The following is a 130,478-nucleotide window of genomic DNA, read 5'->3' on the forward strand; positions in this document are numbered from 1 at the left end:
AGGCTTCTACTCTGAAGTTTTAGTGAAGCTAAATAGGCAAGTTTTTTCTACCATTAAGGGAGGCATTTGACACTGTATAGACCTCTTAGCAGAGAAGGTAATGGCAACCCACTCCAGTGCTCTTGCCTGGAGAATCCCATGGGCAGAGGAGCCTGGTAGGCTGCAGCCCATGGGATAGCTAAGAGTCAGACACGACTGAGCGACTTCACTTTCACTTTTCACTTTCATGCATTGGAGGAGGAAATGGCAACCCACTCCAGTGTTCTTGCCTGGAGAATCCCAGGGACAGGGGAGCCTGGTTGGCTGCCATCAATGGGGTCGCACAGAGTCGGACACAACTGAAGCTACTTAGCAGCAGCAGCAGACCTCTTAGACTTCACATTCTGCCTTTGTTTTTCTAGGTTATACACCCCAAATCATCAGAGGTCACATTATATCAAGAAAAAAGATCCTGGGAAAGTTTGAGACAGAAAAAAAGGAAGCAGGACCCATTTTTCCCATAGTAGGTACCACAGCATCTCACATATGTGTCATCTCAGTAGTTAAATGAGATTTGATTCACTGTATCAGCCTTCCTTTCCATTAGTATCTTGATACTTGATAGAAACTAAGTCACAATAAAATTTACCTTACTTTCCAAAGAAAGATTTCAGAATCTAGGCTTTGCCAGTGATTCGGCTCAGTGCACAGGGGCTCCACTCATACTTGAGGACTATGGATGGAGGGGAACGGGTAGGGGTGTTGAGGCTCAGCCCTTTGGAGTCCACAGCTCCTCAGCCCTTAAAGCCCTTCTCCTTCAGCTTCTGAAACCTCACATCCCTGACCCTCCTATCACTCTTGACCGTCCTCTTCCATTTCCACCACGGTGTCTCCTCTCTGCCCACCACTTCACCATAAGAGCTCCTCACAAGGCCTTCCAGCCTGCATGTGAGCTGATGTCAGGTGCAAAGTGATTACGGAGCAGAGGTGGGCAAAAGAATGGGTTGACCAAAGGTGGTGTTTACCACTCGCATGGGTAACAAGAAACAGGATGTTAACAAGTCCAAAAAAAAAACAAAACCCACAAACTGATAAAAACAGAACACAGTGGATAAAAACCCACCTCAAGTCTGATCATTTAGGATCCAAGGACAAGCTCCATTAGCATGATAATTTCTTTAAACAGGATGACAGTTGTAGTCTGGAGTATCATTTGGATTTCTGCCCACCTGTTGTTTCCCAAAACTGCCTCCCTACCCACAAGACAGGGTGTCTGCAGCTGTATTTAAACCGCCTTTCCCTTCCACTCTGACCTCAGTCAATCGGACCAAGTAGGAACAGCTGACCCACACTGGATCAATCAGCTTCTCTTTCCCAAAAGTTTGCAGCTTCTCTTTCCCAAAAGTCTGAAATTTCAACTCAGAGGCAGTGAGTCTATCTTTGGCTAAAACTATAAGATATAAAACTCAGGAGTTTTAGAGCCAACCATATATCCACCATGCAGATGGGTACGTAGATAAATCCCATCTGCAGAGAAAGGGGAAGAATAAAACAGAGTCCCAGAGAGCAGAATGAACGAATGTGCAGAGAAGGCAGAGGTGACAACAGAAACGTCCAGAAGCCCTTCAGGCGATCAGCTCCAATCTCTTCTGAAAGCTCCCTACATCCCGACCCGTGGGTTCATGCTCCTGCTTGCGCTCAGTCCCTCAGTTGTGACCCCATGGACTGTACCCATCAGGCACCTCTGTCCATGGGATTTTTTCAGGCAGGAATACTGGAGTGGATTGCCTTTCCACCTCCATGGGATCTCCCTGATGTGCTTCTGCATTTCTGCACTGCAAAAAGATTCTTTACCGCTGAGCCATCATGGGTCCTGGTCTTCCCTGGTGGCTCAGTTGGCAAACGGTCTGCCTGCAATGCGGGAAAACAGGGTTCACTCCCTGGGTGGGATAGATCCCCTGGAGAAGGGAATGGCTCCCCACTCCAGTATTCTTGCCTGGAGAATTCCATGGACAGAGGAGCCTGGTGGGCTACAGCCCATGGGGTCACAAAGAGTCAGACACGACTGACTGACTAACACCCATCCATCTTAAGTCCTATGTAATAAAGCTCCTGTGTGTGTTAGTCACGACTCAAGGGTGACTGACCCTTGTTTCTAGGCTGGTGATTAGAACCAGCCCTCCATTCAAGGTTGTTCAATTTACAAGAAAGATGAAAAGGAGGCAAGAATAAAGCTCAAAGTAAAACTGAACCCAGCTACTGTTCTCCTTCCCATATTAGAATATTTCTCTAAAAGTGGATTCTCCAGGGAAGAGAACATCACAAAAGAAACAGATGGCTAGTTTAAGGCAAGCAGGAGACACTCCATATTGCCTTTAGCAGGAAGGACTTAATCAGTTGTGGTTATTCCTCACGTATATACCAACCTCCCTGTTTATGCAGTGCAATAGACAGGCAGATAATTGTACTCCTGCACTATCAAACCAGCAGCTGACTGTGGAAAGGGACTCAGAAATGGAAACTTTGTCAGTTAGTTAGTGAATTATCACATGAAACAAATTGTGCACTTTTTGTTCAGTCCATTAGCTGCAAGGATGAAAGGAATTGCTCTCCCAACACATAATATTCCAATTTCATATTTTCACTTAGCACTTCTCTTTCCTGCTCTGCAAATAAAATGTATTTATATTCTGCACGAAATTGTTCCCTCTGACCAGGACTTTATTTTCATCAGAGACAACCGTAAGCTCAATTGCTTTCTGAAAGGGAGCCTTGGGAGTGCAGTACCTCTGACACGAGAGCAGGTTGGCTGGGCCTGCCTTTCAGTAGCCGGATGGTGACTGGAATGTACACCCACCAGCCACTCTGCCTCCTATTTCTCTGTTTCTGAGATAGACAGTGGCGGAATGGCTCAGAGTCAACTTGCCACAATTCAATGAACTATGAATAATAGTTCGATTTGCTCAGTTTCGTTCTTCCAGGAAACTCCAACCTTTATATTGTTTCATTAATTTGAACAGGGTTTTATATTTTTATTCCCATTTCATAGGTATAAATTTTGATGTCCAGAGAGAAATGCAAACCATCTCTAGGGTCACTGAATCAGTTAGTGTCCATTGCTTTTGAATTTCTAGGTAATGATTTAAGACTATCATACAAATGACCGCAAGCCTACAGATTCACATCTCAGTGAGATGTGATCAGTTCTACTAAAGCCTGGTCAAATGCAAGTATGAAAAGTCATCGAAATAAAAACAATGGCCCATAACAATGGGGCCATTAAGGTACAAAGATTTTTATCATTTAAAAGTGTGGGGAAAGCTGGGGATGGTTAAGGGCATTTAAATTTAAAAACAGGAAGAGAAGGAAATTAACATTTGCTAAGTAATTTTTATGGTTAGGCATGTATAATATTTAATTTTCATGATAATTATATAAAGGAAGTGTTTTTATTCCCATTTTACAGAAAACTAAACTCCCAAGCTCAGAAAATGTCTCCAGTAAATCTGTAAGCATCACCTGACTTGTAAGTAGAAAAATGAGCATCTGTACCTCTGGGAAGAACTGACTCGTTTGAAAAGACTCTGATGCTGGGCAAGATTGAAGGCAGGAGGAGAAGGGGACGACAGAGGATGAGATGGTTGGATGGCATCACTGACTCAATGGACATGAATTTGAGTAAACACTGGGAGTTGGTCATGGACAGGGAGGCCTGGTGTGCTGCGGTCCATGGGGTTGCAAAGAGTCGGACACGACTGAGCGACTGAACTGAACTGACCTCAATTTACCTGATTGCAAAGCCCATGTTCTTTGCTAGAGTCTGGGAGAGAATTTTTGTTTCAGAGTGCCTAATTCTAATGAAAATCAGATCCTCCTAATACTAATCTCAGTAAAAAGCTAGAACAGAAAACATTTTATCTAGTTATCTTAAGTTTAATTTGCTTTGATATTCTTTTCCCAAGGATGAAATCAGTGGCCTAGAACTTGAGTCTCAGTCTCCTAGAACCCAGTTAAACCCTTCTATTGAGGAGTTATGCTGGCCACATCTCACCAGAAGAAGCCATACCATTACCAGCATTAGAGGAGGGTAAAGGGATCAGGTATCCCGAACTTCTATGGCAAAGACTAAGCCAAAAGGAAATAAATAGTACTTCTTCAAGAAGTTGAAATTGCTAAAACCAAGAGGAAAAATGTGAGAAAAAAAAAGCACAAATGTAAAATCTCCTGCCTCTCTTCTTGTGCTTTTATCCTGGGTATCAGCACTGTTTTGGTGCTGGTGACAGTAAAAGAAAATGACAGTGGAGAAGGGGGAACCATGTATTATCTCCCAGACCTGGAGAATCCAAAGCTACATGGAGCATCAGCACGGGCCTATCCATGAGTTTACAATAAGACACTGTCCCACCTCTTCCTCTTGGCCCTACATTCCCTCTACAGAAGCCCCCTGACAGCTCCAGACTTACACGTTACCACTTTCCAACCACAGAAGAAAGCACACCTCTCTCCTCAGTGGTTCAAGGAAAGTCCAGGTGCTGACCTTCTTCGGCCCAGCTCAGAACACAGCCCAGCCTTACACAAGTCATTTAGGGCAGGGAGACACAACATCTCATCAAAGCCTTGGTCAGAAGTCCAGCCCTTGGAACTGGGAGGGAGAGTCAGCCTCACCCCAGGTATAGATTGAAAGTAGGAGCATATTCACAAAAGAAAATTGGGGGTGTAGTTATTGGCCCAGAAAAAGGTGTAGATGCTGGGCAAACAACAGTCGGCACTGTATGCAGAGAGACAACCATCCTCCAAGACATATTTCCAACGTGGGAAAAACACCTCCACCCAGGCTAGGTAGGAGTCATGGTGATTTTTCCCCTCTGTTCCCACGCAGAAGCTCAAGAGGCTCACTCGCTCAGGCAATTAGCTGTCAGCTGATCACCAATTCAAATGTGCTGGGGTGAGCCATGCTGATGATCTGTACTTGCAGCAATCACTTGGCTGGGTGAATCAAATTATGCTTTCCAATGCCACTTCAAATCAGGACTGCTATGTCTGCACTCGTTTTCAGCAGTAAGGATTAACCTGCAAGTTATTTTCTTTGATACTGACTATACGTGGGCAAGGGAGGAATTTAGGCTTCTTTTAAGTTCTGCTCAACAGGCAAGACCAAAAAGTTTTAGAGATTTGTAAGGAGGCTAATTAGAATCTATTCCAACTTAATGGCTACGCTTTCACACCGAAATGGATAGGGCACATGTTCTGCCCTTGCGAGGTAGAGAGTTTTCTTCCAAGTAAGTATCTGATTTAGGAACCTCATTCTCTCATAATGCCATGTTCAGAGATCAATCAGATGTAATGACCAGAAAGACGTTTGCCTCAATCAATCCCAATAAACAAATAACCGCTCTTGTGGCAAACCTCATGTGCTCTTCACTTCAAATTCACTTGCCAATAATTGGCCTCATTAACGTCTGTGAAGTTAGTTGTTCACTAAAATTGGGCAAGCTGTACATTAGATGTGTTCAGCGGTTTGCAAACCTTTGGGAATAATAGACGTACTGAATCAGCATCCAGCAAGTCTCATGAAAATGAACAAACTAAAAAAGTAAGGAGACTGTAAGAGAACTGGAATGAGCAAAGGAGACATTAGGAAAGTCCTACACCCGTCCTATAAAATATTAATGCTTCCCTGGTGGCTCAGACGGTAAAGCATCTGCCCGCAATGCGGGAGACCCGGGTTTGACCTCTGGGTTGGGAAGATCCCCTGGAGAAGGAAATGACAACCCACTTCAGTATTCTTGCCTGGAAAATCCTATGGATAGAGGACCCCGGTAGGCTACAATCCATGGGGTCGCAAAGAGTCAGACACAACTGAGTGGCTTCACTTTCACTTTCAACCTATAAAATGAGGGTTAGCTTTGCATCTTTTTTTAAAGATTTGATCTTGACAGAAAATGAACTTGATTTCTTTTGCCACTAGTTTTCAAATTACTCTGCCCACATCTGTCAGATCGTTCTGTTGTTCAGTTATAAAAACTGTATGCAGACTGGATTATGAAAAAGCTGTTTGCTTGCACCATCCCCACAGATGCCCTTGGGTTGAACATCAGGCTCACTACAATCCTCCCAAAGAAGGAAACACACTTTCAGCTGCTGCACCAGACCCATCCTTCTTAGAGAGAGGAAGACGCCTCAGCAAGTAAACCTCACAGGGGCATCTCAGATACGTGTTGGGCATATGGACAGCAGCGAGCAGAGTGGAAGTAGACATAATTAACTTCCTTGCATCTATATGACCTACTCCTATAGAAACCACCAGGGGACCGTGCATACGACTATTTCAGTTCGCCCAGGGGTGAGGGTGCTGTTTTGTCTTGAATTACCCCATATATCAGCACCTCAATAATCCCCATTCCTTACTTCATTTCTGCTTATGCAGTGACTATGAGTCCCTAGAGGGGGAAAAAAAAATGTGTTTGCTCTCCAGTCTGCTTTCTTACCCTTAAAAGCTGTCCAGGGAAAATTAAACATGAGGTGATATTTTGTTAAAGGAAGCGTTAATTATTTGCATAAGACACAGGATATCACTGGATGTCTGCTTTTCCAGTCAGATGATAATCCACCCGGGTACTGGTTATTCCAGTTTCCCCTGGTGTTTCAGCTGACAGTTCTGAGTCACTTAGTAATTTATTTAATTATAACTATTTTTAATGATGTCCACCATGACCCAGTAAGATATTGATTTTTTAGAGTCTCAGTATTGCAATGGTCTCCTAATTGGTTTTCCAGCACTCTCCAATCCCCTGACAATTCATTTCCACACAGCAGCCTGAGTCACCTTTAAAAATGTAACTCAGATCCTGTTTACAACCCTGCAGTGACTCCACTGCATTGAGAGTCCACCCAACCCCCTCTGGAACCCTGTATTATCTCATCCTTGCTTCCCAGGCAGTCATTTTATCCTTCCTCTCCAGCCCACTGGCAATCTGTCTTCCGTGAACACATCCATTTCTGCCTATGATCTTGCTGTTCCCTCTTTCAGAGGACACTCTTTCCATGGCTCTCTTCATGCCTGGCTTCTGCTTATCCCATGGTTCTTAGTCAAATGCCATCTGCTCAGAAATGCTTTCCCTGGCCGGCTTATTCCCTCCCCATTCCATTGCTCTGTATCACATCACTCCAACTATTTTCTTCATAAAATTTGCCATGATCTCAATCTGGTTTTTTGCTGATATCTATTAGAATATAAGTTTGAAGTGGGCATAAACCTCTCTGCCTAATTCATCACTACATACTAAGTGTTGAGAACAGTGCCTGATGCAGCCCCTGGTATGATCTAAGCCATATCTGAACATTTTGAGACCACGAGTGACATTATAAAGACTCACCATTTCATGTTTCAGAACTGGTTTATTTTGAATATGTGCAAATCTAATATGAGAAGAGCAATATATCACTATTAATTCCCTTGCCTCTTCCCAGAAAATGGCAATCTGCATAAGAAATAATTTTCCCAAATAAGAGAATGTCTTTTGAAAACTGAAGAAGAAGGGAAAAAAAAAAAAAAAACTCAGACACACTAGAAAACTCTGGACTACTTTCTTTTTCATTATAAGTAAGACAAGGTTCACGAGAGTAAGCATCAGGGCTTGATTCTTTAGAAGTTGAAAATTAGATCAAATGAATTAGAGGACAACTACATCTTGTGTTAATGTTTTCCTTCTCAAATGAAGAAAATGAGATGATGTGAGCCATGACTGCATTTGAAAATGAAACTTTGTATTTCGATTTGCTTTCACGTTAAAGCACAGTGTTTTTCATTTTCAAACTTTTCACGTTGGAAAATGTTGCAATACATTACATTCATTAGGCGCAGGCCCATTTACCATGTGCAAGCAAGACAGGCATGAATGTATCATTCCCATAAAGCATCATCTCTAAATTACACAGTAAATAAATGAGACTAAGCCAGACACTCGGTTCACAACCCTTAACACTAATGTAAAAAAAAAATATTTTTTTAACCAGCCTGGGTCACAGTTACCCACTCTTAAAACCAGCAATTTATGGGGAGGGAGAGGGGATGGAGGTTCAAGAGGGAGGGGACATATGTATACCTATGGCTGATTCATGCTGATATTTGGCAGAAGCTAACAAAATTTTGTAAAGCAATTATCCTTCAACTAAAAAATATTTCTTAAAAAAAACCTGCAATTTACGAACAATCTATTAGGCCAAATATACTGATCATCCAGAAATACACTGGTTGACTGACCCCAACTCATAACAGACAAAAACGCTTTAAGGAAAACTGAACTAATCAGATTCTGGTTTTTTTGCAAAGGATGATACATAAGAAACCTGGTCTTACTAGGAAGCTTGGGTTGATTTCTGATTAGCTGATTACAGAAGACAGCAGCAAAGCCAAAATAAAGTAGCGATTCACAGTGAGATGACAGTGAGCAAGTATCTTTAAATTTATAATTGCCCTTGGATCTATTTAATTTAGCTTTAAGTCAGGAGGCATAATTGAGACAAATGGTTGCACTGAGCAGGTATCAGATATGACAAGAATCTGGCTGTGATTATTTCGTTGTACTGTTTCTGCCAACACTTCTCCTCTGATGGCTATTAAACTTTACAGGACTTTCCCCACTACTAGCTGTAGTGGCATTTGCATGTTAAATGCTCACAACAAACGAAAACCACGATTCCGTTGTTTCACATGGCGAGAACCACGGTTTCTGCTATTCCAAATGGAGAACAAATCTAAAAAGAATCAAGCAATTCTTCCTCCTTGTATGATACCTCTATAAGCCTGTGGGAAAGCCTTGCAACTCTTCTATTTTTGAAACAACACAGGTTTTTGCCCACGCAAGAAAACCAAGGGTACCACTATAGCCGGTCAGAAGGCAGATCGACTGTTATTTTTGTTGGAGGAGTTTTTCTATAATTAAGTACAATTCTTCCTTCAGTACATTTAACTAAGAAACTCCCCTTTCACTGGGGCTAGAAGGGAAAAGCTTGATGGCTACTTTTGGGTTTTGTCTCTTTTACTGAATTACAGTGACTGTAATATAAGTATAGGTATATAGTATTCACAATTTTTAAAGGTTATGCTCCCTTTATAGATAATGTAAAATATTGGCGATGTTCCCCGTGTTGTACAGTATATCCTTGCAGCTTATTTTATACTTACTGCTCTGTACCTCTTAATCCTCCACCCCTATCTTGCCCCTCCCATCTTCCCCTCTCCCTGGTAACCACTATTTTATTCTCTATGTGAGTCTGCTTCTTTTTTGTCATTTTCTTATTTCACATATAAGTGATATCATACAGCATTTGTTTTTCTCTGGCTGGATTATTTCACTTAACATAATGCCCTCCAAGTCATCCCTATTGCCACAAAAGGTAAAATATTATCTAAAGCAACACCAAATTATGGGAACAGCAGGAAAAGCAGAGATTAAGAGTGCCTTAGCCAATTTTCTCCTTTGAGAAAATTCAGCAACCAGTTCCGGAAATTTCTTACTGTTCCTAGTCTCTCTTAACTGTTTATGGGAAATTTCGGGATTCATTGTTCTGGGTTACATTCTAGATTAGTATTTATAAATAATTATTCAGGGTCATCTAGATCTAACAAAACAAGATGTAAGAAATTAGGTCTTTATGGATTTAGAAAATGATTGGAATTTACAACTACTTGATCATTTCAAATCCTTTTATTTGGGTTCAGCTTGCTCATCATTTCTCTACCACTGATAATTTTTCAAGGCACTACTCTTTCAGCTCAAATAGTATTTAAACTGAATGATTCTCACATTCTACCCATCAAATCCCTTCTCAAAAACTTCATTGTTTTGAGAATCCTTCAAAAATGGAACAGCCTCAATCATCAAGATAACCAAGAGTCAAACGTCTGATTTCTCATTGTAATTTTACCTCACTCTGATGTATATTTTAATTTTTTCATATTCTTCCTGAATATATTTAGTCCCAAAATTTCTGACTTGTAACAGGCCATGCAACAGTATGAGTTAGTTTGAAATTTTATGCAATTTCCTATTTAAAGAACATCCTTAGAAGTAAATATTTTAGAATTGCTAACTTAGAAGTTATTCTGTCATCTTATTCTTCTCTACTTTTTCTCATCCTCTCTCTCCCCAACCCAGTATTCTGTGCTACTAAAGCAGATTAGAGGAACAATGATTGCATTTGTTAAGGGAATCAGAAGCTAAAATTCACTCACTCATTCAGCAATTATTTGTTCACTTAATCACCTCTTATAGCAAGAGATGACTGAAATTTGTAGCGCATCATTTTTTTTTTTCATTATTGGAGTATAGTCGCTTTACAATGTTGTATCACTTTCTGCTGTACAGGAAAGTGAATCAGCTGTAGGTATTCATATATCCCCTCTTCCTTAGATTGCCTTCCTGTGGTATATCACTATCACTTACCTAAATTTGCCCAAACTTTGGGCATGTGGCCAGACTCCCAGAGACCTAGCATGGTTTGGGGTTGTGAGAGGAAACATCTGTACCGTTGTCAACCCTTGATCACAAGCCAAGTCCTATGTACTGATGAACATTAGTTCTGATAAGCATTACTTTCCCTTCTATGACTACACCTCATAAGTACATACACACACCAAGCTGAATGTCTTAGCAATCCGAAAGTGAGATGTGATGCGCTGTTAACATTGATGCATGACTGACTGTGCTACTCTGAGCAAATCACTTAACTCTCTGTGACTCAATTTCTACGCCACTGTAATCAAAGCTCTATGAATATTATTATTCTCCAAGAGAAATGGGTTAAACACCTGAGCAGAATAATCACTTTATTTCAGCATAAAATTCACACTCCCAAGATTTATTCTCTACTGTTTAGTCTTTCCTAATGTCCATTCTGGAAGTATTTTCTTCCAAAATACTTTGGGAAGCATGCCACAACTCAGTTTCTACAAGGTCAATGCAATCTATATATTCTATGTGTGAAAAGTTCACTTTTCTTACATTGTATAAATAATCATCCTGAAAACCATTCCAACTAGTGTGTTCATATCCATTTTCGAAAGCGAATACTGAATCTTTTAGTAATGTGATAGGAAGTTTCATACAATTCTGGGTTTATCTCAAATAGTGCTGTGAAAACACTCACACTGGAGAAAATAGAAACAGTTTCACTGCTATTTTCATTTTATCTAATGAACACAAAGGAAAGGCTCTGATCTCAGAAAGAAAAGGTCACAAGCTAGAGTCAGAAGAGGGCTATTTGTTAACAATTTTCAATAGCTACAGTTTAGCTAAGGACACTAAGCTGGAATGTCAAATTTATTTAAGACATTTAAGCCTGTTCCATACAGTGAGTGGCTATCTGCCATTGGGTTCTTTATGGTGTTTCGCACATTATCACAGTAAGTTACAAGTAGGTAGGAATACAGAGAATTGTGTGCTTACTAGCCAAGCCATGACACAGAAAGCTATCGGTGTTATATGACATTGAATTGTTGTTAAGCCCCCAAAAGATCATGCTGGCAGTGACACGGGTCCCAGGCATCAAATCCCCAGATACTGGTTCATTTTGTTCAAGGCATCACACACGGTGTTCAAATCGCTGCGGAGGTCCTGCACCACGTTTTCAATACTCCTGGTGTCCTTCAGAATTTCAATACTCTGAGTGTAGGGATTGAAGTAGACTGAGAAGGGACGGGTAATTGACTTTGCGAAGTCCCTGCAAAATAAACAGAACAGAGGAGAATGTGGGATCAACCCTAACAGGCTCAAGAGACAGATATAAGGAAGGAACAGAACCAGCAAAATAAAAAGTCATGTTCTCTAGATGGAAGCAAAAGAAATTTACCTCATCTTTTCTTTGGCTTCTTCAAAACTTTCTGAAACAAAGTAGGCTTCCTGGAAAGTGGTGATAAGGCATTCCTGCAAGCAGGTTGTCTTTGGGTCAAAGGCTTTCACACACGCCTTGTCAGAAAGAGCATGCTGCAAAACACACCGTGAAACCCGTTAAAGTCCCGGATGAGACTGCCGAAGGGCCACCAGCTCACACTCCTCCAGAGCAGCTCCGGCCTCCCACAGAACTGCCCAGTTACTCATCCACCATAGTACGGGGAACTCTCCCCAAGGCAGGGGAAACAGACTGTGAAGGGTTTTGTTTGTTTGGTTGGTTGTTTTGAAGTCTGTTAGTAGCTGAGGGGGCAAAAAGGAGATAATGGTATTATTTTATTTACTATTAACCAAATTCATACTGAAGGACCGTTCAGAGCTGGAACCCCACAGAATGTGCATGCGTGCATGGTCGTGTCAGACTCTGTGACCCCACGGTCTGCAGCCCACCAGGCTCCTCTGTCCATGGGATTTCCCAGGCAAGAACACTGGAGTGGGTTGCCATTTCCTCCTCCAGGGGATCTTCCTGACCCAGGGACCAAAACTGCCTCTCCTGCATCTCCTGTATGGCAGGCGGATTCTTTACCACCACATCACCTGGGAAGCCCAACTCCACAGAAATGAAATTTTAAATCTATGCTATGAATAGAAACAGGAGAGAGAACAAATATGGTCTTAAATTTATTGCTTCCAGCAATGGACTGGAATTTCCCTTAAATGGCAGAAGTAATAATTACCTGCGTGGAGAGGTAATTGGGACTCTGACTGAACTATTTGTGGACTCATTGTGAGACATTTTGAGGCCAGGTACTACATACCAACAGAGGCTGGAGTGGGCCTGTATATTTGAGGATACATGCAAAGTATTCATTTACCTTCCCTCAAGCACAGCAGAGCAATATACAGCAGATAAATATTTCCAGGTAGGGGAAAAAAAAAAAGAGAGCTAATATTAATAGCTATACTTAATGCTCAGAGCAGACATGATGGACACAGGAAAGCTAATGCAGGTACTCTGTGAACCATCATTAGCCCTGTTCAGTTCACCCCATGACTGGCACTAAGAACAGCAAGCAACAATGAATGACCGTATTCAAGATAAATCCAGTGATGCTAAAAGTTAGCACTCATTTCCTGCCACCTGCCTATTTATAGCCCCTGGATCTGTAGTTCTTGCACAGAATGTGCCTAAGAATCACAGAGGAGCTTGTAGGAAATGCAGAAACCCAGGCCTCAATTTTATGTGAAAAGTCTGGATAAATCCCAGAAGTCTGCATTTTAAAGGCATCCAAGGTGATTCAGACAGGTGGTTGTAAATTATATTTTGAGAAACACCCCTTTAGATTCCTTCCTTCTTAATTTCAATGATAAACTGGTTGGGAGAGAGAGGCAGAGAGAGAAAAGTTAGCAGAAACAGCCTTGAACCGAGAGTTAGAAAACCTATTTGCAGGGCAGGAACAGAGACGCAGACATGGAGACTGGACGTGTGGACAGAGGGGGCGGAAAGGGTGGGATGACTTGGGAGGTTAGGATCGGCGTGTACACACCACCACGTGTGAAATAAATATCTATAGTGGGCAGCTGCTGGGTAGCACAGGGGCCTCAGCTTGGTGCTCTGTGCTGACTCCAAGGGGTAGCATGGGGTGGGGAGGTGCGAGGGATGCTCAGGAGGGAGGGATATATGTGTGTGTGTATGTGTGTGTGTGTGTATAGAGAGAGAGAGAGAGAGAGAGAGCTGATTCACATTGTTGTACAGCAGAAATCAACTCAACACTGCAAAGCATTTATACTCCAATAAAATAAATAAATAAGAATAAGTGGTAAATCACAGAAAAAGAAAGAAAAGAAAACATGGACTCTAGTCAGGCGTTGCTGCTGACTGGATAACCTTGGCAGATGATTTCACCTCTCTGGACCCCCATTTCCTGAGTGTCCATGAGAAGTCTGGGCTGGCTGACTTCTGAAGACACTCTATTCCAGCCTCTGGTCCACCCAAAGCACTTCTCAATCTCTAACTGCTAAGGTTTTCCCGGAGAAACACTGAAAAACCTTTCCTGTTCAATATTACTGCTGCATTCCCCCAACAATTTCACACTGCTTGGAATGATTGGTAGCCTTCTGTGAAGAAGGCCATGGTTCCCTAAGTGTGAAAATACAATAGTGAACCCAAGGACTGACGGGTGAGAGAAAGGGCACACGCTCCTACCCGGGGTGAGATTTGCTTTCCCGCCAAGTCCCGTTGTCCAGATAAATGCAGATGTGAATCAGGGAATGCAGAGGGCCCCATGGAGTGAACTGATTTTTTCTTGGCCCACAGAACAACTTCATCATATGTGGAAGGTCACTACACCAGCACCTGCATTTGTGCTATATTCAATGTAGTGCAGGAAACATCAGGGGATTTGGGGTTCCACATGGCTAATAATTCTGTCCACATTTTTAAAACAACTTCACAGTTTCAAGAAACAAAATGTGCTTTGATGAGAGCTGTTGCTCCTCTTGGGGATGGTCTTGATCCGTCTCCTGTACAATATCACGAACCTTCGTCCATAGTTCATCAGGTACTCTGTCTATCAGATCTAGACCCTTAAATCTATTTCTCACTTCCACTGTATAATCATAAGGGATTTGATTTAGGTCATACTTGACCTAAATCACTTTTCTCCACTTTCTTCAATTTCAGTCTGAATTTGGCAATAAGGAGTTCATGATCTGAGCCACAGTCAGCTCCCGGTCTTGTTCTGGCTGACTATACAGAGCTTCTCCATCTTTGGCTGCAAAGAATATAATCAATCTGATTTTGGTGTTGACCATCTGGTGATGTCTATGTGTAAAGTCTTCTCTTGTGTTGTTGGAAGAGGGTGTTTGCTGTGACCAATGCGTTTTCTTGGCAAAATTCTATCAGCCTTTGCCCTGCTTTATTCTGTACTCCAAGGCCAAATTTGCCTGTTACTCCAGGTGTTTCTTGACTTCCTGCTTTTGCATTCCAGTCCCCTATAATGAAAAGGACATCTTTTGGGGGGTATTAGTTCTAGAAGGTCTTGTAGGTCTTCATAGAACCGTTCAACTTCAGCTTCTTCAGCATTACTGGTCAGGGCATAGGCTTGGATTACCATGATATTGAATGGTTTGGCTTGGAAATGAACAGAAATCATTCTGTCATTTTTGAGATTGCATCCAAGTACTGCATTTTGGACTCTTTTGTTGACCATGATGGCTACTCCATTTCTTCTAAGGGACTCCTGCCCACAGTAGTAGATATAATGGCCATCTGTGTTAAATTCACCCATTCCAGTCCATCTTAGTTCGCTGATTCCTAGAATGTCGATGTTCACTCTTGCCATCTCCTGTTTGACCACTTCCAATTTGCCTTGATTCATGGACCTAACATTCCAGGTTCCTATGCAATATTGCTCTTTACAGCATCAAACCTTGCTTCTATCACCAGTCCCATCCACAACTCAGTGTTGTTTTTGCTTTGGCTGCATCCCTTCATTCTTTATGGAGCTATTTCTCCACTGATCTCCATCCTAAAGGAGATCAGTCCTGGGTGTTCATTGGTAGGACTGATTTTGAAGCTGAAACTCCAATACTTTGGTCACCTGATGCAAAGAGCTGACTCATCTGAAAAGACCCTGACGCTGGGAAAGACTGAGGGCAGGAGGAGAAGGGGACGACAGAGAATGAAATGGTTGGATGGCATCACCGACTCAATGGACATGGGTTTGGGTGGACTCCAGGAGTTGGTGATGGACAGGGAGGCCTGGTGTGTTGCAGTTCATGGGGTCACAAAGAGTCGGACATGACTGAGCAACTGAACTAAACTGAACTGAACTGTTGCCTCTCTGCAAAGAATAGGCCTCCTATTGGTTCCCCATGATTTTCGGAACTAGCAGTTGCTTTCTTTGCAGCCATATACTCTGCGTGCATTTTATTTAGTATGTTGCTCTAACTGTCCATTTATCCATCAGTACATACAAAAAAGAAGACAGTGCCTGACAGTGTCCCTGATGTTTGCATGTTCTCACAGTCGCACTGAGGGGCACAGGCAGAGAGGTAGCAGAACAGGCTGTATGAACGTTCAGGGCACAGCTCACTCAGGGCTCCCTGCTGAGCCAGATTTCTCACTGGGCCAAGGACAAGCAAGGGAAGAGGAGGAAACTTATCCACCTAGGTCTGCAGTGTGACAGACCTTGGCTGCGACAGGACAGTAGCACCTTTAGCAGTCACCATGTGTAGAGGATGCCTCTGGTATATAATAACAGAGACAAAAATTAGTGTAGTTTTAGAAAAATGTATCATATGATGATTCTACTAGATACTCAAATGAGCTCATTTCGTCATTTTAACAGAAATATGACATGAGAGTAGACCAAGAAAAAGCCCAGAGGGCAAGGTGCTCTGCCTTTAAGAAAAGTCAGTGTATTCACAGCATATGATTTGAAGCAAAGACCATTAGGTAATATATATCACACTTGACTAATGCAATCATCAAAAAGACAGTTGGAAGTTCATTGTTCTAAGCTCTCAACAATGTAGTCTATCCTCAAGATCCTGCTGCATCCAACAGCTGGTTATATGCTGGGGACCGCTCCATCCATGGAGTATGAGACCAGTTCTACCCCTTGGCTGTTAAAAATATAGGGATGATAATGGTATCCAAGGATTAGCCTGGAGAATGAAGAGTCTAGAGTTGGGGGAACAGCCACTGAGTGAGGCCAACACAGGAGGTGGCAATCACACTGATAAGTATCTCACTTACTGGTGGGAAGCTCTCCTGTGCGATGACCTCCAGGAACATCCATGCAGCCCATGAAGGGCCCCTGCTTCTGAAAACTAAAGCACAGCTCAAGGGTTCATGACTATCGTTCATGTCTCCACTGGTTCCACTGCTCAGCGGAGCAAAGCCCTACTGAGTTTGCTTCTCAACTGCTACCCACATCTCTCTGTAAGCCACCTTGGTTTTAGGGAACAAGTTTCACACTCTCTCCTCTGTGTCCAGAGTCGATTCTCTGTAAACATACAGCCAAACTACTTGATGTCCCCAGGGAGTTCTGTGGTAAATCCTTTCCAAAGTGTTAAGAGTCTGATATCCTGAAGTCTGCAAAAATTAATCCAATTTCCTGCAGAGAGAGGCTTTCTAATGCTGAGAGAATCTGGCTGAGAGCTTTTTACTCCGAAGCCATTTTTAAAGTGCAGGAATGCTTGAGAATCACCTCCTCTCATCTACATACCCTCCAAAAGGGCTGTTTTGGATTTATCCACAGGGCAAAAGGCAAGGACCCAGGACTAGGAACCAGGAGACCTGGATTCTAAACATAGCTGTCCCAGAGGTTTACCAGATGAGTGAAAATTCCCCAGGCTAGGATGCAATTCCCTCTTTGAGAAACTGCAAAGATTATATCTACCTGAACTCTAAAGCTCTTCTTGCAATACAGTTCTAACAGGGCCTGCAATACACAGGGCTTCGCTGGTGGTTCAGATGGTAAAGAGACTGACTGCAATGCAGGGAAACTGGGTTCCATCTCTGGGTCAGGTAAATACACAGCTCTCGTTCCACGGTCCCCTCCCTCCACCCCAACCCGCATAAATTCACCCTAGCAGCCTTTCCCATTGGGCCTGGGTATGGTCTTCCCACCCTCCCCAACAGAGATGGCCATTACCAATTAATTGACTTTTTAGTGCACAAATTTAAGGCTTTTTTTTTTTTTTTTTTTGGCCTATTCCAGTCTTTTAAATAGAAATTTCTTTTCAGCATCAAAAATTTCTCAGAGTTGTTCCACCTCTGTAAGCCTATTCCAGTGTTCATCTGGAAAACGGGAATAGTTACAGTGTCTATAACCCGGGAATGTGGTATGGATTAAATGAGAAAATGCATGTGAAGCGTCGGGCAAGTGGGAAGCACTCTGTAAATTTGGTTATCATGGCTGCTTCAGGCTCCCAGTGATGCCTGGTGTACACACGCACTGAGCCACACCTTCCTTCACTGGGGCAACTCTGCTGGAACCATCAAGAAAGAAGGATGGCCCTAGCTATGAGACTGCCAGTTCCTAGACTGCAACAGAGCCAGGCCTGAATTTATCAGTTTAAAATCTTCCTTCCTCCCAGCCACCTGCCTTTGCAATAACACGGAGTTATTCTCAGCTCTTCTAGATGTCAACCTGTGATCCTCACCCTCTATATTAGGACTGGTTAAAGTTGGGGGAAAACTCAAGTGTGAAGTCTAGTAGTTTGGGCCCTAGATCCTAAATAAAAACACCCTTACACTCACACTACAATCATTTTTTCCTACATCAGAACTCAAACATATGTGTTTGTATAATAAGTATGTATGCATGTCTATAATATTTTTTGAACCTCCCTCAAATGTTTTTCCTTCTAACTGAGCACAGCATGGTCACAACATCCCTGTTGCTACACTGGGTGATGATGGTATCACACTTTTTTCATCAGTGATGTTGAAAGTTTCAACAGTTTGAACAAGATTCCAGGGGCAGGAGGGGGCATTGGGACAAACTCCCTCAACAAGAAATCCCTGTGTAAAAGCCAAAGACCCTTCTCCAGTGCCCACTGTCTGATCTTTGCTCTGTTCTTACTAACAGCGCTGCTTCAGGAAAGGAAGGGGTGGGAGGAAGGGAGCTGGGAGCCATCTGAACACAGTACAGGTGGAGCAGCTCAGAGACTCTCAGAGTCCTAACTCCAGCCACCCCGCCGACACCCTCGAAGGCCTCAGGGAACACACGGGGGCCCTGGGCCGCCTCCACAGCCTGACCGTACTGACCAGCCTCTGATCACCTCACAGAGCTGCCGCAAGTGGCTGTAAATACAAATGATTGTAGTAAATATAAAGTTGTTATGGAAATGCTGATAAACAGCTACATAAAAGCAGAGCCAGAAATCCACCATGCAAGGATATCCTAAAACTAAAGCCAAAATATAATAATAAGTAAATTTTCAAAAACCACCAGCTTTGTCAAAACCTGAAAAGCAGAACAAATGTATTTGTATGTAATATTCCAGTGACTCTTATGAGGTAGATGCTAAGGCCATTTGCCAAAAAAAGGATCATCTCTGCCCTTAAGGGAACAAAGAACTAGACTGTGCTCTTACCTGTAAAAAGGAAGGAGAAATTACCTTTCATTTTTGAGATGGATTAAGACGGTTGGATGGCATCAGTAACTCAATGGACATGGTTTTGAGCAAATTCCGGGGGATAGTGAAGGACAGGGAAGGCTGGCGTGCTGCAGTTCACGGGGTCGCAAAGAGTCAGACACAACTTAACGACTGAACAACAGCAAACTTTCTGAGATAAGACTCAGCCAATTCATCAACTAGCAAGGGGTCCTTTACCCACTAACAAGAACAAACCGTGCTGTTGCTTCTCCTGGAGGACTGGATTCAGCAAAGACGCATATCCATCCCTTTGTTAGATTTTACCCCCTAAAGACACATTCTTGAAAACTGAGACTTTCAGTTTTGAGTTTGTTGAGTAAAATAAGTGAAGGAATGAGTGAATAATAAATTTTTTAAATGACAGTCATACAGTTAAGTCAACTCTGAGATAGAACAAGAATGCAAAAACGAAAGAAACACGCTAGACTGTGAGTGAATAGCAAGAATTATCCCATTTTCAACCTTTTGTAAAGTCAGTTTTCCAGCTGATCTAGCTCATTATTAACTGCTCCCCACAGTGATGAAGGTTTAGAAAGGTCTTTCCCAAATACACTTCTGGAATTCCTAAAAGCACATCCCAGAAAAAATGATTAGAACAAGAGAGGGAGAGCAATCATTGCTGAGATGTTTTTGATATTCTTTATGGTTAGCAGATGTATGGTAGTTTCTACAAGCATTTCCGTATTTATTTCCTTTATATCTTCAAAGATAAAAAATAAACATCGTCAAAAAATAAGAAGGAAAAATGAAAGGTATCCTTCAAACTATAGAGACACTGCTTGGAAGTACGTGGGCAACTCTGAAGTGCAACATTTATTCCTGAAAACTGAGGCTTTTAAAGCACACATTCTAAAATGTGCTCAGTTCAATAAAAGAAGATGAATTGTGGAGAGTTCTGTAAAAGTTAGAAGGACTACACCAAAACTTCTGACAACTTATCCGGAACCTACAAATGGACTATAATTGGAACAGCAAAAGCAGAGTTTACCGCAAAAGGTAACCACATTCAAAACTGCATTAATAGGCGGGTTTATACAGGAATTATTATAAAGCTGTTAATAAAGTTGTCCCCACCTGGGCTCAAAACTATCTGTTCATTCAAATAAAAGTTGAACAGATGTATTTGCAAAGAGTCGGACACGACTGAGCGACTGATCTGATCTGATCTGATTCACAAGTGCTGTGAGAGGGCCCTAGACACTCAGGCCAAGGTGAGCAGGGATGGGGTAAAGGGTGGGGCAAAGCTAAGACACTAGGGAAAGCTCTTGTGTTAGGTATTCTCTGCAAACAGTCAGAAGACATTTCAGAGAGAAAGAATTTCTGAGTTGTAAAAATGGTCGAAAGTAGCAATCATAGGGATGTTGGAGTGTTGAAATATGGGAATGGAAGAATGCTAATGACCAGAGCTGATGGACCAGAACAAGAAGATTCACAGCAGACAATGCCCTTCAGTGTCCATGTTTCTGGCTGATTTCCATTTCCAGATGACTCGATCCGTACCAACAGGAACAAAAACAACAGATTCACCCCAGTGCTGCCTACACATGCCTCATTAACCAGACCAGAGGACCCTGTCAAAAGTTGGGGCAATAAGAGATTTGTTTCCCTTTTTTTTTTCTGGTGTCATTTGTAAGCCCTCTGAGAAGAATGTAAATAGATTTAACCCAAGAGCTACACCATTTTCTGACTAATTCTTTTTTCTAGGAAATCAAGAAAGAGTTTATAGAAGGCATGGGTCACACAGGGAGATGACGTCATGCTATGGCTATGAGCTTTGAGATTAACCCCAAATGGATTTTTTTGTTGTTGAGAATTTAGAAAAACAAAAATTTCACCACATCACACCAGGCCTTTGTATGTTGAATATTATCATCTGTTCCAGCAAGGCCTAGCCTCACAGCTCCCGTAATGGGCCAGGCTCCAAGGAGCGCACACTCACGCCGTGGTCAGCGGGCTGATCCAGCATCTCACCTCCCTTTCCCACTCCTCCAGAGTCATCCTTCCCACCCCTCCAGAATCCGCATGGGCGGCAGCACCCTTGCCGGGAAGGCTTCCCAGACGTGGCCGAAATGTGACAGGTGCCTTTGTCACACTGTCTGTGTTACCTCGGTTGTTCGTCTCCTGCACTAGAATGTCACCTGCCTTTAGCAGGGATCCCAGGAGGCCGGCTCAGATTCTGGAGCTCACACCGCCTGGACTCAGGACCACCTCCGACACTTACTGGCTGTGGGACCGTAAACACACTCCTTACTGTCCTACACACCTCAGGTCCTTACCTGTGAAGACAATGTTACTTATCCTACTGGGTTGCTAGGAGAATTAAGTGGGTTAATATGTTGCACCTAAACTTCTAAGGTTTATTGAAGTGTCTTTTGAGAGAGCTGTTAACTTCTTCATACTCTTATTCTTCATCGTGACTATTTGTCTTTGCACCCTCAATGCCTGGCACAAGTACATGGTGCATAGTAGGTGCTCAGCCAAATATCTGAGAATTGAATGAAGTCATAAAGTGAGTGGACTCAATAAAGCTACAGCTAAATTGCATCTTTCAAAAGTACAAACATGTGAAAAGCTCTAGTAAACATATAATCCCAGGATAATAAATATCCTGTAAGGATAATGAATATCAATATTCAAAATAAAAACCCTAGGACTGTCCATAATCCTGACCTCAGTCTGAGTAATCGAAGAAAGATTAAATTATTTTCAGTACCATTTCCAGATTAGATATCACAATGCATTCTAAACTCATCAAAACTTGCTATCCCCCAGTGGTATACAGATAGAAATTCTTAATTAACCAGAATAGTTAAATGATCAGAATGTCCCAGACCTCAACATTTCTGAACAAATTATTATACTGTATTTTAAGGCAAAAAAAATATATATATAGATATATATATATACACACATATATACATACCGTCCATTAGGCATCACTGCTCATGTTAGATACCTCTCTGAACACATGTACATTTAAGTGTTTTTTTTTTAATTGTAAATGCCCAGAAATATTTTAATTTACATCAATTGTGAAGAAGCTAAAATAAGCTCAAATTCCCCTTTGGAAAGTAGATGGTAGGGAATCCATGGGTGCCATGGGGGTGACAGAATTGAGAGTAGCCACGCCACCCTTACAAAGAAATTTTATATCAGTAGGATCACTGCCAGCTCAGTGCACACTTTACAGCCCCATATTTAGGCCAGTCATTTGTTACCCAACATCTGCACATACATTTGTCATTCCTGTTGATTCGGGCACATGGCTGCTCATCCATTTGAGTCACACCACAAACCCAGAAAGGCATGACCCATTTTCAAAAGTGTAAAAAGTTAGGTCAGCACCCACATATGAGGTGCCAAGTCCTCTGTACTAAATATTTATGGGGTATCTGTGAGCAGAGAGGCTCAGACAGATGAATCAATATTTTCTGTGACCTTGAACCAGTTTTCTTGGGAAGGATATTTTGCTCACAGCTTCATACCTTTAATTCTCCAATGGAGGAAAGCAGTCCAGCACCATATGCCCGCAGCTGCCCTTCTTGTTTGCAAAGGCCAAACTCAATCGTGAAGAAATAGCACTGCAAAAAAAAATTTTTAATGGACACACATCCAGTGAACTGGGCAACAAGTTCTTCTGTAAAATAAGAGGGCACCCAAAATAAAATGGTGCACTGTGCATAATTTCTTCAGCATTGTCAGTGTACATGCATTTGAATCAAGATTTATTGACATTATTCTCTTGCCTAATAATCCCTCCCTAGGTTAAAGGTCGGAGAAGGCAATGGCACCCCACTCCAGTACTCTTGCCTGGAAAATCCCATGGACAGAGGAGCCTGGTGGGCTGCAGTCCATGGGGTCGCTAAGAGTCGGACACGACTGAGCGACTTCCCTTTCACTTTTCACTTCATGCATTGGAGAAGGAAATGGCAACCCACTCCAGTGTTCTTGCCTGGAGAATCCCAGGGACGGTGGAACCTGGTGGGCTGCTGTCTATGGGGCGCACAGAGTCGGACACGACTGAAGTGACTTAGCAGCAGCAGCAGGTTAAAGGTATATGGGAAAAGTGTTAATTGCTAAGAGTCTTATTTTTCCTAGATTCAGAAACCCTATGAGTCAAATCATATCCCTTGCAATGATTTAAACATTTTTTTAAAAACAGATTTATAAAAAATGAATCTGTCACAGTGATAATGCCATAAGAATATGCTACTATATTTACTAAGTTGTGGTTCAGTAACATAAATAAATCTGTGTAAATGTAGAAAAATAACTTGGAATTCAATAATCCCAAACTGATTTTTACAGTTGGTTTATTCATTTAGCAAACATTTGTTGAGTTCTTACTATGTGCCAATGCTTGGTAAAGAATTGTGGTGAAGACGCCAGGAGAGTCCAAGAAAACAAGCGTGTGCCTACCAAATTACCATTTTCTTAGCAAAATCTTAAACAGATGCCAACGTGTACACTTATATGTGTGTGTGTGTGCATGCTAAATCACTTCCGTCGTGTCTGACTCTTTGCGACCGTGTGGAATGTAGCCCACCAGGTTCCTCTGTCCATGGAATTTCCCAGGCAAGAATACTGGAGTGGGCTGCCATTTCCTTCTCCAGAGGATCTTCCCTATCCAGGGATCAAACCCATGTCTCCTGCACTGGCAGGCGGATTCTCTACCACTGAGCCACCCAGGAAGCCCACATACTTACACACATATAGGTTAAACACATATTGTAAGAACCATTTCATTGACCCATGTTTTAACTTCATCAGCTACTACAGTTTCCCCAAGATACTAAAATCTACACTTGCTTCTGTTAAGTTCCTACAAAAATCAACCTAGATAAACAGAAATCTCTGTACAACCAAATGACTCACCACACTTTTGAGAGGAGCTGAAGTTACATTATTTGTGCTCTGAAAGTAAAGTGAGAGGCTGACAAGGAGCAATTAAAAAATGCATCAAATTAACGCTGTCCTGTATCACTGATGATGGAGCGATGAAGGTGCTGAGAAAGAGAATTTAAACCCCCTGAAAGGGGGCAGAAAATCATAATTATTTCTAGCCTATGGCAGTTCGCTCTGTTTTTATTCAGAGGTTAAGATCTCCCTTAGTTCCCAAGCATTTTATATTTTTATTACATGTGGATGACCTCTGAACTTGAATGGCCAATATGCTGGAGCCCTGGACGGCACCTAAAGGATGGGTCATTCCAGGTCACAGTGCTGAACCTCTGGAGGCAAAACTTACTTTCCTGACTTATCTCCCCAAGAAGCTAAGATCACAGCCCTTCCTACCTCGTCACCACCCACAGCACCTACCAGCCTCCTCCTTACCCTGTTCTGACTGAGCTTTCTTTTCAATCACATCACTTTTTTACATGGATTTTCATTTGTGTATGAAATGTACTATTTGTCATCAGCTCCATGAGAGCGGTATCCCTGTCTGTCCACCTAGAGCAGAGGTTCCCAATCTCAGCAGGACTGACGCGTTAGGACAGCTAGCTCTTTGCTCTGGGGGGCTGTTCTGCACGTTGTAGGATGCTCAGCAGCGTCCCTGGCCTCTGTCCCCAGTAGTCCTCTGATGTCAGTAGCATCCCCACCCCATTTGTAACAACCAGTAATGTCTCTAGAGATTGAGAAATGTTCCCAGAAGGTCAAAATTGCTCCTGGTTGAGAACAACTGGCGTAGAATAGTGTCAGAAACATGATAAGAGCTCAGTAAATAGTTGGTGAATAAATAAACAAATAGTGACTGAATTATTTGTACATTAGGCTTGTTGTAAGGTAGCAGAATCTAAAGGAAGGAAACACACGAGGAGACCCGAGTCTTATACTCATTTCTAATTGGCTATGTGACCACAACCTCTCTGGGCTGTAGGTCTCCTGCCTATGACATCCATCCATTCATTCATCTACTTATTCTACAAACACTCCTACAAACCCGCGTATGCCAGACTCTGCTCCAGCAGAGAACAAGGGAACAAACTACCCCATCCCATGAAGCAGGTGTGCCACGTGGGAGAGACAAAGAAAACAAAAGCAATATACAGGGGCTTCCCTGATGGTCCAGTGGTTAAGAATCCACCTTGCAATTCAGGGGATATGGTTCGATTCCTGGTTGGGGACCTAATATCCCACGTGGAGCAACTAAGCCCATGCACTGCAACAATTGAGCCCACTCACCACAACTGGAGAATCCACGTGCCGCACATCAAAGACCTCACATGAGGTAACTGAGACCAAATGCAGAATATAAATAAACAAATAAAATATTAAAAATATGTTAGAGGATAATGTCAGGTGAAATTGGCTATATAAATCATAAAATCATGTAACATCAGATATCAAGCAGAGGATATGGCTGTTTTAGATGGAAGGGTCAGGGAAGGCCTCCCTGCAGGAGGCATGTTTAAGCTGCAACTTGCTTGCAAGTGGCCCTTTCTTTAGGACATGAAAAAGCCATTTGTATAAAGACCTAGGAGAAAGAGTGTTCCCAGTAAACAGCCAGTGCAAAGGGCCTGAGGCAGAGATATATCTGTATTTCCAAGGGTGTCAGGAAGCTATTGGAAGGTCTGAGGCAGGAGAAAGATGTGTTCTGATTTCCTTTTCCAAAGATCATATTGGTGCTGGGTAAAGCATAGACCGTAGGGAGGCAGCAGTGGAAGCAGAGAGACTAGTTGGAAGGCAGTTGTAGCCAAGAGACAAGGGTGGTAAGCCACTTAGAACTTGACTTCAGCCAGGGGTAGCAGGAGGCTGGGAGAAGTCAGTGTCACAGAGGCCTCAGGAGAACATCCAAAATAAGAGACGTTAAGATGTGTCATGAGAAGAATCAAGATAAAAGGATGTAATGTACAGCATAGGAAATACAGTCAATAATACTGTAATAACTTTGTATGGTGACATATGGTAATTAGACTTATGGTGATGATCATGTTGTAACGTATAGAAACATTGAATTATTAAATTGTATACATGAAACTAATATAAAACTGTAAGTCAAATATACTTCAATTGCAAAGGAGAAAGAATAGTTAAAATACAGTCCTCAAGTGAGTCCTCAAAAATCTTTGTACAATCCTGGGCACAATGGCGATGTGATCATACAGTCATAGAATGGGAGGACTGGAAGTTCAGCCTCTTTAACAAAAGGAAAACTCAAGTTTAAGGAGATGAAGTGATTTATCCTGGATCAGTCTACATGGTGATATTTAAGAGATCCAGAGCTCAGTGTTTTATGAGCTCAACATCTGTCACATTTTAAAGTTTCCAGGTAAAGATTAATAGATGCATGATTTTCCCTTACAACCAGAAAAAAAAAAAAATGGGGAAAAGAAAGGCTAAATCAGGAAAACTAGAATTCGATGCATGATGCTGGATGCTTGGGGCTGGTGCACTGGGACGGCCCAGAGGGATGGTATGGGGAGGGAGGAGGGAGGAGGGTTCGGGATGGGGAACACATGTATACCTGTGGCGGATTCATTTTGATATTTGGCAAAACTAATACAATTATGTAAAGTTTAAAAATAAAATAAAATTAGAGAAAAAAAAAATGGGGAAAAGAAAGGCTAAATCAGGAAAACTAGAATCTCATGACATCTTCTTACTATGTTTTTGGCTTATTTCTCTAATTTATGTTGCATCTATAGCACATGATGTGAAATCCTTGGAGTCTTAACATTAACTACAGAAGAGTTTGTGAAAACAAAATAAAAATGTGGAGCCAGCTACAGGAGCATTTAGGTCAGCCTGTAACATGCATTTTTAATTTTCCGTACACTACATTAGTGCATACATAATCCATCGTCATGATTATGATCTAAACCAAAGTAGACTGAGAGAGCCCCCAAGAAAATCTGGTGCACCATGCACACGGCCTTCACACAGACCTGGCATCCCAACCTAGCATGAGGCAGGAATTGAAAGGTCTGCATCAACCCACCTAAAAATTCTAAGCTAAATCTATCAGTGTGTCTTTGGTCCTTGTGCTTCTAGAATTGGGGTAGCCTCAGAGGAAAGAACCACTGGGTTTCTTCCTCCTTGTTGCTTAGAATGCTGTCTGGCCCCATCCCTTATCTGGGAATCCTTCCAGAAACTCTGACCTTACACAGTTCCATCTGCTCATTCCCTAACTGCATTTCCCTCTGGTTTCCTGCTCTCCTCGAGCAAGGAATGAGCCTAGATGCTGCTTCTGCAGCCTTTGCTCCCCGAAGAATTAGACCTTTTGCTTTGACATAGCTTTCCGTTTGCAGCTCCATGTGTGGCTAACAGATAAAGAGGAATGGTAAAATGTACCTGAGGCTGAGATTTGAATTATGGACTTGCTCAGGGTAATTTTTCTCTTTCTGTTTCTAACACCTCAAAATTCATTAGGTGGAGACCTCAAAATGCAGAAGACCCTGAGCACATCACCAGTGGGGAAGAGAGGGCAATGACACATGTCTTCTGCCTGGTGGTTTTTTTCTTTTTTGTGGCCAAGCCATGCAGCACGTGGGATCTTAGTTCCCCTACCAGGAATCGAACCTGCTCCCCTGCATTGGAAGCGTGCAGTCTGAACCGCTGGACCACGAGGGAAGCCCCTGCCTGTTTTTTAAAGGCAAAGCCTATTTAGAGTTGGACTGGATTACCCCTGGAGACCCTTCAGAATTCAAGGGTAGCTAATTGCTTCTTGAAACTTAAGGAACTAGAATTTGTTTTCCTCAGAGCACTCACCAGATGTGGATCTGTAATATATTCCCTAGAGACTTACCAAATAAATATCCTACCTATTATTAAAAAAACAAAAACAAAAACTGAGCCCTAAAAGAACTCCTGTGTAAGACAGAATTGCAGAGTCTTAGCCACTAATGCCTTTTAAACAGAAACAAATAATAATACTAAGACTAACACCTCCCAAATTGAAGGGTACCTTTCATCAAAGCTGACATTCATGAATTCAAGTTTTACATACCACTAATTATATGTAATTATTTATAAATATTTTATTTGAATATAATTACACATAATCATTAACTGAAAACCAAAACAAGAATGATAGATAGATCGGACCTCTTCCCTAGAAGAAAAGCAGAGTCATTTACACACACAGTCATTAAGCAGAAGAGGATCTGAGTGACAGTGTGAAGTCCAAACGCAGCCAGGGGATGAGCTAGCAGCGAGGCGCTTTGGAATATGAGATAGGTCACCCAATGCTGCCATCTTCAGGTCATGACTGGTAGGACATGATTCTGGCAAATGTTCTAAGAGCTGCAGTGAGACCAGGAACGAGCAAAGTCCACTGACACTGAACACATCTGCAAAACCCACCTGATCCCACACACGTGTGTGCTCATACTCGGCCATGCCTGACTCTTTGTGACCCCACGGACTGCAGCCTGCCAGGTTCCTCTGCTCATGGGATCTTCCAGGCAAGGATACTGGAGTGGATTTCCATTTCCTCCTCCAGGGGACCTTCCCAACCCAGGGATCAAACCCATGCTTCCTGTGTTTTCTGCATTGGCAAATGGGTTCCTTACCACAAAGCCACCTGGAGAGCCCTGATCCCACATGATGATTTACGAAAGGACATGCTGTGATACCCTTCTTTTGTTTGGTGTTAGACATCTGAAGCTCTCGCAAAGGCACATGCTCCAATTAAAGAGTGCACTTCCGTGCAAGCTCAGTCGTTTCTGACTCTGTGACTCCATGGACTGTAGCCCACCGTTCCTCTGTCCATGGAATTTTCCAAGCAAGAATACTGGAGTGTGTTGCCTTTCCTACTTTAGGGGATTAAAGAGATGTACACCTTTTTCAGGGGGCTTCCCAGGTGGTGCAGTGGTAAAGAATCTGCCTGCTGATTCAGGAGACCCTAGAGGCGCAGGTTCCAGAGACACTTCCTGGATCAAGAAGATCCCCTGGAGGAGGAAATGGCAACCCATTCTGGTATTCTTGCCTGGAAAATTCCATGGACAGAGGAGCCTGGCATGCTACAGTCCATGGACTCACAAAGAGTCAGACATGACTGAGCATGCATGCACACGTTTCTCTCTTGATGAAAAAGAAATTTATTGTTCTGATCTTTCTCTAGAAGAGTTCTTTTGCCTCCTACTTTCCCATCTCTCTGCATCCCTGGAAATAATTATATAACCTCTTCCTGATACTCAGTCTGCATTCTTAAATTAGATTTAAATGGTGCACAAAGTCCTAGGAAGATACCCAAATATCTTACTTCTTTCATTCTGTTCAGGAAATTTGTTTATACACATCATTTAATAAATGCTTGAGAGGGCTTCCCTGGTAGCTCAATGGTGAAGACCCCGCCAATGCAGGGGACACAGGTTCGATCCCTGGTCCAGGAAGATCTCACATGCTGGGCAACTATTGAGCCTGTACTCTAAAGCCCAGGGAGCCACAACTACTGAACCCCAAGCACCTACAGCCCATGCCACAAGAAAAGTCACCACAGTGAGAACATGTGCACTGCAACTAGAGAAAAGTCCACGCTGTAAGGAAGACCTAGCACAGCCAAAAAATTGTTAAATAAATGCCCAAGTGAGTGACGTATATTCTCTACCACCTTCACTAAAAATTGGGGGCTTTTTTTTGAGCTGGTAGCACATACTTCTAAGTAATCACATACATCATTTCACATCTGGAATTCCATCATCTGCATATACAGGACAGACAAGAAATAAGAAGCAAGCAAAGAATGTCTAAAACAGCCCTAACTGAGATGTGCTAAACATAACAAAAAGTTATGTGCTAAATTTGATTTGCTTTACATATAAAAGAATCCCTCAGGCCCTCACTCAGATGCCATTTATCCATATCTAGTACACAGTTCAAATAAACTTCAAATATGTAGCTTCTAAGTCCACACCCTGACATGAGATGGGAACAAGAAAAATATACAAAATGCAGATCTGACACAAAAACACAATATTTGGTGCTTGGATAAACAACCCTAAACACTTTCATAATTGAAGTTTTCACCTAACAGCAGAGTTCAATCACGACAGTAACAGCGGGAGAAGAGCGTGGAATGAATTGAGACAGCAGCATTAGAACATATACATCCTCATGTGTAAAACAGATAGCCTACAGGAAGCTACTGTGTAACACGGGAGCACAACACGGTGCTCTGTGACAGCCTGGGGAGAGGGAGGGAGAGGGAGAAGGAGGGAAGGGGAGGGAGGCTCAGGAGGGAGAGGATATGTGCACCCTTATGGCTGATCCACGTTCTGTATGGCAGAAGCCAACACAACATTGTAAAGCAATTATCCACCAATTAAAGATAAATTTTTAAAAAAGAAAAAGATAACAGGGAAACTTAGCCAGTGGACCTCCAGTTTAACAATGTGTCCACACATACGTCATCTTGCTACAAATCTGCTACCTTGGGAAAGCTGAGTCTCAGTGATCCAGGAATCTTCCCAGATTCCTGAACCCACGGCTGGCAGAGCTAGGAGTCAAGCTCCAGCTTCCTAACTTCAGATCGCACATTCTTTCCTCATCAACAAGAGCACTTACAGATGCAGAACCACTACCAGTCCGCCACACTAGCACAGCAGTCCTTGTTGAAATACTGAGACACATCCAGAACAGGTATAAACACCTGTGAACACTTTCCAAATGCCCCCGGCCAGCCACGCTGCCCCAGCCCTCTTTCAAGCTCTGACCCCCAACCCTTCCCCTCACTACCACTTCTTCATGATCTGGAAAATTAGGTCTCAGTACCTATGAAGCTTGAACCTAGTGTACCCTGATCCCACACAAGTCTGATGAGCATCATTCTCTTTGGTACCTACGTCATCACAAAAAGATCAGTCCCAGAAAGGAAGGCCACACAAAGATGCTCTTCTCAGGGCATCCGCACCTCAGTAAGTGCAGATAAAAATACAGAAAAAGAGCCCTGTGTTTCACAGCCTCCCTTTCTCTAACATCTTTCCATCGAATAACTAGCATGTCAAAGAAGACACTTGAAAAACTGCTGAAAAAGTGAAGAGGATCCAGGTCCCAGTCACTCCTCTACCACTTGTTGCCAGCTACTAGAGTTTGGATTTTAGCCACATTGAATTTCAGTCTACAAGCAGCAAGTACCTGCACACCTATAGCCAAAATTCCCTTAATCTTGAATAAACTGCAAATAATAATAGGATTGGGACAGGAATGAGGTTTGATAGATAAGGGGGAAGCTTTGAGATGGACATATGAAGGCAGCACAAATCCACAAGGGGGAACAAAAGCGAAAGTAGGGGCTGCCCTGATGACCCACACAGGTCATCAGTCAAAGGTCACAGGTAGAAAACTCCCAGACATCCATTTTTATTGCACTTTCTTTGACCACTTAAACTGTCAACACTCCAAGAGTCACATATAAAGTCAAATCACACTAGGGTGCAATGATTATTACCCCCGGGCTTTGTTTGCAGAGTAAGTGTTCCTGGCTGGGCACAATCTCTGGAACTGAGCTTCAGAAAAGCAGAAAGTGGGGGAAGTGGTGGTTGGCAGTCTTCATGAGCTGACCCTGGGCTACTCCTGTGTGAAACAAAAGTGTAAGAAATGCTAGACACTTTGAGCTGGAAGACACTGGTCTTTTGCAGTCCCAGGCTACAGCCACTCTGTAACCACAGGCCATCCACACCCCATTTCGAAGCCTCCCATTGGTAAAAGGAGTGTTTTGGCAAAAAGTCTTCCGCCCTGTGTTCACAGATTTGGGGGCCAGCTGCTGTCTAGATTCTAGTATCGTCATCCAGATGACTGCAGGATTATAACCATACTTAGATCTCCACACTCATATTTTACCACAAGCCCCTAAATGAAAACCACTATAGCAGAGCACAACTTAATACATTGTTTTAATTTATATTTGCCCAGTTCTACTGTGTCGAGCTCTACTCGAGATTACAAAAGTAGTTAAAGATATGGTCTTGAGAAAGGTACAACACAAACAGGTAGACAAGACATATAATAAAAGCAACAACAGTAATAATAAAGTTCTGCTGTTTTAATGCCATCACAAATTTCTGTCTTGAAACTGCAGCGTGGCTTATCTGTCTCAGAAGACGAGGAACGTGAAGCTTCTGCTGGACTTTGAAGGATAAATGGGATCTCAGATGAGCTTCAGGAAAAGAGGAAGCTGCTGAAAGAGCAATTAACATCAAGGACCTGGGGGTGGGTAATATTTGGGAACCTGAAATGTGAATAACAGGAAGTTAAAGGTAAATCAGATTATGGAAAGGATCGGCTCACAGGCTCCACTGGAGTAGTGGAGACTGCCTCTTTTGCCAGTGGTTCTCCTCAAACCAAGACAGACAAAAAGAAGTTGAGAAAAAGAGGAAGGTTGGGATTTGAGTATCGTCTTGTCAGCTAGAAAACAGTGACCCTGAATTGTGAAACCAGCATACCCTGTCTTAGGTTAAGAACAGCCACAGAATGAATTAGAATGTAAAAACCTATGCTCTGAGGAAATATTATGGCAAACCTTGTGGGAAACTGATCATCAAATATAAGAGGCACATCCATCAGATCATATCAGATCAGTCGCTCAGTCATGTCGGACTCTTTGCGACCCCATGAATCGCAGCATGCCAGGCCTCCCTGTCCATCACCAACTCCTGGAGTTCACTCAAACTCACGTCCATCAAGTCGGTGATGCCATCCAGCCATCTCATCCTCTGTCGTCCCCTTCTCCTCTTGCCCCCAATCCCTCCCAGCATCAGAGCCTTTTCCAATGAGTCAACTCTAGGCACATCCATAGGGAGGATTAAAAAAAATCAGCAGAAAACAACTTTTATTGAAAACCACATCGACACAGGCGATTTTCAAGCAGCACTGTCTTCAGCAAGATTTTTCTGTCTGTTTAACTACCCTTGCCTCTATCTTTCGGGTTGCTTATAAGAACAAATGGATGGTTTGTTTACGTGCCCTCTGACCGTTTCAGTTTTAGGGCCCCTTGTTCAGCTTATCTGAGAGCATTTTCAGCTTCAAATACCACCTGACTTGGTATCATTTTACACTTACAAGTTTTTAATGGTATTTTTTAATTAGAGAGAGAAAAAAATTAATCTCTCATCCCCTGCCTCCTGCTCATGGACTAACAGGAGTGAGAAGCATTCACCCAACATCTGGGCCACCTGAGCCACTGGGTCCACACCTAAACTCCAACAGAATCCACTCCACAGGCTCCACCCCCAGGGCTCAATATCAGGTCCCAAGGGCCATGTGGTGACCCAGTTACAAACCAGCACCGTCCCTGCCAGCCTAGTGTACAGGTCATACTTCACATGGCATAAAAGACCCTTGGGACTTCCGGTGGTCCAGTGGTTAAGAATCCACCTGTCAATGCAGGGGACACGGGTTCAATTCTGGTCTGCAAACTAAGATCCCACATGCCTTGGGGCAACTAAGCCCACGCCTGTGCCACAAGTACACCATCCAGGCCCCAGAGCCCACCAACCTCAACTACCGGGCCCTCGAACTGCAACTACCGAAGTCTGAGTGTCCCAGAACCCACGCTCTGCAATAGGAGAAGCCACCACGATGAGCAGTCCACACGCCACTACCAAAGAAAGCCCAGCCAGCAAGAAGATCCAGCACAGCCCCAAACAAATAAAGACAGAAGAAAAGACCCTCAAGGACTTAGGGCCCCTGCCTCCTGCAGCCTCATCTGCAGCCTGCCCTCCCTCCTTGCCGCCCACCCTGCTACCACTCCGGGCCCCCAAAACTGTTTGCAGCTGCGTGGATGGATGTGCTCTTTCCAGCTTCCCACCTAAGCCTTAGAAGACCGCCCTCCCTCTGCCAGGGATGCTCTCGTCATGCTCAGCCTCTCTGCCTACTTCCTGCTGGTCTGCCAGAAGAAGATGCGCTTACAGAGCTAGACAGAAACTTCCAGTCTTGCTGCCGCTCCCTCCTCCAGACTCGGGTCAAGGCTAGTCTGCCTTGTGTTTGCCGTTGCTGCTGTTTCATGGCTGGTCTCCTGCCCCCGACCTGACATGTAGCGGGTACCCGGCAAATACTGAAGGCAGGGAGGAAACAGTGAATGGAGAAGAATTTCCCAGCAGGCTAAGCCAACCAGGTCCACCGATCTCCCAGATCAGTAAGTACTCCCCTCAGCACCCTTTCCAACATTACAGACTCTTTGAAAAGATGAAAATCCCACGACTGTAGCCATCGAATCATTTTTAACATATACCTTCAGAAATGCATCGGTCCCTTGACCTCTCACTACACCTCATTCACCAAAAGCCGAGGGTCCTCCGAGCCAGTAAGGAAGGAGGGGGCCTTCAGGACCTGGCATGCAGGCAGGTGTCTCCTTCTGGAAGCTGAACAGTCCTGTAGCTATGTGGCTTCTGGCCTCTGTCATGACTAGGAACAATTCTGAAAATTCACTGATTCTAACATCTGAGTGGAAAGCTTTTCAGTTTGCTGTTTCTAAGACTGTAGCCAACTGGAATGGAGAAGGCGATGGCACCCCATTCCAGTACTCTTGCCTGGAAAATCCCATGGACAGAGAAGCCTGGTAGGCTGCAGTCCATGGGGTTGCTGAGAGTCAGACACAACTGAGCAACTTCACTTTCACTTTCACTTTTCACTTTCATGCATTGGAGAAGGAAATGGCAACCCACTCCAGTGTTCTTGCCTGGAGAATCCCAGGGACGGGGGAGCCTGGTGGGCTGCCATCTATGGGGTCACACAGAGTCAGACACGACTGAAGGGACTTAGCAGCAGTAGCAGCAGCCAACTGCAAAGAAGCCAAGAAAAACACTAACTGTGCTTGGTCAGAGTGTGGAGGGGTCTGTGCTCAATCCAGCCCCTGAAGTACCCTGAGCACCCATGAGGAACTTCTATCAGCACCCCTGCCTGCACCTTCACTGACCAGCCAATAACACACGAGATCAGACAGACACTATTTTCTTCTGGAGATGAATTTGTGAGATGATCATCCATCTGATCTGTTTTACAAAATTCTGTAGCACTTTGAAAGGGTCGGACTTCCCTGGTGGCTCAGACGGTAACGCATCTGTCTACAATGTGAGAGACCTGGGCTCGTTCCCTGGGTTGGGAAGATTCCCTGGAGAAAGTAATGGCAACCCACTCCAGTACTCTTGCCTTGAAAATCCCATGGATGGAGGAGCTTGGTGCAGGCTACTATCCATGAGGTCGCAAAGAGTCGGGCACGACTGAGCGACTTCACTTTCACTTTGAAAAGGGCGTGAGGAATACAAATAGGCTCCTTTTTGGTGTCTTCTGAACCTTCAGGTCTTTGGGTTCACAAACGAAAAGCTGGTCTTACATTCAGTATTACTGCTTGGACCCTAGATTACTGCATGAGCCTCAGTGAACCATCTCCAAAACAAAGTGATCCACAGAGTTTGGCTCTCTTCTTTTAGGGCAATTCCATCTTTTTTCCAAATGACCCTTTTTTGAACTTACTATATAACTGTGCATTCATGCTCAGTGGCTCACTCATCTCCAACTCTTTGTGACCCCACAGACCATAGCCTGCTAGGCTTCTCTGTCCATGGGATTTCCCAGGCAAGAATACTGCAGTGGGCTGTCATTTCCTTCTCCAGGGGATCTTCTTGACCCAGGGATCGAGCTAGTGTCTCTTATGTCTCCTGCACTGGCAGGCATATTCTTCATCACTGAGCCACCTGGGAAGCGCTGCTATATAACCAGCTACCTTGAAACGGCTAAACTTCACTCTGAGGACACAAACACCCACACACCCACCACTTCATACCAGGTGTAGGATCAACACTCCATTACGTTATGTGCTTAATCTACTGTGCACGGAAGACCTACTTAAGCAAAAGCTATAGGTTTGGAGGTGCCCAAGAACTGCCTTTTATAACCTAAGCAACTCTGAGCTCCTTGAAGGAGAAGAAGACTGATGAGCACGTTTTCAGCCATACATCCTTCTGCATGCCCTGGAATGTTCTGCTTCAGATCACACATTCTCCCAAGATGCGGCGATTCTAAGATAGGCTCTCAGATGCTTGTAGGAAGAATAAGCTTTTTACTGCCTCCCAAGTAACCCGAGGGTAGTCACCACCACCTTTAAAGGGTCATTTTATTTTTATCCCTGTGTTATGAAAAGCAACACCCTCCCAGACATCAGGACTAGAGAGCTGGCATTTTCTCACCTATTTCTTTCCAGGCAAGGCCAAGGATCTTGGGAAATGATTATGTGTCTGAAAACTGAAGAGAAAAGTACATTGAGTGGGGAGAGCCATTTTCACCACCCCGTTGCACTGAGCTGTCCTATTAAGTTTTTATTAATGAAGTCATGTTTCTTTTCCAGTCACTAACCAACACCACGATCATCATCATCTCTCACACTCAGAGTCGACACTAACCATCTCTATGTGCAAATGGGGTTGAAAAGATTTACCTATGAATTGGGGTCCCTGCCACAATGAAGGTCTATAGGTAACTGAACCCCTAAGTAGAATTTCAGCTTAGGTGAGCTCCCCTACCTCTAATAACAATCACCGCCACCCTCGTGGCCCACACCCTACCACCATACTAAACGCATCACACGGTGCTCACCACAACCCGCAGAGGCAGGCAACGTGACAGTAACGTGACAGGGTGGCCTGAGGGTTTAACTTTGGAGCGGAAGACCAAGTTCAAAGGCAGGCTCTGCCATTTCCTTGACTTTAGGAAAGTTATGTAGCCTCTCTGAGTCTTAGGTTTCTTGTCTGTAAAATGGAGAAAAATAAATGAATAACATTTACTGAACTCTTACTATGTACCACTGCTAATTCACTGGAAGGACAGATGCTGAAACTGAAGCTCCGACACTTTGGCCACCTGATGCAAAGAGCTGACTCACTGGAAAAGACCCTGATGCTGGGAAAGATTGAGGGCAGGAGGAGAAGGGGACGACAGAGGATGAGATGGCTGGATGGCATCATCAACTCAACAGACATGAGTTTGAGCAAACTCTGGGGGATGGTGAAGGACAGGGAAGCCTGGCATGCTGCAGTCCATCTGTGGGGTCGCAGAGTTGGGCACGACTGAGTGACAGAACTGAGCAACAACCAGAGCTAAATCCCCCCACTTTATACATGGGAAAACAGGTGGAGTTACCTGGCAAGTTCAGGGGTGACAGAACTGGGTTGGAATTAGTTGTGCCTGATCCCCGCTGCCCACGTTGTTGGTACTATACCACACTGTTCACCTCTGTTCTTGGTGACTGCAGGCCCTAGAGATGACGCTTATGTCACCTTTGTGACCATGAGCTTGGTGGGTTCCTGGAAAGATGGATGCCCGTCCAGCTTGCCTACAGATATCCTGGCCTGGCTTGCACTGGGTCTCGCGTCAGTCAAGGAGCACGTGATAGACGTGTCAGGAGCCTGTAGGAGCACACACTAGAAACCGGCCATGTCAGGAAGCCCAGGCTTTTGAGTCTTGCCAAGGAACAACAGCACTACAGCTAAGCTCCAGAGAGCCGAGACTACGACAAGACAGGCTGCGCTGGAAATAAAATATATCATGTTTATGTTAAAAAATGATATTACAAAGCCCCAAACCAAATACTACATTGTATCGCTTTAAACTACAGCAATCTGGCTACAGATGCGTTTTTTGATGGGCACAAAATAGATTTGCTAAAGGATCATCGAAAAAGCATAAGAGTTCCAGAAAAACATCTACTTCTGCTTCACCGACTATGCCAAAGCCTTTGACTGTGTGGATCACAACAAACTGTGGAAAATTCTGAAAGAGATGGGACTACCAGACCACCGGACCTGCCTCTTGAGAAACCTGTATGCAGGTCAGGAAGCAACAGTTAGAACTGGACATGGAACAACAGACTGGTTCCAAATAGGAAAAGGAGTACGTCAAGGCTGTATATTGTCACCCTGCTTATTTAACTTACATGCAGAGTACATCATGAGAAATGCTGGGCTGGAAGAAACACAAGCTGGAATCAAGATTGCCAGGAGAAATATCAATAACCTCAGATATGCAGATGACACCACCCTTATGGCACAAACTGAAGAGGAACTCAAAAGCCTCTTGATGAAACTGAAAGAGGAGAGTGAAAAAGTTGGCTTAAAGCTCAACATTCAGAAAACTAAGATCATGGCATCCGGTCCCATCACTTCATGGCAAATAGATGGGGAAACAGTGTCAGACTTTATTTTTTGGGGGGCTCCAAAATCACTGCAGATGGTAACTGCAGCCAAGAAATTAAAAGACGCTTACTCCTTGGAAGGAAAATTATGACCAACCTAGATAGAACATTCAAAAGCAGAGACATTACTTTGCCAACAAAGGTCCATCTAGTCAAGGCTATGGTTTTTCCAGTAGTTATGTATGGATGTAAGAGTTGGACTGTGAAGAAAGCTGAGTGCCAAAGAATTGATGCTTTTGAATTGTGGTGTTGGAGAAGACTCTTGAGAGTCCCTTGGACTGCAAGGAGATCCAACCAGTCCATCCTAAAGGAGATCAGTCCTGGGTGTTCATTGGAAGGACTGATGCTGAGGCTGAAACTTCAATACTTTGGCCACCTCATGTGAAGAGTTGACTCATTGGAAAAGACCCTGATGCTGGGAGGGATTGGGGGCAGGAGGAGAAGGGGACAACAGAGGATGAGATGGCTGGATGGCATCACCGACTCGATGCACATGAGTTTGGGTGAACTCTGGGAGTTGGTGATGGACAGGGAGGCCTGGCGTGCTGTGATTCATGGGGTTGCAAAGAGTTGGACACGACTGAGCGACTGAACTGAACTGAACTGAATGAGAATTCATGAGACAGTAAAGAAAGCGTGACCTGAAATACTTTGGTGCCGCATGACAAGCTATTGAACCAAACTTATCCTTTGGCTCTGGCTACCAAGAGAACTGGCATGTTTGCTGCTGCCTAGAATATCCATCTTTCTCTTCTCTCTCCATTCCCCTGACCAGTAAAGGATGGACAGGCAGGTGACTGGAAATGAAATTTCATTTCTCAACTCAGGATCATGTACCCCAGCTAATGGGGACAGCAACTCAGGTATGGCCACGTGTGTCCTTGGATAAAGACAGTCCGACAGCCAGAGGCACTGGTCCCTTCAAGAGCAGCTGGCAATCTGGATGTCCATGTGATGGCCTCTGAAGTGAAAACGCAGGGCATTTTTTAAAGCTTCATCAAGGTGTAGACTATATTTTTTCCCATTGACATTAACCAGAAGACTCTGACTTGTAACCCCGTTAGAGAGGAGCACGATTTAAAGAGCCCAAATCCCCCTTCTGTACCAATAACTTGCCTCCAGGACACCAGGCACATGTCTCTGCTGTCTCAGCCAGTCACACCTTGCCTTGACATCCTAAACTCCTGAGAAGTGGGCTGGACAGATCAGGACACAGAAAGTCCTGTAGCTCAGCCTCTGCCATTACTGTAATGTATGATCTTGGACGAGTCATTTCCCTTGTCTCAGTCTCATTTACAAATGGGGACTCCTTTCCTTGCGAAATTGTTATTGGGCACCGATTGTGTCTATAGCAACATGGGAATACCAGGAAATGTGCTAGCAGGTAATATGACTCCCATCTGTCTCAAAGTGCTACTGAGACTCAAATGAATAAATGCATGTCAAATGCTAAATCAATGAAGAGTTTAAGTTTAGGTGAAGGCTCCCTGCTCTGAGGTTATTAAGACCATAGTCATACTCACATTGACTCCTCCCTTGTCCCAGGACTCTGATTCTACAGATTCTGATTCTACAGGTCTCTGATTCCCCTCTGGATAGGTGACAGCAGATTTAACTACAGGTCAACAGTTCCTGAAACCCAGTCTAAGGAGCTCTGCAGTATGAAGATAGCCTGTTGAGAAGCAAAAGTTCCTTGAAGTGTTAACATCTATTCTGTCTAAGCATATATCACAGCAAATTAAAAAATAACAATTAGACTGCTAAAAAAGTCTTCCTCAGAAAACCACTTCTGATCATCCATTCCCCTTCCCGAACCTGATCCAAGCACCTTCCTTTCCCTATCTTTGCCCTTGTTATATTCAAATCTTTATCTGTATCCCTCAGTAGACTGTAAGGCCACAAGAAACAGGGCCGTGGCTGCCTGTTTTACAGTTGAATTCCTGATGCTCGACATGTAGTAGATGCTCATTCACTGAATGAGTATGTGAATGGGCCCAGTTGATTCTATCAGAGCTATGGAAAAGATACGTAGTAGCAATGCAGCAAGGTCATCCCTTTGCTAAACATCTTTGCAAAGAAGCAGAGTCCAGTGCCCCTTTCCTAGCCAGTTACAGCCTTGAGGAACTCTTCTTAATTAGAGTTGAGAGAGGAAAAGGTAAACAGCCCCCAAAAAAGTGTTTGTGAGAGCTAAACATTTATACAGTATGTCATTTAAAGGTAACTTCCCTGGTTTTATTACATAGAATTTTAAAGCCTTGCTTTTTTGTTGTTCAGTCGCTTAGTCGTGTCCGACTCTGCAACCCAGGACTGCAGCACACCAGGCCTCCCTGTCCTTCACCATCTCCCGGAGCTTGCTCAAACTCCTGTCCATTGAGTCAGTGATGCCATCCAACCATCTCATCCTCTGTCGTCCCCTTCTCCTCCTGTCTTCAGTCTTTCCCAGCATCAGGCTCTTTTCTAATGAGTCTTGCTGCTGCTGCTGCTGCTGCTGCTAAGTCACTTCAGTCGTATCCGACTCTGTGACCCCATAGACGGCAGCCCACCCAGCTCTGCAGTCCCTGGGATTCTCCAGGCAAAAACGCTGGAGTGGGTTGCCATTTCCTTCTCCAATGCATGAAAGTGAAAAGTGAAAGTGAAGTCGCTCAGTCGCGTCCAACTAGTAGAGACCCCATGGACTGCAGCCTACCAGGCTCCTCCATCCATGGGATCCTCCAGGCAAGAGTACTGGAGTGAGTTGCCATTGCCTTCTCCGAATGAGTCTTGCTAGTTAGACACTAACATAGGCTCTCTGTGTATAAGTATGGAGACACATCCAAAATGCATCAAAACTAGAGCAAACACCTTTTGGAATTCTTCCAAAGGCTTCCTGGCATACTTTTATGTTAATACAGCCTCCTTACAGCCAAACTGAAAACACCTGGCTTAAATTCTCAGGAACTTGAACTCAAGGAGGGAGCAGTCAAGATTAGAAACCTCAAATTTATTGCTTTCTTGAGTTATTAAGAAAGCAATAAATTGGATGCAATCTCAAACACGACAGAATGATCTCTGTTCATTTCCAAGTCAAACCATTCAATATCACAGTAATCCAAGTCTATGCCCCAACCAGTAATGCTGAAGAACCTAAAGTTGAATGGTTCTATGAAGACCTACAAGACCTTCTAGAACTAACACCCAAAAAAGATGTCCTTTTCATTATAGGGGACTGGAATGCAAAAGTAGGAAGTCAAGAAACACTTAGAGTAACAGGCAAATTTGGCCTTGGAGTACAGAATGAAGCAAGGCAAAGGCTAACAAAATTTTGCCAAGAGTACAGAATGAAGCAAGGCAAAGGCTAACAAAATTTTGCCAAGAGAACGCACTGGACATAGCAAACATCCTCTTCCAACAACACAAGAAAAGGGTCTACACATGGACATCACCAGATGGTCAATACTGAAATCAGATTGATTACAATCTTTGCAGCCAAAGATGGAGAAGCTCTATACAGTCAGCAAAAACAAGACAAGGAGCAGACTATGGCTCAGACCGTGAACTCCTTATTGCCAAATTCAGACGGAAATTGATGAAAGTGGGGAAAACCACTAGACCATTCAGGTAAGATCTAAATCAAATCCCTTACAGTGGAAGTGACAAATAGATTGAAGGGATTAGATCTGATAGACAGAGTGCCTGAAGAACTATGGCCAGAGGTTCGTAACATTGTACAGGAGGCAATGATCAAGATCACCCCCAAGAAAAAGAAATGCAACAAGGCAAAATGGTTGTCTGAGGAGGCCTTACAAATAGCTGAGAAAAGAAAAGACGTGAAAGGCAAAGGAGAAAAGGAAAGGTATACCCATTTGAATGCAGAGTTCCAAAGAATAGCAAGGAGAGATAAGAAAGCCTTCCTCAGTGATCAATGCAAAGAAATAGAGGAAAACAACAGAATGGGAAAGACTAGAGATCTCTTCAATAAAATTAGAGATACCAAGGGAATATTTCATACAAAGATGGGCAGAAACTGTATGGACCTAACAGAAGCAGAAGATATTAAGAACAGGTGGCAAGAATATACAGAAGAACTATACAAAAAAGATCTTCATGACCCAGATAATCACAATGGTGTGATCACTCACCTAGAGCCAGTGAGCCTTAGGAAACATCACTATAAACCAAAGCTAGTGGAGGTGACGGAATTCCAGTTGAGCTATTTCAAATCCTAAAAGATGATGCTGTGAAAGTGCTGCACCCAATATGCCAGTGAATTTGGAAAACTCAGCAGTGGCCACAGGACTGGAAAAGGTCAGTTTTCATTCCAGTCCCAAAGAAAGGCAATGCCAAAGGATGTTAAAACTACTGCACAACTGCACTCATCTCACACGCTAGTAAAGTAATGCTCAAAATTCTCTAAGCCAGGCTTCAGCGATACATGAACTGTGAACTTCCAGATGTTCAAGCTGAATTTAGTAAAGGCAGAGGATCCAGAGATCAAATTGCCATCATCTGCTGGATCATAGAAAAAGCAAGAGAGTTCCAGAAAAACATCTACTTCTGCTTTATTGACTATGCCAAAGCCTTTGACTGTGTGGATCACAACAAACTGTGGAAAATTCTGAAAGAGATGGGACTACCAGACCACCTGACCTGCCTCCTGAGAAATCTGTATGCAGGTCAAGAAGCAACAGTTAGAACTGGACATGGAATAACAGACTGGTTCCAAATTGGGAAAGGAGTACATCAAGACTGTATATTGTCACCCTGCTTATTTAACTTCTATGCAGAGTACATCATGAGAAATGCTGGGCTGGAAGAAGCACAAGCTGGAATCAAGATTGCCAGAAGAAATATCAATAACTTCAGATATGTAGATGACACCACCCTTATGGCAGAAAGCAAAGAAGAACTAAAGAGCCTCTTGATGAAAGTGAAAGAGGAGAGTGAAAAGGTTGCCTTAAAACTCAAAATTCAGAAAACTAAGATCATGGCATCCAGTCCCATTACTTCATGGCAAATAGATGGGCAAACAATGGAAACAGTGAGAGACTTTATTTTGGGGGGCTTGAAAATCACTGCAAATGGTGACTGAAGCCATGAAATTAAAAGGCACTTGCTCCTTGGAAGAAAAGTTATGACCAACCTAGACAGCATATTAAAAATCAGAGACATTACTTTGCCAACAAAGGTCCATCTAGTCAAAGCTATGGTTTTTCCAGTGTTCATGTATGGATGTGAGAGTTAGACTCTCACTGAGCACCGAAGAATTGATGCTTTTGAACTGCGGTGTTGGAGAAGACTTTTGAGAGTCCCTTGGGCTGCAAGGAGATACAACCAGTCCATCCTAAAGGAAATCAGTCCTGAATTTTCATTGGAAGGACTGATGCTGAAGCTGAAACTCCAATACTTTGGCCAGAGCTGACTCATTTGAAAAGACCCTGATGTTGGGAAAGATTGAAGGCAGGAGGAGAAGGGGACAACAGAGGATGAGATGGTTGGATGGCATCACCAACTCGATGGACGTGAGTTTGAGGAAACTCCGGGAGTTGGTGATGGACAGGGAAGCCTGGCTTGCTACAGCCCATGGGGTCGCAAAGAGTCACACACGACTAAATGACTGAACTGAACTGAGCTATTAAGGGAGTGCTGCACGTACCAATGAACAGCATCGCTCCTAATCTGCTTGAGAAGTTTAAGTCAGGAATTCATTCTTTCATGTGCTCTCATTGGCACAAACAGTATTTATTCATTTGTTCTCCCCAGCTGTTTCCTGCAACTTGCCTTTCTCTATGCTCACTCAGGGGAGGTGTGCTATTAACTCTGAGGAGGACTCTTCCATCTCCAGGGAGAAGTTTGATATCATTTGGAGGAGGCCTTCCCTTTATTATTTATGGTTAAAATACCTTACATTGCAAAGCAGCATGCCGCTCCATCTACAACCCCTTTGTAATATAAACTGCATAGCCTGCATTTCAGAAGGGAAAACCTGAGTTCAGTTGAAAGTTAGAGAACTAACCAAGATCACCAGAAGAGTCACAGTTCTCTCCAGGGGTCTTCCCTGCACTTGAGTTTGACTGACTTGACCACCTAGTGCAATTTGAGTGCAATTTGTCAAATACTCTAGCTGGTATTTATTGAATATCTAGCTCTGTACTAAGCAGAGCTACAGTTTTACAATGCTTTATCTTCAGTTCAGTTCAGTTCAGTCGCTCAGTTGTGTCCGACTCTTTGCGACCCCATGAATCACAGCACGCCAGGCCTTCCTGTCCATCACCAACTCCCAGAGTTCACTCAGACTCACGTCCATCGAGTCAGTGATGCCATCCAGCCATCTCATCCTCTGTCGTCCCCTTCTCCTCCTGCCTCCAATCCCTCCCAGCATCAGAGTCTTTTCCAATGAGTCAACTCTTCGCATCAGGTGGCCAAAGTACTGGAGTTTCAGCTTTAGCATCATTCCTTCCAAAAAAATCCCAGGGCTGATCTCCTTCAGAATGGACTGGTTGGATCTCCTTGCAGTCCAAGGGACTCTCAAGAGTCTTCTCCAACACCACAGTTCAAAAGCATCAATTCTTCGGCGCTCAGCCTTCTTCACAGTCCAACTCTCACATCCATACATGACCACAGGAAAAACCATAGCCTTGAGTAGACGGACCTTTGTTGGCAAAGTAATGTCTTTGCTTTTGAATATGCTATCTAGGTTGGTCATACCTTTCCTTCCAAGGAGTAAGCGTCTTTAATTTCCTGGCTGCAGTCACCATCTGCAGTGCCTTATCTTATGAACCTCCAATAGCACTACAAGACTTGATAGTATTACTATTCACATTCTAATGTTGAAGAAACTAGGGCACAGAGAGGCTAACTAATTTATCCAAGGTTATCCAACCAGTAAGTGATAGAGCCAGATGTGAAGTCACATAATTTGACCTTGAAGCCTGCAGTCTGAATACCTACTACACTATACTGCCTTGCTAGCAAGTCCCTAGAGTGCTCAAGAAAAACCCTCATATATAGGAGCGTTCACTCTATTTCATTCCAGATTTCCGTTTCCTCCTTACCTGTATGATTATCTGAGATTAAGGGCTCTGGGTAAAGATGTTCATGATCTTATCAAAAAAAAAAAAAAAAAAGAACAGTAGGAGGGGAGAATATTGGTTAGATAAAAGTAGCAATCACTAATTTGGGGACAAGAATAATGCAAATTTTGAAGACTGACATTTAAAAGATATATGAAAACCAATTTTCTTATTTTAAAAAGTGCTAACTTTTTTCATTAGCTGCATCTGATGTTCACTAAAACACTTTGCAAATTACCTGAGTGAAAAATCATAATCTCCATATTTCTAGAGTACTTCCAATTTATTTTTTCTTCTGTTGATGTAAAAGGTAAAGTCTCTCCTGACAGCACAAATGTTTGATAAATGGATCAACATCTTGCTGCTTCCTTTTCCAAAACCAGGACTCCCCTTTACCAAGTTCTTATTTGCCATGGCAAAATAACTTTTCAGAAAAACTAGGAGGTTATACACCAAATTGTTAACACTGGTTATTGCTGCTGTAATATTACAAATGATCTTTAAATTATTTTCCTTGCTTATCCATTTTTTAAAATTTTCTACAGTGAATATGTGTCACCTGTATAATAAGACAGAGAAACAAAGGTTTTTGTAAAGACTTCTCAATAGAGGAGTCCCTAATTCACCCTGCCTTCTCTTCATTGCTGAGGGAATTTTTTTTTTTTTTCCAGTTTTATTGAGACATAATCAACATATTTCACTGTATACATTTAAGGGGCACAGCAAAATGGTTTGACTTACATATATTGTGAATGATTACCATAAGAAGTTAGTTAGCATCTCATTTATCATCTCATACGTACGTATGTATGTGAAAGTTGCTCAGTCTTATCTGACTCCTTGCGACCCCATCTCATATAGACACAATAAAAAACAAAAAGAAAAAAGTGCTTTCCTTGTGATGAGAATTCTTAGGGTTTACCTTCTTAGCAATTTTCTTGATGTTTTATGGACACTGTAAAGGACAGACTTTAAGACTGTTTAAAGAAGGATGACGGCCCCGTGGTGATTTATTCCTTCCCAGCCTCCTGGCAGTTCTTATGTGACACCTACTCCGCCCTCAAATGATAGTATTTCCATTTTCTGGGAGCCTTCTCCCCAGGATGAAATCCACCCATCAGAAATGTTCCAGAAATGCCCACTCTCACAGTGACAAATATATAAAATTCTAAGCCAATTACAATATTTCTACAAAGGGAGCAGAGACTTTTAATCACCATGTGTTCAGTCTCATGTCACGTTTCTTATTATGCTTTCTTTCACCATGGATCATAATGTACAGTAATGCATTTTACATCTACTAAATGTGTTCTGGGTTTTTATATCACTGTTCAGAAGAATAGCTCTGGAAAATCTTTTGACTCCTTTATTTGAAAACTACATTTGTGGAATGGGGTAATTAAATTCCTATAGTTCAATATAACATTACTTTTGCTATTCTTCTTCATAAAAAAAAAATCCCAACCACCTCTCTCTGCTTTTGCTAGAAATGGAATTACACCACCAATATTTTGTTAATACAAGCCTAAGATTTTGAAAACCTACTTTATTGTCGTTAAACTAGAAAATTCCTTCTTCTCTACATCTTTATGGAAATTAAAGTGACTGCACAAATCTGTGCCTGAAGAATGCATTCCAGCTTACTTTGAGCAGAAAAAGTAAGAAGGACCCAATGTAAGAGCTTTTGAATCACAGGAAGAAGTTAGCTCTGTGTGAGGAACTAGAGGATATAGGGGCTGGAAATGACTTTGAAATTAATCAACAATATAACTCCTCTGGTGCAGTTTGGATTTGGGGAGTGATAGTAAGATCAATATCATGTCGATATGATACATTAGACAGTAGCACAGCATACATCACAGAAGTATTTCATCTCATTTGATCTTCACTCAGCATAGTGGTAGAAGAATATCTCCATTTTAAAGAAGACATTGAGGCACAAATAGGGAACATAGTTGGTCCCTGAGTACAAGATCGAGAAGTAACAGAGCTGGTACTCAGGTCACCCAAAGATAAGACCCAGGTGTTCACAAGGATGTGGAGAAAAGAGAACCCTCCTGCGCTCCTGGTGGGAATGTAAACTGGTGCAGACACTGTGAAAAACAGTATGAAGTTACCTCAAAAAATTGAAAACAGAACTACTATATGATCCAGAAGTTCTTCTTCTGGATGTATTATCAAAGGAAATGAAAGCAAGATTTCAAGAGGTATCTGCATTCCATGTTTATCACAACATTATTTGAAAGAGCCAAAATATGAAAACAATCTAAGTGTCCGTTTGTGGACTAATGGATAAAAATGTGATATATATATACACAGTAGGTCACTTCAGTCATGTCTAACTCTACGACCGTATGGACTGTAGCCCACTAGGCTCCTCCGTCCATGGGATTCTTCAGGCAAGAATACTGAAATGGGTTGCCATGCCCTCCTCCAGGGGATCTTTCCAACCCAGAGATCTGCATCTCTTACATCTCTTGCATTGTCAGGCAGGTTCTTTCTCACTAGTGCCACTTGGGAAGTCACACACACACACACACACACACACACACACAGAGTGGAATACATACTACTCAGCCATGAGAAAGAAGGAAATCCTGCCATTTGCAACAACATCGATGGACCATGAAGGTATTACACTAAGTAAAATAACTCAGAGAAAGACAAATATCTATCATATCACTTATATGTGGATTCTAAAAAAGCTGAACTCACCAAAACACTAATTAGAATGCTAGTTGCTTCCCTGGTGGCTCAGCTGATAAAGAATCTACCTGCAATCAGGGAGACCCAGGTTCAATCTCTGGGTTGGGAAGATCCCCTGGAGAAGGGAATGTCTACCTGCTCCAGTGTTCTGGCCTTGAGAATTCCATGGATAGTATAGTCCACGGGGTCACAAAGAGTCAGACACAACTGAGTGACTTGCACTTTCACTTCACTTTACCAGAAGATGGGAATCGGGGGAAAGGGAGATATAGATCAAAGGATAGAAACCTCCAGCCGTAAGACAAGTAAGTCCTGGGGATCTAATGTATAGAATACTGATAATAGTTAACAATACTGTGTTATGTACTTGAAAGTTGCTAAGAGAGTAGATCTTAAACATTCTCACCACAAAAAAGAAATGGCAATTATATGAGGACATTCAGGTATTAGCCATCACTATCATGGTAACCATTTTGCAACAGATAAGTATATCACTTATCGGGCTCACTTCAGGTTCAGACCCTTCCCACCACATACCCCACACCATGCACTGCCCATCAAAACATCCATCTAGTAACTTCATCAAGTTCTGAGATCCCAACTGCTGACTTGCAGTGATCCTTGAGGATAAAGTCAAGTGGGCACAGAGCTTAACACACAAACAGGATGAACAGTTACTGAAGCAGCTCTAACTTTATGAGTTTCCAAATATCTAAAATAAGCTGTTGGGTTGGGTTTTTTTTTTTCCTCATCTGCAGTTATATGATGGCTCTCTGAGGCCCCTAGAATACAGTTATAAAATGATGAACAAAGATTTGAGTTGCAAAAATGGATGACTATTCTGGACTGCAAATAGATTTGTTTCTAAACATAGTGAGCAAAAAGAGAGCTCACTTTTTAATTCCCAGTAACGATGGTGTTCTCATCATAATATAAATAGATGATGAACACCTATAATAGCAACCATGAATATTGTAAGTGAAACATATCCAGATAGTGCAGAATAGCCTTAGCTCCAGTATCAACAATCTCAGGAGGGGGTACAGTCAGAAGAAAGAATGGCCTTGGAGCACTCAGGTAAGAAAAAGACCAAGGGCAGGGTTGGTTAAAAAAAAAAAAAAAAGACAAAAGACAGAAGTGAAGCTCTAAGGGGCTGGTTAAAGAAATATAGAGCTCCTTGCAGGGCAAGACCACTTTTCAATATGCACAGAATACATAAAAGTGAAAGTAATGAGTTGGAATAGATATTATTAATTTTTAATTAAGTTACTCTCAGAAATAGCACACTAACTCATCATCCACCCAAACATCTCAATTAAGAGCATTCCTTCCAGCTTTTTGTCAGCTTTGTATCAAATGATCCAAATGCCTAAACTAGTTCAAAGACTCTACATGGAATAAATAAGCCTGGGGCTTATTTCGAGCTTTCTGTAGAGCTATTAAATGGTCATTTTTAATGTAATACATTTCAGAAAGAAGTAGAACTGGGCATAAGCTTTTTAAAAGCTGCAAGTTCCCATGCCCAGCCAGGTAGGCAAACTCATAAGAGACGGGTAACAAGCTAATGCCCTCCACAGACAGGAAAACATTCATTAGCAATCCATAAACTAATGTTACCTTTGCAATTACACTTCTAATGTGAATTACAGTCAATTGTTAGTTTAAAGCTGACTGTGTACATTTCATTACCACTCTCAGCAAGAGAAAGTCCCAGTTATACCTAGAAATTCAAACATATTTCATTTACAGCCATCAAAAGCCCCAAATAATACAAACTTTTTACTTGGAACAAATAAATTATTTGTTTTTATAAAGTATAAACAGAACCCTATATTGTTCATTTTTTGACAGTCCTTTCTTACAAAAAAAATCAGCTGGTGATTTTTTTTTCATTCAGAGATTCTGCTCACAATGAATCTCAGCCTTTCAAAAAAACATCTAGACTTGTATCTCCTAAACTGTGCTCCTTGGAATGTTAATAGCTTGAGATGCTAATACGTCTTCCATGAAAAGAGACTTTAGCAACCATCTAATTACTGGGTTGGCCAAAAAGTTTGTCAGGTTTTTTCTGTAACATGGGGAAAACCCAAATTTTTTGGTCAACCCAGTACTTTTTTAATTTTCAAGTTCACATTTTAACATTTCTAAAATAGAGCTTCTTACAAACAATATAAAAAAATTTGCCACCTGAATCTTTTTTCCCCTTTTTAAAAAAGCTATTAATTATATGTCTTACTACCAATGTCATCTTAAGATGGAAGAAACTTCAGTGTGTAAAAACAAAATTTTTATCACTTATAAGATTCACTCTGCACATTATCTTAGGAAAGGCCCTGAAAACTCAATACTTTGAAAACAAAGTTGTTTATTTCACTTAATCTAGTTTTCCCCAAATGTATTTGTCTATGGATCCCTTCTGTCACAGAGCTCATAATAACATTTCATGAGACTAATGTTCTGGGAACGCATTATGGAAAAGACTGGTTACTCCTTCCTTACCCTTGGCCAAGACTCTCTGCTCACCAGCTTCACCAAGACTCAGGGACAGAAGCTCTTCATCAGGAAATGAAGGGAAACATGTTTTGGAGTTGACAGAACTGAATAGATGACCTAAAACTCTCCGTAAAGGGAAAATTCTAACTGGGCCAGAGGCCGATTTATTCTGCTTGGAAAACATCTGTGGTGTACTCCTCCTGATTGCTTTCTCCAACAAATGATGCACAGCTTCGTCTGTTTGAAATGCCTTTATGACGTGAGAAATGAGCAGACTGAACTGAAGCCGTCTGCGTCGTGGGGTGGGAGGCACTGCATGGTGCAGGCATCCCTTTACACTCCTAACAGCTGGGGAAAGAGAAGTCGATAATCCTTCTGGGGCTAGCTCCTAAATTTACCTGATCAGCAAGTGTCTGTCTGTGCATTCCTGTAAAACTGAATGACATAAGTCGTACGGCAAGTGAGCAGGTGGCAGGAGAGTGTGAGAGCAGACACACAAAATGGGCCCAGTGACACGCACTCAGAGATACAAGGCTCCGTTTCCAGGCTCAGGAAAACCCTAAATAAACTCAGGTCACACCGCACAGTGTTTATCCGGCAATAAATACACTGTGAGCCCAGTTTTTAGGAAAAGTATTGAATCTGGAACTAAGGCTGAAGGATTGCCATATGCCTTCTGAAAAACATACCCGAGCCTTGCCTAACAGGCACACCTGTGTACCAGGTCACTGCTTCTCTGGACCACCAGTATATCAGCAGTACCTGGGATCTCATCAGAAATGCAATTTCAGGCCCCATTCCAGACCTCGTCGCCCAGAGTCTGCCTTGTAACGAGCTCTCTAGGTTATTTTATACTCATTACCATTTGAAAAGCACTGACATAGGGAATATACCCTTTGTCTGTCTTCCTGTTTATATTGATTGAGGCCCAGATGCCGCGAAGTCAGGTGTCAATTTTGTGAAGATTGATAAATTTCAAGTTATTTTTGTCCACTAGACATGCAAATGATTTCTGCCTGGTAGAAAAGATAACTTCAAGGTTACTGTTCTTTGCTCCACAGAACATAAAACATTTGCACCTTGTTTCAGAATTCCTTCTTTCAGGGACTAGACAGTCTCAGTCTGTGAAATTCTTCTTTCAGTGAAATTTACCATTTTGCTTTTACCTCATGAGTGAGTTAAATAAATCGTCAACACATGCTCAGAACATATGTATGACAGTCATGCTTGTGACTGTTTAAAGTTGTAATTCAAAACCAGTCACCTCTCAACGGCAGTAAGATATGTATTTCTAGTGAACACAGTAATAGCTGTCTTTTCTTGGGAAAAATAGCCAGTTGTCCAGTAAATGGTAATTGAGTATGTCCAATATGAAATAAAGGTGAATCCAGCATGGGCTGGTCCCTCTGCATGGTATAATATAATGTATAATCCAACTTTCAATACAAGGGCTGGCAACTGAGAGCCTATAGTTCTGTTTTAGCTTGCAAACAAAGATTTGTAGTCAAAGAATATTTTGTTTTATTTTTATTTTTGGATGTGAAGGCTCTTAGGTATAAGATGTACTCTCTAGTTCTCTACAGGCTCCAATACTCCTTATTATCCTATATCAGGCTATTTCAGACATCCTTGCTACTATCTGGCTCCTGAAGGCATTTAAGTTTACAGCCCTTAAAGAAGACACTAATCTATTAAACCCATGTAAGCCAGCACTACTGTGGGAAATGGCTGGTCTGAAAATTACAGCACACACTAGGCAGGCATTATTGGGAATATTTTTGCATATCTATCATACACAGACCCTGGACAGCTATGATGAGTATGAAAAGAGTACTGCTGCCAAATCCAGTGACCTTATTCATTATCCACCAGAGGGCAAATTATTTACATGTATAACAGTGCATTTCAAATACAGTTACTGAGCATCATCAATTTATTCAGATACAAAAGAGTTTCATTTAAACAGTTCTCAGGGAGCTGCAACCATTGCCCACATAAAACAGCAGAGATAGCTTCATTCTCAAAAATGAGCATTATTAAAATGTCAAAATAAATATCATGCAGAAATATAGCAAAAAGAGGCAGTAGTTATAGGCAATAACCTGCTCCCTCTAAAATCATACCCAAAAGTTCAGAAGCAGCTTTGAACAAAACAAGAGTTTGGAGGCGTCCACCCAGCTTAGCAGAGGTTGCTTTCTTCCTTAGATGGATTTGTTGATGGCACATCACGGAAAGTTATTAAGTATCTACTTTTACCAGGCGTGACTCTCTTTTTCCTAAGTGCTTAAATTCACTAAACAAGGAAAGGGAGGCAGTATATAAACAGAGTCATTAATAATATAAATCTTACCTAGAGTAAAAGAATAATATGGGCTGTCTCATTTTTCTGCATAAATAGTGATTTCTGTGCTTTTCCATTTGTCCTCTCTATGGATTTTTCTCCTTTAGTACATCTCATCTCTCATTTTGTTCTAATACTTTTTCAGGAGACTTAATGGAAACTACTTGGAGGAAATCAGCTAATAAGACCTCCGTTTCTCATCTGGACAGCTAAGAGGCCTCACTAACCACCACTCTTCCTCCACCATTGGTCTTTTTACCCCTCTCATTGAGGCCTTACCTCTTCATCTCTTAGTCCTTGTAACAGAGTCATTAAATTGAGCTTCTAGCTTCAGCATATGGCTTGACAGTCCTTAATATGTGTGCCATCCAATAGGTTATTCATTCCCAGGTTTACTATGAACTTGCCTAGCTGGAATCTGTTTTCTTTCAAGCCAAATTCCAGCAGTTTTCGATTCACTTTGTTTTAACTGAGGGATAAGATGTGGTTTTGGAAGTCAATGGCAGTACCGTATTATTTCAGCACAAAACCTCGCTAGCCTCCTCACACTGGGAATCGGTCTTCCTCTATATTCTCCCCATCATGTGGGTAAAACTTTCCAAATTTTTCCTTGGTCCACAAAATACTTTTCAAAGTAAGTGGGCAGTCTATAAAATTGAGAAAAATGGAACCGCAAGGCTTGTGAGAGACAGAAAATCAAAGAGAGTTGCTCATGCAAGATCTGCTCCAGTAAGGTCAGGAAAAGAGGAGATCAGGCTCCAACTCTCCACTGTGTTTAAAGAAACTCATAATCTTTAAGTTGAAGTCTTTTGAAAGTTGATGGTCTCCTTGGTTTTTATAACAGTCAAAGCCACTATAAGGTCCCAGACTTATTCTCTCCCTCGAGAGGCTTTTGATCCTCCTTAACCTGACTCTGCATCCCAGTCTCCAACAATGAGCTCAGAACTCAGACACACTTAAAAGACTTAAATTTCCTTCAACTATGTATCTGCTTATGTATATGAATGAAAGCTAACACTGACTCGGGGTTTACTGTATTTTGTGTACTGGATCGTGAGTTCTCTGAAGTAAGTACTACTTCTTCGCCTTTCCCCTCTTCCCGCCCATGGAACCTGGGATTCTTTAGCCACTTAAAGACTATCTGTTGACTTGAATTGGCTCCTGCAGAAAAGTGGTATCTTCTAGGCAAAGAACAATTGAAAAAGAGGAAGAAAGAGAGCAAGAGAAACATGATTAGTGATCTCTAATAGATGGGATTGTTTCTGGCCACTGGAACTGAAGCAATCCACGGCCAAGGGTATTGGAACCAGGCAAAGGAATATAAGTTCCAAAGGAAAACTTATTCTACAAATTCACTGGCCCTAGTAAAAAAGGTTTCAAGCTTTAATTGTTGGTTTTATCTTGCAAGTGTAAAAACAGAAACAAAGAAGAATGCCCCCTCAAAGATATCCAGAACCTATGAATATGCTGTCTACGCAGACATGGAGTTTGAATGGGGAAATTCATGAATTATCCAGGTAGGCCCCACATTAGCCCTTAAAAGCAATAGTCGATGAGAGACAGAGAGAGATGTGACAATGGCAGGAAGACCAGAGAGATGCAACATGGCCGTGTTGATGGTGGATGAAGGGGGCCATGAGCCAAGGAATGCAGGCAGCCTTTAACAGCGGGCAAAAGGCCAGGGAACAGATTCTCCCCCAGAGCCTCCAGAGAGTGACACAGCCCTGCTGACACCTTCCTCTCAGCCCAGTAAGAAGTGTGTCACACTTCTAACTCTATGAAACTGCATTCATACTGTTTTAGATGAGGAGTAATTTGTTCATTGTAATGACAGAAAAGGTGATCCTTGGTTTCAGCATGGTCCTCTAAACTGGTAAGCAGGCCTTCCCTGTCGAGCCTCCAAACCAGAGAGATTTCTTCTCAATGAAACCATCCTTCAATCCTTCCTTCCCCCCCTCTCACCTTTCAAGACTCAACACAAAGTTTCTCTCCTCTGACAAGTCTTAGTTTTATCTATATAGTCTGTGACTTTCTGAAAGGTGAGGATCCTGTCATACTCTTTGTAAATGTTAGTTTGAAAGATGGAATTAATTAATCATTGTTCAATGGAAGAGAAGATAAAAATATTTTATTGTCACTGCTTTTAAGAAAGAAATTAGATCACTCACCAGGATCCACCTACATTCACATCCATGAAGTCCTACCTCGCTCCTTCTCCTCCTCTCTTTGGACTCAGATAAACACACACACACACACACACACACACACAACCTGGCAGGGTTGACTCCTAGTTTGCAGCTGTTCAAAATAAGACAAGCAAGCAAACCATCCATCTCTGATCAACAGTATAAGCTACAGGGGTCAAAGGCTGAAACCAGAAAATTTCAAGGAATTTGCAAGGCACAAGGAAGTTCTGAAATGTAGCATTTAAAGCCAGAGCTAAGGTTTGAGAATTAAGTAACAGGACTTACAGTGTGGTGGTTTTAAAATACATCTACAGAAAAACTGGAAATAGAACTGCCTTATGACCCAGCAATCCTACTGCTGAGCATACACACTGAGGAAACCAGAAGGGAAAGAGACACGTGTACCCCAATGTTCATCGCAGCACTGTTTATAATAGCCAGGACATGGAAGCAACCTAGATGCCCATGAGCAGATGAATGGATAAGAAAGCTGTGGTACATATACACAATGGAGTATTACTCAGCCATTAAAAAGAATACATTTGAATCAGTTCTAATGAGGTGGATGAAACTGGAGCCTATTATACAGAGTGAAGTAAGCCAGAAAGAAAAACACCAATACAGTATACTAACACATATATATGGAATTTAGAAAGATGGTAACAATAACCCTGTATATGAGACAGCAAAAGAGACACTGATGTATAGAACAGTCTTATCGACTCTGTGGGAGAGGGAGAGGGTGGGATGATTTGGGAGAATGGCATTGAAACATGTATAATATCATACATGAAATGAGTCACCAGTCCAGGTTCCATGGAGGATACTGGCTGCTTGGGGCTGGTGCACTGGGACGACCCAGAGGGATGGTATGGGGAGGGAGGAGGGAGGAGGGTTCAGGATGGGGAACACGTGTGAATGCAGAAAGTAGCACTGACGTATATACAGTATCATGTGTATACACGTCATTACGTTTATACACAATCACGTGTAAAATGGAGAGCTAGTGGGGAGCTGCTGTATAGCACAGGGAGCTCTGTGATGACTGAGAGGGTCAGGATGAGGGGAGGGGACATATGCATAATTATGACCAATTTGTATTGTTGTACTGCAGAAACCAACACACCATGGTAAAGCAATTTTCCTCCAATTAAAAACTAAATTCAAAAATTAGCTATCTCGATCTCCTCTTTTCTCTCTTTCTTCCCCACTCTCTCTCCCCTTCTTCTCTCCCTCTCTCTCTTCTGAAGGAAGCCAGTTGCCAATATCCACATGGCTGAGCCATCTTGGGAGAACTTTCCCAAATCTGAAGACATCATAGGTCTAGCCCACATCTTAATAGCAACAACAGAGAGTCCCTGAGACAAAACCACTCAGCTAAGCTGCTCCCAAATCTCTAAACACAGAAACTATGACATAACAAATGTTCATTGTTTTAAGCCACCAAGTTTTGGGATTACTTGTTACACAGTAATAGATAACCAAAATACATGAGATGCAATTCCTAGAGCAGAGGTTACAAATTGGAAGAACAGATCCTAATTGAGTCTACAAATATATTTTCCTCAGCTCATAATGGTAGATTATTTTTCATGAGCTAAAATTTTTAAATCATTAAATTTCACTTAGAAATCTAGATTTCCAATCTCTCTCAAATTTAGAAGATCCAGCAACACAAAGGCTTACATCCCCATCTGGCAGCCTTCTGCTGTAAAAGACACGCACTCTCCTGAGCTCCCGGCAGCCCCCACCAACCTCTGTTCATCGCCACACTGACACCAGCAGCATGGCTATTCCACTATTTCTCTTCAAGCAGAATAATATTTCTCAGTTTCTATATCTCTATCAAAATTAGGAAACAAAAGATATACTGAAAGGGCTTTGCATCTTAAGAGATCTAGGAGACCATTTATTTCCTGGTGGGAGTGAAGAATATTCCTGCATGCCTAATATGTCACCAATGTATGTCTGTCAAACACACAATTTAGGATCCTATTTTTCCTTCCTCCAGTAGCTTTGCTCATTGTTGTCAACAGACTGTCCCCGGTAGGTAAGTGAGTTTGTTACTCTGGCTTCTTCATATGGGGCTAGGATAAAGCAAATGAGTTTGCTGGATCTGGCTCTTCAGCAGCTTAAAGGTAGCTGCCAACATTACACCTTTCCTCTCATATGACTTGTTTTGCAAAGAACCTTGCTGAGATCATGGTATCTATTCAATCTTTCTCTGGTTTTGTACTTATAGTAATTGTTTGGCAGGAGCTGCTTAATGCTGGCTCAAATTGAGTCTGAAAACCCCATACTGACTAGTCAGAAATAATCCCAAGTACAACTCCTGCATGCATGTTAAGTCGCTTCAGTCGTGTCCAACTCTTTGTGACCCCATGGACTACAGCCCACCAGGCTCCTCTGTCCATGGGATTCTCCAGGCAAGAATACTGGAGGGGGTTGCCATGCCCTCCTCCAGGGGTTCTTCCTGACCCAGAGGCCAAACCCATGTCTCACGTCTCCTGAGCACAACTCCTACTTAAATGCATACTTTTCACTATCACAAACAATTCTAGAAAATAAACATTGAACTAGAACAAGGGGCTTCCCAGGTGGTGCTGGTGGTAAAGAACCCACCTGCCAATGCAGGAGACATAAGAGATGAGGGTTCAATCCCTGGCTTGGGAAGATCCCCTGGAGAAGGACATGACAACCCACTCCCGTATTCTTTCCTGAAGAAATCCCATGGACAGAGGAGCCTGGAGAGCTACAGTTCATGGGATCATAAAGAGCTGGACACGACTGAAGCAACTTAGCAGCAGCAGCAGCAGCGCAAGAGACAGCAAACAGGCCAAATCCAGCCCACTGCCAGCTTTTATACATAAAGCTTTATTGAAATCCAACCACACATTCATTTACATACTGTCTGTGGCTGCTTTTACACCATACTAGCTGAGCTAAGCAGTTATGAAAGAGACCTCATGACCAACAAGCCTAAAACGGTTACTAGCTAGCTAGCCCCTGAATGAGAAGGATGAAATACAAAGATTTTGGCAGTTAAGAAACCAAGTCCCCATCGTGCTACAGAGGAACACACACGGGGGAAATAAAGTTGCCGTGTCTCTCCAGAATGTTTGCTCTATTATTCATAGTACCTCCAAAGCTTTCTTCATCTTACAAACGGACGTAAGCAGAACGGGTTTCAGGTTGAAAAGGAACTCACTGTGGCTAGTTTCTGAACATCTTCATCCGATGCTCCCAGAGATGCCAGGCCTATTTCCTGTGAAAACTGAGCAAACTTAGGGTCCGCAAGCAGAGGGACATGTCCCAGCAGCTCATGACACGTGTCTCTGACAAGAAAAACAGCACAAAGAAATGTTAGATGAGTTAAATTATCACCAGTAGAAAAAGACCTAAATTCTAAATATAACTTTGTTACTGTAATTAGTTACTGTTACTAAGTTTTACCAATCCGAAGATTTTTTTTTATCACATTTTAAGAACTGAAATCCATATGCATCCTACAACAAATGGCATCTTAAATTATATGATATACAGTACTTTAATATTTTGCTATTAATATTAAAATCTACTATTTTCAAGTAGTAGATATTTGGCAGGAGTAGATCCTTGGCATTTTGTCATATGCCAAGCATGTGTTGAGTGTTTTGTTACATACATTGTCTCTTTTAATATTCAGAAGAAACTTGAATTAAAGTAACTTAGAATGCAACATTCTATAGATCATGGGTGGGCAACCTGCAGCTGTTGGCCAAATCTAATCTACTGCCTATTTCTGTAAAGAAAGTTTTATTGGAACACAGCCATGCCTATTCATTGATGTATTGTGTACGGCTCTTTTTCACTAAAACAGCAGAGTTGAGTAGTTGTCACTGAGATCATTTGGCCCGCAAAGCCTGAAATGTTTACTAGCTGGCCCTTTCCTGAAAAAAAGGTTGACTCTTGCTACAAACAGTCATAAAGGCAAAATCTGAATCCAGCTTATCATGATTTCTAAGCTCTTGCTCTCAACCCTTAAGTCACACTGCATCTCATGGTACACTTTTCTGGCACTGGGAAAGAGCAGAGGATCATATTGTCATCAAGTGGCTCTTCTCATGGACAAAATGTTATGCCTGTAACACAAGCAACTTCCTGGAGCCCTCACATGGGAAGACCCCCAGTCCTCTGTCTTGTCCAGCCTGAACTGGGTCATAACAGAGGTTTAGAGCCTCTCATTTGCCTGGGCTTCCACTTGGAGCCAGATGACCAGGGAAAGGCAGGTATGTGCTTCAGTGAAACAGTTTCCTGATACCAAACAACACTGCAATGCTTTCCCCTATGATTCTCTGCAAATGAGTCAAAAGGCAGACCATAGTTCATTTTCTTGACAAAACTAATGAGCCAGGTAGTAATTGAAAGATGTTTCCTGATATTGCCTGGCCTTCTCTTAAGTGTTATTTCTTCACATAGATGCTACAACATTAATGCCAGGTACCTCCACCATTAATACAAGTATAAAGCAAGCCAGAGGGTTATGAGGTTGAGGCAAGGGAATGGTGGTCAAGGGGAGATGATGGATACCACCGTAAAACAGACAGCATTCCTCAGTCAAAAAACCTCATTCCCACAACTCAAACCACACGTCCAGCCCTGGCCAGCCACTTCCCGGATATATCAGGTTGAGAGGACAGCCAAACGAGAATGTGTAGACATGATACTAAAAGAAAATCCAAATTCTTTCCCCATCAACTATGTGCCGAGAGTCTCCCTTTTTGCACAGAAATTGGATTTGTGGAAAAGACTATGGCGGTTACTCTCCAATCACACTGCTTAAGGCAGACAGTCAGACTCATTGGACTTTAGTGCATAAGAGGCATTTAAATGTTATCAGAACCCCTCATTTTACCTGTCAAGAAGTTAGAGACAGAAGGAGCAAAGGAAGAAAGCTAACATAGAGTAGGCTCTGTTATGTGCTGAGTACGGTGCTAAATGTTTTCATATCCCATTAGTAATTTCATCTTCACTTCCAAAGAAGTCTTATTAATGTGAGAAGAAGTCTTTCTAATGTGAGACCAGGGTAGGTCATGGTTACTGTGGCGGTGGATTTTTGGTGCAAAACTGGATTCACTTTTGAGCTTGTTAAATGCTTGATGAGGACAGTCTTCTATTAATATCTGCCGACGTACCAATGGAATCCAAACACTTATAGGTAGAAGGGAAAGTGAAAAGTAGCAGTTAAAAAAGAATGAAGGAAAATGTGAGTGATCCAAAGTCTTTAAGGAGTCAATTCTCTGTGGTAGAAAAGGAGTTATCACCTGGATTTCAAGTTAAGGTGTCATTATCAGAAAACTGTAACTCACAGTCAAGAGTCTTTAATAGCATTACAATGATAAGGTAATCCAACCATACATAGAAGAAAAAAGAAATTGAAATTTGAAAGACAAAAAAATCATACAACACAGCAGAATAAATTATATTGTTTCATTAAGAATGAAAGCCTGAAGCCAGAAGTCTCGCAGATTTCCTAATGAAACATTCTGAATGCCTCGGCTCTGTTCTGAGCAGAAATGCTTGCTCTGTGTTTTGCTGGTTTGTACTTTCTTCACTGCTCAGTCTCCACATAGAGAGCCCTAGAAGACACTGCTGTTCAGATCAAGCGGAGATGTAGTTTACATAGTAACCCCACTTCTCACTGAGTCAAGGCTCTGAGCACCGAAATCTCAAGACCATAAATAGAGCTGTTACATTTTATGACTTTGGTGGAATATTCTCAGAAATAAACACTGGATTGGTCTCATTCCAGGCTCTTTGGCTAAGGCACATTGTATAGAGAAAGGAAACCTAAAGTGCCTGGAAACTCTTCAACCAGCAGAGAGAGATGTTTTACGTTGCTAATTAAAAAGTTGGTATTTTCTTTAGTTTCTCTGAGACCAAAGGACTTGGAAGCTGCATTGACTTCCGACTCAGAGGCTGAAAGAGGTTCCAGACTATTGGGAATCTTTGTATCAAATCAAACTTTGTATCAGTTAAGTTCTGGAGGGCTGATATCGTGCTATTTCACACTACTTTACAAAGCGCAATCCCTTTTATGTCCGGCAGCTGAAGTAGTTCATGGTCCCAACACTGGTTGTGTCATCCACAGCAGGATCCCTGAATATCTAATTATGAATGGGTTTCCGACGTGAGTTCATAACTATTGCCTGATCGCACCGCATCTCTCCTAAAACATTCAATTATCTGGCTATAATTGCACCTGTCAGCACATGCTGCCTTCAATCTCCACATCGGCAAACTTCTCTCTTTTCAACTCGGATCCCTTTGATGCATTTTCGCCTGAATAATGCTTCTCAGAGCCCTTTTCACAAAAGCACTCTGTTCGCTGGAAATATAGGAACTTTCAAAAGTGTTAACACTGTAAAACATCATGTCTCCTTTTGAAAAAGAGAAGAAGAAAAAGAAAAGCTAGAGCTGATACCAGACACTAAACTTTTTGCTGCTCTAAATTGGAATCTTCTCTGATAAGCCCTGTTAGGAGTCTAAAGCTTACAAAGGGACCTGGGCAAAACGCCCCCTGGGAATTCTTAAATCATTCTAAGGAAGTTGTGATCACTGCTGCTTGGGGAAAAAAAGATTCAAAACAAATCTAGCGTTCTTCTCCGCTTATCAGTAGTTTTTCAAAGCTGACTCCTCCTGTCTGGTGTTGAATTTTTGCTGTAAATTAAAGCTTTTAGGAAGTGAGTGAGCATGCCGCATTTGCTTCCCATCCCCAATCAGCACATCTGTCTTTGAAACCCTATTTTGATAGGTTTTGTTTGTTCTAAATAACACAGAAGCCAACACTGCAGCTAAATCCTGAAGAGAAGGAAAGGAAGATGGGGGTGGGGGAGGGTCGCTTTGATGAAAAGAGCAGGAGGATGAGCTGGGAGCCAAAATAGTGTATTTTTTTTTTTTTTTTCGGCTTTCACACAACATTTGGTGGGTAAGTGCAAGTAATCCGGGATAACACACTGGGACACATTGAGGGAGGCGGAGGGGTGACTTTGTTTTCACTTCACTAAAGAGATAATAACAGGAACTAATTTGGTATTGAGGCAATTTTTCTCCGTTCTCATTTTAGAGCCACATACAGAGTTTCTGTAGTTTTAAAATAGCAGACTGTAAAATCTGGCCCAGATCAGAGTTTAGGCAGCTCTTATGATCACTCCCTCTTATGTCCCTGTCAGAGCACAGATATATTCATATGGGGCCCTCTTTTCATAAAGCTGAGCATCTGGATATTGCCCTTGCGGAAATCTTTCCTTTTTACCCCCTAGGAATCATTACTCTTCTTCACAACTATTCTTCTGAGACGGGCAAAAGATATTACAGTTAATTTTTTTTTATTTAGTTCAAGAAGCATTTATTGTAGTGCTATTAAATATCAAGTACTATGTTAGGAACTGAGGCTTAAAAATAAATAAGACAAAATCCTAGGATAACTCTTAGCAAAAGTCACCTCGTGGTTCCATAAACAGCAAGTACTAACTTTCCTGATCCAGTAAAAAAAAAAAAATCTTTTCTAGTTCTTCAAGTAGCACAAAAGAGCTTCAGGGGAAATCTGTACTTATGTCTCCTGTTCCCCATCATCTTAAATATTTCTTATTTCCTGAATAAAAAGAGATTTATAACTCTTCCCCTGTCTGCTTCCTCTCCCCAAATTTTCACTAGATATTAAAGGAAGCAATGTAACATAATGGTTATCAGTTTATAATCTGGATTCAGAACAAGCCCATGCTGCACGTTCCTGTGATGACAAAGTGACTTAGAGCAGCGTGGGACAGGAGGGTTTCCTGCAATGACGGAAATATTCTGTATCTGCATCATCCATTACGGCAGCCACTTGTTACAGCTGACTATTGAACATCTTAAACGTGACCAGCACTACTGAGGAAATAAACGCATGGTTCCATTTCATTTTAATTAATAAACTTAGACAGTCACATCTCTACCACATTGGACAGCACAGATGTATTGTTTTTTCATCTATAAACTGGAAGTTATCAGGGTCCTTATCTCCTGGAGTTCTTAGGTTTTGTCCTTTTTGAATCGATTTTATCACTTCAACAAGCAGCAGTAAGTTTCTCCAGGACAGAGGTCATGCCATGTTCATTTTTGGGTTCCTGGTGCGTAGGAAAGCTGGGCACATTTTAGATGTTCAGCAACTGCTTTCTGACCTTAACAGAATAAAGCAAAGATGGTGGGGCCCCATTGCACCACAGAGAGGTAAGCATATGTTACCCCAAGCATAGTTTTCCTAATCTCCAAGGTATCATAAGAGATCAGTGAAGTCCTTGGTTTTGCTATTTTCTAGTCAACTGTCCTGATGCTGAAGCTTTAATACTTTAGCCACCTGATGCAAAGAGCTGACTCATTGGAAAAGACCCTGAGGAAAAGACTGAGGGCAGGAGGAGAAGGGGACGACAGAGGATGAGATGGTTGGATGGCATCATCGACTCAATGGACATGCGTTTGAGAAAGCTCTGGGAGATAGAAAACGATAGGGAAGCGTAGCATGCTGCAGTCCACGGGGTCACAAAGAGCTGGATATGACTTAGCAACCAAACAACAAGTTATGCGTACATAGAGGAATGACCTGACTTCACTGATCTCTGGATTTACCATCTGTAAAATGGCAACAATCCTGCCTACCTCATAGCCACAGGCAGAATGACGCAAGCTGACAGAAGAAATGTCAGATGTCTTTTTCCTTCTTTCTTGTGGGGGCTTCTCTACCTGTTTCTCTACACGGTCTTAAAGAGGTACAACCAGTGAAGAGGTACAAGGTTACCTCTTCCTCGCCTAAAAGTCACTCACTTTGAATTTGTTCCGAATGTGCAATCTTAAAAAGCAAATATTCCTTAAAAAAAATTTCCCAGATCATCTCCATCTTCCACGCCTGAAGGTACATAAATGAGCTTCTCCCTATGACCCAGCACCGAGGGAGTATGAATTGTGAGTCTGCTGTGGGTGCTTTATGAGTGCTAATTTTGGATGACACACACCACACAAGGAAGGCACACCTTGGTGGGGGTGGAGTGATGGGGAAAAAAGAAATTCTGCTTTGAATCTGCTAAAATATATACATTCCTACAACCGAAACCTTTACCCCAAAAAATCACTACCATTAATAGCCTAAGAGAACAACAGTGCTCTAGCAGGCACGCAGGCACAAGTTAGGTTTTAAAATGCACAGGTTTTAAATAATGTATAGGGTTGTGTGCGGTGGTGGTAGAGTTCATAGAATGTCTATTGTTAGAACGCTCAGAGCTTTTGAGACAAAAGGCTTGCATAAAGATTCCTAGGGCTTATTTTTGCTTTGAGGCACCTCACAAAACTAGACAAAATACAATGACTGAAAACTTGGGAGGCTGGGTCTAGGAACATGTCCTTGCAACTAAGAGTGACCGGAATGTTTCAAAACACATCAGTCTCCACATGAATTTAAGAGGTGCCAAGGGAAGAGTGGACCTATTTGGTATTTTCTATAAAGGCTTTTTCTCTGCAAAGATCAAAGCCTTACTTCATCAGCCCTCACACAGGGAGGTTAAGTGGTTTGCCAACAGTCACACTGAGAGCTGACGATGAGGCCTGGATTGCGGGCACGTTGTCCACAGGGCCTTCTGCCTCAGGATGTACACAGTACTCTCCCATCTGCAACACTGCTCTGGAGTGAGGCACTTCCCCTCCTGTTTCCTAGTGAAATAAAAGATGCCCCCCTCGATAAAGGGGTGGGCTAACTGGCCCTGTGAAGATAAAGGAGAGAGTGGGCTCCTGACACAGCTTGGCAGCTGGATCGTCACCGGATGGAACACCATGGCACAAGACCATCCAGTAGACACAGCCAGGACTTCGGGTCCTGGCAAAGCAGGGCCGCCGGGTTAAAGAAAGTGTCACTCTCAACTATCTTATGTAAAATTTGTAATTGGAAAATCGAGAGAGAAACTACTCAACTTTAGGACACATACAAGTTTTGAGTTTTCTTCTGGGCTTGTGTGCTAAGTCGCCTCAGTCATGTCCGGCTCTTGGTGACCCGGTGGACTGTAGTCCACCAGCTCCTCTGTCCATGGGATTCTCCAGGCAAGAATGCTGGAGTGGATTGCCATGCTTTCCTCCAGGAATCAAAGCCACGTCTCTTATGTCTCCTGACATAAGAAGCCGTATTGGCAGGTGGGTTCTTTAACACTAGTGCCCCCTCTTGTGGGGTTAGCTTAATACAGAATGGTGGTTATTCCCACAGATGCTGGCACTATCCCTGAGTTCAAATCCTGACTCCCCTACTTACCAGCTGTGTGACCTTGAACAAGTTACTTAACCTTTCTGTGCCTCAATTGCCTCATCCATACATTCAGAATAATAAAAGTAACTCAGAACTTACAGGGTTGTTTTGAGTACTGAGTTTATCCACTTACAATGCTTAAAATAGTGCCTGGCATATAATAGTTGATATAGACATGTTTGCTGTTAATAATAATATATATACACACATATATATATGTGTATATATACATATATTTAATTGCTTCTGATGCTTTTGTTTTTGAACTTATCTATGTTGGAGAATGGAAGGGGTGAAGATACTCCCAGGTTTTAGGGCCTCTAACATTCTACCTGACCCCGGGTGTGTGTTAGTTGCTCAGTCATGTCCAACTCTTTGCGACCCCATGAACTATAGCCCATCAGGCTCCTCTGTCCATAGAATTCTCCAGGCAGAACACTGGAGTGGGTTGCCATGCCCTCCTCCAGGGGATCTTCCTGACCCAGGGATCGAACCCAGGTCTCCCACATTGCAGGCAGATCCTTTACCATCTGAGCCACCAGGGAAACCCTGGGAATAGCCCAAACCAAATTTCTTCTGAGGGAGGAGATGGTTGCTAAGCTCGGAGTGTGAGCTCCTGGTTAAAACTCAGGAAAGGAAGGCCAGATGGGATCAGCTTTATGAGAACAAGCCATTCTCTGAGAATCACTGGAGCAATGCTGCTCTGCTATCCTGAACAGCAAAATGATGACAGAACTGTGGAGGGAGCCAGTTGGCAGGGCAGGAAGCTTGGCATCACACTTGGCAGAGATGAGGCTGATCTGTGGGGGAGGGCAATTTGAAGCTAAACAAGAGCTCACAGGGATGAAGGTTCAACCCTATAAAGCTCTGGCTCATCTTCCCAGCTCACCAGGGAGACCATGCCCAGACTTGACTTCAGCAAGCCCCGATATTAAAAACACCCAGGACAGTCAGGCCTTAAATCAGACAAACTCACAGACCCAGGATGTCTCAGAGGGAAAGGAGGGAAAGTTGGGAAAGGAAAGGTCCAGTGAAAGGAATCTGATCCAGAGAGGGGTAGTCAAGTTTCCTATCAATGTGAAAGCCTATGTCTTCAGCTGCTGATACCGTTAGTTAATAAATGAGGATTGATGTCTGAGCCACAAGAACAGGAGATGAATGCCACCTGCCAGTGTGCCCGTGTTAGAGAGGGTTCTGTTGTAACACACAAGGGCTAAGCACAAAGTTCACTGACTCGGCTTGGAAACCTCTAATTATTTCTAACCAGCGTTAGAAATAATTCACTTTTATTTTTCTTATAAAATTGAAACACAGCAGCAATTATAAGAAAAATCACCTGACTGCAAAACCTTTTTTAAACTTTAAAACAGTTATATTTTAAAATAACATTAATTGCCCCTGATATGTTCAACTGTGACAAGAAATATTTTTCTGAATGCAAATGTATCTGGCGATATTATGACAATACACGTTGCAGTGTGAGTCCATGGTGTCGTGAAGTATTTCCCAGCAGGGAAAGTTTGCTCTCTGATTTGAAAAGGGACACACGGGGAAAGAGCAGGACAGACTCACGTCAGCATGTGCTGAATCATCAGTCATCAACGCAGCCCTGAATGGGGACTCCCTGACTGAATAAGCTTATACTATGCTGTGCCAAGGATATTTTTGTTACTAGTACATTCAGCACAACATCTGAAAACAAAATAGAAGAAATCTTTTTAAATGTCTTCATTAAAACATTTTTGAAAGGGATTTCTGGTGCAAAAACTGCACTATTACTTTGGCAAGAACTCTACTGGAAAGACATACACTGTACTGGTTTGACCTCTAAGAACTGACATTGAAGAACGTATGTTATATTGAAGCATCAGGTTTTAGAAGGGGCCGGTGTTCTCCCTGAGCAAAGGAGAAGGGGTCAGAGTGCTGTGCTGTGGATCTGTGTTTCAACATTGCTCTGGGCAATAGTTTTGGTTTCTAACGTACAGAACCTTGAACTATCGGCCACCTCTGGTCTCCATCTAGAAATATAGATGGGTGGGTTTGGCCTACACTGGAGAAAACAAGACTAGATTATAATACTTTAGCAAATAGGACCTTCTTGGGACTTCCCGGTGGTCCAGTCGTCAAGCATCCACCTTGCCAGGCAGGGGACACAGCTTTGATCCCTGGTTGGGGAACAAGATTCCACCTGCCATGGAACAACTAAGCCCTCGCAGGGCAACTACAGAGCCTCAAGAAAGATCTCACACGATGTAAAGATCCCACACAACAAGGCCAATTAAACATTTTGTAAAAAATAAAAAAAAATAGGCCCTTCTTGCTTTACCCTCCTTCATTTCCTAGACCTCAGTCAGTCCACACAGCTTCTGAAGAAAAGCATGAGATATGGCCCCAGGAGAATATGGTTTTATTAAGCCATATTTCTCATTAAAGAGCTCTGCATTTCTGAGATGCCACTGGCCATCAGGACTGCAGATAAAATTGAAAACCATATAGACAAGTATACATGCACATGCATATTCAGTGAGTAAGAATTCAGCATCACCTGGCATAAAACTCAGTCAAGAACTGTTTCAACTATGAAGAACAGAAGCCACAGATCGCCTAAAAGGAAGTGACCGGGGAAGAAAAACCGAATGAACTAAAGCAGAGCTAGGAAGAAGGGGGATACATACAACAGCTGAAAATCCAAAACACCTCTGAAAGCTGAGATCAGAGACGAGACCAGGGCAAGCTCCCTCCCTCCAACTCGCTTCTCCCGGCAGTGTGCCCTTGACTTTCCTGCACTACATCTCCACCGCCCCTCCCCAGCAAGAATCTTCTAGAGACAAATCCAGAGATGCTCCTACTGTTCTGTCCACTCACTTCAAACATGGACAGCACTACCCAAGACTGTCCTGCACTGAACCTCCAGTGTCCCTCTCCAGCAAGAATCTTCTAGAAACAAATCCAGAGATGTTTCTAATGCTCTATCCACTCACTTAGATGTAGACAACATGTCCACACACAGGATAGTCCTGCAGGGACCTACACCAACACTTGCAGATACAACCTCAGAGCATCTCTTCTTTATGCCACATTTAAGACGTTCATAGAGAACTCAGAACACTTCACAGACTGACACTGTTTTTTAAAGGAGGGCAATGAGCTTTCCTGCCTTTAAGGTGAAACTAAATTCAGAGGTTTTTTAACCCTTCTTCTTAGCACCATGTAACACGCAGTTGGGTCTCCTTTTCTCTCTCTCTCTCTCTCTCTCTCTATCCCATTTTCATGAAGGGAAGATGGGAACAACCTTCACATTTCCTTTACCTCCACTCCTTCAGCTTCACAGTGAACAACCAGTTTTATCATTTGAAACAATGTACATTCTCAAAGCAAAATCAATGAACAGAACAGGCTGCCCGTCCTGGGTGTGATTTAGAGAGAAGACGCTTCCAAATGGTCCAAATGGGCAGCCTTCAAAGCTTCGGCTGATGTTTAAGATTCCCCCATTAATGGTTCATGAGTTTACCTGAAGACACTTACTATATAAAAATGACTTATTGATGGAGGGGAGTCCAGCTACAGTTCCTGAAATCAGAGTGAAGCTGCGGGAGCGGGTGGAGGATCTGCAGCCCTGCAGGGGGAGGCGCTCTCAGCACACGGGGCACCGCCAGGCCTCCCCTGGGCCCCTCTCTCCACAGATCTCACATGGAGCCTGGCACTTTGCATGTGTCTCCCTAATCGGGCACCTCCTGGTAGCAGCAGCATTCACGGCTCCAGCCCACTTTGGCCTCAGTTTTCACTCTATACGCCAGGTTTGGGGATCCACTCCAAACTCAGTCTGGATCTTCTTGTTCCTCTGTTGCCTCTGCCAGCTGGCCTTGAGTTAATTACAGTCTGATGAAGGAGACTGACACATGAACAAATAATTACCATGCAGTGCTCTAAGTGCTAAAATAGAAGTAAGGCAAATGCTACAGGAATATCCAGTACTGCCTGGGAAAGTCTTCACACAAAAGGGTGCAATTGAGTTTTAATCCTGAGACTTAAAATGATCTCACAAGAATCATTCCAGGGTAATGAACCACCTGTGCAAAGAGATGGAGGCAAGAGCCAGCAGGGCCCCAGGATGGTGAGAAGTCCAGTGTGGCTGGAGCATAAGGTTCCAGAAGGGGCAGAAAGAGAGACAGAAGATGTGATTTGATGATCTCAGACATTTTCCCCCTGAATGTAACAGGGAACCAACAGAGGTTAAACATGAGAATGCTATACTCACATTGGTGTTTTAGAAAGGGAACAAAGCCTACAGTAATTGTCAGACAGAGTAGCCATGTTAACACGACCTGTCAAATATCTCCTTCTCAAACAGTGGCTCCCACTGGGGAAGATGTTGCCCCCTGGGGACATTTGGCAATGTCCAGAGACAACTTCTGTTGTCACATCTGGCAGGGGTGGGAGCCTATGCTTGACATTTAGCAGGTAGAGGCAAGGGATGTTGCTAAACATTCTACAATACACAGGACAGCCGCCTACAACAAAGTGTTATTCAGGTCAAAATATCAACACTGCCAAGGTTAAGAAACCCTGTTCTAAAAGATGATACGGCCAGAGGGTACAAGGTGACACAGCCCACAGGGACTCCTCAGAGAGGCAAAGAGGAGACCAGGAGATTGTGGGGCTTCTCACATTTTGTCCTGCCCCCACCAGCAGGTGTGATGCTCACACACCCATGCAACTTGGAGCTCGGCTTCTTTCCCTCCTTCCACAGAGTGAGAAGGACACTATTACGGCCATAACCTTGAATTTGACCCAATTGATTTTTTTTAAGGAAATCGTTTGTAAACTTCAATATTCGATTAGTGACATAGGTGCTTGCTGATCAAAGCAGGCTGATCAACGAGGTGCATAATCCCTGCCTGGGGCAGTGCTCCAAGGGAGAAAGAGCCAGAACACCCCCTCCCTTCGGGCAGAATCCGTGACCTTTCAGTCCAAGTAGAAATGCATGGAAAAGCAGCTCCTCCCTCCTCTTCCTGAGCAGGAGTCGCTGATTCTCCAGGACTCTCTCCTCTACTGTCCCCCAGGCCAGAACACTCCCCAGGGGAGAAACCCAAATTGCCGTTGCCATTTTAAATTCAAGTCCCAGTTCCTGGCGGGCTTAGAGACACTGGAATTTTAAAATGTAAAATGGTAAAACAAGCCATGCTTGAAGCCCAATAATATATTGGGAGTGGGGATATCAAAGTACATTCTACCCAGATCAAAAAGGAAAATAAAGCTTTTTTTCAGATAACATATTTTTGCTGCTTTCATTCTCTTTGCTAGCTGCGTCTTCGGGGCTCACCTTCGTCTCATTAGCGCTGACTCCACCACAACAGTTCAGCAGCTAGAAGCAGTTATTTGGAAGCAGGGTACAAGCACCAAACACAGGAGTCACGTTGAACTCCGCAAATTGGAGAAACTGCCCTCTTGCTGGTTCTCAATTGAGGAAATGGGATTGCATTTAAAAGACAATGCCTGTGAAAGAGCTTGGGCAGTGTCAGGTAGTTAGAATAGGAAACAGGAGTCCAGAATGGCCGTGGCTAAAAGACAAGGAAGGGAAAAGCCCTCGAAAATAGAACAAAGGAAGGTCCAAGGACCAGAGTGAGGACTTCAGGTAGAATAAACAGCACTCCTGGCTAAGCCCAATTTGCATAGGGCAGGCCCAAGGGAAGGGAAAAACATAAAAAGAGGAGCCAAAGGGCTCTCTCTCCCTCTCCCTCCCTCCCACCCCCCCAAAACCCGAACCCCCGCCCCCACCTAGGTGCTGGCGCGCTGCCCCACTCTCTTCTTTTCGCATCTTTGAGTCGGCATGCCCTCACACCTCAAGGATGGATTCTCTTGCTATTATCCAAATAAAATAGAGCTGTAACACTAATTTGTCTAACAGCTATAACACAGTCTGTCCAAGACCCGAGAGCTGTGACGCGCCGAGGGCTTTAATGTCCGTCGATCCAAATTTCTGTTGTGACAAGACAGAACCGAGCATACACTCACTTGACAGACAGGAAACAGAATTTCATAGACTCAAACTACAGCATGGGGCTGGGAAGAGACCTGGGACTCTGCAAGACGTGAGGATTGAAGGGATCTTTACAGAGCGCTGTGTCTGCACAGTGTGCTCCTGGAAGGACGCAGTGGGAAGTGGCAGCAGTGGTTGCTGCTGGGGAGGACGCAGCGGGTATCAAGGAGCAGAGGAAGGGAAACAGTCACTGTTCACAGCGGGCCCTTCTGTAAGTTCTGAATGCTGGATGGTGGACATGCATCACCTACACATAAATCATCATCATCATTTAAGAGACAAACGAATGATATAAACCCCACAGAAAAGGGGACTTTCCTCGTGGGCCAGTGGTTAAGACCACGAGCTTCCAATGCAAGTGTGCAGGTTCGATCCCTGCTCAGGGAACTAAGATCCACATGCTATGTGGCTTGGCTAAAAAAAAAAAAAAAAAAATTTAAATAAGAGTAACTTTAAAAATAAACTCACAAAAATGAGCCTGTACAAACAATCCCAAGTTAGCAAATCTCAAGTTTCCATGCTTTCATTTAGCGTCCTCTTGTTGTGTGGTCGGGGGAGTTGTGAAAGAAGAGAACACCAAGATCAACAGTGGGCGCTAAAATTACTTCTGAGCTCTCAGCTCTGACTCCCAACCACCAGGAGCTCCTCTGTCTGGAGGTCCCTTCCATGGGCCTCTCCAAGACAGGATGCTCCAAATTCAAATCCCCCTCTTGTCTCCCTCTTTCCTTCCCTCTTTCCTCCAAGCCTAAGCCCCTTCTGATATTTTCCAGTATTATGAGAAACAACTACCCATCCAGCTTCCCAATCTAAAAGCCTGAGCACTGCCTTAGGGACCGTCTCACACTCATTACAGTTGCAAATACTGTAAATTCCATCTTAACGATGCATTTCACAAAGGTGTCCTCTCCTGCTGTCCTACTGATGCCTTACACACCGTATTCCTTCCCTGGAATGGGACCTCCCACCAGTCTCACAGCGAGTTCATGCTCCATGTGTCCCAGCCCTCACCCCCATCAGCTTCTTTAAACACGATGACTTCATCATGCTGAGGAGCCTTGGACAGCTCCCTGCTGCCTACAGAATTCAGTCCAAATGCCCTATTTTGACAAATGACTGTTTACATTGTGCACCAGTCGATCCTATCCATCCTCAAGGAAAGCAACCCTGAATATTCATTGGAAGGACTGATGTTGAAGCTGAAACTCCAATACTTTGGCCACCTGATGTGAAGAGCTGACTCATTGGAAAAGACCCTGATGCTGGTAAAGACTGAAGGTAAAAGAAGAGGGTGGCAGAGGATGCGATAGTTGGATGGGATCATCCACTAAGAGGACATGAGTTTGAGCAAACTCTGGGAGATGGTGAAGTACAGGCTTCCCTGTACTGCAGTCCATGGGGTCGCAAAGAGTTGGACTGAGCGACTGAACAACAAAATTGCGAACAGAAGAATCATTTCACCCCTAACACATGCCCGCGCTCTGACCACTCTTAAGTAATCAGCCTTGCTCATTTCTGCCTCTCCCTGCCTCCACATCTTTGCACTGGTTGTTTCCTTGACTTGAAAGCTTCCCCCTCACCCCACTTTGCTTATCCAAAGAGAAATTCCTGTCCACCCTTCTAGACCCCTACTCATCTTACATTTCCTCTGAAAAGCCTCTCAGGACTGCTGCCTCCTCTTTGCTCCTCTGACACTCTGCACATATACCCCCTTACCACACTCTTTCATAATTGTTTATGTTTCTATCTCTCCTGCCAGAAAAGTCAGAGGCTTTAAAAAAAAAAAAAAAAAGCAGCCGCTATATTTTATTCATCTTTGAATCCGCTGCACCTCCCTGCTAGCATTGCACATAAATGTTTGCTGAATGAATTGGCAGCAAGTACTTTGGTAAAAATATAACACATTATTCCCCCAATTCTATAGACCTCTGTGGCTAAAATCTCATTTCTTTGGCCTCTCTCTCTGCATACCTATTGGCACGCTACCACAGGTCTCAGGAGGGCCGGTTATTCAAACAGAGCTAACAAAGTGCCTGCTATTTGTAAACAGGGCCATTTGTAAACCCTCTGGGCTAGATTTAGAGATTGCCTATCCAACTCTAACAGCAATTCTTTGAGCACTCATCCACTCTAACAAGTGTTTCTTTCCCAAATGTCTGGAGTCGTATAAGTAACCTTTGTTTACCCTGAAAACATTTTCAGGGAAGCTGAAAGGAACTAAAAATAAAACATAAAAAATAAAAACCATGTAGTTACCCTAGAGGGACCCACCTATCAGTGAGCGTCCGGTACCCTGGGGCGGAGCGGGGTGGGGGGCTATTCAGAGACTCAGCTCTGAGCCCTGGCACTTCCGCTGTCATCAGCTACTTTACTGCCTGAACCTCCAAGGCTCTCTGCTCCCTAGCGAAGACCTTGACAGTCCATTAATCACAAGACTATTCAGGTAAAACAGCATCAAAAGCAAAGTGATAAGCTTGGTGGCCCGAGGAACAGTGGTCTTTAGGGTTCCTGGACCCAATTCCTCTCAAATAAAGTGGGCGCTGACCGCCGTCCCAGTGCGGTGGTCTCCGCCCCACCCAGGCTTCCAATGCGAGTACTCACGGCTCCGGGGTGTAGAGGGGGTCCGAGCCGTGGCGGACGTACTGAGTGCAGTGGAACACTCTGTAGGCCAGTCCCGCCAGGAAGTCCCGAGGGCTCAGGTATCCGGCCACTGGCCTCACCGTGAAGCCAGATCTTTCTAAAGAGGTAACAGAAAGAGTCAACTAAGTATTAAGGCGACAGGACTTGACGGCCCAAGCAGGGCTCCCTATTATTTTTAAGGACGTTCCAGAAACAATGTAATCAAGGTTCTAAAACTCTTGACAATTGAATGACATACACTGTTAACAGCTATCACATTTGTGGCTTCTGATAACTAAAATATACTCACGAATGATGGTTTCCAGGGGAACAAGACATTCATTAAAATGGAAAGAAAGGTGAAAAAAAAAATAGGATTTAAATTCAGAGACCAAATTAGGGTAAGAAAGCTCAAATGCACAGAAGACTACAATGTAAACTTTTGGTGGTGAGCATACTAGACTGCACACAGAAACCGAAATGTAAGGTTGTACACACGAAACTTATCTAATATTCCAAACCAATGTGGCCTTGATAAGAAATAAATTATTTTAAAAGACATCAGATTGTGAAAGACTGCTACACATTTTGTGCTTCTATTTACGTGATGCCCAAACAAGGAAAACCTATAGACAGAAAGCGAATCAGTGGTTTCCCAGGGCTAAGGATAGGAACAAGGATTGATTATAAAGGAGCAAAAGAAAGCTTTCTGTAGTGATAGAAATGTTGTAAAACTGAATTGTTGTAATGGTTACAATTCTATAAATTTACTAACATCACTGACTTGTACAGTTACAAAGGGTAAATTTTATTTTATGTAAACTATACCTCAATGAAGCTGCTAAAAAATATAAATACAATATAGTGATGCTTACCATGTATCACTTGATATCTTTCTAAAGACACACCTAGATAAGAATACTTTCTGTGTGTATGTGGTCAGTGAACACACTGCCAATTTAGCCTGTTGACTAGCACTATGGAACTGGTTCACACTACAGCTTTTTATTGATAGTCAAACCTATGGTTTTTCCAGCAATCATGTACGGATTTGAGAGCTGGACCGTAAAGAAGGCTGAGTGTCAAAGAATTGATGCTTTTGAACTGTGGTGCTGGAGAAGACTCTTGAGAGTCCTTTGGACTGCAAGAAGATCAAGCTAGTCAATCCTAAAGGAAATCAACCCTGAATACTCATTGGAAGGACTGATGCTAAAGCTGAATCCCCAAAACTTTGGCCACCTGATGTGAAGAACTAACTCTGGAAAAGACCCTGATGCTGGAAAAGATTGAAGGCAGGAGGAGAAGGGGGCAACAGAGGATGAGATGGTTGGATGGCACCAATGACTCAACAGACATGAGTTTGGACAGGCTCCTGGAGATGGTGATGGACAGGGAAGCCTGGCGTGCTGCAGTCCACGGCGTCACAAAGAGCTGGACACGATCAAGCTACTGAACAACAACAGCCCCCTAACCCCTTCATTCTCCATTGTCATATCCCATTTCTTTGATATTATGAAAACAATTATATTAATTGTGACAATTTGAAAGATACCCTAAAGCTGTACCTGCTTTATTGGTTTGTGGTAAGAGGACAAAAACAAAATAAGCAGAATACAATAAAATGTATGAAAATCACACTAGATGGCTAACCCAGTTAAAGACTGCCTCGTGCTTCCTGCTCATCAGAGCCCACAAAAAAACAACAGGAGGGCTCTTCTCTCTGATACCAGCACTGTAAAGGCTCCCATTTTGAAAACCTCAGTTCATTCGGAAAGCACCTTTGAATGGTTAGAAATAGTTTTTAAAGATAAAAACCAATTAAGTGTATAAAACAAGTCCACCCTGGGATCCTGGGTACCTACAGGGAAATAACCCTATTCTCAGATATCCTCATGCCTATGATTCTAACAATATTAAGGTCATTCCAAAAGTTTCCAGGTAGATTCATTATTCCCCACTGAAAATCAAAAAGACAAGTGTGTATTTTCTTCTTTTTGTATTCTATGCCAGTATCCCACATGTGGAGTACAAGGGGCTATTCTTTAATAGCTGTATATTTTATTTTCTTATAAATTTTAAAATGTGTATCTATCACATCAAGAACTTTGACTTTGTGAATACCATTGCTTAAGAAGTTTCTTTTTAAAATAAATCTGGTATTTTAAAAGTGGTCAACTAAAAGAAATAAAAATACACACAACTTATATTGTGCTTGCTGTTTACCAATGAATGATGCAAACTGAGTACCCAGGACACCCAGTTTACCAAGGTGGTGAAAAAAACAGCAATAATAGTAGTGATCATAACTGAAACTCTGGTACGCTTAATGTGTGCCCAGCAACAACTTTAGGCACACAATGTTAGTTTCCCCTCCCAACCTTGTAAAGTAGATAAAATTATGATCTGTGTCTGCAGAGAGGAAATGGAGGCAAAGAGAAATTAAGGCAATTCATCCATCTAAGGTCACATAGCCAGGAACTGGTGGAGCCGGGCCTCAAGCCCAGGCATTCTGCATCCACAATCTGTTCTGTACCATACTGCCCCTCATAAAAATATTAAACTAGGTGACAGATATGGAAAATATTGAGATGGTAATGTAATTACTGGGGTTTGAGAAACAAAGCAGTAAAAACCAATCCTCATAGGACTAATCAAGCCCATGGTAAATATATAATACATACCTCCATGGGAAACAAAGAGAGGCAAGCCAGAGGCGGGGCCATCAGGGAACATGGAATCTAGTTAAAACCAGCATAAGGTATCACATAATTAGGGGCTAACTGAGTGATACTGATCAGCGGTTCTTAACTCTTTCAGTAACAAATGCCATGGATGGCAACCATGCCCAGGGCTTGGTCCCCTAACCATCACGCTAAGGGTGGTTCTCAGGGGACCCACTGTCAGGCCATGACTGCCTTTCCCCTGATACACACATGATCTGGAATGAAATCGGGAAAGGGAGAGGTCACGGTGGCTGTTACAATCAGGATTCAGAGAGAATCCAGGGCTCGCTCCGAGTCTTGAGTAACACAAAGAATTTGAGTAGGTGGAGGGATGACTGTGGTGCTGGAGAAGACTCCTGAGGGTCCCTGGGACAGCAAGGAAGTCAAACAGTCCATCCCAAAGGAAAGCAACCCTGAATACTCATTGGAAGAGCTGACGCTGAAGCTCCAATACTTTGGTCACATGATGCGAAGAGCCGACTCATTGGAACAGACCTTGATGCTGGGAAGGCAGAAGAAGAAGAGGGTGACAGAGGATGAGATGGTGGGAGGGCACCACTGATTCAATGGACATGAACTTGGGCAAACTCCAGGAGATGGTGACAGCCAGGGAAGCCTGGCGCACTACAGTCCACGGGTTTGCAAAGTCAGATACAACTTGGCAACTGAACAACAAGGGACGACTATGCTAGCAAGTCGCAGAGCCTAAGTAATGATATGAAGACCCACAGCTAGAACAAAGGGTTTGTGCAGAGTGGTCTTGGCAGGAGACACCCTGGGAAAACTGGGTCAGGGCCGTGAGCTGAGGATGAGCAGCCAAGAGCTTGCCTCTGTTATAAAGCAGAGGCCAGCAAACTACGGTCTGTAGTCCAAACCCAGGTTGCTGCCTGTTCGTATACACCTGTGAGCTAAGAATAGTTTCTGCATTTTCAAATGTTCACGTTTAAACAGTGATATGCTGCTGCTGCTAAGTCGCGTCAGTCGTGTCTGACTCTGTGTGACCCCACAGACAGCAGCCCACCAGGCTCCCCCGTCCCTGGGATTCTCCAGGCAAGAACACTGGAGTGGGTTGCCATTTCCTTCTCCAGTGCATGAAAGTGAAAAGTGGAAATGAAGTCGCTCGGTCATGTCTGACTCTTAGCAACCCCATGGACTGCAGCCTACCAGGCTCCTCCATCCATGGGATTTTCTAGGCAAGAGTACTGGAGTGGGTTGCCATTGCCTTCTCCCAAAGTGATATAAGTATGTACTAATAGCCTCAATTTTGGCTCCTGGCCCACACAACCTAAAATATTTACTGTCCATCTGGACTCTTACCAAAAAAAATTAAAAGTTTGCCAACCTCAGTAAAATCAAGGGGAAGCCACTGATAGCTTCTGAGCACAGATGCCAGGAACAAAGGAATTCTAGGGAGCTTCACCTGGGAGCTATGGACAGGAGAGGAGAGGGGAGGAGAGACTGCTGTCAGGGATGCAACGATGAGGCCTCAGTTTGAGTGTGGCACTGGATGGAAGGAAAAGGACAGGCTCAGTACGGGGCTCGAGCTAGAAGTGGCGGGCCCGCAGACTGGGGCAAGCTCAGCTCCAGTTAGGCCCTTCCCATAAGCCCCTGCTCTGATGCCCTGGGCCTGGGAGTACATTCCCTTAGATGGCAAAATGAACTTTACTCATGTAATTAAGGTAAGGGTCTTGCGCTGGGGCCATCAGCCCAGACTATCCCGGTGGGGCCACTCACAAGCATGCTTCTGAGAGGCAGGCAGGAGGGTCAGAGAAGGAGGCAAGTAGGTGATGGAAGCAAAGGTCAGAGTGAGGCGAGGAAGGGCTCTTTGGGAAGGTATGCAGATAGACTCTAGAAGCTGAAAAGGAAGGAAACAGAAGTCTCCAGAGGGATCCAGCCTTGCCAAGACCTTGATTTTAGACTTCTAACCTTCAGAACTTTAGGATAATACATTCACGTTAAGTCACTAAGCCTGTGGTAATTTGTTACAGCTGAATAAGAAGCTTCTACAAAGGCTGATGAAGTGTCGCAGGAAGAGGGTGGGTAGGACTTCAGAGAAAGAGTGTTAACGAGCAGGACTCTCTGAGGCCTTCCCAGAATAGACCCCATCCGTGTCCTCTGCCTGCCTTTTGTCTGTGGAAAACTCTTTGCCAATGAATAAATTTAATCAGAGAAGTAAGAAGAGAAAGGAAAACAGTCAAGCAAGCCAAAATAATAATACTGCAGCCATTAAACAAAGTCAAGGACCTTTCATTCTTCCTCAAGGAATATGGACAATATTGTGAGCCGTGTTCTTTGAGCTGTTTTGCAGAAACTGAAACCTCCACCAGGTGGAAGAAGTTAACTGTGTGCTGCCCACAAGCACATACACCCCCAGACTACTCGCAATTACCTCCCCACCAACCAACTAGAAAAACGTCCAGGAGCTGCTCACAGCCTGCTCCTGGAACACTCCCAGACTCCTTAGTAGGCCCCCAGGGCAGGACACGTAATTCGGAGGGCATTGACCTGCTGTGGCCCGCCTTTGCCTGGAGCAATAAAACTACTCTTTAGGCGACAGGCGTCCTTAGCATCTGAGCCTAAAGAATCGATCACCCCCGATAGAAACGGGGAAGGCAGGCGAGGAAGGAAGCTCCAGGGAGGGAAGCAGGCCGCAAGATTTCAGCTTTTAGAGCCGGCGTACTTGAAACAGGGGAGAGAGAGAGAAGAGCAGAACCCGAGGACTCAGCCACAGTGAAGGACAGAGCAAGCAGCAGGACCACGCTGAAGCTTCACCTCCACCCCCAGCCCTGCGAGAGCCTAGAGTTTTCCCGGTCGCCATCCCAGCAGGGTCGGCGAGGAGAGCGGCCACACAGAGAATGCGCCGGCTGACTCCGCTTCCCCGTGTTCACTGCCCTGCCGCCACCACCACCACCCTGAGCGTGACTTACATCAGCACTTTAGTGATCTGACTGACTCCCTGACAGAGGAAAGTCACTGTGCTCAACATTATCCATGATATTTCTTCATCCAGTATAAAACTTTGTTTCACTTGTGAGCACTAGCGTAATAAGCTGTTCGGTTGTTCACCTGCTTCCCACAGGTGGCCCAGGTACTGTCGGAGCAGCCCTCTCTTTTTAAACCAGAGGGAGTCCTATCTTGTTTGGGAAAAGGGCAGTCGCTACCCCCTGTGTCCCTGGCAGGCCCACGAGGACGCTTTAGCCTGAAAGAGCCCGTGTGGAGCGCACCTTTCAGAAACGCCGCGACGTCTTCCAGCTGGGGCACGTTGTCCTCCCTGTAGCCGCAGTGTTTCGTCAGCAGAGGGAAGTTTTTCAAATACTCCCGGCAGGCGTGAGTGGGATAGAGTTTGGAGAGCTCCCGGAACACGACGCCCCAAGTCTTGGTCTCTTCCTCCGTGTACTCCACCCTGGGGATGGGCTGCCCGCTAGGCAGCAAAGAGGAGAAAAGCATGAGTCTAGCTCTGCGCCGCTGTGTGCGTGCGTCCCCGCCCTCGCGCCCATGCGAGTCAGCTTGCTGCAGAGTGGCATGCCTGAGCGTCTCAAACGCTCCCACTAAGGGTTCTGTCCTTGAAGCAAATGCTAACACTCTAAGTTTGTGTTTGTGTTTAAACTTTCACATAAACGATTTATTATGTCTTCACACATCCTTCTGGACACTTGATGAAACTTTTGTTCTGATGCTGGGATCCGTAACAAGGTAAGAGCTCTGGGTTGAAGGAACTGGTTTACATATAAAACTGTGCTCTGAGGACTTTGTCTGCAATCCCCTGACAACAGTAAAACATGGATATTGCTTTTTGAAAATAAAATTGCCCATAGATCCTCTGTCCTTTGGGGGAGCTCGCCCCAATCTCCAAGGATAATTTTGAGGTTATTTGTTCAGTTTGCAATACCCTGGGAAACACTAAAGGACTGTGGAATTTAAGAGTTTTGCAAACTGCAAAATGGGAGCATTTACATGCTAAGAGGTGCACACATTAAAACCTGTCTGTTAGGAGAGAGGACAGCAAACTTTTTCTGTAAAAAGCAAAAAAAGTAAGTATTTTAGGCTTATATGCCATGCAGTCTCTATCAAAACTGCTCAGTTCTGCCATCATATCTTGAAGACAGCCACAGATAAGATGTAAACACAAGAATGTAGCTATGTTCTAATAGAACTTGGATTACAAAAACAGGTGATGGTCTGGATTCAGCCCATAAGTCATAGGGAGCTGACGTCTGGTTTGGAACACTGAGAGGCAACCCTGGACTAGAGTGGTCAGGGAGAGCTTCCTGGAGGAGGCACAACTTAAGCTGAGACTGTTGGCCAAGCAGGATGTGCAGGTTCCCTGACAGAAAGTTGAGTTTAAAAATGCTCTTCTAATAACAGACAGCAGGAGAAGGGGGCAGCAGAGGATGAGATGGTTAGATAGCATCACTGACTCAATGGACATGATTTTGAGCAAACTCCAGGAGACAGTGGAGGACAGAGGAGCCTGGCGTGCTACAGTCCATGAGGTCACAAGGAATTGGACATGACTTCTCGACTGAAACAAGAAAACCAGCAGGTGGCAGTCAGGAGCAGAGACCAGAGCTCCTGAGGCCACTCGAACCAGGAGGAAGTGGAGAATATGGACGTGTACTTTCAAAAACTATTGCTTGAGGAAGCAGAATCTGAATTTAGCCTCTGATTACGAAACCTATTCTGAAAGTGAAGTTGAGCTTGGAGAAAACTCCTCATGACATGTTCAACAGTTACCAGCCGAATCCCCTGACCGCCACCCCCAGCCACTTGTCACAGGTTCTACCCCGCAGTCAGCAAAGACCCACACAGCATGTGGAAGTCCAACACACACACACATAAGGCTAGGGAGTCTCTCTCTGTGAGCTCATAAACCAGCCTGCACAGCAGCCCCCCAGGAGCGCAGGCACAGGCAGCCACTGCCCCTCAAGCTGCTCCACGCTGTGGTCACTCAGAAGAACCCCTGGGGCAGTGCAAAGGGGTGGGGAACAGTAATCAGAGCAGGCTCACAGCAGATCCCGCTCCCACTCTACAGACTTCAAAAGTTCTTACCAAAATGCTTTCTAAGGTTCAGGTTCAAATGTGCTTCCCATCATCCCAAATTATTTTTATTTTTAAAAAACTAACGGCAGTACATGAAGGATGAACGAATAACACATACTGAAGAAAAACCCAGAAATTAACATTTATTTTCTCTAAGTACCAAGACTAGGGCTTATGACAAACCAAATTAGAACACGATTAGCCTTGTTTGAATTTGATTGTTGATAATAAATAAAAAATTACAACCTGGCAAATATTTGCTGTGAAGATTAAGACTGCTAAAAATTAGCATCGTGATGAATTAGAAGAAAGCTTGAAATGAAGAGTAAAAATAGAAAGGATGTAAGGAAATAAAAATATAAGCGATCTGCCTCTGGTACTAGAAAATTCAACACAATCAATCTAAGGCAGGGAAGACGATTACGCTCATAAGGGCTGGGCAAATCAGAAGGTAGAAAGCGATGAGGCTGAAACAACACATGAAATATTGAGAAGCCATTTGAAAAGAATCATGAGGTCAAACTTTTCCCTTCGACATCAATCTGCAAACAGGCAGCATTTCAAAGGGGAACTGACTGTAGCCAACAGGAAGAAGACAGAAAAGTGTGAGCTGGGGTAGAGAGAAAGGGTGATACAGACCCTCCTCCACTTACCGTGGGTTAATCGTGACAAATCGAAAATATCGCTGTCACAAACCCCTTTAAGACACCTAACCTACCCAGTGTGATGGCTTAGTCTGCTGCTGCTGCTGCTGCTAAGTCGCTTCAGTCGTGTCCGACTCTGTGCAACCCCATAGATGGCAGCTCATCAGGCTCCCCTGTCCCTGGGATTCTCCAGGCAAGAACACTGGAGTGGGTTGCCATTTCCTTCTCCAATGGCTTAGTCTGCTGCTGCTGCTGCTGCTGCTAAGTTGCTTCAGTCGTCTCCGACTCTGTGCGACCCCATAGACAGCAGCCCACCAGGCTTCCCTGTTCCTGAGATTCTCAAGTCAAGAACACTGGAGTGGGTTGCCATTTCCTTCTCCAATGCATGAAACTGAAAAGTGAAAGTGAAGTCGCTCAGTCGTGTCTGACTCTTAGCGACCACATGGACTGCAGCCTTCCAGGCTCCTCCGTCCATGGGATTTTCCAGGCAAAAGTACTGAAGTGGGGTGCCATTGCCTTCTGCTGCTGCTAAGTTGCTTCAGTCGTGTCCGACTCTGTGTGACCCCAAAGACGGCAGCTCACCAGGCTCCCCAGTCCCTGGGATTCTCCAGGCAGGAACACTGGAGTGGGCTGCCACTTCCTTCTCCAATGCATGAAAGTGAAAAGTGAAAGTGAAGTCACTCAGTCATGTCTGACTCTTAGCGACCCTATGGACTGCAGCCTACCAGGCTCCTCCGTCCATGGGATTTTTCCAGACAAGAGTACCAGAGTAGGTTGCCATTGCCTTCTCCAATGGCTTAGTCTAGCCTATGTTAAATGTGCTCAGAACACTTACATTATTGGCCTACACGTGGGCAAAATCATCTAACACAAAATCTGTTTTATAATAAAGTGGTGAGTATCTCATGCAACTTATGGAATACGGTACTGAAAGTGAAAAATAGAATGGTACCTGGCTTCGGAATCAGGAGGCTGACTGTGGCTCCCTGCCACAGCCCAACATCATGAGAATTTCTCTGCATGCCACACTGAGAAAAAAGATCAAAATTCAAAGGACAGTTTCTCCTGAATGCATTTCACCTCCATACCATATTGAGGTGGAATCATTAAGTTGAGGACTGTCTGTATTACTCTCTGTTACTTACTAATGAATTTCCAGCATGGCAATCTTGGGGGTACAGACGGTCACATAGAGTCTCATCTGTCCCCACTTGTCTGTCCTGCCTGGGTAACTAATGAGGCTGCTCTCTGAGTGAATGGCTGGTGGAGTGCTCTGCTGCTTCCCTGAACAGGTAATTCTCACTGATCGTAGAAAGAAATTTCTTACCCTGCTCTGACCCCCTCATCTTGGGTAACTATTTAAGGTAAATGTTTAAATATCAGCTTCACACCAAGTAAAGGCTAGTTTTACCCATTTATTTTTTGTTAAAAATATCCCTAAAAGAGACAAAATAAAAGACATTTCCCATTTTTCTATGTAGTTGATACAGGTATATAATAATAGCTCATTTTTGAGAGCTTCCTATGGCCAGACAGTTTTTTTAAGTTCAGCCTTTTTATTTAACTTGGTCCATTTGATTCTCACAACTTCATTGAAGTAGACCCCCACACACACACTTTACAGCTAAGGATACTAAGGCTCAAGAAGCTAAGTCATTTGACTAAATCACGGCGCCAAGCTTAAAACTCAGTCTGTCAGGTTCGAGACTGGCTGTGGTCTTAACCGATTAGCATACACCTATGAAATAAAGAATTTATTCCAGGTACCAGCTTATTTCCACATACCAAATTAAAATAAGGCTTATAGGTATCCATACTTAAATACAGAAAGTCTCATATGTTATCACAAGAGCAGCATGTGTCTGGAGATTCCACAAAGTCCTGTCTTATTTATTCACTCATGTAACCTTCTCAGGGAGGCTGCCAGCTAGTGCTGGGGGCACCAGGAATGCAGGGGCACCCACATATTTTTTTTTAAACTTTGAGATTTGACATTTATAAAAATAAAAATGGTAGTCATGAGAAAAATCGGCATGTGCTACACTTCTCTGTACTTGTCATGGGATTGTAGGCCTTTTGTGAATTATGTATAAGAATGACAGAGTCGTGTCCCGATCTTTCTAGGGCCTAGGACATATACCCACATATCACTATGCACCCATCCTTGGGTATATGTCATAACACACACGTAATAGGCATCACATCCCAGCGTCCTAAAACTCTGCTGTCCCACAGCTGAAGTCCTGAAGCAGTCCACATTCTAGAGACAGCTCCCAGCAACTGGCGCCGACCACCTCCCTGCAGGGCTTGGTAGGAGAAGCAGAAATGGCTCTCCCACCAGCAAACCCCTCTCGTACCAACCTTCCCACCTCACCAAACCTCACCCACCAGTCTAACAGGGAGTCAGACATGCAGGACCGCAAAGGAGGCCAGTGTTGGAGGGGAAATCCCTGCTCTTTCTCCTTCCCCAGGGGAGAGGGCAGCCTGGGCCACAGAATCATTTATAAGGCCTGCAGAGCCCTCGAGAGGTAGGGTCTGGCCTCTCTTTTCCCATCTGGACGCTTGCGGAGCAGAATATCCATGCCCTCCCTGGTGCTATCACCAGAATGGAACAGTAGAGGGCTTCCCTGGTGGTCCAGTAGTTAAGAACCCAACTCGCAGTGCAGGAGACACTGGTTTGATCCTTGGTCTGGGAAGATCCCACATGCCATAGAACAACAAACCCCACGCGCCACAACGACTGAACCCATGAGCCACAATGACTAAAGCCAGTGTGCCCCAGAGCGCATGCTCTGCGACAGAAGAAGCCTCTGCAGTGAGAAGCCTGGACCGGAGAGGAGCTCCAGCCCGCCACAGCTGGAGAAGGCCCATGTGCAGCTGAAGACCAGCACAGGCAAAACAGATAAATAGTAACATTTTAAAACCGAAGAAACAAAAGAATGGATTGGTAGAGATGGCCCCGGAGAGTGTCTGGAGGCCCCGGAATATGGTGTGCTCCGGGGAGGATGAGCGCACCCTGGACAGGCGTCCTCTAAACCTGAGGTTCACGGGAACATGGGTGTGATGCCCGGTGATGGCTAGAAGCCTCTACGGGACCCACATGCTGTGCCCGCCAGGAAGATGGGCGGCCCCATTCCAGCAGTGCTGCTCAACTCTCAGGGGACAGAGGGGGGCTCCAGGGGCTCCCCTCAGCCCCGACAAGGTGGCTCTAACGGCCAGGTGCGTGCAGGAGGGGTGCCCAAACTCGGACGCAGTAGAGACCACCTCATCAGAAAGAACCTTCCCAAACCAGGGTGCAAGAGGCCTGTGGCCTGCCCACCCCTGACATTCAAACAACCCTACAAAACGCCCTCAGCCTCCTCTCTCCCTCCTCCCAGTGCCCAACTCCAGAGGAACAAAGTCCTAGAAGAGAGAAGAGAAGGAAAGATATCTCTAAACCATGCACACACACACACACACACACACACACTCCAAAGAACTGAGGAGGAGAATACACTTTGAACCAAATTTGAGATTAAGCTCTTTTTAAATGAATGGGCCTAGGTCTTAAATACCCTGGTGAGACTATTCTAATAATTGAAAATGACAGGAAATTAGATGTTGCTAAGGAACTTGCTTCCCAGCAGGAAAGTAGGATTCAACACAATACAGTTGAAAGCAGTGAGTGGGGAAAATAAAATCATTTTACATTTACATCGGTATAAACCCCAACAAGATGAGACACCTCAACAAACTAATTACAAGTGAATATTATAATTAGATCTCTAGGGAGTCTCCTCCACTTCTATGGAATTAGTTGCAATTCCAGAATTCTAAGCAACCACCAAAATTATTGCTCATAGATTCCTAAGTCACTGGAGAAACACAGATGTGACTTTCAGTAATTACCACTCATCGCGGATTCTGCCCTCTTGCCAAAGAATGGCCAACTAAGATGTTACAAACACGATAGGGAACCATCGGTCAGCCAGGACAGTGCGAGGAAAAGGACCAGAACCTTCACCATCAGGATTTAGCTTGACGACAGGAAAAACTTCTGGTACCATATGTGACTCAGAGATGACTGAGAACTTCCTTGGGAAATACGGAAGGCTGTGGGAGGCATCCTTCTGCCTGGACAGTAAAATCCCACTTTTTCTAGAGGCAATGTGATGATTCTGAAAAATCTGTTCCTTACAGAGAGGAGAGGGTAGAAAGTACATAGACAAACCTAACTGGAGGCAGGTACAGATACAGCTAGGGTTTCCCAGGTGGCGCTAGTGGTAAAGAACCCACCTGCCAGTTCAGGGGACACAAGAGACGTAGGTTCAATGCCTGGGTCAGGAAGATCCCCTGGAGGCGGGCACGGCAACCTCCAGTACCCTTGCCTGGAGAATCCCATGGACAGAGGGGCCTGGACCCCACCCACCCCATTAGGGTCGCAGAATCAGACACAACTGAAGCGACTTAGCACACAGGCACAGGGTTATTCTCTGTAAGTCCTGAGCTTGTTAAAACAATGCTGCTTAACAACCACACTTTTACACTGAAATCCAGGAACATCGACCCCCACTGAGGTTGAAGTTACGGAAGTTCTCCCTACAGCCAGATGAATAAGCTTTTGTTTAACTATTTGTCTGATCTCCTCCACCAGGTCCAACAGCAAGCTCCTTTTCTTATACATATGTATAAGAAATGTTTTAATTTGGGGGACTGGAAAACATTTGATTATGGCGGTCCAGCCTGGATACCTCCTGGAGTCCCTGCTGCTAAAATTCCCAATAGGAGATCCAGTTTCTCTGCTTGTGTTATCTTTAGAGGAACTCTGGGGTCAAGAAGCAATTCCCCTACTCAGTGGAGGAAGATGTGACAGGCTGCAACTGACAGTAATCACATCAGGATGGCAAGGCTGGCTGAATCATGATGCAGGTTGTGTTCCTGGGAAACAGATGGATTTCCTCTGTGGCAAGGACTAAACAGAGCAGAAGAGAAACTGAGAATTGTTTAAGGGGGGATGGGTGAATCTGGTATTAACAGAAACAGGGACAGACTCATTTTATGTTTTATCTCATTACACGTTCCTCGGGGCAGGGGATGCCTCACTTACTTAAGCGCTGCCCCTTTCACCTCTGCCTCATCTCTCATCTCCTTTCCCATCTTAGGCATTTCTCTTGGACACTTCCACCTGGGACTGCTGAAAGGAAATGAGAAGAGGTGACATGTAAAAATCCATCAATTTTGCAACTCATTAGAAATTAGCAGCTCCTCTGAGGGCTTGATCAAAGCCTTTGGAGAAAGATTATTGGAACAGGAAGGCATGAGGTTTCTGCTCCTCCTCAAATCGAGACGTGTGTGCTGCACTTCTCACTGGGCATACCCTGAATTCTGCCTCGTTCCCTATCTGTAATTCACCTTCTCTCCTTCTCATCCAGAGCACGTAAGAATATGGCAAAGTGAGACTGACACGATTCCAACATTATTCTAAGAATAATCTTGATTTTGATCTAATGCAATTGTAAAAAACAGAGACATCACTTTGCTGACAAAGGTCCGTATAGTCAAAGCTCTGTTTTTTCCAGTAGTCATGTACGGATGTGAGAGTTGGATCATAAAGAAGGCTGAGGACCAAAGAACTGATGCTTTCGAACTGTGGTGCTAGAGAAGTCCCTTCAGAATCCCTTGGACAGCAAGGAGATCAAACCAGTCAATCCTAAAGGAAATCAACTCTGAAAATCATTGGAAGGACTGACGCTGAAGCTCCAATACTTTGGCCATGTGATGCAAAGAGCCAACTGAGTGAGTGGAAAAGACCCTGATGCTAGGAAAGATTAAGGGCAGGAGAAGGGGACGACAGAGGAGAAGCAGGTGACAGAGGATGAGATGGATGGCATCATCGACTCAATGGACGTGAGTTTGAACAAACTCTGGGAGATAGTGAAGGATATAGTGAAAGAGGAGATAGTAAAAGGAGAAATTGAAAGAGATAGTGAAGGACAGGGAAGACTGGAGTTCATGGGGTCACAAAGAGTTGGACACAGCTTAGCGACTGAACAACAACAATATTTAAAAAGGGAAATACTCATTATTTTCAAAACTTATTAATATTGCTCAGCATTTGTCATACTGCTAAAAACCAGGTGACACACCAACATGTGGAAATCAGTCCTGGATGAGTCTCCCCCGCAGCCAGTAACCATCCCAGCACCTAACACTGTGCTGGCTGACACCACCTTCACGAGTAGCATCGCCTGCAGCCCGGAGTCACCAGAGTAGAACCATATAGTCAATAAATGTCCCACAAGATGATGGCTCATGTCTTTGAGACTGGAAAAAAAAATGTTGCTACAAATAAGAATAAAAGAAAGAAATTCTCAGTAAAGTAGATAAAGTCCATTAAAGTTTAACCAGAAGGCAAATGCCATTTTCATCTACTGATTTTTAAGAGTCAGTGAGAAAAGTCTGAGGCTCTCGAATTTGATAAAATCATCCTTCAAAAGACACTCAATAACTTTATGATAAATTACTATCAGTAGTACTCAGGGGGAAAACAAGTAAAATATCCAAATTACTTATAAACAAGTAAAATATCCAAATTATTATTCTGCTCAATCTATGCCCCATTACCATGGGTACTCCTTGAAGATAGGGACTTTTGTTTGCTTTGTTCATTTTTATAGCCTTGTCCACTCCCAGAACAAAGCCTCGAACAGACTGGTGTTCAATAAATAATATTTGTTAATAAGTAAATCAATCAATCAGAATAAAACAAGCCACACATTTAACGGTTGAAAAAAAGTACAGTTGTTTATCCAAAAGTCTGGCAGACAGGTATTTGTCTTACCTCATCCCTGTCTCATGTATTTTAATTGCTATGGAAAAAGCAGCTCCAAAGACTTTGAGATTTCTATACGTTTTCTGGAAACTTCCGATTAATTTTATGTCCTGCTTACTTTACAGGCAGAGGTTTCGCGTTTCTAATTTTCTCACTTGGGTTTCCTAGGCATTGTCACCCCTCACACTTGTAGCCAAAATCACCACGAAAGAAAGCAGCCTGTGCAAACCCAAAGTGAAGGGAAGTCGCTCAGTCGCGTCCGACTCTTTGCGACCCCATGAACTGTAGCCTACCAGGCTCCTCAGTCCTCAGGATTTTCCAGGCAAGAGTACTGGAGTGGGGTGCCATTTCCTTCTCCAGGGGATCTTCCCAACCCAGAGATCGAACCCAGGTCTCCTGCGTTGCAGGCGGACGCTTTAACCTCTGAGCCACCAGGGAAGCCCAAAGGGACATAACTAAATACAGAGACGTTTCCTTGGCTAGACATCTGTTTTTTAATCTATTTATTTTTACAATATTATGTTGATTTCTCCCACAGGTCAGTATGAATCAGCCACAGGTATACACGTGTCCCCTCCCTCCCTTCTCCTACCCCATCCCCCCCACCCCGAGATTGTCAAAGTTGGCTAGGTATCTTAATGAATGAAATTTCAAAGATATTTTCAATGCCACAGCCATAATGATTAAATTATATTTTTCAAAAAGGAAACTCACAGATCAGTACAGTGACTTAAATCTTGAGTTATACCAAGATTTGCAACCATTCAAGTCATCTGACCTTAAGTGGCTCGATGAGGGGTTCATTTGATGAGGAGCTGGGCGCTTGGGGACTGCTAAACCACACCAGAGAGAAAACTGCAAAGGCACAAACTCATTTTCAGCAAGTCCCCTAGGCCAGTCAGGTAAAGAGCACTTATGATCACATATTTTATTTGCTTTTGCAAATGAGTTGCACACATGAATTTTCGTAAATGAGTCTATAGGCCCTAAGGAACTTTCAGATGGTAGCAAACAAAAACGTTAGTGTTTTTGCTCACATTGTTAATATTGGTGCTGCCTGTACAAGAGACATAATGAAAATAAACTACTACACCTAGGGAGCCTCCAGGAGAGAGATTTAACTCCTGGAAATTATGTTTTTATTTGTCCTGTGCACCCCAGGATAGGGTTTCCCACCATTTTCTTACCTTGCAGAAAGCCCTCACCACATTCTAGAGGAGTGATTTTCTTCTGTCAAAACTACCATGAAATTAAATATCAACAGCAGCAACAGCGGGTCTAACATCCACTGATACAGGGACACAGGGAAGGGGAACTCAGAGAATGCAGCCCAGAAAAGAGCTAAAAGTTAAGAGCAGCCAACAATCTCAGGTCAATTTTAGGATGAAGAGACTCAGGCTAGGGTCTCCCAGAACCGCAAGTTCAAATCCCCTATATCCTGCATCTTGATCAACAGGGACCAAATGTTGCTGACTGCTGGGCCCCCACCTGCCTCTTTCAGGAGTGGATGATGGAATGCAGTCACCCTACAGCTCATAGGCCTAACAGCAGCCTCCATTTGTCCACCGTCCACTTAACTGTAATAATAACAATAATCTCATAGCACATGACATGGATTTTCTTCTGTACCACTGCCCTTATACAGTGATTAAATGACTCTTTATAGTTAAGGAGGTTAAGGCTTACAGACATAGTAATCTAGCCAAGATCAAACAGTAAGTGGCATAGCAGTGCTGGGATTCAGAAACAGTAGCTCTGGAGACCCCACTCTAAACCAACATGCCTCAGTGCAAAATCTAGTCTATCTAGCACTGAGTTTGGCCTCTGTTTCCTCGTTTGAAACTGAGGGAAGTAAGACAACCGCACAACAGAGTATGAAATGGGACATCTTTGCAAAGCTCCAGGGTCAATGCCTCGTATCTAAAGGTACTCAATATAGTTGGTTCACTTCCTCCAGGTATAGAAATGAAAAAGATTTCATCACTTCCCTGCAGGGTTGGAAATGGGTCTGGAGATGAAAAACCACATTCTTCCTTATAAATCCATTCACCTCTCAGACAGCAGTTGTGGAAGTAATTTTAATCCTTCATGTTTGTGGAAATCATTGCAAAGTAAAAGCACTCACACCTCACTCCCCATGAAAGATGTTAGAGTCTGGTGCAGAGGTCCTCTCAGTAAGTCACCCCGGTGGCACCGCGTTCCTCTTCCCCAGCTGTGGGAGCCGTGCTATAAGCAGACAGCATTCTACTAAAGCACTGACACACACCTGAAAAATCCACCAAGCCCCCAAAATGGGACAGAGAAAACTTTTCCAAATCCATTTTCCCTTTTGTCTTTCTTAGGAATCCTCAGGCTCCTTTCATTTCAGCCACTGAGTTGAACTTCAGGTAGAGATAAACATTTGGCACGAAAATGATTCTCCATGAAGCCTGATGTCTTTTAAATACATACAAGAGTTGTGCATTTAAAATATACTGAGAACTCTATACAGAGCATAACTTTTAAAAAACCCATGTTATTTAATTCTGTTGCTTTTGCTTTCAACTTGTGTATGATACCACCTATGTCAAATGGAAGGGGCTATGCAGATATTTTTTAAGACAACAAAAAAGAAGAAAGCATTGCCTCTTGGGCAGAAATAAAAAAAATATTTAGATTCTCCAAGACAGAGAGACTCTTGAAATCTGTAATGTGACCTTCCTCAGAAACTATTCAAGTCATCTGGGAAATGACCCCATTACGACAAATATTTGGTTTTGTTCTACTTTTCAATTTACCGCTCCATTTCAAAGAAATTAAAGCATCAACAACTGGTGTTTATGCAGGAGTCACAAAGTACCCAAACAGCCACATACATCTCAGTTTCATTCAAAAGCTGGGAAAGCAAATCAATGGAGGATAATGGAATAGGATAAAATTAGCTCAGTCAGGGAGAAAACATATTTGCCTTCTCAGGTGCCTCTTCTCAAATGGGCAGAGAGGGGAAAAAATTAAACCCGGTCCCCCATCACCATAGACCGCATAATTCATCAAGGTGGCCACCTGCCAATGAAATGGATGAGGAAAATGTTGTTAAGCAAAAAAACTTGGAACCCCCGTTAAGTTTTTTTTCTGTTAAGAAAGCATAACTTTTCTCTTTCCTTCTTGCTCCACCTTCTATTTGTTACATTTCCAATTAAGATTCGGCTATCTAAAAATAGGTAACTTGGCAATCACGAGTCCTGTTAGTAATGCAGTCCTTTAAGCTATATTCTGAAACCATGCAGGGTCCATAAATCATGGCTCTTCTCACATGAAATGAGAAATGCTAAGGTCAACTGAAATTTCTGGAAAGGTGGAGAGGTGGAGCCACCCCAGTTATTTTTCTGCAAGTTGCAATAATTGCAAATGCCTCGTAGGAACAACTCAGCATCAGTAATTCTCTAGCTCAAACATAAGCTAAATCATCAAAGCTACCTGTGAGCAGGTAAACCCCAAAATGCACAGTACTGGGTAAGAGACCGGGAAGAGCTTTTGTCTCTGATCATCATTTACAAGCCTTTGGCTGAATCCTGCTGAATCATCTAGCGAAGGGAAAACTGAGACCTAAGAGGTGAGATGCTGGCTTGGAAATCCAATATGTTTATTCCAAGGAAAACCCAGTCCACAATTATGTATCTATTCAACATCTTTAGAAACATGCGTTCTATCCCTGGGTTGGGAAGATCCCCTGGAGGAGGAAATGGCCGCCCACTCCAATATTCTTGCCTAGAGAATCCCATGGACAGAGGAGCCCAGTAGGCTGCAGTCCATGGGGCTGCAGAGTCAGACCCAACTGAGCCACTGAGCACAACAGCTTAGAATGAACAATGCATTGCCGAACCTTAGTCCCAGGGCGTTTCATCTTGACGACTAGGGGTATGTGGGGCTGTGGGTGGGAGGAAGGAAGGTGGTAAAAAAATGCCCGTCTCTGTTTTGATAGGAAGAGGAGCTCAGAGTAATCATAGTTCCATGTTGAATGAAAGCTTTCTCTCTCTTTCTCCCTCTGATGGTGCTGAATAGAATATTCACAAGCTCACCCAAATTGAATGAGCCTGCTGGGCTGGGTGATTGCACTTTTCAAATATGCTAGTTCCCATTTGGGGCTATTTTGTTTTAGAATATTTGTTTAGCTGTGTACTTACACTTTGAGCAAATGAATCATAAAAGGTGCAATTTTGTAAATCAAAAAAATCAAGAAATAGTCTAGCAACTAGAAAAAGCCAGAGAGGGACAAATCCCTGGCAATTGTTTTTCAAGCCTCAACCCAACCATGTTTATTTCCAGCCGTTATATATCCTCCAAGGGTCAGGCTCCGAGCAGGAGGAGAGGAGCTCAGGGCCTGAGACAGAGTGAAGTCGCTGCTCGGGGCAAGGATGCGGCTCTGCCATGCCAGGGCCAGACAGATGTCCCAGGCACCCAGGAGAGACAGCATGGCCTTGCAGTCAGACAGGGCCAGCCGAAGTCCTGGCTTCATAAAGTCTGAAGTGTATTAAGTACACACAAGAACTGTGCATTTCAAACATCTGAGAATTCTGTAAAGAGAAGAATGACTTTTTAAAATGCCAAGTCCCTTACTTCTGTCACTATTAAATTCAACTTATCTCAAGGGAAATGCTACAGCCACTTCCAGACCAAAAAGAAAGAGATGTGCCTTCTTGAGCAAAGAAAGACATTTAGATTCTGTAAGAGAGGCACACTTGAAAGTGGTCTTTTTCAGAAACGATTCTGGTCATCTGGGAAACAAACCTAGGATTACAAATATTTGCTTTCGTTCTACTTTTCCATTTACTACTCAGCTTCAGAGAAATTAAAGCATCAACCACGGGTGCTTATCCAGGTGATACTATCAGCTCTGTCACTCTAGTGTGTTTCCTAATGTCTCTGAGCTTCAGTTTCCTTATCTTCAAAATGAGATCGCATACCTATCTCCTTCAAAATGAGATTGCATACCTATCTCGAAGGCTCATTGAGAGTTTACTGGAAGACCATAAGCAGCATGTTTAATTAATACCATGTCCAGTAGATGGCAGGAATTTAACAAAAGGAAGCTAAAACCCCCTGTGCATTACAGCTGAGAAGTCCAGCTTTGGTGAACATTTCTATCACCATCAGTTATTCAGAAATGAATCCAACACAGCCTAGCCTCTATCTGCTCCCTCTGACCTTAGCTGAGACCCACTGGCCTGCAAAGGTATTGCAGAGAGTCAATTTTTCAGACTGAAGAAGCCAGCTGTGTGCATGAGTTACAGGACACAATAGTGTACACACACACATATAAACACACCACACACATTTTCTTTTTAAGCTTCTTTAACCTAGTCTATTGTCGGGGCCTGAAATTCCCTAATTCATTCGTTCTTTAAGGTACTTTGTTCATTTTAAAGCTTAACAGATGATTGCATGGAATCAAGGAACCATCAGCTACTCAGCACGTGATAATAATAATCATATCTATCATAGAATCAACCCCAGCTTGTACCAGTCAGCATCTGAGCCCTGAAGCACTGACAATCCTCCCAAACATACAAGGTGGACACTGAGCCCATTTTAAGACACGGGCACTGAGACTAGGGCAGCGCTCATGGCCACAGAGCTTGTAAGTGATGGAACAGGAATTCAAACCCAGTTCTGTTTAGCTCCAAAGCCTATAGGTTCTGTCACATGTTCCGCCACACCATGCTACCTCTGCTCTCACAACAACTAGTTCTGCAGATAATGCATTCACACTCACTGTGCCACAGTAGTTGGGGAGGGTCGTAAAGAAATAAAGTTAAACACTAGTTAAATGTATTTGGTAGCCAGCCTCCAAGACAGTAGCCAGTGAATCCCAGCTCCTGGCATCGTGACTCTGTAGTCCCCTCTCACAGTGTATCAAAGTTGGGCTCTGAAGCCAACAGAATGCATTAGGGGTACTGGTGAGCCACTTCTGAGGCTGAGTTTTTAAAAGCATAGTAGATTCTGCCTTGTTCTCCTTTGGAAACTTGACTTGGACAAAGCCAGCTACCATATCCGGAGGACTCTCAGGCAGTGCGTTGAAGAGGACCATGTTGCAAGAAACTGTGGCCTCCGGCCAACAGCCATGTGAGTGACCATACTGGGAGCAAGGCCTCTCAGCCCCAGTCCAGCCTTCAGGTGACTGCCTCCCTGATCAACTACAGCATCATGAGACATCCTAATCCAGATCCACCCAACCGAGCTGCTCTTAACCCCTGTTCCTCAGAAACTTCGTCAGATAATAACTTTGCTGTTTAAAGCTGCCCAAGTTGGGGGTTGTTACTCAGCAATGAATAAAACAGTATAAAAATCTGACAAAAGTCAGGGCTTGAAGAAAGTGTTGGCCAAGGGGAATGACGAATGGTGTTCACCAAAGTGTAATAAAAATATTTAGGTCATGAGGGCAGACGAAAGGGAGAGATGGACTGAAGTGAGAAAAGTACTGTAACGATATCAGCAAATACTTACATCGCAGTTCCTGTGCAACACTCAGAGTGCTGCTGACGTATTAGCTCATTTCATCCTTACAGCAACCCCACAGAGCAGAGGTAGAGTTATCTCCATTTCACAGATACAGAAACCGAGGCCCAGAAAACAAACAGTTTGCAGGGGTCACTCAGCTGGTAAGTGGCAAAGCTGGAATTCGCCCAGACAGTCCAGCTCCAATTCCTACACTCTTAGCCGACCCACACACTGCCTCTCAGATCAACAGAGAAACCGAAGAAAGAACCAAGGCCCTGCCAGGGGGTCAGGGGTCGAAGCGAGCCACAGAGCTTTCTGGTGTAGACTCTTTCACCGTTGTTTGATAAAGGTAACAGTAAAGTTCAAAGTACAGCAATGCTCCATTGATTTCATTCAATCTTTGAAACACTCCTGGGGGAGAGATGGAAGAAATACTATCGTCTCCATTTTACAGGTGAGAAAACGGAGGCTGAGTGATGTTAGGGAATCACTGGGACTCCTGTATTTAAAATCAGAGTTTTCTTGGCAAATTATGGAATTTTCAACTTTAAGCAAATTCTGATATGTTGAAACTCTCTTGTTTACCTTATCTACTGACATTTGCATTTGCTTGTTTACATTTCAGTTTCCATGGACTTAAAAAAGAGAAAAGAAAATCAAAGAGGAAACAGCCCCACAAGAAAAACATGAGATTCATCAGTTCAGTTCAGTTCAGTCGCTCAGTCGTGTCCAACTCTTTGCGACCCCATGAATCGCAGCACGCCAGGCCTCCCTGTCCATCACCAACTCCCGGAGTTCACTCAGACTCACGTCCATCGAGTCAGTGATGCCATCTAGCCATCTCATCCTCTGTTGTCCCCTTCTCCTCCTGCCCCCAATCCCTCCCAATGAGTCAACTCTTTGCATGAGGTGGCCAAAGCACTGGAGTTTCAGCTTTAGCATCATTCCCTCCAATGAACACCCAGGACTGATCTCCTTTAGGATGAACTGGTTGGATCTCCTTGCAGTCCAAGGGACTCTCGAGTCTTCTCCAACACCACAGTTCAAAAGCATCAATTCTTTAGCGCTCAGCTTTCTTCACAGTCCAACTTTCACATCCATACATGGCCACTGGAAAAATAGCCTTGACTAGATGGACCTTTGTTGGCAAAATAATGTCTCTGCTTTTGAATATGCCATCTAGATTTGTCATAACTTTCCTTCCAAGGAGTAAGCATCTTTTAATTTCGTGGCTGCAATCACCATCTACAGTGATTTTGGAGCCCAAAAAAATCATATACCTCCTCAATTTCAACCAGAAGAAAGTACATTCGCAACAAAGCACAATCACAGTCATATTAAATTAAAGCAAACAGGAGTGGCATGATTAAAGTCAGAGCTCAGGGCCTCTTTTCCAAGAGAATAAGATGGATTGAAAAAAGTACAGCTCCCCCCCACCAAAATTATAATTAAATATACATGCCTATTGTTGAGGAATAATCATTACAATAGCTCCCAAAGAAAGATGTGTTTATATCTAGTCAATTAAATATGTATATTACTGACTTCTCTTCCCCACAATGTAACAGTCGTGAAACCTACAGACATGTGGCAGCTAAACACCAGCGCTAAATACAAAGGTGCCACTGACACAGAACTGAAGAGTTTCAGACCTGACAGCCCCAGCACCACAGTCAAAATTTTCTCTTCCTCCACATACCATCTGCCACCCCACCGCCATGCACTTCCATTTCCTCTGAAGTACATGTCCGTGTACCTGTCACATTATCTAAGCAGGAGGCTTCTTTTTCTGTTTATGCCAGGATTTCTTTTATTTGGGTGGAGGAGATCAGGGTTTGGGGGACAGGGTGTCTCACAGATGATTTCAGAAACAGTGTATTCCTTCCCCATCCACCGCCTTCCATCTCAGGTTGGCTATGGAGAGTGATATTTGCACTGATGAAGGCTTCCTCTGCTGTTACTGGCCAGGCAATCAGGCCTTCCAGAGCCTCGCAGCCCACCATTCAGGCATGTCTGCAGCAGCCACAGGCCTCCAGGTAATCAGTCCTGTTTCCCGGCAGCTCTGCCAATCAGAAACCCCCTGAGTGGCCCCTATGCGCAGCTCTCAGCATGCCGCGCGGCCACACTCCCTTTCCGCTTTATGTCTCATGGCAACACAGACTTTGAGCCTGCTGTTTTTCCATCATCGAGTGGAATTTTTTCATTTCTCTTTGCTTGTGTTGATTCTTTCCCCCTGCTTTATCCTTTCAGGACTATCATAGAAAATATGGTATTCAACACGGATTCCCCAGAGGGCTTCTTGGCTGTGGCTTCAATATACCTTATTCTGTATTTCGCTTCTTCTCCTTCTCTTCATCTTTTGACACCTCAGACTCCATCCTGCCAATTGCTACGACACCACTAAAATATCTGTGCTCCATCTCCATCTATATTTCTGACCTTCTCAGTGTCTATAAAGCCTGAACGAACTATCGACAGGGAACGGAATTATTTTCCCAATGTTCAAATAGTCCCTAATTTTATTATTACCAAACTATATTTGCAGAAACCTCACTTGCTGAATTTTTTTCAGGACCACCCCAATTTCAAATAATCTGGCTCCTCAGGCCAGTGGTTCCAAGCTTCAGTTTGGAAAAATGCAGTCACAGCATGCTTCCAGAAGCCACTCAAGTGAACTTAAGTAATTATTGTATTGACATCTTTCCCCTTTGCTCACTTGGAAAGCCTATAGCACTAGAAAATACATATTGCAATTAGAAATTGCATCTTTTTTTCTGTTAAACCAAAAGGAAACCTTCCTTACTGCATGGCACACTGGAGACCATGGCTCAGGCCCACTTGGGATTTGTAAGAACTTGTACCCCAACCCACCAGCACCATCATATGAGCTTGCACACATGCACACACATGCGTAACAGCTAGCTCATATCCATCCTCAAAGTCAGAGAAGCCACAATGATGACGACATGAAGGGCGTTAAGGAACCATCCTTTTCTCTCCACTTCCCTCAAGTCCTAGGCTTGTGTTTCCCACCACTCCCGGCAGGCACTCCCCTCACACCATCCACTTACAAGAAGCACCCGAGGCAACGGGTGATCTTTCTCAGCATCTTGGCAGCTTCCCACACATACCCAAATGGGAATGTGACTGTTTTCTATGAAATTTCTCCATAAAGAGGGAGGCTGTTCAGCATGGAGAGTTATCAGTCTAGGAGCAGCCTTTTAAATGAGAAACTGGAGAGATTTTCTTTCAAGCATTACTTCTCAGGATGTTCAAACTATAGTATTTCCTAAGATGGTGCATAAATGGTGCTATTAAGATGGCTAAAGAATGAGCCAGTAGATCGATGGAAGCAGAAGCCAGCCTGAGGAAAGGGAGGGGGTGGATGTAAGAGCAGTAACGGACACCAATGATCACAAACTGCGAGCCACCTTCGTGCTCAGCACAGCATACACACTCTCTCGTAGCCCTGACAGCCCCGGGAAGGGCCCTCCTGTCAGACACACTTCCCAGAAGGAGGGCCTGAGGCGCTTACCAGCTAGGGAGCAGGGAGGCTAGAACTCCAACTCCGCCTTGTCTGACTCCAAAACTCCAGCTTTGAACCACTTTCTTATTCTTTATGGTCAGCACTGTCCAGGGGGAGAGGGTTACAAGGCCCCTGGATTCCAAACTCTCTTATCCAAACACCCTTTGCTTTGACGCTGTATCCACTGACTAGTGTAATCTGACCTCCCTGGCATCAGGACTGCAGAAGAATGGTTTCTGTCTAGGTAGGTAATGATGAAGAGGCAGTGCCCTGCCTATCTCAGCCTCCTGCACGTTCGGTTACTAGGAGTCAGTCCCCTCCAAACGGGAACCAGATCCTGGACTGCTCCACCTGCATGCAGCCCGTCCAACCTCCAGTTTTTACTTTCATTTTCTGGAGACACCAGGCCTCAATTTCACGCTTTAGCTAATGGAAAATGGCAACTGCAAGCTCTTGTTAACACTTTGAGGGCCTCACCCTTCATCATTATAACTATATGCTCTTTTCCACTCCTCTCCAGACAAATATGCTTTCTTTAAGACCATAAAACTCCCCATTATCAGTGCTCCTTGAAACGGGTGGACTCACGTATACCAGTTTCTACTAGTGTCACTACATTATAAGCCTGTCTTGGTCCAATTTCTGGGGTCCACAAGAAGAAATAACTAATATTTGAGGTAGTCCCTTGATCGTAACTACAGGCTTCCTTGGTGGCTCAGTGGTAAAGAATCCACCGGTCAATGCAGGAGATGCAGCAACAGCTGTGGGTTGAGAACATGCCCTGGAGAAGGAAATGGTAACCCACTCCAGAGACAGAGGAGCCTGATGGGCTACAGTCCATAGGGTCACAAAGAGTCAGACATGACTCAGTACGCACACACGCACTTGATCCCTATGCTGACAAAATCCTTTATATATATATATACATATATATATATATACACACACACACATACAATTGTTCTTATATATATAATACATTCCATAGAGCATCTGTGTATTAAATACATTTTTGTCTATCTGTTTTATCTAAAGAAAAAGGCTCTGCCAAGAACTGAGCTTTTACCATGTCCTGGGCAGCTCATGCCCAAAGGCCTGTCCTGCCTACCCTCTGTCTATGCAGACATGACCAGATTTCACAGGGAGGGTCTGTGAACCAAGGGGACCAATATTAAGGTCATGGCCATCTACCAGGGCCTGATGTGAAAAGGTGCATATTGCCCATCAGAGTCTTCACTGGGCAATCTGACTGGGGACCCTGGGAGATGGAGCTAACAGCGATGGTGCTGAGGATGCAAGGGCCGTGAGGTCAGGCCTGGGCCAGGGCAAGCCGTGAGTACGCTGCTGCTGCAAGGGGACAAAAAGGCACCGTTGTCTAAAGAGGCTCAAGAACCTGCTTGGAACAGAAGAGTCAGGATGAGAGGAGACACACACGGAAAAGCGTGCCGAAGAGTCCCCGTTTTTCATGCTTATAAGAAAGAGTGAGGGGTGCCTTGGGAGGAGGGAGGGAAGAGCATCCAAAGCATCAGAGGAGGTTAGAAACGAGCACAGGACCGCCAGCCAGAGGTGTGGGGGGATCCGCTCACTTTGCTCTAAGGACCTGTGTGTCAGATTCCTTTAAATAAAAAAAGGAAACACGGGTACCCTCTAGAACACACGTAATGTCCCGAATTCTCACCGAGGACAAACCTGCCCCACACAACAGTCAAGCCTCTCACCAGCCTCAATGAGAGGAAGAAAGACACTTCCCTACCAGGTATGGATTTACAGTGTGTTCTGTTCACAAGATTCACGTAGCTGATTGAACACCAAAGGAAAGCAGCGACAGCGCGGTGATGGTCTGTGAGTGATTTTTCTTAGTGTGAGCAGAAGAAACAGAGGCCTGACGTCCGCTCCATCTTTCCAGGTGTGGCCTGCGGCCACCACCACTCACTGTTGCCAGTCACAAACCTCCTGCCACTGCCACCTGGCCCAGGCCCAAGGCTCTCCAGTTTCACCTCAAGCATAATCCCCGACTGGGGATGAAACTCTTCTAGTTTAGGGACTTCCTGGTGCTCCAGTGACTAAGACTCTGTGATCCCACGGCAGAGAGCCTGGGTTTGATCCCTAGTCAGGGAAGTAGATCCCACATGCCACAACTAAAGATCCCCGGTCCACACACCGCTGCGAAGACGGAAGGTCCCGAGCGCCACAACTAGGACTTCACGCAGCCAAATAATAAATAACTAAAAAAAACAAAAACGCTCCAGGTTATAGGAAGTTTCCTTTTCCTATAAAACAACCACATCTCTTCTGTGATGGCTGCTTACATGAGCCTTTTCGTCATTCTTGTGGGATCCTCTACTTTCACTGGGGAAGCTGGACGTGGAAGGGAGTTACTAAAAAGTCAAGTCAAAAGTAAAAACAGGAAAAACACATTTCCCAGGCCCTGCAGAGTGTACAGAAATGGCTCCTTGCCTTAGTTGAGCTCTGAGTACCATGGTGAAAATGTAGCACTCGGCATTTGGCCCACAGCACGCATTATTTTGCAATTATACCCACATGTCAAATATCTGTGTTGGCATTTAAAGCCTACAGAGTTGGTTAGTGTATAAAATGGTTGATGTCCGCTTTCTGCAAAAGTTAAAAGGGACGGGAAGATAGATCTGTTTAACCCAGCATGTGCTCTACCTAACCCGCCAGCAACAAGTCACAGGAAAGAGTCACACAGGTACTTACTATTTGTAACCCATGGCCACATCCACAAAATACTTCCTTCTCTGTCGATAGACATTGTCTTTAAATCCCTTAAACAGAAAAGAGATGAAGTCATTTAACAGACTGCCAAAAAAGTTAGTTGCAGAAGGCCTAAAAGAAAATTGCTGCGATGTTTATTGAGTGTCCAATTCAAACGTAATTTTCCCCCTTGGATGACCACCTTGATGACAGAGCAGAAGCAAACTGTACTTACAGTAAAACTTCATTAAATTTGGGCTATCCTAATTTGGGATGCGTGGGAATTCAGACTAAAGTTAACCTCGCCGTAAGTAAGCAGAATGGCTTAGTTAAGCAAATTGATATTGTGAACAATATCCTTTGGTTTTCAAGTATCATTTACATGTAACTGATCTTAATTACAAATTAATCTTATCTGTTCAATAAAACAGATCCCTTTAACATGGCTTTTCAGTGAGTTAACCTAAATTTAATTGCCTTGTGCAAATAACCAGTAAATGTTCCTGCATTAAAATTCTATCACTCAGAATAATCATCAAAATCCCAAATTAGGATGAATTAAAGAGGTTTTGCTGTATGTTATGAGTATAGCCACATCGATTATAGTATAGTATAGCATAGTATAGTATAGTATAGTATAGTATAGCAAAATCGATTACAAGGGATCCAGACACAGGATAGCAAGCTAGCTCCATTTCCCTCTGAGTTCCTATAATTCTGACTAGTTTTCAGCCAAGTTCAAGATTTTACCCATCATCACGCTCTTGGGAAATTAACCATCCTGTCTGTCATTCTCCTATCAAGTGGAATCCTTCTAAGAGGACTTCCTGGTTTACTCAAGAGTCTCTCTTGTCAGCAGACTTTCAATTTCCCTTTCTTTCAGGTACCTTCAGACAATCTTCCCAGGGGTGTTTCTTCAAACAGCTGGAAGCCCAGATGGTATGGTTTCAATTTAACTTCTTACCTCTGCAACCCCTGGAGCCCTGAAGGAAACCCAAGACAGGAGGGCCACTCTGGGCAAGAAGGTCGGGCGAGAAGACAGGCTGCCGGGACCACGGCTCTGGGAGAAGAACCGGGACAGGCCCATAAAGGCCTGAGCCGCCTCTGCCCAGTCGGCATCCACTCAGACACGTTTAAGGGGAAACTTAGCTCATTTTGCTCTCTCTTCCGGCTGAAGGAGAACTGGCTTTGAGGTCAGAAATCTTCACAGGACTGAATGCCGAACAGAAACAAAGAATGTCCACTGCCAAGAGCCTTTCTCTCAGCAATGACAAAAGGTCAGCAACAGAGGGAGACAGTGAGTGCCCTGAGGTCACCCGAAGGCCCTGCAGAAGGGAAGTGCGCCCACCCTCAAGGCTAGCACTCTCTTTTTCGCTATGAATTGGGGGTCTTTAAACTGGAGTTCAAAAGCAGGCTGACAGAGCCTTCAATGTCTATATACAAAATCTGTGATTACAGTTACAAAATTTGTGACCACCTTTACAAATGGGTCTGCGACCTAAGAAAAAGGTCTTATGCCACAGAGGTAGAAAGTGCTAGAAAGTGCGGATTTAAACACTCACTAGTCACACCCAGGAACCTGGGATGGTAAAACTGAAGAATTCCAAGCACCCTTAACACTCAAAGAGAAAGCAGGCCGCGACGAAAGGAAAAGAGTTATGTGAAAATCTGAGCATCTGTTCCCTGATTCCTGCCAAACCAGACACCATGGTAACAGCACCGTAATCTGCTGGGCTTCCCAAAGAATCTTGACTATCTCCTTGGCAAACACCTGCACCTTTTCCAGGCACACAAGAGAGTGATTTACTCATCATGGCTCATCAGCCTAGCATGGTGGTAATTACACAAGTGTTATGGGCGAACCAGAAATTTCAGCACTGAAACGTGCACGGACTGGCAAAATAGAACAGAGATGCTAGCTACACTAGCGATTACAGAGACACAGAATTCCTTGGCCATCCATTGTAAATTGATGCCAGGGATAAGGTTACCAGATAAAATATAAGACACTCAGGCAGTATTTGGGACATTACTTATACTAAAAAAATGTTATTGTTTATGTGAAATGAAAATGTAACTGGGCATCCTATACTTATATTTGCTAAATCTGGCAGCACAAGCACTTAGAGAGTATCTGCTAGACATGACCCTTCCTCTCTCAATTTAAATCAAGGGGAACTGAAGACCCAACCAGCACCCAAAAGTGCTCAGCTGAATGTACACTGGCAAGCATAGCTATCCCAAATCGGCCAACCCTGGCAGAACACTGGAATCATTTGCCAAGGCTTAAATAATACTCCAAACCTGGACACATTCCCAGAGGTTTTGATGTAAGCACACTGAGATGAGATGCTGGCATTAGTATCTTTTTCTAATTTCCCAGAGATTATCTAAATGGAAAGCTAGGGCCGAGAATCACCGAGTTAGGGCACAAGTTCTCAAACTTTAGAGCTCACTGGACTCTCTGGTAAATCCATTTAAAGGCAGATTCCAGGGTTCATCCCTGGAAGATCTGATTCAGTAGGCTTCAGATGAGCCCCTCAGGTACTGCATGTTTAATGAGAGCCTTATGCAGGGAACCTTGAATCCCACTTTGAAAGACCCTCGCAGTCTGCTGCTGCTGCTAAGTCGCTTCAGTCGTGTCCGACTCTGTGCGACCCCATAGACAGCAGCCCACCAGGCTCCCCCATCCCTGGGATTCTCCAGGCAAGAACACTGGAGTGGGTTGCCATTTCCTTCTCCAATGCATGAAAGTGAAAAGTGAAAGTGAAGTTGCTCAGTCGTGTCCAACTTAGCGACCCCATGGACTGCAGCCCACCAGGTTCCTCCGTCCATGGGGTTTTCCAGGCAAGAGTACTGGAGTGGGGTGCCATTGCTATTCAAAGTGTGGTCCCCAGACCTCCAGTGTACGCCTCAACTGGGAGCTCCCTAGAAAGGCAGAATCTCAGGACCTCCACCTGCATTTTGAAAAGATCTACGTGATTTGTATGTCCTTTAATGTTTGAGATGGACTCACCTACATATTTAACCCTTTCTTGAGAACCTCAGCAGCATGACTCATATTCCAAGCCCCTTGTGAGCCATCTCAGCACAAGAACGTGATCCTAACATAATAATCCCTGCCTTGGGACTGAAATTATTCCCAGGCACAAAAATTCCTTAGAAACTTTTATCTATCTTCATCAAATAATAATTTTAAAAACACCAACTTAGCAATATTAAATTTTGCATAATGAAAATTTGGTGTGCTTATGTAAAAGAAATATATGTGGTAAAAAATGATGAGTCAGGTAGGAGATTGCTAAGTACCTGCAATTATCTCAAGTGGCTGCATAGAAAATAAGAGAAGGTATCATAAGACGGGAGCAATTAGGAATGATGGAACAAAATTAAGCATATAACAATTTATGCTGGGTATTAGAATATATTTTTTCACAGCAAGGTCAGTGGTTCCTGTGGTTGTTCTAACCCCCTTTCTCTAGCTTGAGTAATTTCCAAACTAGACTAAGGGGAGCATTTGGAAATGAGAGGTTAGCAAAAAAACCCTTTACTGTCCAGGCATTGATCTGCATGATTTAATACAGCATTTCTTTTCCCGGAATTAAGCATTTACTCTTGCCAAAATGCTTTCCAGTTGTTTTATTAACTAGGCCTTTCAAACGCCCCTTTGAGCTCAATAAGCATTTTATGTCTGCTTTTTATGTAAAGAATTTGAGTTGCAGAAGTAGAGGGACTTGCCCAAGGTCATCCTGCAAATTAACAGCTGGTGTCTGAGCCGTCCTGTTACTGCTAAGATCTTAAATCAGGCTTCTGTGCTAATTCTGACGCCTCTGAGGTGGAGAAGGGGAAGATAAACAAATGGATGATTATTAAAGATACTTTTGAGTATTTCTCTAAAGTTCAGGAGCCTTTCATGTGAACTACTGTGAATTATTCTGAATTTTTAAGCTATACTGGCAAATGTAACAATGTGTCTGAGCGAACTCAGTTTTTTGAATCATGGAATTGAATTAGGCTTGTCTGACCACTAAATGGCATGCTACAAATTGGTTTGAGTTTGTATTTTATGCCAAAAGACTGGTTTGACTGAAAAGCTCGCTCTTGCTGAAGTTGTCCTGGTTTCCTTTAAAGCAGTGGTTCTCACACTTGCGTGTGGGCTTAGTGAGACAAGCTCCCAGGTGATACCGAGGCAGCTGGTCCCAGGACCACACTTAGAGAACCACTGTGCAGTCTGTCAGATTTCCAGACTTCCTCCATTTAAATAAAATGGATATCTGAAAACCATTACCCTCAGTCCACAAAAGGCTCCTATAAGCATGACCAATCTGTTCGGGTTTCACCCTTTAACCCACCACTTTTAGACACAGGGCACTGGGGGAAAATTCTTTGTAACGAAGGAGTATATTGCTTGCTTCTCCCAGGCTACTAACTGTACTTCATTCTGACCATAAAGAAGTTTCAGGCCTCTTGCGTTAAATAAAAACTGATGTTAAGGGGAAGAGAGGGAATAATGGGAAATGCTTACTACATATCATATTTCTTTAAAGGTGGTCATTTTTACAGCTGTAGAGCTGAGATGGCGGTAAATAGATTCAGGAAGGAGAGATGCGTCTTCCATTACGGTCTGATTCTATCACCCTCTGCCTTTCCATTGAGACTGAAGTCCACCACATTGCTCTGCTCCTAACTACTTCCCGTCAAGGAAAATAACAAGGAGAATTTTACTCTCTCACTGAGCCCCATAACACCAAGTCCTCCCTAGTTTCCCAAAGAGGCGACCAAGTTCACTTCCTCCTTTCTTCCCAGGGCCACCATCTGCAAGTATATTTCAGGCTGTCTAATTCTACAGAAATGCTCTCCAAGGTTTATACTCTCCTCCTCTTTTATCCAACCCCTTTAAAAATAAAAGCAAGGTGGAACTACCATCCTTCTAACCTGCTTCCAGCCAACGAATACGTATAGAGAAGCTTTATCATTTAAGAGCCTGCTCTCAGTTACAGGGAATAAATAATAAACTGCTCTATGATAAAGCATCATGGCACTGCCATATGCTGGAAGAGCACATGCAGGATGGATTTGACTGGGCACTTACTGGGTGGTCGGCATCCAGCTCCGAACCATACATGAGAACTCGATGAGAACACCTGTCTAACTCCGAGATCTTCCGGGGAAACCAGGGCACGTCCTCCAACTCTGTTGGAAACACAGTGCAGGTTCAAAAATATTAGCTTTCCCCTTTGCAACACGTGTCAGCTTGCAAAATCACCCAACAGACAAAAACTGGCCTTGCCTTCTTCCTCCGTCCAAATGTTCTCGGGCGGATTCAGCGTCACGATCGTGGTTTGAAATTTCAGTGACTGAATGAGCTCATTGAATTCCGTTTTGCCACACTCACAGTCCACAAAGATTTCAACTTCCGAACTTCGCCGCCGGGATTTCCGGGACTCAATATGAATCATGTTGACATGCTTTTCCTGTGAAAGTATAAACAACATATCTAAATCACCTTCAGGGCACAACAAAAGAGATGCCATGGACTGTCCTTGTTTAACATGTAAGCAGAAAGGTGCCAAGTGCCCACAAAAGAGGAAAAGACAATTATCTCACTGTTTGGTTGACTAAAACATGGAAATGTTTTCCAGCCATTGTCTCTATGAATAAGAACAGTAACTGTGCATAGGTTTTCCTGTCTCTTTTTCAACAAGGAGGGACATTATGGTATATAAAGGGCCCCATAAAATGTATAATAATTATGAAGATTATCATTTTCTAGAGGAGTCCACATCCCAATGGTGGTGTGCATGCTTATTTGGGGGGAAAATTAGTTTATCATTCTGTTATATATCATATTGTCAGATTGATTGATTTTTTTATATATATTTTCCCAAAAAACTTATAACTCAAACTCTTGATTTTATAGTAATAAAACATTTCCTTCTGAAATAAAACTTAAGATAATTGTAGAAGAAATAATTAATAGTATGAACAGCAGGCAAATAAGGCAGAAACGGGGAAGGTGACATGAAAATGACTGAAATTTGGGAAACACTGACCGAAGAGTGGCCCACAATTTAGGGGGGTGGGGTGGGGGAAGGAAGCAAGAAAAGTAGCTAAGGAAGGATCTCTGTAGGCAAGAAGATAAAAGAAGACTCCCTAACGGAACCACTTAGGAACTATTCTCTTTCAGCAACCTCCAGGCTAACTAACTTCATCCAAGAATGTGTTGCTGCCAACTATCATGATGGATTTCATGAGTAAAAGCTCCTTACAATAAGATGTTCAAAGCAGGGCCGCAATTTCACACTTAAGTCTCCGGTTTAAATTTCCCCAGTGATGTAGTGTTTCTTTGTCCTCAGTTAACTGAAGACTAAGTTCTCTCCATCCTAACCACCCCCAGACAAGCAGATACCTCCCCAATAGTCCACTAGCCTCTGATTATCAGCATAACTCCTAGTACAGTCCGGGAGGCCTCAGACCTTTCAGCACAGCAGCAGGATAGGCAATTTCCAGCGCCAGACCAGGATGAAATCACAGCATCCTTCTCTGTATAAAGAAACTCATCCTGTGACCAGGCCACTAATTGCTCTACTTATGTTTTTAATAAGTTTTGCAATAATGCCATATTTTCTAAATTGGGAGGTAATAAAGGTAAGATTAACATGAGGTTCAAAGTTTAAGCGTCTTCACACAACTGGGTCACTGCGTGGACTTTGGTTGAAGCAGAGTGGATATTTTTAGACAAGAAAACTGGGGTGCAGATGGGTTAAGTGATGTAACTAAGACCCCAGCACCAGCTGATGGCCAAGTGAAAACCCAGAGCTGACGACTGTGTCCCCTGGGGTTTTTCCACTGCACCCAGCTTGGAATTGAATTGGCCTGCCATTGGGCCCTGTATGGAGACAGCACTGGACGATATCATTATGTGTAAAATATTTCCCCAAACTTCCATTACCACTGTTTATTGTACCTGATCCTTTCTTCAAGGTCAGAAGAGAACAAGGAAATATTTTCCAAATCAGGCTGCTAATTTCCCCTCTATGGTCATCAAAGAGGCATCACAATAATGCCTAATGTCTGCACACTTTACAAAGCACTTACACTCCTGTTATTTCAGCACAACAACCTTGTTAGGTAGGAATTATTACTGCTATTTTACAAATGAAGCTACTGAATCTAGGAAGCAGCTAGGGATTAGCCGAGCCAAGAGAACACAGGTCTGAAACCTCTGCCCGCAATTCAGTCTCTCCATGGCGCCAGCAGCCCAAGGCACCAAACGGTGCTAGCCCCCGTTATAGCTCTAACTATGGCCAGTGCCCCCAAACAAAACCCACTGGTAAAAGAGGCATGTCCTGAAGGAGAGGGAAGCCATCAGGTGTACCCAGGCAAGAAGTCAAGAGTTTTTCTGGCTTTTTATAACCTTCCCCTCAACCACAATCTTTCTTGAGGTTTCAACCCACCCACTTGGATGACTGTGTTTCTACAAGAGAAAGCTAGCCGGAGCTCCCAGGCTTCCCAGGTGGCGCTAGTGGTAAAGAATCTGCCTGCCAATGCAGGAGATGTAAGAGAAGTGTGTTCAATCCCTGGGTTGGGAGGATACCCCTGGAGAAGGGCATAGCAACCGACTCCAGTATTCTTGCATGGAGAATCCCATGGACAGAGGAGCCTGGTGGGCTACAGTCCATAGGGTTGCAAAGAGTTGGACACAACTGAGGCGACTTAGCACACACACAGTCCTAGGTCCTATATAAGGAGAATGACTCATCTTTACAAAAGACATGTTAGGTTCTTGAAACAATGAGGCTTAGGGGAATAACAAGTGCTTATACCTTGCTTATTTAACTTCTATGCAGAGTACATCATGAGAAACCTGGGCTGGAAGAAGCACAAGCTGGAATCAAGATGGCCAGGAGAAATATCAATAACCTCAGATAAACAGATGACACCACCCTTATGGCAGAAAGTGAAGAGGAACTCAAAAGCCTCTTGATGAAAGTGAAAGTGGAGAGTGAAAAAGTTGGCTTAAAGCTCAACATTCAGAAAATGAAGATCATGGCATCTGGTCCCATCACTTCATGGGAAATAGATGGGGAAACAGTGGAAACAGTGTCAGACTTTATTTATCTGGGCTCCAAAATCACTGCAGATGGTGACTGCAGCCATGAAATTAAAAGACGCTTACTCCTTGGAAGGAAAGTTATGACCAACCTAGATAGCGTATTGAAAAGCAGAGACATTACTTTGCCAACAAAGGTCCGTCTAGTCAAGGCTATGGTTTTTCCTGTGGTCATGTATGGATGTGAAAGTTGGACTGTGAAGAAAGCTGAGTGCCAAAGAATTGATGCTTTTGAACTGTGGTGTTGGAGAAGACTCTTGAGAGTCCCTTGGACTGCAAGGAGATCCAACCAGTCCATTCTGAAGATCAGCCCTGGGATTTCTTTGGAAGGAATGATGCTAAAGCTGAAACTCCAGTACTTTGGCCGCCTCATGTGAAGAGTTGACTCATTGGAAAAGACTCTGATGCTGGGAGGGATTGGGGCAGGAGGAGAAGGGGATGACAGAGGATGAGATGGCTGGATGGCATCACTGAGTCGATGGACGTGAGTCTGAGTGAACTCCGGGAGTTGGTGATGGACAGGGAGGCCTGGCGTGTTGTGATTCATGGGGTTGCAAAGAGTCGGACATGACTGAGCAACTGAACTGAACTGAACTGAATACTAACATATCACATTTTATGCCATCAATGTGCTCTAGGACATATGCATGAATCAAATGTGAACAAACTGAATCAGGCTGCAAGCTCTTAATATTTAAAGATACCTTCTTTGGCTTCTTTTGTCTTTGCCTTTCCAGGTGTGAGGCTCATACTTTTAAAGTACCGACTTCCTCACCTGACAACAGTATGCAGAATTACTAATCGGCTGACTGTGAGTTAATAAACCATTATTTCCACGAATGTTTATTTTATTGTTTGACAGACCAACCCCTCTTATAGAGCTTCATGAAGTTTGGTCTCTTTGAATGTTTCAACACATTATCTAGAAATGGATTCAGTGATACTTCATAAGAGATGACAGGTTTGTAAACCAGCACACAGACACTTTTAAAGTTGGATAATGATGTTTTACATTCACCTGGAAGAGTTTCAGTGCCTTGACCAATCCACCAACTTCATTTTTCAAGGAGAACACAACTGCCGTCTTGCCACTCTCGGTAGCAGTGTCATTTTTGCTGCTTCCCTTGTTGCCTTTTTTATCATCATTTTTGCCAGAGTTAGTTTTATTTAGCTTCAAGAAGGGAGAAACACACACAAAAGTATTAGTTAGGATTCCAGAGTTCTCTGTAACCAGATTCTTTTTCAGATATTCCATTCATATGCTGGAACCCTTAGCAAGCATACAAACTCAAGGAGAAGTTGCCAAGCCACTTATAACTATCGATCATAAGTACTGGTCTAATTTATTCATGGGCACTATTTTGCAATGCTCAAAGATATCATCCAATGGTTGAAATTAAAGGGAAATCATATTTGCTTCATTTTAATAGCAACAAAAATCTGACCATCATAAAGTCTCTTGTCTACTCAGCCATTAAAAAGAATACATTTGAAGCAGTTCTAATGAAGTGGATGAAATTGGAGCCTATTATACAGAATGAAGTAAGCCAGAAAGAAAAACACCAATACAGTATAGTAATGCATATATATGGAATTTAGAAAGATGGTAACAATAACCCTGTATATGAGACAGCAAAAGAGACACTGATGTATAGAACAGTCTTTTGGCCTCTGTGGGAGAGAGACAGGGTGGGATGATTTGGGAGAATGGCACTGAAACATGTATAATATCATATATGAAACGAGTCGCCAGTCCAGGTTCCATGCACTATACTGGATGCTTGGGGCTGGTGCACTGGGACGACCCAGAGGGATGGTATGGGGAGGGAGGAGGGAGGAGGGTTCAGGATGGGGAACACATGTATACCTGTGGCGGATTCATGTTGATATATGGCAAAACCAATACAATATTGTAAAGTTAAAAAATAAAGTAAAATAAAAAATAATAAAAAGGAAAAAAAAAGTCTCTTGTCTGAATAACTCCTTTCTTTCTAACAGATTTTATAGCATGAAGTTTGGTCTGTTAGCCTAGTTGAATTATATCAAAGCTATATTAATTACTAAACATAGAATTAAGCTATATTAATTACTAAACATATTTTTCACAATAATTTTTTCAGTTAATCTTAAAAACAAAATATTAATTTTGTGCTGAAATATGTCAGAACATACACTGAAATTGATCACCTTACATTCTGCAAGTAGATCCACATGGTCAATGTGAGTCTATCTGCAGAAGTTCAGCACATGGGAGTGTATTCAGTGAAGACCACCTGTGTCAGCAGATGATATCTGAAAAGTGGCCATAAAAATTCAGCTGCATGAAAAAACTGAAGAAAAGAAAGAAAGATGAAGGAGGGGAGGGAGGGAGAGAGACAGAAAGGAAGGCAGGAAGGAAGAGGAGGGTAAAAAGAAATCAAGAAACAAAGAGGCTAGCTCATCATTAGGAGCCAAGAGCAGAATCTGAGAAATCGAAGAATATTAGCACTTCATTGGCCAACCAAGATACCATAATAATACACAAGTAGGTAATGACTACTAGTCCTACTGGCTAAAGACAAAAACGACAGATTCCAGAAACTTGGATCACATTGTCAGAAATACACAATTATAAAGCTGGAAACTTACTCAGCAGAATGCAAACTGGAGTGTACCTTTCCATGTTCTTTATACATAGATGAAGACCTGGGCAAATAGAACTTTCTCCCTGGCAGACAGTGACAGAGAGCAGTCATACCAATCTATTACTTGCTCATGAAACTGAGAAACGCACATTTGATATGGAACCCAGAGAACAGTTCTTTGTTATTTTCTTCCTCTGATTTCTCTACTGGCTTTATTTTCACATGTTACCATTGCCTCACTCACTAGATTTATATATCACAGAAATAAATATTTTATAATTTATGACTTGAGGGACAAAAGAAGTTTATGCAGGCATTGGCATTTGACAGTATGTTCCATCATTAAAAACTCAAATGTTGTAGTGCTCTCAACATCTGCCACAGATCTCATATATTTTAAGTAGTATTTTCTATATGAAAGGGTTATTATACATTAACCATAACTCTGAGTTTTCCTCCCAGAAGGTCACTATGGCTTCAGAATTCTTCATTGTAATATCTCATTCAAATATTCATTTCTAACATTTAAATGTTAGAAAACTTATTTATGTTTTAGACTCATTTTTGCAAATTGATTTAAACAGTTCTTCAAAACTTGTCCTGATTACTTTTCAACATTTTTAGGAGTAATAATATACTAGGACAGTACAACCCTCTGGCACATAGTCAGAGCTACAATACTAAAACAGATTTTCCTATGATACACACTGAATTGTAATTGGTTGATTAACTCTGGTAATATGGTAATGAAATATCATTTAATAGTTTTAATAATTAGAAATCTGAATACATTTTTCATTCACTGTCTTCTTTATTAAATCCTATGATTATTACCCCATATCATGATCTAAATCCTGCAAAATGTTACTTTTTCATTCTGTTACTGTTTTTTTAATAAAACTGCCTTAAATATTGAAACAAGTGGTATACTGCTTTCATTACCCCATCAATTAAACTGAAAAATAATGGAGTAATGAGGAACACAGGAAAACTTTTGAAACGAATCTGATCTTTCTCTTATTCCAATAAACAGCACCTATAGACAAAACCAGAAAATATTACTTTGTGTTTAAAGACCAGGTTTTATATATGGAAGAGGCTACAGAAGACACAATAATCTTGCAGGAACCATAAAAATCCATTTAATTTCTTCTCCCTGTTCCAACTCATAATAAACGGTCCTTTCAAAAATTCTGCACACTTATTTTGGTTGTTGATATAAGACATTGTTTCATAGAACTTCTCATTCTTAATGTTTGGGAACTTCTTTACTTTCAACTCAAAAACTTTGAGGAAAGAAAGTTTTGCCCTGTAGAGATCAGGACACCTGCTTTACTTTATGGAGAGAGAAGGAAGGGTGGAGAGAGGCAGGAGGAAGGCAGGTTAGACAGATGATAGAGGAAGGAATTAAGGGTGTGTGTTTAGAGTAGGTGTCCCAGTGGCAAGGATAGGACTATCCCAAGCCTGGAAAACACTCCTCTAGGGAGTGCCAGCTACTCAGTACTCACTGTTAAGCTGGTGAGCAGCTGATGCTCTTCGGGCACTGCTGAATCCAGGGAAAGCCCTCTCCTTGCCCAGTATTTACTGGAAAACATCATCATTGCTGGCTGCATGGGTCCCGATGTAATTTGCTTCCTCTGCAGCAGCGGGACTAGCGGGGCAGCAGCCACAGTGAGGTGAGAGGAGCTGGCAGGCAGCGGACCTCTCGGGGCGCTGACCAGAACCGTGGTGCTGAAGAAAACACAATGCGAATCTTCCCCTTCCAGGCCCCTTTATATGAGTGACTGGGGACTGATGGAAGGCTGATTAGAAAGAAACTCATTTCTGGCTGCCGATGGCCACAGTCAGATTACAAACCTGAAGTCTGGGGTTATCTGTGTTCCCCTGCTATTTGTTTGTTTCATAGGTCGAGTAGCTGCTTGGGCGTGGGTGGCAGAGAACAATACATAACGGAGTGTTATTTGTAAAAGAAAACATCTCTCCCCTGACCTTAGCTCTCATCTCTCAAACCTGCTACTGGCAAGTTAGCCTCACCCTTAAGGTAATGAATTCAATGTTTTCAAAAAAAAAAAGTAAAATAATTCGAGAAAGATCAGTATTGCAGAGTCCCTAAGCCATTTTACTTTATGTTAATAAATTTTTTCTGATCTGATGTGTTATGACTGGGTGAGTGGAATTGTGTGTGTGATGGCGTTCATAAAATGCACTGCTCCCCAGTCGTGTGATACCACTATGCAGTGATGTTTAGGCAATTGTAAAGGAAATGCGAGGCTGTGATTTAGCCACATACATGCATAGTTGAGACACTAACCCTAGAATCTTCCTCACTACGTAGGAATGAAAAGGATATGAAATGTCCATATAATCATTCCTTTGATGACTTCAAACTAGAACAAGTCCAACAATTTGAAATGCATAGATCAAGTGATAACTTACTATTCAAACTTTAGTAAATCATAAAGTTACCAAGGAAAATATTAATAGCCTCCTGAAGTATTGAAGACTCTTGATCAAATGGACGTGTTTATGGAGAAACAGACATAGAGAACAGTTTTATGAACATGGGGAAAGGGGAGAAGAGGGTGAGATGTATGGAAAGAGTAACATGGAAACTTACATTACCTTATGTAAAATGGATAGCTAACAGGAATTTGCTGTATCGCTCAGGAAACTCAAACAGGGGCTCTGTATCAACCTAGAGGGGTGAGATGGGGAAGGAGATGGGAGGGAGGTTCAACAGGGAGGGGATATACATATACCTATGGCTGATTCATGTTGAGGTTTGACAGAAAACAGCAAAATTCTGTAAAGCAATTATCCTTCAATAAAAAATAAAATTTTTTTTTAATGGACAACGTTTGACTGCAAAACTAACCAAGGACTGGCACTGCTTGTCTATACAGAAAACAAAATGAAAATTTTTCTAAACAGGAATGGATGAGCAAAAATTAACTGGATTTTATTGACAATTGTTTCTGGAGTCTTGAGGAGTCATAATTATTATTTGATCTAATTTTTGAAATATTAATGGCTTGAATTTACTCTAAAAATCAGCTCTGATAACCTAATAGGAAAGTGAAGTTTAAATATACTGATAGAAGTAATAATAACAAAAACAACAATAATAATAGTTAATGTCACTGAGTACTTAGTATTTGCCAATTCCTAAACACTTTTTAAGATAAAACGTGATTCATCATCACAACATTTACAATGCAGTAACCATTATTTCCATTTTATATATGGAGAAACTGAGGCACAAAGAATTTAGGTAACTTGCCAAAGGTTTGGTTTTCCCTCGTGGCTCAGCAGTAAAGAATCTGCCTGCGATGCATGAGCTGCAGGAAACGTGGGTTCAATCCCTGGGTCAGGAAGATCCCCTGAGGGAGAGCATGACAACCCACTGCAGTACTGTTGCCTAGAGAATCCAGTGGACAGGGGAACCTGGCGGGCTGCAGTCCACAGGGTCACAAAGAGTCGGACACGGCTAAAGTGACTTAGCACACACACACGCCAAAGGTTTACATAATTAAAAGGTGGCTGAGGCAGGATTTAAATTCAGGCAGTTTGGCTCCAAAATCCATGGTCTCAACTATTACATTATACCTTCAAGTATTCCAAACAAAGAAACAAAAGTAAGCTCAAGAAAACATACATAGATTATTTCATCTAAAAGAGGATTTGGGAAAATGTGTAATTCAACAAAGATTTGTTAAGGACTCACTCTGTTAGGACTTCCCTAGTGGCTCAAACGGTAAAGCATCTGCCTACAATGTGGGAGACCCAGGTTCAATCCCTGGGTCAGGAAGATCTCCTGGAGAAGGAAATGGCAACCCACTCCAGTATTCTTGCCTGGAAAATCCCTTGGATGGAGGATGCTAGTAGGCTACAGTCCATGGGGCTGCAAAGAGTTGGACAGGACTGAGTAACTTCACTTCACTCTGTTAGGCACTGAAACTGAGTCCTGGAGATGCAAAGACAAAAGAGATACACTGCTACTCTCAAGCAAGGCACAGACTAGCTGAAAGAGACATACGTGCAAATAAATAAGTGAAACAAAACACGCTGAATTCTCTACAGAAGACAGTAAAAGCACAAGGGACAGAGTGCTCAGTGTTACCTTAGGGGAGTTAAGTGGGCCTTTCTAGAGGTTGAATAATTAAAAGTAAGTTTGTGTTTATTAACTGGAATGGAATAGAAGATAGGAGAGGATTCCATGTAGAGAGAACAATATAAGAAATATATCAACAAATGATGTTGCTCAACAAGAATGGAGTGTGGGTCCGGGGCAAAGGTGCCATGAAGGATAAGGCCGAAGGGGAAAACGGGCTCCAAATCCTGATAAATCTTGAATGGCGTTCAGTGGGCTTTTCACTTTATCACCTTATCCTGTAGGGGAAAGAGATCACTTGGAAGGGCATTAGGCAAGGCAACAGTGTAACCATCTTGGTATTTCAGAAAAGTAGCAGCTTGGAGGAGGACCTCAAGACTAAAGGCAAAATCACTTAGGACCTGAAATAGTCCAACCAGGAGAGGGAGTATGCAATGAAAAGAACAAGAGATGTTAAGGAGCAAAATACACAGGACAACATGTCTACTTGGATGTGGGAGCAGATAAAAATCTTCCAGAATAACTCTCAAGTTTCTTTCTGACTGGGTGGACTGAGTAAATTACAGTCTCATTCATTGAACTAGACCACACATAAATAATTGCAAATTAAGAAAAAAAAAGAAACTCTTAAAAGTTAGATCTTATATATATCGCATGTGAATGACCAAGTGAAACTGTCCGATAAGCATTTGAGTATATGGGTTTAAAATATGAAAAGAGACCTAAGCTGGATATAGAGATTTGGCTATTGTCAAGTGCTGAAAAGGTGTAATACAGCTTCACTCACAAAGTATACGTTGTTTGAAAAGAGAGTCAACAACAGAAAACCCTGGGAACATCAAATTTAAAAGCAATTTAAAACAAAACAAAACCAGGAACATAAAAAGGAAAATAAGAAAGGAAAAATTTCAGAGAGGTAGGAAAAGCAAAGCCAAGAGAAGGTAAGTTTTTGGAAGACAAATATTAAACTTGAAGAACAGAATGAAGGACTGATGATTTGTAAATCTGAATGCCAGGACTGTTGCTGCTGTTTAACTGCTAAGTCGTTATTTGACTCTTTCGCAACTCTGTGGACTGCAGCCCATGGGGTTTCCCAGGCAAGAGTACTGCAGTGTCCTTGCCATGCCCTTCAACAGGGGTCCTCCGGACCCAGGGATCAAACCTACGTCTCCTGCATTGACAGGCGAGTTCTTTACCACTAAAGCCACCAAGCAACAGCACACTGGAGAAGACGACTTTGCCCCCAAAGGCCCTGTCTTTGTTGGGTTTGGGGCAGCTGCAGCTCTCATAGGCAAGTAGGGAGAGACCCACAGCCACAGCGCACAGGCCCAAAGCTCCCTGCCATTTCTAACCTCAGCCACTGACCAGAAATCCACATTCAGACAAGAGGCCACATGTGCCTGGATCTTGGATGGGAAGAAACCGCTAGGGCAGCATGGTGAGAAGTCTCTGGGCTGTCATTGGGCCGCTGGAGCTCCAGGGTCAGGTGGTGCGACACACCCCACACATCTTCGGTTTCAGACATTCCTGCAGCATACAAACCAAAGGACGTGGCCACTCGGCACCTAAACTGGCTTCTAGGCACACAGGACACCAGAAGTGGTCAAGGGGCTCAGCCTCTGCCCCGGACCCCTGCCAGCAGTGCACGATTCAAATGGTCCTGCGGCAGCCTAGCCATCCTGCAGCTCCGGGTGGCAGCAGAAAGGGGCGGAGGGGGCGGTGGGGGGAGGGGAGGGGAGGGTTGGGGAGGGGATGAGGGCTTGGTGGAGGGAGGGGAGGGGAGGGGAGCGGTGAGGGGAGGGGCGGTGGGGAGCAAGAGTCAACAGGGTGGGTCTCCGGGCCAGCAGGGGCGGGGTGAGGGCCTGAATATTGCTTCTAAAATAGAAGGTGAAGTCCAAAATAGGAAAAAGACTAAACTCTCAAGCTTGCATGACTGTAAATGGTGGTGTCTTCGCTATTTCCAAAGAAGGAATAAGTTTTGGGGAAAAAAAGGGGAAAAAAGTTTTGGAAAAAAAAGAGTGAATTTGAGTTGACTGCAGTACTATCAAGGAACTTTAAATAGCGTGCAATTATAAATGTTAGACTGGAATTTGGGAAGTAGATTAGAGCTAGGGATAGAAATCTGAGAGTAATTCAGTGATGTTAGCTGGCGCAGGACACGGACTATCCAAATAAAAGAATATATAGAGAAAAATCCTCTCTAGAGAGACTGGAATCCTTTTGAACTGTTGAGGGAAATATAAACTGGTACAGCCTCTGAGAAAATAGTAAAAAGATTACTCAAAAAAGTAAAATAATTATGGTATGATTTAGCAATCCTATTTCTGGGTATGTGTATATACACATATATATACATTAGTCTGGAGAATCCCAGGGACGGCGGAGCCTGGTGCGCTGCGGTCAATGGGGTCGCACAGAGTTGGACATGACTGAAGCGACTTAGCAGCAGCATACATTAGTCACTCAGTCATGTCCAACTGTTTGCAACTCCATGGATTGTAGCCCACCAGGTTCCTCTGTCCATTAAATTCTCCAGACAAGAATTCTGGAGTGGGTTGCCATTCCTTTCTCCAGGGGTCTTCCCCATCCAGGGATTGAAATTGGGTCTCCTTCATTGCAGGCAGATTCTTTACCATCTGAGCCACCAGGAAAGCCTGTGTGTGTGTGTGTGTGTGTGCAAAAGAATTGAAAGCAGGGACTCAAAGAGATATTTTTGCACCCATGTTGAGTTGACTTTAGTCACTAAGTCTTGTCTGACTCTTGTCACCCCATGGACTGCAGCCCGCCAGGCTCCTCTGTCCATGGAATTCTCCAGGCAAGAATACTGGAATGGGGCGCCATTTCCTTCTCCAAGGGATCTTCCTGACCCAGGGATGGAACCCAGGTGTCCTGAATTGTAGGCAGATTCTCTACCATTAGAGCCACCAGGGAAGCCCTGCACCCATGTTAATAGCATTGTTATTCACAAGAGCCAAAGGCTGAACAACACAAGTGTCTATCAATGAACAAAGTGGTAAACAAAACATGCTATATACAAACAATGGAATGCTGTTCAGCTGTAAAAAGGAAATACTGACAAATGCGATAACACGGATGAACTTCGAGGACTTTATGCTAAGTGAAATGTCAGTCACAAAAAGACAAATACATACGATTCCATTTACATGAGGTATCTAGAGTAGCTGAACTCACAAGCAAAACGGAGTTTGTCAGGGGCTGGGGAGAGGGGAAAACAGGGCACAGAGTTTCAATTTAATAAGATAAAAAGTTCTGGAGATTGGTTGCCCAATAACATGTATGTACTTAACATCACTGAGCTTAAGAATGGTGAGATACAAACTTTATGTTATGTGCATTCTACCACAAATTTTAAAAATGTTAATAATAAATAAATAACCAAGAGAACCCAGGAACTAAACCACAAAAGATGCTCATAATTAAAGGTAGAATGAAAAAGAGAAGTCATCCAAGTAAAAAAGATTAAAGGAGGTGCAACATAGAAAGGAGATAAAATTTATGGTCAGTGGTTTCAAATACTACAGAGAAGTGGAATGAGAACTAGAGAAAAACTGCTAGATTTGGTTATCAAAACTGTCACTGGTGACTTTAGAGAGTGCAGTTTTAGCAAGAGAGGAAATAAACCCAGATTACAGGAGTTAAAGATAATGTGGGTTCCAAAGTGTAGGCAATAAGTCCAGATCATCTATATCAGATTTTAAAGTACTCTTTCTAATTAACAGTGTAGATTTAACTATTTTTGTTCCCTCCTGAAATCCTACTAAAGCAACAGTAAAGGATTTCCTTTCCTTTTTAAGGCACAAAAGAATAGCATAAATTGGAGAAACAATAGCAACAAAAAAATTGGAAGCTAAAAAGATGAAATGATCAAAGATTTTGTAAATGTGAGAAAGCTGAATCCTAAGCTATCAATGAAGAACACTGAGAAGCAACTCAGCTAACATTATTGAATCTCAATCACTGCAGATGGTGACTGCAGCCATAAAATTAAAAGACACTTACTCCTTGGAAGAAAAGTTATGACCAACCTAGATAGCATATTCAAAAGCAGAGACATTACTTTGCCAACAAAGGTCCGTCTAGTCAAGGTTATGGTTTTTCCAGTGGTCATGTATAGATGTGAAAGTTGGACTGTGAAGAAAGCTGAGTGCCGAAGAATTGATGCTTTTGAACTGTGGTGTTGGAGAAGACTATTGAGAGTCCCTTGGACTGCAAGGAGATCCAACCAGTCTATTCTAAATATCAGTCCTGGGTGTTCTTTGGAAGGAATGATGATAAAGCTGAAACTCCAATATTTTGGCCAGCTCATATGAAGAGTTGACTCATTGGAAAAGACTTGATGCTGGGAGGGATTGGGGGCAGGAGCAGAAGGGGATGACAGAGGATGAGATGGCTGGATGGCATCACTGACTTGATGGACATGAGTCTGAGTGAACTCCGGGAGTTGGTGATGGACAGGGAGGCCTGGCGTGTTGTGATTCATGGGGTCACAAAGAGTCGGACACGACTGAGTGACTGAACTGAACTGAAAGGCTCAAATACCTCTAGAAGTGGGGGTAAATGGAGGAGACTGAAAAAGAATTGTTCAAAGACTGTTTAAGAAGTTGTTAAACAATTTCAAAATTTAACAAAGTAATCAAACCAGTGTGGTACTATAGTTCAGTTGTGTCCGACTCCTTGCAACCCTTTGGACTATAGCCCACCAGGCTCCTCTGTCCACAGGGATTCTCCAGGCAAGAACACTGGAGTGGGTTGCCATGGCCTCCCCCGAGAGGGTCTTCCCCATGCAAGTCTCTCATGTCTCCCGCGTTGGCGGGCAGGTCCTTTACCACTAGCGCCACCTGGGAAGCCCGTAAGACAGTAGACATACAAATGGAATAGAATTGAGAGTTCAAAACAAGTTTTGACCATTTGTGGTCAACTGATTTTCAACAAGTGTGCTCAAACTGTTCGACAGCAAAGAATAACTTTGGATATCCACGTGAAAAACAATGAACACTGACTCCTACCTTACTTCAGACACAAAAATTAACTCAAAATGAATCACTGACTTAAATTAAAAGCTAAAACTATAACAGTCAGCAGAAAACATAGGATTATATCTTCATGACCTTGGACTAGGCAAATTTTTTCTTAGATATGGTAACAAAACCATAAGCAATCAAAGAAAATGTAAATATGATCTCATCAAAATTAAAAACTTTGTGTCTCAAAGGACATCATCAAGAAATGAAAAGACAACCCATAGTATGGGAGAAAGTATTTATAAATCATGTATCTCATAGAAGGCAGTAACCAGGATTTATAAGGGTCTTTTACAAGTTGACACTGAAAAAAAAAGAGTAAACCAATTTTGAAATGGACAAAGGATTTGAACTGACATTTGTCCAAAGAATACATGACCAATGAGTATATGAAAAGATGCTCAACACTAGTCATTAGAGAAATACAAATCAAAATACACAAAAAGACACTACTTTATAAACCACTAGAAAAGCTAAAATAAAAAAGACAGACAAATATTGGAAGAAAGTGGAAAAACAGCAAGTCTCATACATTGCTGATAGGATTGAAAAATGATGAGTCACTTTGGAAAAGTTTGGTAGTCTATCAAAATATTAACTACAAAAAAAAAAAAAAAAATTAACTACCATATGACCCAACAATTTCACCTCTAGGTATATGTTACAATGCAGTAGTCATTTTGGAAAAATGTTTGGCAGTTTCTCAAAAAGTTAAGCCTAGAGTTACCATATGACACAGCAGTTCCACTCTTTGGTACACACCCAAGAAAAATGAAAACGTATGCCACATAAAAACTTGTACATGAATGTTTACAGCAGCCTTAGTCATAACAACAAAAAAACCCGAAATTTATAACACCGCAGATATCAACTAATGAAAAGACAAAACAAAATATGGTGTGTCCATAAACAGTAACATAAAGGAAGAAAGTAACCTTGAAAACATCACACTGAGTAGAAGAAGCCAGTCACAAGAGATCACACAGAGCATGATTCCATTTATATGACATGTGGTGAAGAGGTGAAGACAGACAAGAAAAGGGGTGGGGGAGAGGAGAGAGGTGGACAGACAGAAAGTAGGTTAATGGTCACCTGGCGCTGGGGGGAGTGGGGAGGCAGGAATGACCACTACTGAGTGCCGAGTTTCTTCTGACAGTTATGAAAACATTCTAAGGTTAAACATTAGAGTACTCGCACAGCTCTGTGAATATATTAAAAATCAGTGACCTGCACACTTAAAAGAGTGCATTTTATGGCACATGAATTATATCCTAATAAAACTGTTATTTTTTTAAAGGCAGTTAAAGCTCTATATTCCCCTCTTCTATTCTACATAGCCAAGCCACTTCCCTTCCTGCCCCCAGGGGGATGAATGGAACTTATTTTCTGGAAACTGTAAAACAGAGGACCTCTGGACAGAAGGGCACTAAACATGCTTGAGAACACCATTACCCTGAAAGTAAAGTGATTAAAGGAACGTGTGCACTGAATACAGAGACTCAAACGACAGGAGGCTGAGAGCCGGGCTTTTACCCTGCAGCCAGGTCATGGGGAAATGGTTGAAGACTCTGACCAGGAAAGAAAGAAAAACCTGAAAAGACATTGAGAGCTCTGAACAAAATAGAGCAATCAGATAACCCTATGGTAAAGCCCCCATCATTGGCAAGACCCGATTTAAACATATGGTAGATTGGATTACTGATAATTATGTAAAAAACAAACAAAAAAAACCACCCTTAATAAGAATTGACTCCCAAAGAAAAATTAAAGGGTCAAAGAAAGGCATGTGTCAGCTAAGAACTGCACTGACCTAACCAATATAACGCGTTTCCCTGGTGGCTCAGTGGTAAAGAATCTGCCTGCCAATGCAGGAGACTCAGGAGACACAGGTTTGATCCCTGGGTCAGGAAGATCCCATGGAGAAGGAAATGTAAACCCATTCCAGCATTTGTTGCCTGGGAAATCCCATGGACAAAGAAGTCCAGTGGGTTGCAGTCCACGGGGGTCACAAGAGAGTCGGACACAACTTAGCAACTAAACAACAAGAACAAACTGATATTATATCAACTATATTGGAAGATAGAACAACAAAGAAGGGTGCATGTATACAGTGGGAACTGAGGGGAGAGGGAATAAACAATTCCTGGTTGAAGAACAAAGATCCCACAAGTCACGTGGCATGGCCAAAAAAAAGAAAAAAATCCAACTGAGATTACAATGTCATCAAAGTGAATTTTCAGAGATGTAAAGAAATATGTTCAGGGGAAGGATAAAAGGAAATACGCTGATGATAACAAAAAATTTTCCTGGTCCCTCCCCAAGATGAATGGAGAAGGCGAGTGCAGTTATTAAAGGACAGACATGGGCTGTAAGAGTACGGAGGTACCTGAAAAATAATCAAGAGTGGTTATTTTGAGATTGGCAATCAACAAAAAGTCTCTTTCCCTTAAGTCTTTCTGGTTGTAAGCCATCGTTCCAGCCTATCCAGTTTGTGTCACAAGCAAATATGATAGTATGCCTTCTGTGCTTAAACCACATTGAATAAGGCAAGAGAAAGGGCTTAACTTCATAGCACAAAACCAGCCAACCTAATGATCACCTTGGTTGGATTTTTTTTTTTTTTCCATTGACATCTGACTCCTAGGGTTTACAGGGTACATTTTTGGTTCTGTGACAGGAATTGTTCACTATTATACCATCCATTCCTAATTCCTCCAACCTAACCACATGAATACCACACCAAAATAAACTTATGCCATAGCTGAAGTATTTCCTTAACTTAGTAGTAATTTATCAGTAAAGAAATGAAACACGCCTGCCATGACTAACATTTAAGAAACTCAAGCAGGTATTTACATAACACTATTCTCTTTTCAACATATTCACAAACCAACTGTCATATACATAGTTAATGAAGTTGTCATCTATTCTAGTACTCTGCATGTATGCTAAGTTGCATCAGTCATTTCTAATTCTGTGTGACGCTATGGACAAGAGCCTGCCAGGCTCCTCTGTCCGTAGGATTCTCCAGGCAAGAGTACTGGAGTGGGTTATCATGTCCTCCTCCAGGGCATCTTTCCGACCCAGGAATCAAACCTGCGTCCCTTAGATCTCCTGCATTAGCAGCAGATTCTTTACCACTAGAACCATATCCTGGTACTTAAAGTATCTACGAGTGGATTTTTTTTTTTTTTTAAAGCAGCAGTTATGGGAAAAAAAAGTCTTAGGCTCACATGAGATCTTAGGAGATCCCACTCTTTCAATGAGAAGTCTTCATAAAACTGATTATGCCATGATAGTCAGTATGGGGCTTCCCAGGTGGCGCTAGTGGTAAAGAATCCGCCTGCCAATGCAGGAGACACAAGAGATGCAGGTTCAATCCCTGGTGGGAAGATTGCCTGGAGTAGGAAATGGTGACCTGCTCCAGTATTTCTCGCCTGGAAAACTCCATGGACAGAGGAGCTTGGAGGGCTACAGTTTATGGGGCCACAGAGTTGGACATGATTGAGCACACACTCATAGTTGGTATGCACTTGTGCTCACAGCAAGAAAATCCCCAAACAACACCAACTCAAGTGGCCACCACTACGTCCACTCATACTATAATACACGAAAGTGTGCAGACACAATGGAAATGATTTACTCCTGTGGAACATACCCAAAGACTATAGAAACGATCATTTTGAGAAAAAAATTTCAACAAAGATAAAGATGGATTTAAATTTTGCAAGGATGTTCTATCAACCAGCCAGACATCCGACAATATAATCTGAATTAAGTCATGAAGGATAAGGGTGATTTGGTATCAAAAGTCGGACTGAACTGACCTAATGTTAAATCATAACCAAAAACAGCTGCTACAGCCTTAGGAATCAATTTTTTTCCTGATAAAATGTTCATATGACTATCAGTTCAGTTCAGTAGCTCAGTCATGTCCGATTCTGCAACCCCATGGACTGCAGCATGCAAGGCTTCCCTATCCATCAACAACTCCCAAAGCTTGCTCAGACTCATGTCCATCGTGGTTGGTGATGCCGTCCAATCACCTCATCCTCTGTTGTCCCCTTCTCCTCCTGCCCTCAATCTTTCCCAGGATCAGGGTCTTTTCCAATGAGTCAGTTCTTCCCATCAAGTGGCCACAGTATTGGAGTTTCAGCTTCAACATCAGTCCTTCCAGTGAATATTTAGGACTAATTTCCTTTAGGATGGACTGGTTGGATCTCCTTGCAGTCCAAGGGACTCTCAAGAGTCTTCTCCACCACCACCAAAGGCATCAAATCTTTGGAGCTCAGCTTTCTTTCTAGTCCAACTCTCACATCCATATACGACTACTGGAAAAACCATAGCTTTGACCAGACGGACCTTTGACTATCAAGTAGACACTATAATTTCCCATACCACTAAAATACTTAGTGCAGACAAGTCTGGTGATTTTTATTTTTTATAATTTTCTATATTGACGAAGATGGTTGACTAGAGACTTCTCTATTAATAAGCAAAATATGAAATCTATCTTACATTTGTGTTTTCATTATCATGTTTTTATGACAACTTCCATAAAGGGAGACTCATAAAAGGCAAGCACATTTAAACCAATTTGGAAAGGATAAAACTAAAGCAGAAAAGGAATAGTGATTTATTCTGGGGTCAGTGAGGCAACGGCTCAGATGAAACCAGAACACAGTTCAGATTTAAAATCAAAATGACCTCAATGAAAACAAATCAAATGGTGCCCCCGGGCCATACCTGTTGGATACTGTGTTTTGGCAGGAAAAGGAGACCACATGGCTTTAAGAATAAAAAACGATGGCCTGCAGAGGTATCTATTTGATTGTCATCAAATAAAATAGCATTTATTTGTCATGCCAGGCACTGTACTAAACATTTTACATATACTCCATTTACTGGGAACCACTATGGTCACAATATTAAGGACGACGGAGCCAGGTCTCAAATCCATGACTACCTGACTCGAAAACGTGTGCTCCTACACAAATAGTTTAACCCTTCTGTTTTGCATTCGTTAAGAAAATGTTTTGCATTTTCTAGTCGAACCATTCAGTGTGAATAAATTTTTTTCTGACACCTGACTCCCAGAATATTATAGGGTAAACTCCATGACTGTGGCAAGAACACAAAACACTTTATGATCCAAGCATCTACACCCCACCCTAAGCCACCTTGAACTGAGAAAACAAACACCTCAAACTAGTTGTACTATTTGTCCATTAGCACCACCAATCAAAAGAACTCGTATTTGTGTTGATACATAGTTATGCTATTCTAAATTGTGGCCAAGAAATTAAGTCAGTGATAGCAAATAAATAAGAAAACAGCAAGAAAAATAAGGTATACAAAACTTCAAGGTTTTTAAAAGTTTAACAAAGAAGCTCCTGTATTTAAAAAAAAAAAAAGCCATAGTGATGCTCTCAGACAATGTGAGTCCTTAAGAATAACTTAGGAAACCATGGAACGAGATTAAAGAGGGACCCCCTGGCCCGAGGCCAGGACTCTCATGGACTCACTCCACACTGTAAAGCTAACAAATAAAATGCTCACAATTATTCAACTCTTCTTGCAGAATAAACTTGGGGGGCGGGCAGTGCTCAGCTGCTCAGTCATGTCCAACTCTTTGCAACTCCACGAGCTGTAGCCCACCAGGCTTGTCCGTAGGATTTTCCCTGCAGGGATCCTGGAGGGGGTTGCCATTTCCTCCTCTGGGGAGCCTGCCCAACCCAGGGATCGAACCCGTTTCCTGAGTCTTCTACATTGGCAGGTAGATTCTTTACCACTGAGCCACTCTTCTAAACATACCTTCTTCTAATTCTGAAGAGTTGAAAATAGGGAAAATTCAGCAGCCCAGGAATGTGAGAAGCACTACAAAATCAAATTTAGAGTGATCAAAAGAAAATGGGAATTTCTGTGGTAAAGAATTTCCTTTTCCACAAGTGTTCAAAAAGAGTGGGGTGGGGTATAGATTCTCATGGCTGGAATGATTCACTTATAGTCCTGTCAGGAACAAGGGAATAGGTTAGGAAAAAATGATTCTGCTGACGCAGATGGCTCCAGGATTCTGCCACTTGAATTCAACTCACCAGACTACAGTTGAAACATTCCTATTCCTTAAATTCCTTCCCTAAGATGTACCTCTGTCAAGACTAACCCATCCATTACCTGTATATGTATGGCTGAGTCCCTTTGCTGTTCACCTGAAATTGTCACAACCCCAATACAGAATAAAAAATTTAAAGACATCCAAAAAAAAGAGAGTAACCCCATCCATTCCTTAAGCTGTAGTTTAAGCAGCAAGGGTTTTTTTTGTTTGTATGAAGTATCAATGAAACTGATTCTTTTCCCCCCAATCTTCACCAATCAATAAAATTTTGGGATAAGTTGTATTAAACAAAAAGTTAAAAAGCTGGTCTGGAAAATGTAATAGGATATGAAGGAAGCTAGAAACATCAGACTGGGTTTCCCCTCATTAGCCTACATATAGAATCCTTAAAAGCTCTGTAAACCAGAAGCAAATAAAATATTTGTCCCAAATTTATTCAGAAATTGCATTTAAATTGAATTTAACAAAACCGTTTTTCAGGTTAACGTCTTCACACCCTGACGTGTGTGAAAGAACTTATCATGAACTTTGGAAGGCAGAAATAGGAGCATGTGTGTTTACAATAGCATTACTTCTATTAAGAGTATAAAAAAATAAACAATTTCACTCAGAAAACAATTTAAGTCTTTATATCATCTATTTCAGTTAGATGCTATTGATTGCTAATGACTTTCTGGTCAGCAAATACTCCATTTGGCCTATTTAACATTTGATTCAGGTAACAAAAAGCACGTGACTCAGATTTTCTCTGGATGTATCGTGCATTCCATGCTTGCCAGGCGCAGTGGCATGCAGTGTTAATACTAAGCATCAAGAAGTACCTTGATGGCTTCTCCGCTGGAGAATTTGCCTTACAAACTGATCCTGTGACACTCATGAAAAAATGTGAGGTACAATCGGGCCATAAAACATCTAAAGCAATCTTAAAAACAGCTCTCACTGTGTTTTTAAAGCAGTTGGCTAACTCATCAGGTCTGGTTCCTCCAGACTACTGTGGTATCAAAAATATGTATTTTTGACTGTCACAGCAAAAGCCCATTTCTGAAGTTAATACATCTTCTTAATTAAAAAAACCTGAAAGGAACCTGTTCATTGATCACAGCGAAGCTTACTGGAATTTGTTCTTTTCATTGTCTACTTTAGTACATAGAGATGTGAAGAGCAATATACCAGAGAGATATCTGAGGAGAAGTGTATTTAATAGCTCACCTATTTATTCTAGGGCTTCCCAGGTGGCTCAGTGGTAAAGAAACCGCCTGCCAATGCAGGAGACAGGGGACACAAGTTTGACCCATCTGGGGAAGATTCTCTAGAAAATGGCAACCTACCCCAGTATTCTTGCCTGGAAAATCCCAGAGGAGCCTGGTGGGCTGAAGTCCACGGAATCCCAGAGTCAAACACGACTGAGGAAGCATTCACTCTATTATTCTAGTATTCCAACTAACTCTAGGGATTGAACTACATTAGGTAAATACAGCATTTCTGATTCCTGATGGTTCTTAGAAAGAGATTTGGATTACAATCTGTTTTTCTTTACAGTGAGTTTGTTAACAATGCAATTTCCCATGGGCCAAGAGTGCTTTGGATACCCCAGAACTTACAGAAGTATGTCCAATCACACTGCCCCACCCCCACCCCTCTCTGCATCTAAGGATGACACACTCTTTTTCCCTAAGTTAAGACAGCCTGAAAAATAGGAGTCTACTTATAAGACCTAAAGATAAAAATGTTTGTTATCAGAGCAATCCTCAACTTAAACAACTTAAAAATCCAACAACTTAAAAAACTCCCATATTATAAGGACCCAAAGGGAGGACAGCCAAATACACTGTTATCATTTAAATGGCAGTATTCATCTTAAACGGAGAAGGCAATGACACCTCACTCCAGTACTTTTGCCTGGAAAATCCCATGGATGGAGGAGCCTGGTGGGCTGCAGTCCATAGGGTCGCACAGAGTCGGACACGACTGAGCGACTTCACTTTCACGCATTGGAGAAGGAAATGGCAACCCACTCCAGTGTTCTTGCCTGGAGAATCCCAGGGACGGGGAGCCTGGTGGGCTGCCATCTATGTGGTTGCACAGAGTCGGACACGACTAAAGTTACTTAGCAGCAGCATTCATCTTAAAAGTATTGAGTTGACCAAAAAGTCCTTTCAGGTTTTTCCCTAAGATGTTACCAGAAAACCCTAACGAACGTTTTGGCCAACTCAGTACAGTAAGCACAGACGTTTACTGTCGGATAATGACATTAGATACTGATTAAAACAACTTTCAGATTCATCTCAAATTTAACCCTGTTTCATGTTAAGAAATAAAATGACACTGAAAGTTTCCCTTCAAAATGTTAAGAACAGAGGAGGAACCTACATAAAATAGTCAAAATTGACTGTCATCACTTTTTACTAAAAATGATGACCAGAACTAGGGCAAATTCACCTTAGAAAATCAAGGAACTACTTTAAAAAAAAAAAAAAAAAACCTTAAGGACGTGTCTACCTAACTGTAAGTCAAAATTTAAGCCAAGCAATACAATATACAATGGCAATTCTCTAAATCTCCAATACAAAAAGGTTGCCCATAGACTCCCATCAGAATTGAAAACACTTTTTACAGCACATAATATAGCTCAGCTGG

The 130,478-nt window shown here is 43.0% G+C and overlaps 1 protein-coding gene across 1 annotated transcript; it reads right to left on the reverse strand.

Moving 5' to 3' along the window:
- Positions 1–7,440: 7,440 nt before the first annotated feature.
- On the reverse strand, positions 7,441–114,186 carry TPH2 (tryptophan hydroxylase 2). The gene is made up of 11 exons (XM_005896788.3): positions 114,082–114,186; positions 110,968–111,120; positions 107,127–107,310; positions 106,929–107,029; positions 101,840–101,907; positions 79,848–80,044; positions 73,883–74,018; positions 58,150–58,276; positions 22,529–22,624; positions 11,833–11,966; positions 7,441–11,703 (listed from the first exon to the last, which is right to left on the reverse strand). Exons 1-11 carry the CDS (start codon positions 114,184–114,186, stop codon positions 11,529–11,531), a joined length of 1,476 nt encoding a protein of 491 aa, XP_005896850.2. The 3' UTR covers positions 7,441–11,528.
- Positions 114,187–130,478: the final 16,292 nt, after the last annotated feature.

This window comes from Bos mutus, chromosome 5, assembly GCF_027580195.1.
Source record: "Bos mutus isolate GX-2022 chromosome 5, NWIPB_WYAK_1.1, whole genome shotgun sequence".
Classification (NCBI taxonomy): Eukaryota; Metazoa; Chordata; class Mammalia; order Artiodactyla; family Bovidae; genus Bos; species Bos mutus.

Coding starts and splice junctions, on each gene's coding strand:
- TPH2 (XM_005896788.3), bottom strand. CDS start 114,186: ATGCAGCCAGCAATGATGATGTTTTCCAGTAAATACTGGGCAAGGAGA. Junction 74,019..79,847: donor CGTCGCGGCGTTTCTGAAAG/GTGCGCTCCACA, acceptor TTACCTCTTTAG/AAAGATCTGGCTTCACGGTG. Junction 22,625..58,149: donor ATGTTCAGAAACTAGCCACA/GTGAGTTCCTTT, acceptor TTTTTTTTGCAG/TGCTATTTCTTCACGATTGA.